The 114,362-nt window shown below is 38.6% G+C and overlaps 1 protein-coding gene across 1 annotated transcript; it reads right to left on the minus strand.

Annotated features, from left to right (window-relative positions):
- Nucleotides 1-7,717: 7,717 nt before the first annotated feature.
- Nucleotides 7,718-100,269, minus strand: TRPM3 (transient receptor potential cation channel, subfamily M, member 3; the record flags this gene model as incomplete). Its single annotated transcript, XM_010010638.1, has 20 exons — nucleotides 7,718-9,167; nucleotides 17,968-18,100; nucleotides 19,012-19,211; nucleotides 19,762-19,912; nucleotides 29,019-29,229; nucleotides 34,166-34,417; nucleotides 36,534-36,662; nucleotides 41,071-41,211; nucleotides 48,730-48,897; nucleotides 51,457-51,685; nucleotides 52,511-52,800; nucleotides 53,915-53,944; nucleotides 55,312-55,452; nucleotides 55,592-55,627; nucleotides 61,841-61,891; nucleotides 64,494-64,628; nucleotides 66,433-66,533; nucleotides 74,024-74,096; nucleotides 90,446-90,569; nucleotides 100,095-100,269. Coding segments are annotated over 20 exons (4,220 nt in total), but the record flags the coding sequence as incomplete, so codon positions are not given.
- Between the last annotated feature and the right edge of the window lie 14,093 nt (nucleotides 100,270-114,362).

A 114,362-nucleotide genomic window follows, 5' to 3' on the forward strand; every position in this document is an offset into this window, starting at 1 on the left:
TTCAATTACATGTACTATTTCTTACTTGTTGTTTCAGAAGACTGATTTTTTTTTTTTTTTTTGCTAAAGCCACAATTTTAGTTTCAAGATTTTCATTAGTGAATAGTGAAATGCTACACTGGTAGTTGAATTTTTTGTCATCTTTCAAATACAGGTTATTTAAGATTATTATTTATTTATTTGTTATTTAATCTTTAAAAAAAGATTATGTGTTAAAATTTTCAGTAATGTCCTTAGATCCTTGATAGATATTTTTTCCAAGCTTGTTAAGAAAATTCTCATCTTGCACATTGTAAACAAAAACCACTGGAATATCTCGTGGGGATAATTCTATCACCTCCACAGGCTGATTCAGTGGTGTACATGTGACTATTTAACATTTGGCTACATGTTTAAGTGAGGAAGGTGTAGCAAAAAATTTCAGTTTTAGAAGGTGGTAGGAGCATATCAGTCTCTCCAACCATCTGTACAGTTGTCAAACTTCTTGTTTTGAAATCCAGGCTAACCAAGACAGTTTCTCTCATAGCTGTTCCTTTCCCACCTATAATTCTCTATAACAGTAGCCAGTATCATCTGCAGTGGGATGTCTGCAACTGTTCATGGGCAACTACTGTTATTTCATATAAACACACTGCAGTAACCTTCTCTCAGATAATGCTTGTCATTATTGCCTCCCAAAAATGTAATCCAAATATACAGTATTTATGCCTGCAGTCAGTTGAAAAATTAAACATAATGAAAACGTGGAGTTTTATAAGCTCTTTGTTGTTCCAGAAATATAAATAGGATGAAATTCAAGCTTGATACGCAAAGATAGTGAGGGTTGATATAACTGTAAGTTCTTGCTGTATTCAGTCATGAGGATAATAACTGCCATGGTCAACATTAAATGGAGTTCTTTGCCATTATGCAATTATGAGATTAAAAGAGACTAAACCACTGCCCTTAAAAGCTACAAGATTGCAGCTTATGGGATATTGCTTTTTTCCAGCACTTAGTAATTGGTTGAATTTAGGTGAAGTTTGTTATTGTGAAAAATCCCAGGGAGACCAGAAATACACTGTTACCTGAAAAGAAGCATAATGACAACTGTCTGGCACAGATTCATTTTTGTTTTTTCTTAAAGCTTCAAAGATCCCATAGTCTTCACTAAATAGCAGTCCCAGAGAACAGAGTAGATAAATTCTTATTAAGAAATTTAACATTTCATTCTCAGAAATCTGAAATAAAGAATGCCTTTCTGAACCATTCCTCTCCTGAAGTATGATGGATCTGCACAGAACTGTTCTGAGTACCTGAACAGTTTAGTCAATTGGCTATTTGTTTCCAGTGTTTCTTTTGCATTTAGCTAAAAGACATTATCATCACTGTGAAGGCTGAGTCGTAGAGGCTGCAGATCCTAAGCTTAGCTTATTTTTTGTCAGTGCCTTTTTTTTTCAGCATTTTTGTGAGGAAATATCAGAGCTGGTTGTAGCTGCATGAAGAGAGAGATGACAACTTCTTTCTAGAGGAATGTGAGATATCAGTTCAGAGGAGATTATAGGTACTAGCAGATTACTTGGTGCCCTTTATTTTTAATGAACTTCTTTAGCTACAACAACCAGCATGCCATCCATCTGTGGAGACTGCCATACAAACGAGCATGCTTTGTGGAAGCAATTTAGAGAGCTTCTGCAGTCAACACTCATGTTTTCCCCTTGCTGAAATGGTAGCTACAAATAAAAGAAACTATCCTCTCCTTTTATATGAACACACTGAGAAGTATGTCTGTCTTGGCTCAAACTGGGGTCTGATATTGGCCGGAATAAGGGACACCTGAATGGCACCTGATCTCAGAGGCAGAAACTCTCCAACATTCAAAATGTCTGTAAGCATAGTGCAAACCCTTTGGTTTTCTTTAAAGCTGAACTAAAGGTAGAACTAGAGCAGTTGGAGATCTTAGAGAAAAGCAGCTGCATTTCATTGTTGCTTTGTTGCTTTGAAAGCAAGTGACCATAAATAAATGCTCCGGTAAGAACAGATATTTTGAACTACATCTCTTTTTTTAATTGCAAAACAATTGTTACAGAAATTTCAGGAAGTTCTACTGCAGTAATTGCCGACTTCTGCTTTTAATTACGTACCTAAACACAGTCTAAAAGTGCATTGTGAATCCAGTAGACCTTTGGAAACGACCATTTTCCCTAGTGATATACATTTAGACAAATCATACTTGAAAAGCTTCATATTAGTAGGAATTTGTTTAAAATGACATTTTAATAATTTTTCTCCCTTTAGAAATGATTGTTATACACTTACAAATGATAGCCCAAATAATAAATGATTAAATAGCTATTAGTATAGTATATTGCAAACACTGTTCCAGACAGCAGTAGCAGCATATAGACTCTCTTCATGTACAACAACTGCAGTGGTGGAAAAAGGATATAACTTTAACACAATTTACTCTTCTTCAGGCTTAAATTTCATTTCACAGCCAATTCCCACTTCTGTCCTCTTCCATCCCTACCAAATACTAAAATAAACAGGAGTTATCACTTCCCTGCAGCAGAAACAGCAGCAATTTCATAATCAAATGTATCTTCCTAATAGCTTTTTGAAATAAGTACTGTGTGGCTCTACAAGAGATCTGAAAGCATACAGCAAAAATTAAAATATCAGAGACTGTTTCACAACCAGTCTGGCTCAATGGCTCAGTCATTAGACATCCCACTTAATGATGATTTAGGATAATCTGTGCCATGACTCAAAGTAATATTGAGTTAGAAACACAGAATAAACCCATCCTCTGACAAAAGTTAGAGTACTCCATTGAAATCAGTGGATTTTCTGCAGGATTGCACCAGCATCAGTAAGACCATAATTGTAGTTGATCTCAAAGAAAAGAAGCCTGTGTGATCTGTAGTGTACAACCTGTGATTGCACATAAAGCAGGATAACTTACTGGGGTGCAGAAACTCAGTCCCTCCACATTCAACATTATGCTTTCATGCTTTTATCACAACCTGTGGCAAGGCCAGTGAATAAAATCTAGAGCAATGAAGGGTTTCATTAGGTAAGCAGACAGCCCCAACGCTTTTACTTCTTTCTACCCAGTTGGAATTGTGCTGTTATTTGAGGTGGATGGGGGAAAATTCATGTGAGGAAGCTTTCCCATTTCTTTTGAAGAAGGAAATCTATAGTTGGTATCTTTTAACAGAACTGAAAATGTGGCCTTTGTTGAAACAATTGTGCATATTTGTGCAAAAATGCAAATATACTGTTATTTTTAAAGCAGGGGAGAGACATCATAACTACTTGAGTATTCCTAGGGAAATCCAGGAATAACCAGCTCACATCATCCCTTCTGGTGATCATGAGATCCTCTTAAGTATATAACCTGAGCAACATAACAAAACATTTATGCTTGTCTTGAAAATTTGCACCGTGAGTTTACAGTGAATTTTGTTTCACTGGTTCCCTCTAAGCTAATACCTTTGATAACTTCTCCTCTCAGGACAGATACTTGTTTGCTCCAACTGCAGTCATTGGACTAAGGCTGTGTGCTGCTACCAGCACTTCTTTTGAGCAGGTATTTGTGTATTTGCATTTTCCATGCACTGACAGTTCCTAAGAAACGAATCGTTTTCTTCTCATACAAAAAATATACCTAACTAAGATATTTATCCCCTGACAAAAGGCTATCCATTCCACAAAAGGTACAAATCAGTTTGTATTTTTTTTTTTTTTTACCAAAAATCTATAAATGGAAAATCAAAGAAAAGAAATCTATGTCTGTAACCCAGAGGGATTTCCTTATGTGGATGAATGGATGTTTTGGTTTTTAATTATATTTTCAAATTATCCCCTCACTGCCATTTGTTAACTGGCACTTGTGCTAAGAACAATAATGTAGCACCTTATCTCTTCCAAAAAAAGAGAGAGCCAAATGTCTGAGCACTGCTGTAGGTTCGCATTTTGTGTTGAGTATGTCAATTTCATAAAATACAATTGTAATTTAAAAATAATAAAAAAATCATTTACTTTGCTAAAGATCAAACGTAATGGAAATAATGTAAACATCCAAAAGCTTGAATTCATTCCCAACTGGATTCATCTTTACAGGCAGGCAATAGCAAAATGTTAAGTCTCACAGCAGTCCAAAGAAACTCATGGAACAATGCATGCATTTTCATTGACACAAAAGAAGACAGGACTGTAAGGAAGAGAAACTACTTCAATCATATCACACTGTTATTGTGAAAGAATAATGTGCTATAATACAATACTTAGGACAAGTGTATACCCCAACTGCAGAACAGCATCACTTAAACTGGAAACAACAGAACAGATTACTATAGGAAAATATTTATAAAATATTGTACACCATTTCCTCAGTTGGCCAACATATGTAAACAAACAGCTAAGTTCAGTTGAGATTCAAAATATTATTAAAGTTCATTTATCTTATAATCTTTTGCATAACATGCCAGTTCATCTTTCACACTATCACAACTCACCTGTCACAGCCCACAGTGGCTCATTAGAGGTTTATACATCAGCTCATACAGACGTTTAAGTGAAGCTATACAGAGAAATGTGTGAAACAAACCAAACACACATTGTGACTAGAAATGCATATTCCATATGTAAGCTAATAATTGGATAGTGGAACTTAATGCGCAATGCAACATGTGCTATTTTATTGAATGTTACAGATTTACAAACAAGACCTCATAATGTGATACTAAAACTGTCCTGTAACGTTCACTAATATTACCACATGTCACAACTATACTGGTTTATATATGGGAGTTATGTATATATGTGTGTGTGTATATATATATTTCATAAGCTATCCTTTGATACAGAATATGTCATATGGCACATGCTATAGCTACATGATGATGGATGGTAAGACTGCTACTTTCACTAAATGATCGTAATATTGGGAGTGGGAAATCTGGTCACATTGCAAGGAATGGGTGTTTTACCATCAAATTCAAAAAGGACCAGTGTGATGCAATGTGTGAAAACCAGGAGAAGATAAAATAATCTAACATCCATCATAATATATTCTATAGACACCACATTGTAGAATAAATGGGAAACATTCAGGAGCAGTAGTGTTCCGACATCTTGCAATCACACTTTTAACATTTGAATTTACATTTTATATATAATGGCAAATTTTAAGAGGTAAATAAAGTGTCCTGTTTCATTTTACCCGGAATGTGTGCTCCAGATCAATAAAGTGCTGTATCCTAAACATTTATACAGCTTCTGGGTTTGGCAAATTCCTTTACCCTGACAAACTAAACAATGAAATCTACCTCAGAGGACAGCCCTAAACCTTGAAGTAATTCACTAAGCACTGTTGTGGAATTTCTAATGAATCTGAAGTTCCTCTAGAGTCAGCCAGTATTACGGTGACGGTGGAAGAGTCCATGAACAGTTTCAGCAGACATTCGTAAAAGTAACAAAGAAAACGAAGTGAGAATATCCCCCTCCACTCACCAAGGATAGACATATTTGGAGAAGCCTTAGGAGAAGGCTGCTAGCAAAAGTTGGCACATTTGAAGCAGATTGTTAAACACAAGTTCCTTTGCCCTAGGCATTTTGCTATTGTTCAACAATCAGCCTGTCACAAGCATGCTTCATAACGCACAGAAAGGTTTCTGACCTTTCTCAGTGTTGCCATGTGACTGTAATGCTGCACATGGATGGCAAGGCAATTGCATAAACACGGTGTCTTGATGGAGTTTAGCTCATTGAAAGCCTGATCAAATAGAAGAAAGCAAGGAACATGTTGGTGCAGGAAGTATGAAACACACTGTGCTTAAAGTCCCCATGCTGCATTTCTTTATTTCCTGAACTTTCCAACGTAGTGACTCAGTAACTAAATATTTTCAGCTTCTTTGCATCTTTTCTTGAGGCTGATGATTATTTTCACGTCTGGGTCTGTTGCCTTTCAGACTAAGCTCTCATATGGTGCTCAAAGTCTCCCAGGGTGAGCTCCCAGTGAGAAAACATCAGCCTGCATTGTCAAAGCTGCCTTAGAGATTTAGAAGATAATTCCCATTTAAATAATGGCAAGTATGTACCCCAATCACGTGTTCATTTTTAATAACAAAAAGGAGTTGGTTCTACACAGATGTTGGTCTGTGTAGAGATGTTTTAATTTGTAATAGCACTAGCTTCAGCTCTTTACAAGCTTAGAAGTTGTGCCTTCACAAAGGATGTGAAATTTTGATCCAGTTGCAGTTTATGCTTTTCCACCCTTTTCCTATCTTCTGCATACCCTTCCACCTGTGACCACTGTAGTATCTTCTCATGAGAAATTTGAAATTCTGGTTGACAGTATGGACCCTTGGAACGTGTATGGGGTCACTGGTCTTAAGACTGTCTTCAACCAAAAGGCATACCTAGATAGACTTTTGCCTACTAAAATGCACACAGTGTAATATGCTGCTGAATGGTGTAATCCTAGTCTCAACAGATGGCTTTTGCTGTTTACACACACCTACAGTTTGACTTTGGTCCTTTAACTTACCTTAAAAGCATATGTACTTTTTAGTGTTATCCAGTTCTCTGCCAAGAACGTTTTCTTATAAGCAGCTTCAGCCTAATTGCATTAATCTGGACTGAGACTGCTTGATAAACCTTGTGTACTTTGAAATGTTCAATTATGGCCATGTTATCATGGGAAAAAAAAAAAAAAAAGTGTGTATTTTTAGGAAAAATTTAAGGGAATGATGCGAAAAATTGGCAGCTCAAACAGAACATCAAGAAGAGCCTGGTAGCAGACTGGTGGACAAATCTACCCAGTTGTATACCTAATGCAATGGAGCAGTGAGAACCTGACAGTATTATAATGCTTTTCTCTGATCACCCTGTTCTTGCTGTTCCATCACATCCTTTGATTTAGTGAGACAACATATTGATGACAAATGTGGTAAAAAAATAAATATATACTATTCCGCTTAGTTACATTCATCCTGAGCTTTGCACTAGAATCTAGAATGCCTGTTTTATACAGGATATCACCTGATATTTTAACATAGATCCTTCCTCCATTTAAGTTGCAGTACAAAAGGCATTTAGTTTCCCTTTCTGCTCTTGAAAATACAAACTTTTTGTGGCACTAGAAGTTGATACAAAAAGAGACAAGTGAACGTTATGGTTGTTATCTTGTTCATTTTTCTTCATTCCCAGAAGTGTGGGATGCAAAGGATTTGGGAGACTTTAGCTTTGTTTGCTGCCAGTTCCTATAGAAATAAATGCTTTTCATCAGCCATCACAACGGTGAAACAGATGAAAAAGAAGTTGTGATTGAAGTTTAGAACATCTAATTTGTACATGTCTTTTGCTAGTTAATTTCTGCATCCTAAAAACTTGAATAATGATCAAAGATCTTAGGATGCCTTCTAATAAAGGCAGATTTCTGAACCTACTAATTTATTTCTTGTGACTTCATAAAGGGGCTTGTTATTCCTGTTGTTTACTGAAAACTTTGTACAGCTTTTATCCCTCCCTTCTTCCTTAAGAGCAAATGTCAACTGGGTCAAGATGCAGTAACTCAGTGGGCGATGCTGGAATCAATAATGTGCTCCCTTGACTGGTGGCTAATGCCAACTGGAGTTGGCATGGGGTGACATGAGTGTTTTTTTAAGTTTCGCTAAGAAAGATGGACTGGAGAGCAGGTGACCCTTGGACTGACGGTGGGCTTTGTCTAGGCCTAGCTGTGCTTGCTTTCAAAGCTGCGGAAGGCTCCCATTCTTGACAGTCTCCTCATGGACAGGTTGTCTCCCCTGCTTTCTGGCCTCGAGGACTTACTCCTCTGGAAAGGGTTTCGCAGGCCTGTTGCATTTCGCTGTCTGTCAAGTTTGTCGCTGATAGAGTAGCTCTTCCGTGTGTGCTGTGCATATAACATGTTGGACTCCTCTGCAGAGTAGCTGTTGGCCCGCTCTATTTTAGGAATTGGGATGCTGTTGGCCAGAGTTCTTGTAGCATTGCTATCTTGAGGAGATAAGGGGATCCCCTTCTTGTCTTTGGCCTCAATATCCTCATGATCAGAACTCGGGTGGCTTAGTTCAGCTTCTCTCTCTGGATGGCAGCATCCCAAGTCCTCCACTTTGCCTCCAAGACTTCCAGGGAAACTGGCCCTTTCTGCGATGGCCTGGGGAGCACTCACACACCTTGTATCAATGCAGTCTGTGATACTTGTGTACTCTGCAGTCTTGACTGGGACACCAAGGCTGCTGAAGTAGCTCCGAGATGGAGAGAACATAAAACTGTGAGATTTCACAATTGGTGTTTCCTCCAGAATAAATGGAGTTGTAGCCAGATAACGACTGCTTTTAGATCGCTCTAAAGCGTGATACAATGGAGGGTCTGAATCCCAGGGGATTTGGCAATCTGTGATTTGTGAATAGTCTGAAGAAAATGCTCTTGTTTCTATTCCAGAGGTTTCCTCATAATCAAGACTCCTGCCAGAAATTTTTTCACCAGGTGTACTGCTGATGTATGCACTGTTAGCTAAAATGGAAGAGGCTATGTGAGCCTGCAGAGCTGCATCTCCGGTACCAAGAATATTTATGGAGCTGTCGAGAGGTTCTGTGTCCGAATGCATCTCATCCATGGCAGAAACATAGATGTCAATACAAGATGAAGGCCTTCTGGAGTCTGGGGCAATTGATAAAGTGCTGGTAGGGGCTAAGGGAATCTTTCCTTCTTTTGTTATCGAGTGGGAACTGATAGCCCGATGCAGGCTTGGAGACCTTTCCTTAAAAATGCTTTCAAACTTTTCCAGCCCACATTTGTCCTTCATGTTTGTTGCATAGAAAGAGTGGCTTCGCATGCGGGGCGTGATCGTAGGAGATGTTGGGGACATGGATTCCTCTCCCGTGGGATCTATGCTTTCTTGAAGCTTGTAAGTATTTCCTTCCTGACTATTGAAGCTACTCTGCCTCACAATGTAGGCTGCATCAGTACAGTCAGATGAGGTCCTGGATCGTATCTTGGTTGTCTCACTTCTTTCTATGCCAGTCAGTTTTTCTAGGGCAATCACCATTCGTCCCATCATATCTTCCAGCTGAGCAAGCCTAATGTCAACAGTCTGCAGAGAGGCCTTCATGCAGTGCTCTCGCTCATTTACTTCTTCCAGTCGCATGGCCATGTTCTCTACCCTTAAAAAGGGAAGAATTAAACATGTTAATTTCTACAAAGCAGTGACGTTCAGCTAATAGGTCACCAAAACAGACATGAACAAATAGGTCTTAAAATTCCAAGCCTTATCTGCTACCTTATCTGTTTCAAAACCCTGCTAAAAGAGGTTAAGCAAATAAATACTACTTGCTCAGGAAACTGCTCCAGTGGGATAAACCAAGGGTCTCTGCTGCGTAAAGTAAAGGGGATTTTGGGTGTGCCAATGACACCAAGCTGTGTGGTTTGATTGATACGTTGGAGGGAAGGGATGCCATCCAGAGGGACCTGGATAAGCATAAGAGGTGGCCAGTGTCAACATCATGAAGTTCAACCAAGCCAAGTGCAAGATCCTACACCTGGGTCGGGGCAATCCCAGGCACAGCTACAGGTTGGGCAGAGAAGAGATTCAGAGCAGCCCTGCGGAGAAGGACTTGGGGGTGTTGGTTGATGAGAAAGTGAACATGAGCTGGCTTCAATATGTGCTCGCAGCCCAGAAACCAACCATATCCTGGGCTGCATCAAAAGGAGCGTGACCAGCAGGTTGAAGGGCTGTAGCAATGGGACAACAGGTAATGGGTTTAAACTTAAACAGGGGAAGTTCAGGTTAGATCTAAGAAAGAAGTTCTTCACAGTGAGGGTGGTGAGGCACTGGAACGGGTTGCCCAAAGAAGTGGTAAATGCTCCCTCCCTGGCAGTGTTCAAGGCCAGGTTGGAGAGAGCCTTGGGCGACATGGTCTAGTCTGAGGTGTCCCTGCCCAAGGGGTTTGGAGCTACATGATCTTAAGGTCCTTTCCAACCCAAACCATTCTATGATTCTTTTGATTCTATGATTCTACCCTAGGGACAGTGTTATTACAGAAACATTACTATGATTTGCTGCCTCTTTGCTGCCAAAACTTCTATAGGTTGTTATGAATGAATAACACTTAGAGCAGATACCACATGATGTCCCAAGTTGTGCCACAGGCAGGATCACCACAGCTACTTGCAGAACTAAATGATGTAATGAAAGTGGTCAATGTGCCATAGAGGGTGGCTAACATTCCATTTTTTTTTCTGGTGTTTGCCCCAGGTTAAAACGTAGCTAGTGCTATGTGGAGCTAATAAGATAATTTCTTTGTTCTCTGATAAATTTTTAGCTCATATATATATACATATGAGCTCATATATATATATAAAAATGGTATCAGCTATTATATTAAATGTGGGTAATATCAAGTAAAGTATGCATAAGAACTGCAGGGAGGAAGTTCTGATCCAACCATAGACAGCCTACATAGGGTACACATGCTAAGATTGCTCCATTAGTGTGACTGTGCTTTGGGTAGTCTGCATTAATAGGTTAGGGACTGACATGATGGCTTTTAAAGTTATTTGTTAGCTACCTATTCTAACATATAAAGAAAAAGATTGAAGTATTAATAGGTAATAATTTAATATGTGACCCTAATTTAAACTTCAGTATACCTGATTTACACTTTTGGTCTGTCTCATTTTAAAATTATTTTGGACTTTAAGGTGATTTGGGTACTAATTCATACTGGTGGCTTTCAACCATTTAAATTTTCTGGTTTCTGAAACATCTCTACTAAAGGCTTTATATGGGTCCTCCTAATTTTACACAGTGAAATTGTCTTTAGCACATATGAAATTTCTTCTCATAATTATTTTCTCTGATTGTAGTTCCTATAGCAGATCAGGGACCTCCATTATGCGCCAAAATAGTATTAAAAGCAACATATTTATATAGTTATCTTTGTGTGATTTTTAAGGTTACAATTCTGGTCTTCCCTTTCCCGTAGACACTGAAAAATGAACAGAGAAATGACAAATACCAAATGGCAGGATTTCCACTCTTTTCTGTTCACAAGTCTCTAACTCTCTGCCTGTTCGTGCAATTCATACTCAAATATTAATAGGCACCCTGTCAATCATAGCCAGGGTTTCTGATGAGATAAGTATCATCTTCTACTGCAGCTAGTTGAATTTCCACAGGGACAACTGACCTGGAACTTGCAACCCCATAAACATTCTTTCTTGCCCAGAAGGAAACTAGATCTTAGCAATGAATGAGTACTGGGCAGCATTAATGCCTTGTTAATGAATGCACAGATATTCAACTGCTGAAACGCTAAAGTCTGACTACCTCATGGTGATGAGCAACGGCAACCTGCCTATGCAAGAAAGGAGAGGGAGGAGTGTGACATCACTCCCTGCAGCAAGTCTCACATTCCTGTGAAATATAGGCTTTTTCTGTTGAAGATCGTGAGTTTTGAAAGCACAAGATCCAGTGCAAAAAAGTAACTGTATTACTGTCACCAGGCTTCAATAGAAGAATGATCAAGTAATTACAGCTAAGAAATAAACTGGTACTTTCAAAGAATCTCATTCTACCCATCATGGCAGGGGGCTTGGAACTAGATGATCTTAAGATCCTTTCCAACCCTAACTATTCTATGATTCTATGATCTTACCATTATTTAGGCACCAGTCTACCTCTCATTCTACCAGCTTCTCCAACAAAACAGATTAATGTTATTGCAAACACGGGATATAATTCCATAGTTTATATATGGAAAGCAGTTGAATTTTCCCTCATGTTATTAGTTATCTGAGGTGCTATTTTATTAAAAACAATTATAATTTTGAAATATTTATCAGCTAGTAATTGACTGTCTCATCACACATTCATGTTCTGTAACAATTGTTCCAAGGTGATGCAGAGATACAACATCACAATTTTAGGGCTGTCAGTCATATGGAACAATTTGAGAAACCTCCTGGGTTTTACTTCAGAATGCTCAGATTACGACCAAAAAGAAACATTCACCCAGCAAAAGCTACCCAGGAACTGGAATGAATTTATAACATTCTGTGAAGGTAACTAGCTAACCGAACACTCTTTCTTTTTGGTTTGGTTTTTTTTTTTCCCCTTTGCTTTGCTTTGAGAGATGTATGCAAGTGAAATAATTCTTAATACAAACATAGCCAGCTGAATCATTGCACTTGGTTGCATATTTGGTATCTGGAATATGAGTACAACTGTCCATAGTGAGGTAAGTTTTGCATCCTGCATTCGGATAAGGGCTGTACAATGCTACTGAATGCAACCAATGCATCCCAAGAAGAACCTAGAGTCATACCTTGCAGGTACGCTTTAATTTATTTGTTCTGCCTTCCCTGAACATGATCTATTAGCCGCTGACAGAGGCATAAAGTGTAAAACTGGTGGTATTGCTGGCCAAGATGAAAAGAGACTTTTGAGTTATATAGTCTGTTGGTTGCTATGGAATTAATCACAGATGTGAGTGCATTGATAGTTGTGGGAAATTTATGGAAAAACTCAACAAGGTAACGATAGCACAGTGTGGGTTCAGAAACCAGAGGTACCCAGAAATGTGCATAGATAACTGAAAAGTACATACATGTATTTACAGTAGATGGGCCCTGACTAATTTTACTCACAAAGAGAAAGCCTGAGTGATGATGATCTCCAAAACCAAAGCTATCAGCTGAATTTAGTTATTTATTGTCATATATATCGCATATGGCCACCCCCAGACCTTTTAACTAATATTTATTCTTTTAACTAGTGATATTTTACATTAATTTGATGTTCAGTTCAATCATTCATCACACAGAACAGCACCATGCTCTGGGAGTAATCCTACTGCAACATAATAAAATCACATCAGCCAAACACTGTGGACATAAAAGGATATGATCTGGAGAAATACAGTCATAATCTGATCCTAAAAATGTTTTAATAAGCAAAATCTTCTATTTTCACATATTTTTTTATTGTCTTGTACTCAGTGAATAGACAGCAAGAACTCTATTTCCTTCAGCAACAGTTTTGAAATACTACCCTATTTCAAAATAAGAATGACCAAGTTTCGCTTTGCATTTTTTGCTCCATGTGTATTGGAGACAGTATAAACCTTTTGGTAAATCTCACAATATCCATGTATGATGCCTCCACTGCACCTGTGCTTTTCTTTACAGCAATATTTATGCAATGTATGAGAAGGTCCAAGCCATCCTAACAGATGGGAATAAGAAAAGAAAAAGAGGAGGCTACATGTAAAATGTGTATTAAATGTATTCTTCTGAAGTTCAAAAATTTCCAACAGTGAAACAAGCCTAGATTATCTGAAGACAATATTCAGTAACCAGGAAACAAATAAAAGGTCATAACTGGGAAGCTGGCAAAGACTTTATATTACTTTTCATAAGCCTTTTTAATTATGGTTTGGGAGACGATAGCTTTTGCTAGCATTCATTTTGGTTATATTTAACTTTTGCAGGTCAGGTCATCAATAATGTAACTGGAATAATGATTTAATTGGAGTAAGTCACTCTTTTCAGCAGTAGACCAATTAATTGAATGCTAGTTCACAAGTATCTTTTGTGAACCTGTGTCTATTTTTAAGGTATCATTTGTACTTCAAAATCCTTTTCAGCTGCTACAAAGATTGTAGACAATGAAAGTCATTTACGGCGGTATCCACCCTGCTCGTTATAAGTCACTGTACAATGGTTTGATTTAAAGAAACTGCTGACAGCAGTTCTCAAGCCTGTAACAGGCCACTGGTACTTTGCCTGACATCTTTTGGTAAAGCATTGCTGATGCAAGTGGCCAGCCAATTTTCCCAGGTGCAGTGGTTTCTGCAGGCTAAAGATATTGGGTTGTCCTGGCTGCTTTCCCATGTAGAGCCTAAGACCACTTAACTCTTAGTAACCACGGAGAGGCACCGCTGGATTCACAGACCTTTCCTGCTGTCACTCTGCATATGTGGCCAGGCCTAGCAGGCTCAGTGACGGCCCTTTTACCAACCCAAATCTATTTCTGTGCATTTCAGCATGCCATGTCTAAACTCAAGATAATAACTATGCCTTCATTCACATGGATGCTGTTTTGCACTGCAAACTATAAAGTGTTAGGATGCTGTAGTAACGAACACCATATAGTACCAAAGATGATATAATAACATCTACTCCAGCCAGCTTATCTGCTTTCTAAATACTGTTAGGATGTGGTTCTGCTCCCTTTGGAATCAACAAGAGGCTTTGTATTGGGTTTGGAAGAGTCAAGACCTGTCCATGTAGAAAAAAATACCTTCTGAAGAGATTGTTAGTGGCTTCATGCCAGATCAAGAAAAATAATGCAGTCTTTTTTGATCAAATTACATATGCCTCTGTGCTGGCCAAAATATGCCACTGAAAGCTTCCCAGTGATTAGAAAGGAAGGCTCTCCAGGAAAAGTTGTGATTCTTCTGCTGCAATGAAGTGAATTTGTCCAATTTTGTTTTCCTCATGAGTCTCCATGAGATTCACCAGAATTTGCCTAAGCTTATAAATGCAATTAGGGAAACACCTACAGCTTTGTACTGCTTTGTGTTTTTCTGCTTAGTCAGTCACCTCATCTGATGTGTATGACTAACCTGCAACTGCTTCCATGTGCTTATGAGAGATCCTAGTTAGTGAGCTACTCCGCCAAGTTACTATCTGGAGTGAGGGAAAGACAAATGTCCAGTGTCATTTCATGCTTTTAACTTCAGAATGTGAAAGGATCAGGTGAAAGCGAGATTCTGTATGGTGACACCAAATCTGGACGCCTCTGTGGTGTTCTTTTTTAGAAGAGAAGTAAGATGATTGCTGAACCAAAAAGGAGCCCCACTGGATGCCAGGGTGAAAGTATGAACTGCAGCTTCCTATAGGTGAGTCAGACAAGATGCTGTGGTCCTGACCCAGCACAGACACTGACCGCTTAGCTGAAATTGTTTGTTTACACCCACGTCAGTGGAGCAAGAAATGGGATGTCCTGTTGTTTTCGTGAGCTCCTAACCTGTCTGTGGGACCTAGGCTGAGCCTCAGAGCAAGGCTCTGTTCCCATCTCCAATTTCCCTTCCAGTGCTAGACCCATATACTCCCTCCTCCAGGAGCACTGTGTTTTGTGCCTGTGATATGCAGCTGTTCTTCCTCTAAGCAGGTCTGGGGGCATTCTGATAGATCCAGCTATAAGTAGGAGCTGCTCAAGCTATAGGTGAGCATATCAGAGACACATGGAGGGAAGGCAGTGAGCAGTCCAGGTATGTCACAGAGGGATGTCACAGCCCTTCCTTCTTGATCCTGTACCCTCCTGCAAATGGAATTTCTTCAGGGAGAACTTCACTCACATTTGTGGGGCTTTCTGGTTTGATTTGACATTGTGTAAAGCTGAGTTAATTGGACAGATGTCTAAACTGGTATCTCATGGCATTGTGCTTGGCGCTTGGTCTACTACTACAGGCTAATGACTGGACATTGGAAGAGAAACCGTAGTCTTCCATCTTCTCTGTTTTCCTTACATCTTGTTAATCATACAAAGATGTCTTCATATAGAAACTATAAATTGTAAATTTGTATTTTAAATATTTGAATGTTCCATAGGTTAAAGAATAAAAGAAGTCTGAAGTTTTAGATTAAGAGCACTTCAAGGAAATCTTCCCTGGCCACAACTGTGGGCAAAATGACAGACTTGGGCATCCAGTTTTTAAAACTTGTGTTATTTAGGATACTTAGATCTCTGATTCCTCAAACATCTTTAAAGTAGTCCTCAGATCTTTGATGTATTTGCACTTGCCTTATGTGGTAAAGCATTGCAGCTGGTTTGGCAAGGAGATATGAGAGCTATTATGGATTGAGAAACTGCGTTCACCTGGGATTTAATTGCTGCAAGTACTAGTAGAGTGCTTGGGCCTGGGATTGGCCCCTGTACCTCATGGGGTTGCTACCCTTGTCTCCATTACAGAGCTAGGACATACTGGTTTCCACATTACACTACTGACTGAGGTAAATGGATTTTTAAATAACTACTCTGTAGGACTCAGCTGCTTGTCTTCATTTAAGATTCATAATTTTGAACTCTCTTCTGGAACGAGGTGCTTTAGGCAGTTCATTGAAAATAGAGGTAAGGGCTCTTTTCCTATAAACTGGGTCCAGCACAGAGTGCAAAGACATACTGGACTTCAAGGACTTAGAGCATGTCCCAGATGGAGAGGTCTCAGCTGGATCACTTCTTATTTACAGAGGCTTCAAACATGCCTCTTCTTTCCATGGCCACCAAAAGGAAAGCTATGGCCAAACAGAGATTTGAACCTGCAGCTATGATTTTCAGGTTAGTTCTCTGAACACTGGGCTATAAGAATGTGAGAAAAAAAGGCACTCAGTTGGGCCACCGACCAATTTAGCCCATGATCTTGCTTTGAAACATATGCAATTCTTCCCCCCTTATATTCTCCAGTCTCTAAACAGGAGAGACTGTTTATACTGCTCAGGAACTTCATGGACTCAGTATGATCTCTGTGTATTTCACAGTCCTTACTGGATTTTTCTTCCATAAGCTTGCCTAGTCTCTGTTTGAACCCATATGTACTTTCAGCTGACATCATCAGCTTCTTTTAGACCTCAGCAGCTTTCAAGAATTTGCTCTGTTCCACTACTAACTGCATGAAAAAAATCACTGATTCTTCTTTATTTTGAATCTGGGCTCCTGCTAGATTAATCTGTTGTTGCCCTATATCTTGTTCTGGGAGAGACAGCAAACAATTGATTTCTACTCATCCTCACTTCGCACTTGTAATTATATAGACCTTTATAATTTCGTTCCTCATTTGTCTCTTCCAGACCAAGCAGAGCTGCATTACTTGGCAATTCTTTAAAAGGAAGCCATTCCATGCCTTATCATATTTCCCCTCTATTATTCTTTTCTAAAATATGTATTTTAGGAGTGCTGTTTTCAGTAATGCAGATAATTAAAAGATTTTATATCTACTAATCCTGCTCTGGGATAGATTTATTTCAAAACCAAATGAAAAAGGTGTTTCCTTGCCTAAAGAAAACATGTCTTAGGCATAGGTGCATCAGGGGCAGTGCTAGCAGATTGTGTACAAGGAGAAAAGTGTTACATCTGTGTAATCAGTTACAATGACAACTCACCTGACCTCCATATTCAGCTTATTGTGGAGTATTCCGGCAATGGACTATTCAGTGGTTCATAAATTTTATTAATATCTGACAAAATATTGCCCTAAAATATTTATTGGTAACAGTACTATGAATCAAACAACAAACTCTGTCCTCAAAATTTAACTCTGTTGCTCAGCTGCTGTGTGACGAAAGCATATAAGCAGCAGATTAACAGATTTAAGAATTTTTAGGACTGATCAATTTGAAGACTATCAACTTCCACTAAATTAACGTATTACCTTTGTCCTCTGTGCATTTCATTGCTGTGGGTGAAATGTCTAGTTCCTTTTAAATTAATGGCAAGATCCCTATTGCTCTCAATGAAATTAACTTATTTAGTGAGGCTATCCTGAAACAAGGCTTGTTTTTTAACTGAATGGCTAGCAGGTCAGTGCTAAAGCCATAGTTTTAATTGAGGAACTCTCATTTACCCTCCCATTGTGTTCTGACCACTTGTGCCCCTAAGGTTGTGCTTTAAGAACAGAAATGTAAGGATAATTTGTGTTTCTCACTATGTCAGTTGTGTTCTAATACAACTGGCTAAAAGATTCATGTTTTCAAAACTCTGAGGAACATTGGAACATTTGCTTTAGCACAAAAGAAAAAAAAAAGAGAAAAGAAATTCACCACCTTTTATCATTCTACATTTTAGTTAAGACATTAAAAAATATCTCATATGTTTCCTTTTCAAGAAGAAGAAAGGAAAAGTGAGAATGGCAACAGAAATACGTTTCCAGATCAACTTATTAGAGAAAAAACAGAAAAGTGCACCTTTCTGAAGTGACACGGATTCTTTCATCATTGGAGGAATTGAATCTGTCATCCTTTTCTCTAAAATACTCTTCTATGCACTGCTCTTCAAAATCATGGACTTTTTTCAATTCATCTTCAGTTATGAAAAGTTCTGTGGAAACAACGGGAAAATATGAATTTGGCAAAGATTAACACATGAAATTAACTACATTCTTCTTATCATGGAATTCATGGACTAAACTTTCAAAAGCAGGGTTCAAATTTAACTGGCATTTTAATTTAATTATCTGCTGGTATGAAAGCAGATAGATACAGCTAATTGCACTTGCATCTCCAGTGCCATCACATGCCTCCAGCTCCCTCCTCATAGAGAAGTGGGTTGTGGCATGGCTAATATTGGGAAAAGATGCATATCCCTAAGCTCTCTGCCTCTGGCATGTGCTTTGGCGGAGGTGGAGATCTTCTACTTTGAAGAACTAGATAAGAGAAGAGGAGAGAAAGTGTTATCAAAATAATCTGTCAGGTTTTCCATCATGTCTACGGGAGTTCATATTAAAAGTGACTGGAGAAAATACTCCTCCAGTTTGAGTCAGTGTCAAGCAGACAACATGTGTCTACAAAGTAATTACTTCTCTCCATCTCTCAGATTATCCAGGCAAAAAGTGTGTTGGGGGGAAGTATGTGCTGTTTGCTCAAAAAGTATGAATGCGTTCTTTGTATTTTCAGAAGTGAAACTGAGATCTGGAAGTGCAATGGACTGTTAGAAGAGTTCCAGCAATAACAGACTTCTAGCAACAGCAAAACAAACCACTTTCTTTTGAAGGAACAAAGCGAAGAACAGCCCCAAAAAATCCCAGAAAAGCGTAGCCTCATTAACACTCTGAGGAGAACTAAGGGTTGGGCAATGCAGGTAAAACTGATTCAGGTAAGATTTTTGCAGTTAAAAGTAGTTTTCTACTGGAAAGGTTATCAAGGTGCTGGATTTAGCCTTCATTCATGTCAAACACTAGATATTACCAAGGGCATTGGAAACTGCCACTCTGTAAATTGTCTAAGGCTTACTTAATCCATAGTCTCTCTCATCAGGGTCGCTTTCATGTTTCCGCCATCTGCAGCAGAGGTGTTGGAATATCATAGTCATATGGCTGAAAATGATCAGAGGCGGTGGGAGAACAGGTCTTTCGTGAAATGTCATGATTAGCTGATACCTTTGAAACTTCCATACTTGATTGGATATGGATTTGACTTCAAAAAATGTATTGCTAGAAGACAAGAAGAGGAAAATAACAATCAGATTGAAATGGTTCTGGGTACTTTGCCAAAGATGATATGACAGCACCTTAGCTAGACATATATCACTACTAGTGGCACATGTTGCCTTGTTGCAAAAAGAGGCACAAAAGAAATGAGTAAGTTTGTGCTTCAGCAAAGCTCAGTGGCAATCAGCCATTTCAGTGTCTTAACACTGTACATCTGCTCTGTACAACCACTTAGTCTTACAACAATCCAACGAGACAGGACAGTATTTCTATTCTTGTTCTCCGTATTAGGAGTGAATAATGCTACAACTGAACTTTAAGTATTTTGGCTTCTCTGCCCTGATTCCCATGGGGTATCTGTTGTTGCAAATGAGACAATGTGAAGAACTTGGCATTTCCCTTTATACTTGGAGACAAGCTACTGCCTCTGTCCTTCTCATCGTCACATCTTCTGAAAATGGGTCTTAGCCAAAGTCTTCAGTTTAGCAGCTGCCTTAGGCTTTGGATAATGTTCATCCCCCCCCCGCTCCGTACTTTGCAGTGTGTTACTCACTTGAAAACAGCAATAAGCAGGTTCACCAAAAGGATGTTTGCAACCAAGAGGTAACAGGCCATGATGGCAGGAACAATCCATGCTCCTGTCTTGCAGGGAGGTAGCTGAATTATTTTGCCATCTTCTCTGGTTTCATTTTGACCACAAGGAGCTGGGAACAAAATGCAAAAAAGATGCAAAATGGGAACGAATCTTAGTTTTTCAGTGCATTTTACAGAAATATTTAAATATATGTATATAAAGGTCTGCCAGCCAAAGCAGTATCTTCCAAGTAACAATGACATTGATACTCCCCTCCAAGAAGCCTGCACTTGCTATCACAGATTTTACAAGCTACAGTTCTTGTTATTGTGTGTTATTTGCCTTGAATATCAAGATATTCCCCTCAGAAATTGCAGGAGACATGCCTGGTATAAGTAAGCTGTCTGGTTGCGTACAGCTAAAATATCATGGTATTCCGTTAGTAATTAGTGGCTGTGCAAATAAAATGGTCAAAATGTTTAATCCTGGAAAAAAACTTCTGTATTTTTTTTTATTTGTGAAAGTTTGTTTTTTGATTGATATAAATAGCATAAGGATGTGATAATGTAATAAGCAGCATAAGGAAAAAGAAGTACATCAAAGTAAATTAAAGGGTAGACATTTATTACTGTGCACTGCACTGCCCTCTGGGACATACTCATAATGACCCTCTCCTATTAAGGACTTTTCACTGCATGCCTAGAAACAGCGGGGGAGATTATCAACTCTTTACTGTAACAGGTAAAGGGATGTGCAGGCAGCAGAGTTGCCACCTGTTTCTTCCCCAAATGCTTTGGAACCAAAACGTTCTTAGTATTAATGTTGCAGAACTGAAGCAAGGGGAGAAAAAACATTGTTAAATCGTTGCTTTGATTATTTTTTTTACATGCCTTCATGTGCTGTCGTGGGTGATGTTCATATGCAAGCGTGGGTTTAGTTTATGTTTCTCTAGCCTTAGTCCTACTGGTCCTAAATACTTCTGTAATCAGCTTTTCAAGCAAATAATTGAAGCAGCAGCTTACATATACAAACCATCTAAGTAAATTTTGCACAGCACTACAGCTAGCTTCCCCTCTTCTCCATCAAACAGAAGTTTAACTGAGGGATTTTCAAAGTGCTCAGCACTGGCTCCATTCCTGCTGATATCAATGAGAGTTTCCCACTGATTTCACAGAAGACAAAGTTTGCCAATGCCATATGTTTCGTAAAATTCCATTCTATGTCAACAAATCCATGATTTCCAATACCAACTACTACTTTTTCTCAGAAAGGTCCTTCTGAACTTGGTTCACAACTCTGCTTTTACAAGCAGCTCTGTTGTGTCTGGACCCACAGTATCATTCGTCCTTCTTACTTACAAAAATATGTTTTACTGTGTAACAGGCTGGAGGTTCACAATTCTTTATTTCTCAGAAAGCATCACCTTGCAGGTTGTTTTAAGTTAGTGCTGATTTCATGCTTCCTATGCTGCTGCAGTTTCATTTAGACATTCAAAATCCCATCTTTGAGTGGCTGTAAGTGTGTGGCTATGTGCTTTAGCCTCCATGCAGCTGAAACCGGGATATTCAATACTTCTTGGTATCGGCACCCAAGTGTGAGACTTACATTTCTGCAGAAACACTAGCATGCTCACATGTTGATTCAGAGCTACAAAGTCCAACACAACACAGTACCAAAACCCATCATGATTTCACCAGTAACAGAAAAATCACGTATCAGTCGATGAAACCTGTTGTCCTTTTGTGTGCTGAAGAACAGAATAAATAATGGTGAAAAGCAAAAAAGAAGAAATCAGCGAAGAACGTATTTTAAACCTTAGATCAATGAGATCAAAAACTCAGCTCAAAGCCTGGTTACAATTACATTATGCGTTTTGGTTTTTTTTTTTATACTATAAAAAGAGAATTTGATCTAAAAAATAAAAATAAACCTTGACATCTACCAAGACAAAAGTTATTTCTCCAGCTCTATTTGCCTACAACAGAGCATTCAGAATACCATTAATGTACCCCTGTTTTAATCCACACGGTGATAGCCAAATCAGACTTCCTACAAAAAAAAAGTTCATCCCCCAGTCCAAGTATGTAGAGTCACAGGCACATCTCATTTCCTCACTTTGATAAGATGGGATAGTTTGCTTTCTCCCTGTCTGCATATACCCCTGCATGGGTGCCAACGTGACACCCAGCTATGGATCTCAGAACTTGGACAACAGCACTTGCTGTTTGCTAATGAGCAAAGCAGGACAGTGCATAAATATGATATGGTAATCCATGAAGGTTGTGTTATTCACCCCTACAGTGCTTTCCCTTGAGCTTCACCCCCAAGCAGGACTTCCCTGTGTCAGGTCCCCATTTGATCACTGTCAGTGTCCCAGGGCTCCCTCTGTGGTAATGCTATGCTTTCCATAACACCAAAGGTTTCATCGCTGAGCGCTGTGCCTCATCCCCAAGAGAACTGCACCTGCCTTTCATGTCCTAACATGGTTTGACCATTTTAGTTATGTTTGGAGAAATTAAGTAATTTTTGTAGTATGTGCAGCAACATACTCTGATAACAAACTTTTTTGAAGTTTTTCAAAGCACAATTTTAACATGTACAAAAACATACTCATCTTTTTACATTACAGCCTTGCTTTAACAAAAAAATATATAGAGCACTTAATTCCAGTGAAATGTTTTGCTGAAGCAAATTCTGTCCTTACAACTATATGTCTATTTCAGGTAACTGAAAAACCCATTTAGCCTGATACCTACAGGCCATTGGATAAATGTTGAACATTATGTCCTGAACTCAGGCTTTATAAAAAAATAAATGGCTGTAGTTTTAATTTCAATTACATGCATTAACTTCACTCAGCTTTCAAATATTGCATCCTGACATCTGTAGATGTACATACTTTTTGTATCTCCCGTTTCCTTTTCCACAGTCTCCTCCTATGCTTATTTCTCCTTCCTGGCTCCCATTTACAGTTTCCTGTATGGGCCTTTCCTGCTACTTACCTTACCCTTCCTCTTTCCTGGCCAGCAAATAGTTGCAAAGCACACATCAATAACACACGCCTCTGTGTCTTTCAAGCCTAAGTGGTGGTAGAGCTCCGGAAGAATTTGTTTCCCTTCTCTAATTACTGCCATGACATGGACATTGCACATTTTTACTGTGTATTGGGTGGAGGGCTTGGGAAACAATGCTTGCAAATTCTGCGTCATGACTCTTCCCCCAGCTTCACCCTTCCAAAGTAGTTGTGGGAAGTAATGGAGAGAGGAAAGTGCATAATTGCACAGCTTTGTTTCCAAATAGGTTTCTGACTTTGATGAAATGTCTCACGTAAAAATGGATAGTTGGAACTAGATGATCTTAAGGTCCTTTCCAACCCTAACCCTATGGTTCTATGATTCTATGATACCACTTTTACAATACAAGTTGATTTGTTTGAGATGACACAAAACTGCAGAATGGGTTCACATGATTGCAGTTCTAAAGAATAAGGAAACCAGTATGTATGTGTATTAACTAACAAACCAACACTTCTTTTTATTCATGTCTGGACATTTTAAATGCATCTTCCTCACCCTGTTTATAAATATCTAGGCACCTTCCAATTTTGATCTGCACTGAATCCAAAGGATGTGAAAGTATTTTATAACTCTCTTAATGAAATGTCTAAGCAGCTTTACCAGCTTGCCAGGCCGGAAAATACTGAAAAAAGGCTAAGCAAGCTGCCTAGGGCTGTCCACTTCCTCACTGGCAGAGAAAATACCAAACTCTGGAAACTCGGAATCTCACATCATTGCTCTGTTCATCACCAGAAACATCCAGGGCCTCACTACTTCAAGAAAGTTGCTTTAACTACATCATCCTGCTTTGACATGTTGCCTCTTGCCCTCAGCCACATTAAAATTACTTTGAAGCAACTCTCCAATCTGCTGGTATTTTAATCACAATTTATAGTAAATGCCTGTATTTCTCTTATTCTCTCTAGTGCCTTCTCCCTCCTTCTTGCCCCAACATAAAAAAAAATCTAACCAAATGGAACCCTAATCATAACCTCAGAGGAGTGCTAGGAAGGGAAATATTACTGCAGCTCAAGCCAGAGTGATTTTCAAAATGGTGTGTAGGCTGGACACAAATTTTATCCACTGCTTTTGTCTAAAAAATGCTAAAAATACTGCCTGTGCTGCAGACCTGCATACAGATTAAAAAAAAAAATATAGGGGGCAAAACCACACAGAAATTACATCCCTTATAGAAAGCTCCCGTGGAAACATGAAAAGCATCAGACCTCCAAAATCATATAGAATTTAAATTAAAATTTGCATTTATATGAAAAAACCTTCAATAACTTTAATAAATAAATAAATCTAATGGTCAAAGAAATTTAAAGAATTTTTTAAAAGTGTTTTGTAGTTATTACATTTGCATCTTCAGTTTATTGATAGTTAAAGCCTGTGTATAATTGTCTCTTATCCTCTGAAACAATCGCATTCTGATTAATGGCATTCCTCCAATACAAATGGAAGAGAAGGAGGCCCCATCTTTTTCTCTTAAACTATGTAGGTTTTTCCAAAAAGGGAGTAGGCACAGGCAACAAAAACAACTCAGACTGATCTTCACATTCCAGATGGCATCTGAAATACTGCAGCTGGAAAGAAAATCCAGATGCAAACCTAACATGTGAGACACTAGGCAAATCTGAAAAACAGCCCAAACCCAAAAAACCAAACCCATGTTGACTAACAGTACTCTCAGTTGCTTTGCCTTCTTAATACAGGAAAATGTGAGGTCTGCTGCTGGTTTTCTAGAGGTGACTGCCATTTCTCAGTGGCATCTACCTACATTTTTTACCAAGGAAACTCACTCCCTGAATAATCCTTTCCTCTTCAGTATTTCTTATATATCTTATATTTTATATCTTTTATTTCTTATATTTCATATAATTCTGCATCCATAGTATTCTGGAGGTGCAGATAACTTGGTAAGATGAAAACAAGGTTCTCTGCATGTGACAATTACGTTGTAATTATTTTTACTTTTGCTAAAATTGTCAGCAATAGTGCCAAAGAAAGTGAGGTGAACTGAGAGACATTTTATAGTGTTTGTGGATTTCCTTCCAGACAGGTGTTCACTAAAGCAGCTAAGTAGCTGGCTGCTGTCCCATGGATCCCATCGGGCAGCACAAGGCTCAGCTGCATTAGCAAAGGGAACCTAAAAGTGAGACAGTTGCATATACCAGCACTAGTTCCTTGACCTGGATCGCCCTTCCTCTCCCAGCTAACAGTAGATAATAATATATCTTCATTCAACTACATAATTGATGCCAGTCTAATTTTTTCAATTTATCAAGCTCTTATTATTATTCCTTTCCTGAAATATACTTAATGTTTCATTTCCCAACCTTTAAATAATTCATAAATTTGATTAGCTTACTGCCTCCTTTCACTTCTCCAGTCTAAGCCTTTATTCGAATCCCAAGAATCCCTAACTAAGATTTTCAAGGCCCAGTTCAAAACTCAATAGCCCAGTGTGGCTTTAGTCATTAATGATGTTTCACATGGACTGATATTTTGACTAGTTGCACTTTTCTATGAATAGATTAACTAATCCCTGATCTTTACATACTTCCAAAGGCTGTTTCAGGTAATTACTAAAACTTCCTGAGGATCCAACATGGTACATGTAATATTCTGTCACTGTCAGAACAGCTAGAAAGAATTAGCTGAATAGCTGGATATAGTTGGAGGAACAACATGGCCTAACAAATTTTTATTGTGTCTCCTTTGTCTATAGACCACATGCTGCTCACCTCCTGCTCAAAGGTCTAGAGGAAGACCATTACGGTTGCACTGTGATAGTAAAGTGTGTCTTTTCTAGTTCCTCATTCCCCAAGCCCCTGTGGCACTGAGCTGTGGACTCATGGGTAGCTGGGACTGAAAGAGCACCAGGAACCTAGGATGTCTCCATCATGAGCAGCAGCTGCTCTTCCATTTGTTACTGTGGTTCCTCCCCAGCACTGTTTTAGGCATTGCAAAGTGCATATTCAGAGGTTCTTGCTTCCCAGAAGCTTCATCCAAGAATTGCTTCAGCTGGCCATTCTAGTTCTGAATCCTTTTTTACTAAACCCCTGCTTTTTATGACTAGATTTTTAGAAAGTGGTGGCTCCAACTGTGATGAACTATCAGTCTGGGAGGAACAACTCTGAGACTGGTTTTGCTCTTTTTGTTAAATTTATCTGAAAATTTGAATGCAGTTCTAAAAGTTTTGCCTGCTTTCCCCTTCCCTTCCTATCAACAATTGGTTGATAGTCAGGAATTTGTAGGAATGTAGTCTTTATGTACATCACTGATGATAAATGACACCACTGAATAGTGTATTCATAATCCCAGAAGTGAGGATTAATTGTCCCCACTTTTGAGTTGAAGATGAGATCACATGTCAACACGACACTAACGCACATTACAGTTAACATACGTATTTAAAAATTGAAATTAATACAAAAATTATGGGTTAAAAATGTAAATGTATATGAAAGCATTATTTTAGAGTGAGGCATTTAGCTAGTGTTTTAGCAGTGCAGTGTGTTGAAATAAAAATCAATATTAGACCCACTGGATGAACAGGTTGCCAGCTGATGAGATGAATCCAGACATTGTATCTGGTCAGCCTTAATGGCATGCTCCACAAATCAACAGAAAAGGAAACAAACAAACAAACAAAAAGTAAGCTAGAAATTTTAGAGTGCATACTTTTTTGTACATTTCTCAACAGTAGGATACTCGCCAAAACAGTGGGTCATATGTATATTCACTTTCAAGATCAGCACTATTGCTGAATCTCAAACTTGCAAATAATGTGGCAATATTAAACACATTAAAGAAAATCACAAAGAAATCTTTTTGGTTTGCTAAAATAATAGTAATAATAATAATAGTAGTAGTAATAATAATAATAATAAAAATAGTGCTCCAAGTTGTAAAGTTCAACTGCAGTTGTAGCAGAACAATTTTAGAACATGTTTATCTTCTTTGAGAAAGTACAAACACTGTAGTACTCTAACACGAATGCAGTGGCTGATTTAGCTTAGAACAACTTGGAAAATATATCTGAAAACAGTTTTCCAATTGTGAAAAAACTTAAGTATACTAATAAAACCTTTTGGGTGCCAATCAGGTCATTCTGATCGTACACAGTATCACCAACCATTTTCTTATGCTCCCACTCTATTCCAGAGGTAACACTTCCGAGACAACCAAGCCTCAGGCAGACATGACATATTGCAAATGTTTTGTGCTGCAAGAGTGGCAGATTCTAATTCCCTGCATCTTCTGTCTCTCAGGAAGGAGGAACTAGGTGCTGCTTTTCATTTCAGCATCACCACTTTTGCCACAACTCCTAGTTTGCTTGACACAGAGAACAACAACATATCTACACTTACAGCTGGAGTTGAAACAATCAGGAATTTTGCTTTCCGTAAGACTCAGAAGTAATTATGCTGCATCTTTCTTGCAAGGTTTAAATGCTGGGCATTTGAATAATGTCCAAGACTATCCCTGAATCCTCATGCAAGGACATGGAGCCTGCCACCCTCTTTTCATACTTAAATCCCATGCTTCGTACAAAGACACTTTAGTTTCTCAGGTTTTGGGGTTCTAAACTATAATCAGCGCCTAATTAAAAAAAAAAACAAAACCAAACCAAAAACAACCAACCACAACCTTTATATTCAGCCAATTGCAGTTTGTTGCGTTATAGTAGTTACTTAGTACAGTATCAATAAATGGCCACTTGTAGAGGGACAGACAGAATTCAGCTTGTGGAAGGAAGTCATAGTTTAATAGGATAAACCTTTATCAGTCTATTATACTTTTGAAGCAAGATGAAGTTTTACACCCCCAGCCATCATGCCTTTGTAATGAAATGAATTGTTAAAAGCAAAGAAAAGAGAAGGAAAAAGGATAAAAATGAGGGAACCAAGTGAAAAGATAAACTCAGTGAGAAGCTTTGTGATTTTAGGTATTTGTTTACTTCCTTGCATGCCATGCTGCCTCTGAAAGCAAAGTGGGGAAGTAAACATAGAAAAGAGGGTTCATCTGTATCCAAAGTAATGATTCTGTGCTAACCAGGAGTAAAGAAATTACTATGGAACTGCTGAAATACCTGCTAAGTGATATGTGTATGTCTGTCCATCTGAAACTCTGTTAAATTGGGGAAATTATTGGTGGTATGGATACATTTATTACGTTAACCAGCTCAGGAGAAATCAACACCTTTTTCATTCAAACTTTGTCAATACTGAACAAGAAGATAAATTATGAAAACACTGCCCTTTCCTACAGTGGTGCGTAGGATAAAAAGGAATATCCTAAACAGAGCTTTAATGGATGCCATCTGCCACTGGAAAAGATACTCACTTCTAAATGCTGCCAAGGCTAATGCATATTTAAATAAGAATGATGAACATCAGTTGCATGTCAGTGATTGCTAAAGATACATTGTTTGTGATTCTTAGTTTGTTCATCTACTGCATCATTTCTTCTGGCCTCCCCTCTCCTTTGCTGTAACGCACTGGGTGGCACCACAAGATTTAATTTAAATAGAGAACTGGCATTCTGCTGATCACCAGCCAAACGGATACTCAGAGACAGTATATAAAATGCTAGCTTTTGTTCTGTTTGCACTGATGTGCCTTCCAGTAAATAAATAAAGCAAAATTCTAATAATGGATCTACAGTCCCCAAAGAATTGCATCACATGGTTTAGCATAAAGCTGGTGGCAGAAAGCAGGTAACAGAGAAAACACATTGAATTAGATACTCATGAAGTGCAGGAGCTGAAGGTCTAATCCAGTATTATTAGACTTGATGATCAGTATGAATTTAGGTAAAAAATGTTTAGGTCTAAAATCAAACCAATGGATGAGAAAAAAAGAAGTGACTTTTATGTCCTAGATATACCAAAGAACTCATGGTGTATCCCTGCGAGGGTATCCCTGTCACCTAACTAGTAAAAAGGAACCATTTAAAACATTCTTTATATGCAAGATAATTTAGCATTACAGATTTCTGGGTAAATAATTGTGAATTGATACCAGAAGCATGTTCTGAAACTGACACTCCAATATTAGCTGAAAAAATATTTTTGTAGCCATTCTCTGTGATGAAGGAGTTCCTCTATCCTGAGCCATTTATTGAGCACACACACATGATCTAATAGGACATCATTGGATCAAAGTTGGATACCTGACTTTGGAGTATGAGAATCATAAACTTGCTTACGGTCTATCTGGTCTGCAAACACTTCTCCATAGATCATCCAATAAGGCATGTAAAAAATGTTTTTCGCCAGCTTCCATGAAGGCTCCTCATTAGGGAAGAGAATAGCTTGTCTTGCAACACCAAAGCTCATCAGAACCACCAACATGATGATGACAAAGTACATCATGTCTATCATCTGAATGTAATGACAGGAAAGAGAGAGAGAAAGAGAGAAGGGACAAGAATTAGAGGAACTTATTTGTCCATATTCCTATTATTATATGCTGGGGAAAAAAAAAGTTTATCAATCTTAGAAACAGAATTTTTGAAAACAAATTTGAAAAGCCATTCTCAGTTTTACACATAACATTTCACTTTCAAGTAAGTGAAGCAGTATTACTGTCTTTGGTTTTATCCAGTGTTGCTTTTAAAAACACTTTAAATGTTGTGCATAGGCTTGGAAATACAAGATACCATCTGGTCACACCAGTTGCCTAAACAAGAATATAGGTTCACTGGAATCAGCAGCATGGCCTGGGCATGGCTCACGAGATGATGTATTGTTTATACGCACCTAGTGGCAATTGTATCAAAACAAAAGGGCTGACATGGATTATTTTATTCACTGGTAGCCATTGTCTGGGAGCAAAGGAAGGGAGCTGCATCTAACATAAGGAATAACGGGTGGCAGAACAGCCTGTTACTGCAACAGAAGGGACACCATGGTGGTAACAGTGAGAAAGGAAAGCTGTGATACTGGCTGGTCTAGAAATCAGCTTGGTGGGGGAGTCTGACAAAGGCCATATTTTTTTTTAAAAAAAGTAATGCAGATAACACAGACACTCAACTATTCTTCTCCATTGCTGGAAGGTCTCATTAGCACATGCACAAGTTTAATTAGTGCTTGCAAACAGTGCCTACCCATTCAAAATGTTCCTGGAAAAAGTGGGACAACAATCCTAGGAGGTGCTAAATAGAGGCTGAAAATTAGAAGATGAACTTTGCTAGAAAAGACCTTCCAGAAAGCAGAGTAAGAGACATCAAGCAGGTACAGCAGAGATGCCTTATAACCCCAAATGATGGTAAAAATAATGAGATTCCCGTGAGTTCCCTGGTAAGATGATAGAATTGTAGAATCATAGAATGGTTTGGGTTGGAAGAGACCTTAAAGATCATCTAGTTCCAAGCCCCCTGCCATAGGCAGGAACGCCTTCCACTACACCAGGTTGCTCAAAGCCTCGTCCAACCTGGCCCTGAACACTGACAGTGATGGGGCACTTCTCTGGGCAACCTGTTCCAGTGTCTCATCACCCCACACTAAATATCCCTTCAAAACCTTTAGTTGCAGGCTTACTTATAGGTCTTCAGTTACAAGGCTTGTTATGACAGAGCTCTTTTTCAAAGTTTTGGATGTAACTTTTGTTTCTGGCAAAAACTCAACCCAAAACTCCTCTAAACCTTATGAGTTCTAATGAATTCCAGTCTCTGTCTCAGCTGCCTTCTGCCTTCCCTGCTAGGCAGGTGTGCAACCAATGTGCTCCACTGGAAACCTGAAGCAGCTCAGGAGCAGGGTTGCTTATGATGAGCTAGTAGAAGAGGGTTCTTCAGTTTTAAGGCACAAGGAGAGAGACCTGAGGTCAAAGTAACATGGGGAAAGTACCTAAGAAGAAAAGAGATGGATACAGAGGAGCAAACAGAAAAGGATATTCTCTTATCTACTGAGATGCTGTAGGAGAAAGACTTCTATAGGGCAGGGTTCTGGTAGGAGAGACTCAAGCTGGAAAAGAGGAACTGGGGACAAGTGAAAAAAAGCTGGGGAAAGCAAAAGTCTTGAGGCCCATAAAAACACAGTAAAGCAAAAACCAAGCCAAACAAACAAACAAAAAAAACCCCCAAACCCTCAAAAACAACAAAAAGTCTGGGACATGAGACAGAAAAATAAATGCCTTGAAGAATTAAAAAAAACCAGACAAGTAAATCACTAACATTCCTCTGTTGTTCAGAGCATTAATCTTTCAAGAAAACCTGCTGGAAGAGGAATTCCAGTTCACCATACCACAGAGAGCATACAGAAATGGGTAATCACATTTAGTTCTTACTGCTTTTAGGGAAGGGATTTAGAGATGAAAACTGATTTGTCCTTTCTTATCTGATGAAAATTTGTTTCAGGTAGAAATATACAAAGTAAACGATGTAATGTAATACCTGTTTTAAAATGTTGTGCAAGTAAATAAACATAGTGAGTATTTGGTGGCAATTTAAGACAATTTTTTAAATCCTTCCAGTGTTTTTGATTAGGAATTACAGATTAGACCTCATGGTGAAAGACATAAAATTTTCAGTGCTATCTTCTATTGAAGCTGCATATTAGCTTTTTCCCACTTTGGTTGGGTACCCTAAAACCCCAGTAGCTTGACAGAAATTCAGTGGAAGAGGTGGGTGAGTTTCTACTGACTCTAATGGGCATTGTATCAGGCCCTCTGGCCTCGAGGGTCGACTTAAAATTGCTATTTTAACAAGGCAATGGCCATTTCAATCATTCTGAAGAACTCATTAGTCACCTATCTAAAAAAGTGACAAACAGAGAAACTGTTGGCACAGTTTTATATACAAGCTCTCTCTGTTTCCCCTTTTTTAATTGCATGTAAGCTAAAAAAATGTAGACATTCCCACACAGTAAGGAAAACTATATACCTTGGACTCTTAACATGCCACAGTGATTTCATTTCATCCCCATAATTCTATCACTGTGCAGAGATTAGCAAAGCACATCATAATGAACATATTCTGTTAGTGAAACTAGTAGATAAAAACAACCTTCACCATTCACCTTCCTCCTCCTAATCTTACCTTTGCTTTATCCCATTGCTTTTAAACCCATTCCTGCCCCTTGCTTAATTTCTCTTAGATGTTTGTTCACAGTGCCCAGAGGTAAAACCTATTACAGCTATTTTGTTGGATACAATATAGAGGGAGGTGAAGAGAAAGTTACTTAACATTCTAAAGATGGAAATAATCGACTTTTTCTTCCTGAGCCTAAAACTTACTTAGAGTAGAAACTCAAAAGCTCAGGCATCAAACATGGTCTGTTGAGGAACTCAATAGCTGTGATGGGCTTACTCTGTAGAAACACGTATTAACACTTTGTCGTAATACATATAACCAGCTTAATGTTCTCCATAGTACTGAATGGCACTTCCAAGACTATGAAATGAAAAAGAGGAAGTAAATGGATGTGAGGAAGTAAATGTATGCATGATTTAAAGAAAAATCCTCACGGGAGCCCACTGTAGCCTGGAGCAAGCAGGTGCAACTCCCAGGGAAGTCAGGATAAACAGGCTGGCCATTACACAGGGGAGTAAGTTGTCCAGAAAACAGACATGAGAGGCAAATTTGTGCAACTCAAACCAGTTGGGCATTGCATGTGTGGGGAAAGTGGATGTGTCAGAGTTGCGAGTGCATAGGAGGTTGGATGAAGTATGAAAATCAGTAACAGGAAAGCACAAAATAAAAGAAAGAACTTTCCTCCTTTAACCCACACCTTCAGAGTACCCTGGTAGCTAAATTCAACATTATCTGAGTGGGTGCTGAGCCTACAGAGGCTGGTGATTTTCCTGCATTTGTTTTCACAGAAAGTGGGATGAGGCTTGATTTGTTATACACATGTGAGGATGACAAAGGAATGGAAATGATATTATTTTACTGATGTCAACCACTGCCTTTCTGTGTTGACCCCAGGAGAAAAATACACTGTTAATACTATTGGTGAAGCTGGGCTCCTACCAGCCATCCATAACACTGGCTACTCAAAGTTTGTTATTCATGGCCAATCTGTTTACTACTGAACTGGTTTTCAGACTGTCTTTGCTAGCACCACAGCTCTGAAATATTTTGTGCATGGCACCTGTGAAAAATACAACAGACTAGGAGGGTAGTTATTTGTTTTGGAGTTTCATACATTGTGTGTTGTATAAGTCCCAGTGACCACCAGATTCCCCAATGGAGGAACGTAGTCCTCCAGTAAGGCATTAAAGAGATGATTATGCACTGTTCTCCCTTTGGTCTTTGGTCCTTTCTTTTGTCCTGCTGTCCTTTTAAAGTAAACTCCAGCAAGAACTTTTGAGTATTTTCACCTCTGTACTCTGGTGCGCTGCAAAATCCCACACATCAACATCCTACTGGCTTCTCCGAAGGAAGGCAGCACACTTCAAAATCCTGTTTGCAGGACATAATGATTCAACAACCACTTTATTTTGTGTTTTTCATCTTTCTTTCTTTTCTTTTTTTCCCCACTAAACAATGGTTCTCCTGTCACCTCTTGGTTAGGAAGCCTAACTGGACATATAATTTACATTTCAATTTTATACCTGCTTAGAATCACTGAGCTACTGAGCTTGTTGTGACTAATGTAATATCAAGGAGGGGTGACAGTTCGTGCATTCATATACGTGCCCTTTTCCTACTATGTTGAGGAAGAAGGGTGGATGGGTCTTTTCTTTAAGGACCATGGTAAGGCAAACACAACAGACAGTTGCAAGTACTATTACATAAACTATTCATATTCCTGGCATGTCATGTGCATGTGATGTGGCCAGTGGACAAAGGCTGCAACTTTGCAAATGGATTCCTCATCTCACAAGGACACACCTGAACAAGAAAGGTAGAAGAACATACTGACATGGAGCAGACTACAGAAAGGTCACAGTCTTAATCATAACCATTATATATTCGAACATAGCATGCCTATTAAACATACTTTGAGAGTCTTAGGGTACAAACACTTTTTTAACCTTAACAAACCTCCCTCCTTCACAACTAGTTGAGAATTGGCATCCTTTGTATTTCTTCAAATGAGGTGCAAAGGTGTAAATGGGTGGCTTTGCTTTTGAAGAGATGTGAGATGTCAGAGAAAGACAAGCAATACATCATGTAACAGAACAGGGAGAGTCTAATCCTCAGTTCTGGGAATTTGTGATGAGGTTTTGATTCAATAAGGCACTGATTTCTAGCTTGCATGAAAATCCTGATGTGTAGGAAAAATACAGATAAATCTGCAGTGATAATCACCTGCAAAAGGCATTGAGTCAAGAACATGCTGGTAAAACACAGAAAGAGTACACCACTTCTCTTACCATTTTCCCAATCATCATAACATATGGTCCCAAATACTTGTTTACTCCGAAGATGTCTAATAACCGTATATACCAGTAAATGATGTTAACACAGTATATCACTCGTCCATCGCTCCGCAGTGGCAGATCTTGTAGACGGAGCACCATCCCAACGGAGAACAGGAGGATAGCAATGAGGTCAGTAACATTCCAGTACTCCTGGAGCCACACTTTTACTTTCTGTAACAGTTTCCCAGGCTCTGACATCAATATCTGAAGGACAGAGGGCATGGAGAGGAAAGGAGCTGAGCTGTCTAAATTTAAGCTTGAAGAAATCTATAGTAAACAGATATATGCCACACAGGCCAAAGGAAAGGTGATAGACTCCTATTGTATAAATGCGTCATGTACTCTCTGATTTTTTTGAGAAATCTTCCATTTCAACCATTCTTAGCTTGTATCTACGTGCAATATGCTGAAAACAAAAAGTATGAAAATCCCCATGAAATCAGAAGAAATACATGCATAATCTTTCTGTTTTTCAAATATATTGACCCTACTTAGAGTCTTGGTATAGAGGGAGAAATGTAGAAAGATATTTCATCAGAAAATTAACGTTTGAAGAAGCTGTAGTTTTAAGAAAAATTATTCTAAAATGTGTATCAAACTGTCAAGAAATAATGAATAACCATAAAGATCTGGATTTAGCATTTAATCCAGAGAGATACTAGCTACTACTTGGACCTATTTTTGAAAATTAAGTTCTACAGCTGAGAATATAATTCACAAAAATAATTAATCTTACCTTATAATTTATCGTCATTCTATTTGCAAGATCATTTGGGAGACTTGATTGTTTTCCCAAATTACTGTTGAAACTATTCCTCAAGTGATTTCTATGAATAATTCGTAGCTTTTAGTGAGTTAACAAGCTGTTTGTTTTAATTTTCTAAATTTAGCCTGAGAACATTTGAGCAGACTCATACAGTTCCTTAAAAAGATGAATGCTATTCTTATAATTTTCTTATAATTCATTTTCAGAATGAATTTTAGGCTCATCTTCTGTGAACAATCTTCAACATCTGCTTAGAAATCCATTACGACAAATGTTCTTGATAAACTTTTGTGGAAAGGACAATTTGGGGTGAATGATGAGACAAAAATGGCACATATGATTCCTGCCAGCAGTCTCCCATCTACTGAGCCAGTGGTGCTTTGTCTCCGTCATGCTGCAGAGTCCTTGTGCGGCTACTGCCACTGTTTTCCTTTTTTTTGTTTGGTTAGTGAAGTACACTCATTATAGGCCACACAAGTAATGACTTTTCCTCTGTTCTTTTTATTTATAATGTAGAGTTTACCATGCAGTGTTTGAAATCTGCCTTTGAAGTCTAAGTGGTTGTTGCAAGACCATTTTTAGTCTAGCCCTCAAAAGCATTTGCTGCAGAAAATACAAATGTAGATGGAAACAAATTCAGCCCAGGGGTACAAATGTGCTGGTTTAGCTGAGGTCAACGGGACTTGCACCCACTCACATCAGGGCTGAATTTGGCCTCTGGTGTCATTGTGGAATAAATGAGCATTTGGCCAAGTGAAAAAGACACAATGGTAGTTGCAAATGGGAGAGACCATGAGGGGCAGATGGCAGAACAAATTCCCTCTGCCTATAGACTGAGTGCCATCTTAAATGCTGCCTCTGCTCTATGTGTGTGCTTTAGCATCCTTAGGGAGATACATGCTATTGCTTGATGTAATTAGCAAAAATTTTTCAAGATTAAAAGGGAGAAATCCTCTTAAAAATGTGCTGCAATATTCAATGTGGATCTGAATCTTTCCTCAGCTATGTCTGGTTTTATTTATATCATTTGCACGACACACTTGGACATAGAGAACAGCTGTAAATTTTGAATGAACATTATTTGGGTTGGGGATCTGAACACGAGTTTTTCATGCTATCCCCAAGTGTCTGTCCACTCTGATATAGTGTATTTCCTTTTCCTCTCCCTGAAGTAAACTTCAGTTTCTGGGCCACATTTCAAGGAATACAGCTATGTTTTGAGATACGTCAGAAGGCTGCCCCATACTTGTGAATGCTATTAAATGTGCATCAAACAGCAATTTGAAAAGAGAAATTCCATAGGACAAAAAGAAAGAGACATTTGACTTTGAAATGAAGGAAGATAGATTTTTTTAGTGCTGTGTTTTTAATATTCCATCTGCTTTTCTGAAAAAAAAAAAAAAAAGGCCAATTCTATGATAAACCTCTTCATCAAAAATTATTCTGAGAAAAATAATAAAAACAAATATTCAAAAAACAACCCTTCCCCTTCCAAAAAAAAAACCCCAAACTATTTCTTTTTTATTCTGTCTTTTCTGGTTGGGGTGATTTTACCTCTCTCATCTTCTCTATTCCCAGAGTGAAAATGTACGAGATGACAATCCATTCCTGTGTAGATGGCCAGCGATCCATCTTCACTAACACTATGTAATTGAAAAGCATCAAGTAGCCTATATATGCCAGCTGTAAAGAAACAAAATGAATATCAATACTCACTATATTTATATAACTGACCCAGTTTCTTGGGTATGATTTGATATTCCTAATTCTGCTGTAACCAGAGTCAAACAGACAAAAGAACAATTAGACAGTGTTCTGAGTTGTCTGAAAATGCTCACATTAAATCACATGCAGTGTGTATTCCACAAAATACATGCACAAATGTCCTCTCCTCAAGCTACATCTGCCTCCCCAATAAAATTTTATTAATGCAGTCCCCCTGCATCATCCCACAGTGATGGGAAGTCTGATACCACTATGCCAACTACCAACCTAAGTTACCTAACTGAAGATTTCTCCTTCATCTGCTTATAATGCCTTTATTCCTCTAACACCACTCCTCTGTGTTTTTCTCCCTGCTCTAGGCTGACTCTGGCATTGCAAATCGTTTTTGCACAATCCTCACCTGTGGCCCAGAAGGTCCCAGGTATTGCTAGAGGTCTTTCTACCCAGTGTGAGACTGACCTAACCTATACCATATTTCCTCCCCAAAATGTTGCCACTCTACTCACATTGCTGCAGCAAGTAGCCAGGCATAGCCATGCATTCAATTGCCTTATATTTTTTTCCAAGTTTTTGTGTGTAACTGTTTTGCTTTTCCTTCTCTAATATGCCTTCTTTCTGTCCTAATTTTTCATACAGTGGAAAGTGTAGGTTCTGGTTTTAGCTTCTTTTTCCTTTCTTTCTATATGCTGAATGTAATGAAATGGTCAGTCAAAAGAAGACAAGACAAGCAAATTGCATCATCAAGTTCATAAAACTCAGAGAAACCTAAATGCCACACTGGAGCATGGGCTGTAGCAGGGGTGAATGGCTGTGGCTGAGGTCTGTGGTGGTCAGAATCCAACTGCCTGTCTACTTTGCCTTTTGAACAGCAGCCCTGCAAGAAAATGCATCTTAGCCAAATTTAAATCAGAGAAAATATGATTCAATTCTGTGCATGAACATATTAGTCAGGAAAAAAGCTTACTCCATACACTTGTATTTCAGTATGGGTTTTCTTTCTCAACTCCATGTTACTCACAACTATTGTCTACCTGGTGTCAGAATTAAGACAAAGCAACCACAGAGGGGCTGGAGACTTCTGAGTGGGGTTATTTCAGTGCTCAGCACCTCACAGAACAGGACTTATAGTCCAGGTGTATTTGTGAGCGAACATCACTTCTGCTCTGTGTAAAAGCCACAGGGTTCTGTTTTTAATTTTAGTTGCTGGTTTGAAGGACACTTGAGAGATTTCTTTACATTGGCCGTAACTATCAGTACAGAGAAAACAGCCAGCTGAAACATTGCTTCTTGTCTACATGAAACAGAGGAGGAAATGACCTCATTGGTCTCTCAATTTGTGACTGATTGTGGATTGAAATACTCATGTCTAGAGTTTGGTCTTCCCTTAACACTCCCAAAGGAAAGAGAGAGCAGTATTGACTTAGGTCAGCATCTAGGGTGCTAGCTGAGTCAGCAGAAACTCTGGAAAGCAGAACTGGATGCACACCTCCCTAGCTGAAATAACGTCTTCTACTACAGTAGTGCAAAAAGCCAGTTGACACTGTCACTAACATACCTCCTTTTAAATCTCCTTGATTATTAATTATAAGCAAATCATACCAATTTGGCCTGACTCAGCAGCTTTGGGTGAGCATTTGCAGTTAGTATGGCAAAAGAACAGGGTCATTAATGTTACACAGGTGACAGAAATCACAAGACCACAGTGTGACTAGAGGGTTTTTGTTGGTTTTCTTTTGATTTTTTTTTTTCCTGTTGGTTTGTTTCCAATTAAGATTTACAGAAAATGTCTGAAAAATTTTGCTTGGGGAAAAAAAAAAGAAAAAGAAAAATGCTTCTCGATTTAAAAATAAAATGATACTGAAACTGCACCACCTTAGCCCAAGGACCCAAGGAACAAGCCTTTCAGATAGTAAGCAACACCTTCCTTCTTCCTCTCCAGAACTGTAACTTGCTCCTGTCTTCCAGGAGGATGTCCTGATCCCACATTGTGGTCAAACCTCAATACAGCTGCCCATGCTGGTACTCAAGACTCTTTGAAGGTGCTTTTCAGTGCAACAGTCACAAAACAGAACAGAGTAGCTATGTTTCAAAACTATTCCATGTCCAGATAGAGAGGCTAATTTTATTTATATTAAATAAGCTGTTTATTTTAGCTCATCTGCTAAGCCAAAATGTTATTTACTCAAAGATCCCCACATTTAAGCCACTCTTGTGTATTTTAAGAATGAAGATGGATATAGAGTAATAGCAGATAGGTAGATATGGAATAATCAGATTATTTTACATGACATACAATTGCCGTAAGTATGGTCACTTTTTTAAAATTTGTAGGGTTTCTTTTGAAACCTATGATTAGTACTTCTGCCTGTGTGTTCATAAAAAGTGTGATAGGCTGTGCAATTTTAACCCTCATCTGAATGTTTTTGCTTTTGGTCTCCAGAGTTTCACAATATAACCAACTGGTCAGGCACTGCAGCCAGAATCCACCTTAATTTGTTCTTCAGTGTAGCCAAGATCCAGCTTTAATAAGTGACCTTGATTGAGACCTGCCTCAGGACACAAAACTGTAGGAACAGGTCTAAATGGAAATGTAATATTGATCTTTTTCTCCCATTTCAGAATTGAACTAACAGGGAGAGCCAGGATGCTTCTTTCTGTTTACACTGTGAAGACTTTTCTGGTTCTGTATAATACATATTGCAATTGATAATGAGACTAGGCTGCTGATGAGCAATTTCTAGACTCATCAGCCTGATTAATGTTCAGTGGCCACACAGTTCAGCAAGCAGTTATTCCAAGTTGCCAAACTGGAGCTATTTGCTAGCATGCACTAAGCTGTCCATGACAGTTTAGTCTCTGTTGATAGGAGTTTTTCCTGCTGTCTGTAGACATACTGTCTTGATCTCAGCAAACCAATTTTTCTTGTAAGAAGGATGCCTTCTTTGTGATTTGCTGTGCATTCAGCAAAATGCTGAAAAATATAACCATGAATGACCATCTGAAATCATTTGGCCAATTCCATGGTGCTGAGACAGGATTAATTACTGTGTACCATAGTGGACACATGTTTTTATAAGACAGACTTACAAATCACTAATAATAGAAACTCTACCATCTACCAGTGTATGACAGTACCTGTCAGAGCAGTTAGAAGCTGTTTCCTAACATCTTACCTAGAACTGCCTTGCTGCAATTTAAATCATTACTTTTTGTTCTGTTCAGCAATGATTTAGAGATTATTCCATTTTTTACCTCTCCGCAGCTACTCACTCCTATTTGAAGACATTACATGCCTTCTGCAGACTTGTTTTTTCCAGAGAAAACAACCTTACTTCCTTAAATCTTTCCCCTTAAGTCATGTTTGACAGACCTCCTGAAACATTTCTTGTTCCTTTTTTGTGTCCTTCAAACCATGATTGTCACATGATGCAGAAGCTGAACTGGGATCGAATATTCCAGCCAAGGAGACTGAAAGGATTACTTTCTGTGTTCATTTCATTTTTTAATCTCATCCTTCTACATTCTAGTGCAACCTCTACTCCATCATCCCAGTTTTGAATGAAAATATCAGAGAGCACCTGATGTAGGAGAGATGCTAATGGAATTCTTTCCATCCCTGCTTCCAGATTGATAGTGAAGGACTAATTGCCAAAACACTTTGTATCCACATAGTAACTTTAACACAGCAGTTATTAATTTATCTGTGAGAATACCCTGTAAAGTTTTTGCTACTGTCTTACTTTAGTAAAAATATATGGCTTACTTTTTTTCTTGCTCCATCTGCAAGATCTGCTTCTTTATAATACAGGGAGATTAAACTGATTTGATATAATTTGCCCCAGGAAAATGTACTTTAAATGCTACTCATTTCTCTGTTATCTTGTGGGTATTTACACAAATACTGTCTCTGAGAGACACTCTGCAGACTAGTCAAAACAGAACAAAGAAAAAAAAAGGTCCAAGAAAACAGATATGTTCTCTCTGCTCCTTATTTTCATCAATTACTATACAATTTGATATCCTGATTCAGCCCAGCCTTCCATTGGACTTACTATTGGGAGCTCTCTCCTATTCGGAATTCTCTTACAGGGAATTTTTTGGGAGCAGCAAACTGCCTTATTGTTGTGTTTGAAGAAAAACGTACAATGCCATTCAAATCTTAACCATTAAATTCCTGAATGAAATGGTAGTCTTAGGCAGGTTTGCAAATGCTAGCTGACCTTCATAAAAGGTTTTTATTAGACTATTCACAGGTAAGCCCTCCAATGCACATAGATGCAGGCTTTTAATGAAACACGCAAGATGACCTTAATCCACTCTCCTTATTTGTCCAAACAGTAGTAATATGACAGGAAAGATTTCTTACTGTGTAAAACCAAAATTTAACGATGGGAGCATTGTAGAACTCATAAATCTTTCTTCCAACAGGGATCAGTCTGTGCCTGCTCTGAACTTCCTCTTCCTCTTTCTTTCTTGAGGATTCTCCATTCCCTCGTCCCAGCATTGCCTACAAGAAAGAACATTTTTGTGTTTTCCTTTGTGAAAGACAAAGGTTGGGGTTTATTTATTTATTTATTTTTAAAATGAAACTATTTAACACTTCTCTGATTTCTTGATCTTTAGACAAAACTAGGTCACCATAGCCAGGTGTAAAATGCTTTGTTCTCAGATTATCTTTTTTTGCAGGGAAGCTTCTGTTTTAATACTTTGTAAATCGAAATAGCAATGCTTTGGCAGCATCTGTCAGCACCAGAGTGCAATCCTTGACTGATGAACAAAAAATGAGATGCAGAGAACGTTGCTCCTTTTTGCTGTATGGACAGCAAAAATTTTACCTGACAATAGCTTTTTGTGGCGTACTTCTATACAGTAAACAGATGCAGACAGAAAACAAGTAAGTTTTGGTTTTAAGCAAAGAGAAGTTCATAAGGCTGAGACTGAGAGAGAACAACAAAAAGATGAGTTGGCAATTGCTGGATTGGAAGCAATGAAGCCAGTGACTCTTTCTATGTTGAACACTGGATCTGTCACAGGTGATGATCTCACACATAGATGTAGAGAACCTACCAGTAGAGTTCACTGCAGTATTAAGTCCTTGGACTGAAAGATCCTTCTACATGATTGTAGCTTTTTCCATAATGAAATTCCGGACTGCTCATGCACTGGCTCTGTTAGGTTTCATCTTAACTGTCACCATTGCAACTCAGACTCACTAGAGAGCTATGCTGAGCTCCAGAAACACATACTTAAGAAGTCCTCAGCTGTAAGTGCAAATCAAACAGGCAAAAGATGGTGATGTTTTGTTTATCCTTAACTTATGGTCAGCTGTGGAAAGGTGGAAGGCATGGCTAAACTATATACTCACTGAAGTTAATGCTTAAAAGCTGTTCTTTTTTATTTAGAGTACATCATGATCTATTAAATATTCTTTCCAAAGCAATTCTTTTGTGACTAAGAGTAGATTTTAGGTCACTGTACCCTGAGCAAGTTCTTTCTTAGTTTGTGGCAGCATCTATAGCACTTTTGCACATGAAAGCAGTTGCAAGAATTGAGATGCAACTCTCCTATCTAAGTATGCAGTGATTGCACAATACTTTTGCTTACATGCTTCCATGTTCTTCTATAAGAAGATCAAAGCACGTTCATACTTTTATGTTAACTGAAGCAAACTTTCACCATGCCTGAAGATAACATTTTTCTCATCTGCAACTTAAAAATGTAGAAAACTAAGCCTGTAAAGAGAACAATGAGATGCCTGGCATATTGTCTTTCAATAAAGAGGTCTTTTATCTGTCTCTGGGCTCTCTGATTCAACAGGATGTGCAGCATATACTTAACTAATCAGCTTCAGGTGAGCTGTTTGTTCTGGTTCTAGTGCCCTGCACGAACAGGAGGTTGGCTTCTTATATATTTAAAAGTACGAATTACAGTCTTTCCTTTTCTTTCTTGTTCTGTGCCTCATGTGGAGCTATTCATATAGGTCTTTGGATCTGTAAAATAGTAATTTGTAATGATAAACTGATGACCGCATTTTTATTTTCTTTCAGCCAGTGTAGATAGTGTAACATGAGGACTCTGTATGGCCCTCTATGGCTCTTGCCTAATATTTCTCATTTGTTTCATCTATACAGTTAAGTTTTTCCTCTGGTATTAGTACTTTCCATATGGTGTCTTATATTCTTGAATCTGACTATACGCAGATGTTGCCCAACACATTTTTAATAAAATAGAATAAAGATTCAGGATGTAAGTACACTGTACTGAAACTAGGCTGCTGAGGTCCTCTTAAAACTGTAGCCTGCTTTGATGAAGTTACATATCTCCTTTACCTATTTACGCCTGCAGATTTCTATGTTAATTTCCTTAAATTTAGATAAACCAATGCGTATTTAAAAATTAAATATACCTTCTGATGATTCTCACAGAGCATATAAAACCCCTTAAAAGTTCATCAAGAGTTTCATAAAACCTGAAAAAGATGAAGTCTGCCATTAAGCAGAAGAAAAGGGTTCTTACTAGGTAAGCAGATAGTCTGCAAGAACATGAAATTTACTGAATAAGACTACAGTAGCAGAGATTACACAACCATAACAGAACCCCAGAAATCATTTCCTGAAGTCTACGAAAACCAATCCCTGATCTATAGCACGCATTGTTTACTTTAGGAAAAAAAGTGGAATATGATCTGAATGCTTTGGGGAAATTGTGGCCCAAGAAGGCATTAATTTCTTTGCTTCTCTCTACCTCCTGATGCTGTTTTAGGGAAAGCTGCCATCTGGTGCTACAGTTTTCCATAGCTTTTCCCAAGGCTTTGTCTCTGCTGTCCTCTGGTGCTCAAGAATTTTGCAGCAGAGTGAAAATTAATGCTGGCAGCTTTAACAAATGAGCACTGCTGTGCTTTAGTCAAAGGGATTATTTCACAGAGTTTAAATCCTTCACAATTTAATAAATTTACTAATTCTGAGATAACCCTTAGCTCCCTCTGGAGTCGGTGAGTTGTGGATGTTTTTAGGATAATGCTCTTTTGGTACCTGGATTTATGGTTTAGCTCATGAATGCTGATTTCCTGTTTGCTATCGCTTTCTTGTTGATAACGATGCTGTAATTTTATCTTGTTATAATTATTTTTGAATTAAATCTATCAAGCAACACTAACCTCTCCCCTCCTCCATGCTGCAGATGGGGAATCACTCTGAGATGGCTGGGGATTAATTTGACCTGATGTCCTGACTGTTAATTATAACACAGTATTAACAAACTGAAAAGCCTCCCCACTAGAAACATACAGAAATAACCTAACTGACTGTGTTAACAGAATAGCTGCAATGCCAAATGTGAACAAATGTGTTTTCCCTTGGAGCAGGAAGCAGTAGGGTGGGAATGACTCAAGACACTGTTCTGTGTGGGCGGCATCTCTTTCTCTAATACACAATTTTGTCCATGATTCACCATGAGTCATGCGAGGTAAGCCTGACAGCAGCTCAACTACGTTGTAAAGTACAGTACAACTGCATCATTTTAGCCTGAGGGGATTGATGTGTGCATAGTTTTTCATGGAGATTTTTCTAATCAGGGTTCTGGTTTGGTGTTTGTTTGCTTTCTCTGATTATTTATTGATTTATTCATTTCCTCCAGATTTTGGTTTATGCAATTAAGGATCGTTCACCGTTCACTGATACGGAACCAGGACAGTTTGGGGTTGTGCATTTTTGCATTAATATATGTTAATGATCCCATAATATACTATTTTATAATTAAATAACAGGAATTTCAATCCTGCTAGAATGATCATAGGATCCTTGAATTTTATTCTTAGTGAAATTTATATGCTACATGTTGCAGTTTAGACCCGGTTAGCAAGGCACCATGCAGCCGCTTGCTCATGCCCTCCTTCCTTTCCCCAGGCAGGACGGGCAGAAGAATTGAAAGAATGTAAACCCTCCGAGCTGAGATAAGACACAGCCAAAACCAGGACATACATCAGGCTTACCCCATCTGCACACAGAACTAGTGTGGAAACAGTACATAGTTGGGTATATACATATATATATATATATATATGTACACACCTCTGCATACTCCATTGTATCTTACGTTTTGTAAGGACATGCTGCCTCTAGGATTACTGTTCTTTACCTTGAAATACTGGTAGGGAAAAAGGTTTAATGCCTTTGAGATACAGGTGTGTAAAATTGGATTTTGCATGTGCTCAGTGGCTCTTTAAGCCTCAGAAGAGCAGGGCTAAAGTACTAAGAGCGCAGTCCTGGCTGCTCAGCATGGTGAAGGGCATGAAGGGTGCCAAGGCAGTTGTGTGGAGGTAGTATGGGAGGTTTCCAAAACCAGTGGAGAAACAGAGGCAGATCCCTCCTTACGGAAAGGGCCAGCACTTCTGCCTAGCGACCACTGGCAGAGTCTGCCACTGCTGTTTCCCAGATGAGCTGAAGGGGTGTTTCGCTGCTGGCATGTGAGAAGCTGTGGGCACCACCCTCCAACAGGGTGGGTGAGATGAGGCAGGGGCTCGAGGATGCTAGTCTTCAACCTTTCCTATCCTAAGAACTGTATTTTTAGTGATGTAACATTTGGTTAGTCCTTGTCATGGAAAAAAAGCTATACATACATATGACAGATTAAATAGTGTGAGCCACGAGGTCACAAAACTAGCTTTCCTGCTGCTGGAAAGTTCAAACTGAAGTCCAGACTTCCTGTTAATGTGGAAAATTAGAACAAAATGAGAAAAACAACAACTGAAACATGTTCTAAAGGACTTAGATGAGTTCGGAAACCATACTGTTTACTAGGAAACTCCAATATCCAAACAATAAGGCACTGAAGAGGGATAATGATGCTCCTAGTCATGGCTTCCAGAATCGCTGTTATTTTGGGAGGAAAGTAGACTGCTGGGGTTTCTGATTGACCTAAAATTCAGCAACTTATTAAGGACTTGATCAGGCCATTGTACAAATACAAAATGTCCCTGGCCTGTAGATTCAGTGCCCTTCTACACCTGTATGTCTAATATTCAGGATTAATGACTGGGAGCTCCATGGATAAATTGTGGATAATTCCTTGGTGCTGAGGGAGCAATGATGACAGCAGTATTCAAGCATGTTTCTGTGGGTAGCTGTTGAAGGGAAGTCTGTTGCCTAGCATCTAGGTGTTAAAGGAATGTGTGCCCAGCACTCTTATATATCTGTTACAAAGTTAAAAGCAGGTGTGAGTAACAAGCAGTTTACAGTGAATAAACATTACATCTTTATAGTATATCCAAATGTTCAGCTACCCACCAGATCATTTGAGAGAAGCATAAAACAAATACATACTCACATGAAAATGCACCCCTGCAGAGACTTACTTCACTGTTGCTATAGTCTCTGTGATCACGTTATTCTGTACAAATGAGGTGTAAACCAGCACAAAAATCGTTGTGGCCCTGCACCTCATCCACTCTGCATAAGTGCAGTGCGGAGGAAGCAACTGTCTCTTTTGGCCTATCATTAGTCACCTAGGCTTAGCAGGGCAGGACACTGAAGACTTCGCAAGAAATCAGTGAACAGACCTGGACTAGATCTGACCTCTTTACTCAACAGTAGTTAAAAAAAAAATGCATATGGGCATAGTATTATAGGAATACAGAGACTTGAGAAGTATGCAACAGGAATGATTAGAAACAGAGTTAGGCAGATTTTTTTGGATGATACATGATTTGCCAGGAATGGACTTTTGACATTGACCAGAAAGAGTTTTAGTTCAATTTTGTTTGTTTAAGCTTTAAGCTGAACAAAGCTCAGAAACCCAAACCATGGAAAAAAAAAATATTTTAAACAATCATGTGGCTATGAAATAAATGAATAAAATAAACGGAAGTAATAATTTAAGGAAACAAACTATTTGCTTGTCCTGAGATAAAAAATACAAAGAAAAATAGTCAGGTCATCCTGAATAGGATAGTTACAAACAACATGTAGGCTGAGTGATTGATCTATTGTGCCAGAGTTCAGCAACTGATTAAACATTTGTGATATTGTATCACAATCAATTATTAGTCTTAATGAACTATGAATAAGGTAAATATAAGTGTGGCTAAAGGGAAACTTCACAGAGGAACTTTCCAAACAGTCTTGCAGGCATTGTCTTATCAGTGGAGAAGAGACTCAACCTAACTTATGCCAGACCATTTGACTCAAGCTGGAACAATGCACAACTTCAGTCTAAGTCTGTTTTCCTATATTTAAAACATGTCAGGTAGGAATACTCTCCCTGGCATGGTACCTGAAGGTGACTAGATATAACTGGCAATAGCATCTAACCACAGAAATATATGCAAGAGATTCTTTGCTAGCAACAAATCACCTCTTTACCACTGAAGGGCACCTGGGTGAAGAAGCTATGTTAGAAGTCCAAAAGCACAGTATAGATTATAAACAGAAATATTAAGTCAGCAGTAGTGTACCAAAGATATTGTTTCTGAACTTGCTGGTCTCCATAGAAACAGTTCTTATTTTATAGAAAAGGCTTTAAGTGTCTGAAACTTCACTAGAATGATGCATCAAATTTGAAGGAGTTAAGGGCAGAGTCAATGACAGGAAAGAGCAATAGGACTGTCAGCACATAGAAGAGAGAAGGGAGGGAACATATGAAGCTCATCTGGAAAAGCAGATCCAGTTCACACATCACTTCCTTGTAGCACGAGTTCGAAAGTACATAGGAAACACAGTATTGTAGACAAGAAACCAGGAGCTGGGATAACTGCAGAAAGATGGAAATGACTTCCTCCCCAAATTTCTCCCCATTGCCAAGAAAATGGCAGCTTGATAAGTGCTTATTTGATTTGAATAGGCACTTCATAAGTGGATCAGAAGCCAGAGATAGTAAATTGCAATTAGTAGCTAATGAGCAGAGAATGGCCCATTGCTGCTATTCTGGCTTCTGGTCCTTCCCAACAGCCAGGTTCTTGCCTGCAAATGGGTCCTGTAGGTGGGTCTTGTGGGCTGCTCCTTCAGCTTGCCTGCATATTGGGTCCTGTAGGCAGGTCCTTCTGCCTGCCTGCAGACGGGGTCCTGTGGGCAGCTCCTGCTGTTTGCCTGTGGGAAACAGTCTGGGTTTTTGTTTTTTTTACTTCTTTTTTTAAAAAAAAATTAACCAGGAAAATCCCTTTTTCTTCCATGCCTCTATCCTGACCTTAACCAACTGGCGTTGAGTTTTAAGCCCTTCAAAGACACCAGAATCAAACCCAAACCAAACCAAACTAAGCTAAGACAGGTCTGATGATAACTCGTATGATAATTGCCCAAATTAAAAAGTGTCAATTGAGCCTGAGATCAAGAGACTGGAAGTGACTTGTATAGTTTTCACAACTTTAGCTATTTGATTCTCTTTGCGATGCAAATTATTCCTCTAAGGCTATGTTACTAATACCGCCAAGTCTTTCCTTACACAATTCTGCTGAGCTGCAGAAGCTGTTATTAAGGGCTGAGCTGTCTAGCTGCTCACAATGTCTTCAGTGGATTAAAAAATTCATGTGTGTAAGTATGAGAAGCAATGAACATAAATACATAAAGAATTTAAAAAAATGTTTTTCTTGCCTGTTTGCACACTTACTTGCCCCCCACTGAAGTTAATCAAAAGAAAAATAAAATAAATCTCTAGCTTCTATGAATCTTTGGACATTTCCACCCAAAGGAAGATTTAGTGACATTCTCGTCTACCAGAGAGGCCCACTTATCTATCATTGCTGAGTGCTTTCAAATCTGAAATCTCATTAATTCAGACAATGCGGTATCAAATTGAATCAAAGTATGAGAATATTACATCACAGCATGATGCTTCAGCATCAACATGCACTGCCGCAACATCGAGGCATAATGATGCCATCTCGTCTGGTTTTAGTTCCACAGAGGAAAGGGGAGAGTTAAGAGTGGTATCCTATCATCTGCTAAATTTAGCCATCAGACAGCCTGCAACACCCACAGAGGTGGAAATATCAAATTGACAGCATCGAGGCTGGTGATTTATTGTTGACACTTACGGTGAGTTCCATGTCCTCCTCCTCTTTTTCTTTCACTGGCTTCTCTGGTTCCTCTGGCTCCTTCTCTTGGAGATGGATCTCATTGGCTTGGGACATGTAAGGCATATCATCTTTGTTCTTGAACTCCAAGCTGAGAATTGAAGGAGGAAGTAGAATTCCTAGAATTACCTAAAGCAATAATAATGATAACAATAATCATCATAGTAAACAGATTACAATCATGATAAGTACTTAGTATCAAAAGGAACAACTCCCTCAGGACATTTAGGAAAAGAAAGATATGCGTGCACCTGAGTTCCTATGACAATAGTTTATCACTTGAGGTAATGTTATCAGAACTCATAGTGAAACAAAGCCTGTGACTTCTATTACCATTGCTGTGCATGCTATGGCAAATTGCCTCTCTTGAATATTTATTTTATTTGCTTCCTCATTTGATGCATATTATTACATACCAGAATATATTTACAAAATATTACATAAGGTCAATTGTAGGTGTAACTATGGGGATGTTCTGACCTTGGACCTGCAAATTCCTGCATTTGACATAATAGACAGTATCGGTGTAAATGACACACAAGAAGTATTAATTTCTACAGAGGGGGTTAATAGGTCTCAAGCTCTCTGTGTCCATACTTAATCCACACAGGTGCTCAAGGTTTAAGCATGTGTGGATCTGAGGAGATAAGGCCAGCAACAGCAAACGCTGATGTGCTTAGCTACGCAGTCCCCTTAGATTTTGCTTCAGCAACCTAGCAGATGTGTAATGCTCACGTTAGCGCCAGCTCATTCTTTTCTCCCTTCCCTCTCTCATGATGTGGGAGTGAAGAAACCATTATTACGTTGAGTGGATATACGCAATGAATAATGCTTCGAGTTAGAAGAGTAGCATAACTGGAGAGATATGATAATAATACAAAAAGAAGTGGCTTGTCTGTATTCACAAGAAGAATAGCTTTCCCTGGTTTTGCTGTAATCTCATGGAAAATTACTTTGTTATAAATCTCTCCCTAAATGACAGTGAAACCATGTAGTTAGCTTGTTGGCAGGTCAGAGACAATGACTGCTTGTGCTCATCATACCAACAGACAGCATGTGTGTTATTGTAACCATCCAATTAAGATGCTGCAATTAGGAGCAGTTAGCATATATGAATGCTGTGCCCAGCCTTGGAAGAGCTGCCTGCACTGCTCCTGAACTTGGCTTGTCGCAAAAGGGAGAGGTGGCTATGGGCAGACCTGGCTTACCAGAGAGGCTATTTTTAAGAACAGGCTGGATTAGCAATTGCCTCTCCCCCTCCCATGGGTGCTATACATCCCTAGTGAGACTCTAAAGAATTACATTAATCCATTTGCCAGTTTCAAGAGGAGAAAATTGTCTATGGCAAATAATCCATTACTCATGCTTGTGAATTTATTTGCCATGCTGCCTCTTGCACATGCTCTTTGCTCATGTCTCTTAGCTTGTAGACTGCTTCAGCTTTAAACAGGCCCTGCTAATGAACTTCAGTGAAAACACAGGCTAAAAACTGGGTAAGGGATCCTTGTGAAGCCCTGATGTTACAGGAAGCTGAAAGGAAACAGAGTATGTTACCTTCAGCTATTCTTTGTGAAAGAAAGGTCTATATTTTATGGCTTAAGAGATGCATGCTGCAAAGAAGAAAGCATGCAGTGAAACATATTGCTGCACTAATCCCCATCTACCCAACCTGAGTATTCACAAAGCCAAGAACTGAACAAAGCAACAGTCCCTCTGAAGGGCAATGGGCCCATGGGCCAAGTCAGAAAAACAGGCAGTAAAGATGTCTCCAAATGTGAGAATGCTTTCTATCTGTAAGCAGAACAATTTTTATGCACGGTTCTGCGGGAGTATGATGAGAATGCTATCACTTATTCATCACTACCATTGGATTAGACTTAGTACAATGATGGTGCACGTATTCGTAAGCATTCTCACCATTACTGAACATCTTTTCACACAGCAAGACAGCTGAGCAGTTACCACTTTTGATACACACGGTTAATGCAGGAGAGAGAGCCCCTTGATGAAAATATTTCTCAGTCATCTGGGTGGAAGAGGTACGCCCTGGTTATGTACTGACTGGTGAGTATTTTGGTGAAGGTGAAAGATACCAGCCCTTAGACACAAATTCATCTCCCAGAATTTACCTTGCTCTGTTAGCAGTTTTGCTAGCCGCGGAAGTAAAGCTTAAACAGCTTTGAAAATTGAATTATCCTCTAGACACTCTAAGGTAGTTCCTTCAGGTCAGTCATTAGGAAGATTGGCAGGGGATTGCAAGAAAATTTGTACTGCTTGCTTTGGTCTGTTCTGGAGAAGTTTGTCAGATCAGCACCTTTCACTAATGGTTAACTCACTTACACATCCTTTTTCTTTATATATCTTTAAAATCCTTGGCTAACTCCTCAAGTCACTAGGCAGGGTGATATACTAACCCCGTGGCTCAATTCTTCTGATAACTCTCACTGATGCTAGAGGAGGCTCTGAGGAAGATGATGAAAAAACTAAATAATATGCTTTGAACTTGGGTTTGTGATAAGCTCCCTGGTAAAAAACTGGACAGAGGAAGGATATACCCTGCTTAATGTCACTACAAATAAGTACCTGAAATATGATTAGTTGAACCACTTAGCACTGGTTTGTTGTGAGCCCTATTACCATCTATGAGAACTCCACTGACTGTTATTTTTATTTTAAAACAGTACTGACCTTTAGGCCAGAATTTTTGCGCATCCGGAGACGACCCATCCACATGTCTGTGAGCAGCATTTGGCTGCAAGTGTGAGCAATGAAGTCCCTGTGCTTGGCTGCCACTGCGAGCTGCAGGCATGTGGCGTTGCTCCAGTTCTTCAGCTCGTAGGTCAGCAGTTTCATTGCCAGTTGCTCATCCTGCTTGTATGACTGGTCCAACAGCTCCACTGCCAACTGGCCAAAGTCCCTGCAACAGAGGGACGTTCGTTCACTCCCATTAGCCCAAGCAGCCTGCTGCAGAAAATATCCCTCTGCAACTGACAGCCTCTGCAAAGGGGGCATCACCTTCCATCATGCAAATCGTGATGTTGACTGTACACATGGAAACCCACATTTTCAAATGTGAGTGGCTTATGGGAGGCATATAAATAAGTGCCCTGACTTAGCAGTGATGAGCACCCACACCTACCAGCTGTCTGCTCCCACCTGCCTGCCCACCTTCCTGACATTTCGTAGTTGAAATCCTCTGGTTATCTGCAGCTTAGAGGATTGCTTCTGAACTACTTGCCCATGACTTAGTGGTCAAGTGTCCCGCAAAAAGGTGTCCAATATCCTTGTCTAAATTCTGTGTCTCAGACTTCTAACATCAGGAAAGATTATTATGGAATCTAGTATCTTGGCTTGCTCACCTAAGCATGAGCTCTTAGTTAATTAACACTCTTGCCCAATATTACATTCATTAGGATTTCAATAATTGTTCTGTTTGGGATGAAGAGAGTATTGAAAAAGCACCGAGAAAGGCTGCGGCCTGACTCTTGGGGCCTCAGGAAGAACACAGACAAAATAGATACCTCACTGCCTTCCTAAGACCTTCTCATTTCAGAACTTATACTATTTAAAAGCCATTTAGACTTTCTCTTAAGTGACTGCAGTTTTCCTAAGTTAGAAATGAAATCAAGGTGCAGATAAACAAATTTTAGGCATGGTCAGCAGCTTCTCTCCCTCTCCTCTCCCCCCCCTTCCACCCTCTTCTATTTTTAACCTGGGAAAGTGTACATGAAAGAAAATACACCTGGAATTATGGTTCAGCTCTTGGGATATGTCATCCACCATGTCATTTTCTGATGCTTCGTGGGCCATAGCTTTGCAGAGTTTACAGGCCACCAGTGCTTTAGCCATAGCCTCTTCCCCATGCTGCCAAAAAAAAAGGGCCATCTTCTGACGCTTCATCAGTACAGCCCACACCATCAGCTCATGGAATGGGAAGGGGAAGTGATTGATCTCAGGGTCATCCAAATCAATATCTACTTCTTCTTCTCTTTTTTTTGTTGTTTTTCTCCCTCGCCGCAAAGGGACATCATCCTGTGAGAATTATGGAGACATGTTTTTCACCAGTGAAGAAACTGAATCAATTCACAATGCATTGGAGTCAGTACCTGAGACGTCAAACATGTTCCCTGCAGGCCAGCCCCCTCATTTTTTGGATAAAATATTTAAAACAGGAAAATAATTTAAAAAAGTATTGGTCCATGCACTGTAATTGCAAGTCAGTAACCTCATACCTAAGCAAAAAAGAGCTCTGGACTATCACTGGACTGTTCTATCTTCCTAAGCACACAGGGCACAATCACACAATACCCAGAAGCATTTTCGAAAAGCCACATTAAAATAAAGCTAAGAGGGCATTCCAAATATAACATTTGTTGTAATGCATCTGCCTCGTTCCACCTCCAGAAAGTAAGTACACATCCAGGGGATGTCACGGTTTGCTGAAGACTTCCTCCCTGCTTATTCTTGTTTTCTCCCTTTATCTTCTCAAAAGAGTGGGAATGTCCTTTCTTTACTCCATCCTGCCTTTGTACCGCATGTTTATCCCTCTTTCTCCATCTCTTAGTCGTTTCTACAGCCTTTAGTTTTTTTCCCCATTTTAGCCTATTGCTTTTATCAGATAAGCTGACCTATTCTGTGCAGCATCTGTGGACTGCAAAATGATAGTCATACAAAAAAAATAAACAAGAAAACATACTATCTGCTTGAAGCATCGGAGTAGCCAAAACTATCAACAAAACTAATAGAAATTTTGCCCATGTAAAGATTTCTGCATCATTCTCTGCAACTGCTTCATTTCTCTGAACAAATTTCAACGTTATATAGTTATCTGACTGGAATTCTGCTTGGCCTGACAGACTGAAACATTTTGTTTAATCTTCATGACAAGAAAAATGATCCATAGAGGGGGAAGTGAGTTCTTTTCTGTTGTCTATCCACCGGAGTTTTATTAAGAAATGTTTCTTAATCTGACCCTTCTGTTAAAAAGTTATCTGGATGAAAAACACAATTTCTGTGGCACATTTCTCATACAAAACTTGAAAACAACTCTTGGTGCCTTCATTACAGTGAATTTAAACATTATCTTGATATATTGTACATTTGTCAAAGAAGGAATAGATATTAAGATTTATCACAGGTTACCTACCTCCATTCCCAACAGTTTCAGGGCTTTTGGCTGTATAAAAAAGTTAGAAAAATGTTATTTCTCCCAGAAGGGTGATTAAAAATTGCAACTATGTGTGTATACATACATACATACATGCATGTGTAACGTGATGTATAACATGTAATACAGAGTACACAGTAGACAATGTATAATATAGGTGGTACATATGCAGTGTAATGTAACACAATGTAATACACATATATACACAAATCAATTATATATATCTTTAATTCAAACTTGAGTATGATCCTATTTCACCTAAACACACATGAGAAGACATATGTTTTAGTTCAGGTACAAAGTGGAAAAGAGATAGGAATTACTGCTAATGCATGAATGGATTTCTCTGGAGTACATCATTATTTTGGTCATTCCCCTGGTACACTTCTGTTGACTGCTGTGGAGCTCCTCCATATGTTGCTTTGGTTATCTGTGAAATTGTTACTCAAATGCTTTTCTTGATGGAGTGACTAATGGGGGGAAGTCTCTCACAGCAGCTACAATTACTACCTTTCCTCTCAAAAGTGAAGAATGAAAGTGTAACGAAACAAACCAATCCATTTCAGGCGTTTGGCTATAATTTCTTCACAGAGCTGTTGCTCTTTATAGCCACTTAGAACGATATTCAATGGTGTGCACTGCAAAAAGCTGAACTGAGACAGGAAATGAAAATGTGAGGTAAAATAAGGCAAAGAAAGAAGTACTGGGAGCTGTTGAGCAGATTTTTGTTCATGCTGGATTTGGTCCATGGCATTATGGATGACAATAAATACATCTTCTGTCTTAGAAAGGCAGCAGTCCTACTCTGAATTCACAGTATTGTAATTTATCAAACATGAAAACCACAAAAATACCAAATGGTTTTTTTGCCATGAGCTCAGTGACTCTGCTGGAACCACCTCCAGCCAATAAAGCCAATTCTGAGAAACAGGTTTCTTTGCCCTGGTACCTTCAGGCCACAATCAAGAAGATGAGCCATGAGATAGGAAATGCATCTATCAAAACACAAGTTTTTCAAGTTTAACTTAGTTGCCTTATGGTGTAATTTGTACAGGTCAAAACACTTGCCTTTCAAAATCTGTGGTTACTCGTAATTACAGGTTTAGAGCCAGAAGAGACTGTTTTATGTCCTGATCGCACCAGGGCAGCAGAACCTAATAATATTTTTTCATTAAATTTGTAAGAAAACATATCTTGTATCAGTGCCTGACTTGCAGTGTGTTGTGGTTAAACAGCTTCTATGTACATAATGGAAATGAGTATGTAGACTGAATGTGTGTGCACATATATCCCCCCAGCCCAGAGCCAACTAAGACGCTATGGTAAACCCTGCCAGTGGATTCAGCCATACAGACAGCAAATAACTTGCTCCTTACCCTCTTGGGCCCAAATAAATTGTGGTACAGTGTTCTGAAACGCTTTCGGGTGTAATTGCAGCGATACGCTCCTCCCATCAGGTACTCTATCACCAAACCAATATCAATCAGACTTATCCGATAATCAGGAGGTAAGTTTCCCTGCAATGAAAACAAGAAGAATGGTGGGGGAGGACTAAATGCTTATTCTTGTTGTCGTTAAATCTACTTTATAATGATGTCAGAATAAAACAAATAGTTAAAAACAGGAAAGTATTATTATGCTGGTTAATTAATTCACCTTAAAATAGATCCAACCGAAACCTGGATATTCTCGCTTGGAAAGAAGACACAGGTTAAATAAGAAGATGAAGAACTTGTTGGAAGTAACAGAAGACAATGTCAGTACACAGTACTCATATTCTTCAGCTGGGGAAACAAGAAACATGACTGCAGAACAAAAAGCATGAGGATCAGCACACTTGAAAGGTCAGGCATGGTTGCTCGGCTCTAGTCCTGCAAGATAGCACCTTTTCTACGCCATCTGTCCCCACAACTCTTTCCTGGCATTTCATGTCTCTGCTGGCACCTCTTCGGACTGCCTCCTCTGTACTGCCAAGGCACGGTGAAGTGACATCATGCAATATCATTTGTTCACATGGAATCAGTTCCTGCGTGTCATCTTCCCATCCTGCCAGTGTTTCCTTCCCACATTCCAGGGAAGGAAGGGCAGAGGGAAAGGTCTCTATTATCTACTCTAGAGAACTTACATAGGGCATGAGTTATTATTATTGCTTGTTGCTAGAGGCAAGGAGAGTCTGTTAGCATTTCTTCTACAAATAAACACATATTTTTGCTTACATTCTATGTCTAGTATGAGGAAATACTCTGTATATATGAAAGTAAATATGAAAATTGTAATAAACAAAGTATCTGTGGTTAATTCTTTCGGGTTTTATTCAAGAAGAACTACAGGCCTAGCAATTTTCCTAGATTGTCCCTCCTTGAACTCCCAACATATTTTACTGAAAACCACTCTAAGCACAGTAATCTTGCTATCTAATTTCCAGCAGTGCCAAGGAGATTGTATCCCAGAAGGTGAACTGTCCTGTCATCAGCAGGATCCTGGAAAAGACATCTACATACTTGCTTTTCCATTTCTTTTCTTTTCTTATTCTCTGTTAAATACAATATATATATATACATGTATATGTATGTGTATATATACACACACAATGTCTTCAGCACGCACCTTTTATTTGCAAGGGAAAGAATGATAAATATGTCCACGTCTTATTGCCCTCACATTGTGAACATTCTAGCACATATCTTCTTTCTCTTCATTGTCAAGCCTGAAAACAGCAATGCTAAGGCTGTGAGTCCTCCAATACTTATGCCTTGCAAAGCTATGAAGAAAGCTCTCAGTAACTGATTGTCTCTTACTGCATACAAATCTGAGTCTGCCTTTGAGTTAACTGGGCATTTCTGTTCTCCAGAGACGTCTAGCAGGCCAGAACAACTTTGGCCTGGGCTGATCTCATGGATGTGCTGGTGAAGTTTTCGTGGGGGGTCTCTGGTGATCGAAGAACAAAACACCAGCGTGGGCACATCTGCTCTTCTGTTCCCTGCTTTGGGAGCTCCACAAGGCCAACTCTGATCACTTTATAGGAGGAAAGAGCTAACGGGAAGGGAATGCACTCAAACTGAAGTTTGCCTCCTTCTCTACGCCACTGCCTCTGAATTGTTTGGATGACCATTATGGTTCAACCTGCAGTTCCATACCAGAAAAGAAGGCATGATTCGGCAAACTGTGAATAGGTCACCCAGATCTACAGTTGTCCTTAAGAACCTTGTAGATTTACAGATCCTTCTCTGTCCTGTATGTTGTTGTGCAAGAGATGTGACTACAAATTAAAGGTTGAAAGAGAGGTAAATTATACTTCCGTGAACGGCAAGCAGTAGCTTTAGAAAAAGAGAAGATTAGTAAAAAATTAACTTGTATAGTCAACATTGCAGAAGGACTAGAAAATTGTAACTGTTAGCTTTAAACTTTTCCAGTGCACTGTAATTAAATAACCACATTTCCTATAATGATATACAGCACAGACTACACTTAGCCTGTAGCTCTTTTTATGTGGTCATCAAAAGAAGGTTAGTTATTAGCACAGAGCAATTTTATGACTGTCATGTCTTGCTGGAAATATCTGCATATCTGCAGATATTTGCCTGGCTTCCCTGCATTTGCGCTTATTAGATTCAGAATAGAGAAATGCTAATGGAGAGCAGATGGCAACTGGTTCTGCAGAAGAGATGAAGTGGATGCAAAGATCCTCCTTCCTATTGTACTTCAGCCAGGAAGAGCAATGATTATTTTCCTCCCTGCTCCCCACAGTTCAAAGAGCACACTGAAAGGCTGTGGAAGGTGAGAGGGAGGTAGTGCTGGGGTGCACCATGCCTAGCAATGGGCTGGGATTCAAAGGGACGGAAGATCAAGCGAATTTAGTGACAAAAGATGATCTGCCAACTGTCTTTCATCAATATCCCTTAGCATAACCTTTTCCACCTGTCCTGCTCTTGGCTAATCTGGTGGGTGGGATTTGCCGGAATGCATATTAGTTTAGTTGAATGCTGTCATTTTTATTTTTGAACTGTTTAAGGAAAAATAACGTAAATCTAAAGATGAATTCTGTTATGCTTTTTGTTTGTTTTTTTTCCCCAAAATGTTCTTCTCTCTCCATAATGATTAGCGCACTGACAGTTTTACTAGAACAAGGATGATGGCATTGCCAAAAGTGGGAGTTGTAGCTCCAAAACAGACTCCTGCTGTCTTAACGTAAGACACTAGAACTGAATGCTTTGATATTATTAAGTGGCAAAAAATACTTGAGCAATTAAGAGAACACAACAGGCATCAGCATGTGTTAGGAAGCATGAACTTCTTCATGTAGTTTTGATTTCTAAAATTTCATAAAGGCACTTACTTAGATAAAAAATTTCCGATAGAGTAACTTTAATAAAAAACGCATCTAAACCTCTCATTATAATACTGAAAGATTTTCCTAAAGAAAACTCACAAATTCACAGCAGAAATACACATTATAGACATACACATATGAATGGCTCCATGCTACCAAACGATTGCTTTTCCAAAGTGAGCAGTCTAGTAAAGCTAATTGTACCACCCTTGTGAGAGGAGTTACGCATGTGCCAAAGCACTTGCTGTACCAGCAGACATCTCAAATTACCCTGGCAGCGGTGAGTCTCCTTGTAAATGAAGCACAGTGGTGCAAGTAGGGCAGAACCACTGTGAGATCACAAAAAATTTGGATGGGGTAATTCAAGTACAGCTTAAGGTGATCAGGAATGACAGAGAAGAAGGTTTGTTTTTTGAGTATGAAAGGTACCCTGGTCAATAACCTTCTCTGTTGGGACAAGCTCTTCAGTGCTAATGCATTGTTCTTTTCCCGAAGAAACTTGAACTTTAAGCTGCAGCTAACCAATTACAGTATTTTTTCACTTGAAGTGCATTTTTATATTCAGCTGATTTTGCATCCTGAGGAAAAAATAACACTTTCAAAATTCTCTATATTGCTTGTTAGTTCTCTGGAAACGTAGCCAGACAATGGCAGTCCAAAAAAACTTTGAAAACTTGCATCACCACAGAGTGGTATTAAGATACATTGATTACATACAATTTCTGGATTAAAGAAAAATTTTATCTGCTAATTTCTACTGATCTACATCTGCCAGTCGAGCCAGGGGAGCATTTTTCAGAAACAACCTGTAGAGGGCAACCTCCACTTACAGACTCGATATCGAATACGGGTTTCTTCCAGCTTAGTCTGGCTGTATCGGTTTCTACTGTCTAGGGAAGGAGGTCAACCTTCTGTGTTAAATTCCGTACCCTTGAGAGGGGATGTCAAAAAGGCCATGATGCAAACGGTGCAGGCAAAACTGTCTCTGTATGTAGCTATGGAACTGAGAGGATCGAAAAGAGCACAGTTGTCTCTAAAGCAGGGTGATTCAAATGTACTTTGTCTTGTTAATATATGCCGAATTTAAGCACGCTGACCACTGTAAATTCTTTAAGACTGTGTCTCCAGGCCTTTACAATATGCTGCCCAGGCTAACAGTCTTCACAGCAATACTTGGATATCCAAAGAGAAAACAAATTGTCATCTTACGTGTTTGTGTGTGTGCAAGCCTAAGTGCATGCACCCATGTGTGTCTACAAGCTGCCACAAACAGGACGTGGTGATTCCTGAGGTTCAAACTTACTGCTTTATTAAGCAGGCAGGGAGGTTTTCCAAAAAACAAACAAAAAAATTCCTAGTGATTTATACGACTATGTAATACAATAGTAGTAAATTAAATAGTGCTTCTATAATTTGTAAGCATGTCTTTTCTATTTGAGAATTCATAATGATGCAGATGTAATTAATTTTTCATAGCATACGCCCTTTTAAAAAGTGCAGGTTTTAAAATTGGTTGTATGCATAAAAAGCACAGAGTGTGCATATGCTTGAAGTGTTGTCTCAAGGAGACACACCACATTTTTATATCTATATTTTGTGATACTGTAATTAAATCAGAGAGGCTGGGTAACTGGCATCAAAATAGATAAAACCTCAAAAAGCTAGCATCAGCAGGTGGTCTGGTTTTCATGCATGGTGGGACACTTCACTTTCAAATAGTGATGTCCATTAAGAAGTTATTTCCAAGGGGGTGTTTTCTTTTAAAGCATTGTCAGATATGCTGACTGATTTACAGCTAGGCTGTCAGGTAAGGAATCTGCTCAGACATCAGGGCTATGGTGCTGCCACTTTTCTCTGACTAAATTGTGGTTGTTCCTCATCACTGACAAAATGAGAAATACAGCCCCTTCTAATGAAGGTACTAGAGGGCTGCATCAGGCTGTTTGTTTTTAAAGCCCTTAACTATATTCCCATAAGAGTGCACACTGACTTCATGCTGTGGGGATTACTGGAGACTTTGTATATGGACAGAGGAAAGAAAGATGAATTTATGGAAAAATGACCATCATCGAACATTTAGCAATCACCATGGAATGAATAATGTCACTGAGTATAGTGCAAGTTTACTGCCAATGTCTATCAGTATATTCCTATGAGTTCTGATCATCTTTGCCTGTTTTGATGCCTTTTTTTCAAGAGCTCCTTTAAAAGCCTTAGTTAGAGACTCAGAAAAAATATTATTTAGTTACTCAACATACACATTGCTATGCCTTTGAAGGAGGATTTGGAAAGCTGATGCTAGAAGAGACAAAGGTTTTGAAAAATGTATTTTAAAGTTAGAAGACAAATGATGCTTGTTTCAAACTCTTGAAGGCACATAAATAACTGCATATTTAGCAAAAAAAAATATTCCCGGAACTTGGGCTTGAAGAGAAGTAGCCAGTCTAAATGCATTCTGGGTTTACTCTGCTCCATTGAAGGGGACTTCTGTGTTAAGAATAGTTCCATTTTCTTCTGTAGGCTTTTCAGACTTTCCAATGGTCACTTAATATACTACATGTAGTTGAACAATGATGATGCAACGTAACATGCTAACTGAAGAAAACCACCAGAACCTCCCTAAACATAACTACTGATAGTTCTGCAGCATTATTTAAGAGAAAGATGATTTATGAAGCATTGCCACTCCTTTCCCCTAGCTGCCTTCAGTTCTGCTCAGCTGTCAGTGACAGAAAAAACCACCAAAACCTGTGGTCTTACAAAAAAAAATCTCCATTCCTTTTTCAATCTTCTATCTAGTCCCATGTACAGAAATTTCTTTTCTCAAGCATGGTACTCAAGAGGTCCGACTTACGTAATGTGCAAGGTTGTAATCTGTACATACTGATGAGGTCAGCTGCAGACTCAATCTCCTTACTTGATCCATATATTTAGAGGATAAGGGATTTTCATTCATTGCTACTGCTGTAAGACTTTTAATCCTGAACACACTTCTGAAGGTATTTGGTAACTCCTTCCTGTCACTATGCGTTTCTGTGTTTCTGTCCTGTCCTTTTAATGACTCTTTATAATTCAAGATGTTTGAAATTAACTTGATAAGAGGTGCAGAGGAAAGCTGTACTGCTTCTTTTTATTTTTTTTCTGGTGAGGAAGATGGCCACAATATACCACACAACACAGAACAAAGAACTGTTTCAACAGGATCCAGCACAGGATAAGGGCTATTTACAGGCTCAGAAGTAAACTGACAACATGGAAATTAGCTTTGACAATAGTTGCAGGTATGGAAAAATACAGGTAACAGCATAAATCCACACGATATGTAAGAGCCTACAATTATGCTAGCAGAAGCGCTATTACCCACGCATCTAGAACCACAGAGAAAGCAAGCCAAATAACTTGCTAATTGTGCTTTGTATGCAAAACCACTGTATTTGGTACGTACAAACAGGCCATTCTGTAATGGCAGGGGAAGTAAAAGGCTCCACTGAAAGCTCATGCAAAACAGAGATTGTATCTAGCTACAGAAAGCAATCACAGCATTATCTCCAACCTACCGTCTATTGGACTCTTACCTTTTTGACGTCCCTGACTAGATGATACAGAGTGTTGGATGGTCCATGTCTCTGCAAAGGACAAATAGAGAAGAATAAAATAGTTTTGCTGAAATGGCTTTCTCACCTTACCTGTTTAAAAATTAGGCAACTGAGCACTTTAATTGTACAGTGTTACCAATCAATCAAAAAAAAAATAAATCTGAGTATCATAAGAGCATTATTTCACCTGATTTCTCTTGTACACAAACCTTCGGTAAGAAAACTGCAAGAACTGCCACACTGCTTGAAAACTAAGGCCCTATATATCAAATTAGTCTCCTAGCTTAGGCAAAGCAGAAGCCCAGCACAACAAGCACAGCCTCTGGGAGACAGTGGAAGTAAAACCAGCTCCTTCAGTGTCAGCTTCCTGCGCTTAGGATCTCCACTTCCACTGCTGGTGGCTCAGAGAACCCCAGAGCATGACATTTCATCTAGGCTGTCTTGTCTGAAAGCCACTAACAGCATTACACAGTCTGAATTTGTTGTCTTCTTTTGACTCCACTTGATACGCAAAACATTCTGCAGCAGACTCCTACAATTCAACTTGTATATTTCTTTTCTGTTGTGCTTTCGACTTGCTGATATTTTAAGACACTTTTATGGAGGTCTGTTTGGCTGTAACTGATGACAGATGAGACCACTGCATATGTGCAGAGTCAGTGTTTCCATATATACATTGCTCTGTACTTGCCAAGACTTAGTTTTATGTAACCCAATCACTGAATATGATGAGACTTCTTTGTGATTCTTCATATGCTGCTTCAACTTTGCCTACCCTGAGTGATGCTAAATCACCTGCCAACACTGACCCTTCAGTAGCTACTATTTTTCAGATCATCTCGAAACAGGCTGAACAGCAGTGGTCCCAGGACATGGTCTTGGATGAATCCGGTCATAATGTCATTTTGTAGTGAGAACAGACCATGTATTCCTACTCTCTGTTTTCTATCCTTCAAGTAGTTTTTAAACCCCAAGTACTCCTTATCTTCTATGCCATGACAGCTATATCTCTTGAATAACATTTGAGGTTTTCAAATATTGTCAAACCAGTTTTGCAAAAGCAGGTGGACCATGTGCAACACCCTTAGTTTCCTGCATGCTGGCTTCAGAAATGGTAACAGATTACTAAGGCTTAACATTCTCCTACAGAAACCAGATAAATTCTTCTTTAATATAAAGTTGATCCCCTGGTTGTATTAATTCTATTCTTTATCGTATTTTTACAAATTTGCCATGTCAGAAGTCAGATTCACTGGTTTATAGCTTCCAGATCATTCTCAGGGCTTGTGCTGTAATCTAGTAATTTTTAACTGTCTTTGTAATTGTTTTGGTGCTAAAGCTATTATGGAATCATTAGGTCATGTATCAGAATTGGTAGTTTAGGCATTTTACAGCCTATATCTTTTGAAAATCTTACATAAATTATTTATGGTGCTTTCTTAGGTCACAATAAATTTATTCAAAAAAGCCTTCTTTTAGCAGTAGAACTGAAAGCTTTCCTCTAACTTACTCCCTGTAAGAACTGGCTTTAGCACAAGAACTACAATGCTTATCTCTGTAGTAAGAAAGCTCATACATAGGCTTTCTATTCTTAATAGATAGATTCTAGTTGATAGGCAAAGTTTAAGCCAATCAAAGATCAGATGGGATTCTGTCTCAAGGGTAGAGGGGATACCTGTTCCTTTTGCACTAATTTAATGAGTTCTTTTCATATTTGATATTTTTGAAAGACTGACTTCTAGTTATCATCATCATAACTGACTTCTGTTATCTCTGGATAACAGCCCAGTGTGAAAGCTTATGATTGCAGGGCTTTGTAAAGTACCGGCAGAAAAAAACTTTCTGGGAAGGGGTATGCACTGTATTACAAACTCTCTCCAACAGACAGAACTAGCAGAACTAAAAACTAGACAATGCTTTCAGAATTTTTCCATACCATTTAGCAATTCTAACTTACTGGTTTCTTTTGGTGGGCAATAATGATGTGAATGCCAGAATGTACTTTGCAGTTGAGAACTCAGAAGCAATTTGGACCTGTGCAGTTTTATGTTAGTTGTAAATGCAAAGATCTAAAACTTGCAAACAGGCTTTTAAAAGTCAAAACTCTCATTTTTGGAACATTTGGTGAGGACATGGAGAAGTCCTTCACTGTAACAGACCTCCTGAAATCATCAGATTTCCCCTTCGAATTCATAATTTTATCCCAAGAAGTTTGCTTCTATTTGTTTTCTAGTGGCTGAATTGCAAGATTTTTCAGAAACCATAATGGCTTATACTGTCAGGAGTCATATATCACCTCCTACAGGTCCTAGCTCACCAGTAACTGTTTTCCAGCCAGTGCCATCTGCCTAAATCTCAGGTCTGTCATACTGGAGTTACAATAACCAGAGATCAGCTGGTACTGTGTGGGGCTTCATCCATGTCTTACAAAATACGCACAGCAGATTAAGTGGGTAAGACACAGCATTTTCCATTACATGGGAGACAAAACTAACAGACAACGTGGACTTCTAACATGGAAAATTCCTGCAACACGTGTTCGCTACCTTGTGCATCATCATGTTGTTATAATATGAGTGGGAGCTACGACAATGAATATAGAGATAGAAAATTTGCCTTAGGTTGGCCCTACCGTATTGTACAATTCCTCTAGCCGGGAGATGGTGAGAAAACGATGCATGCTTACTCCATTTTCTATGAGTAATTTCACAAAATCCACTCTGTCCAACACCAGTGCATCCAGCATTGCTTGCTCAAGGGAGCCCACCTGCAAAGCAAGTGATTAATTCAGGCCGTTCCTGGGCATTGCAGGCTGTATCCAGCTGATCCCGTCACTCTGGCACAAGAGGAAATCCTGACAAAATTCTGAGTTTAAGCTCTGCCTACCTTAAACTGGGATAATCACAGTTTTAGTCTTTATTAGTTTCTCTGATTCAGGGCAGCATTTCAAAAATGAGTGTCAGAGTGTTAAGATTTACATACCCTAGGAAATCCAGTGTAGGACCAAGGAACTAGAACCCAAGAAATTGGTGGCCACACCTTCACACTATTCACCATCTCATTATTCATCTTTATTTTTCACTTTCCTGACTAACATTTTATCTATACTGGGTACATTTGTTATGAACACACTCACTTTCATTCTAGCTTTACTAGTTTTTTCCTGTTCATGGGGTGGAAACTCAGGGAAACTTTGACACCCAGGAAGCAGAAATAGCTTCACCATTTCTTTGAAGGGCCAAATGTAAGAGGTCTTCTTATGCAAATCTCTCATTTTCTATCTCTTGTAGGTTAGGAATGTCAGAAGGATGAGAAATTATCTCATATTTCCAGCTTTTAGCTTGTGAAATGATTTCAGCTTGCAGCATTTATGCAAATTTTTGCTACAATGTGGTGATGGAGTGATAAAAATACGGACAGTTTAGTAGCATTAAAAAATTCTTCCTATGTTTTGATGAATAATTACGCCCAATCTTGAAGACAAGATAAATAGTCCATATATACATATTTGTATAAATAATTCACTCCTCAATTGAAAAAGCAAGGATTTTTGAAACTCTTCAAGGGGCAGCAAGCTCCAAACACTACATTTAACGCAAGGATATTTAAACAGGAGAGTTTCCTTTTGTTATAATTTTTCCGTGGGGAGTTTTAAATGCTCATCTAATGATAGCCTATGAAATTTTCATGATGGTGGCAAAATAAGTGTCACACTAATGAATACTGTGATCCAATTACACCTTCCAAATGGAGATATGGTAGGCTTTAAGGAGCTACAGGTAGAGTCCTTCTGTTTGGTTTTTTTCCTTTCTGGGTGACAACCACCACTGCAAAAATTGCAGCACAAGTTGGGAGTTGACCTCCTCCTCTGCCCCACGCAGCACTCAATATACCTTCTATTTACAGCCCTCCCACTGCTGCAGAGAAGCTCTGCCCATGGTGGCCCCTGGGGAATGGTGTTGGCCAGGCAGCCTGTCCTCACAGCTGGCAGCTGGAGCATAGGATGAGGCAGCCATGAAGCAGGCAGATCAATGCTGGGCATGAAATTAACACCAGCTCATGTTTGGAGCTAGTTTCTTCAGTTACATTGCTGATCAGCTCTTGTGGCCTGTTTGGTAACCTCCAGCATCTGTGCAGCATATTTTGACATCTGATCATCATCAAATTCAGTATTTCTATATAAAAAACACTGCTTGAAGAGCAAAAAGAGCAATTTTGCCTTGCCTTTTGTTTATAGCCTAACACTGTAACATGTCTGTAAACAGACACTTGCTTTTCTCAGCTTGCAGAATCATTACTTGATAGCATAAATGTGTTGCTTCCCGTTTCTTTAAAGGTGTGGTCTCTCAGTGTTAAGGCATCGCTAGATGTCACCATTTCCTTGAACAAGCAAACATACTAACGTCTTTGTAACCGCCTGCCTTCAGGAGCTGTGAATGGGAATTCTGTTTTGCTGGGAGCATGACTCAGTATATTCTATACTGTGTTAAACCATCGCTGCCAACAGAATGGATTTAATGTTGAGTAGCGTTTAAACTGTTTCAGTAGAAGATGCTGTATATATACTGTACCGGCCACTGTTGCCCGTAAATAAAGATCTGACTGCGGGCGATGTCTACTCTGTTCCACGCTAATGCTAGGCTCAGCTGGTCGGGAGCAGATGCGTTAGCTCCTGTGTATACATACAGGGATGCAGGGAGGAGAGGAGGAGAAAAAAGAAACAAGACATACTTTAGACTCAGTCAACAGACCACCATGGTAATTTCTCTCACAGATGTCCATGTCATTTCTGCAACTGATAAATATCAAAACAAAACAAAACCTTCCCTTGTCCCTGAAATAAAATAGTGGTTCTCAAATCTGAATCCATGCTTCTCAGATTGTCTCATAAAGGTTATTTTTTCCTAACATCCTCCTTGAAAAATACAGTAGATAGATAGACATGGCATCAGCAGATGCAGCTTGCAATGGAGTGAACTGGTTTCCCTCCTCTTGGATAGGAAGCAAGAGCAGAAGCCAGTTAGGATACTGATCCAGCTGCAGGAATATGAACACACACATGTGCATATGAGCACACACATACACATGCATCTAGCAATTACAAAGAGGTTCAACTCACATAGACACACTGATTTCAATAGCTGTGCATTTTATACACGTTTTTTGCATTTCCACCTGATAAGGTGGGGATCCTGTACAAGCATAGGAATTTCTCCTCTACGAGGGGTCTTGGTGGAACAAATTTCCCTTCACACATGCAATAGTCATGTAAGAAAGCATGTTATAAAGCTGTTGTCAAGGTATAATGTTTTCAAATTAAATAAGAAACTATGCAGATGATAAGGTGCATTTGGAGCTGTTTGTTTTTTGGAAGAGAGGTTATGTTTTCCCCTGAAGTTTTAATGTACGCTGTGGGACATTCCTTCCCTGCTGTGCTTTTCTGATGTTTCACTAAGGATTTCATGCTTATTAGCCGATTTGTAATAATAAAACAGTATTTGTGCTTCAGTGTCACAGGGAGAACTGGCCCAAATGAACTGATCAACCAAATAAATAAAGGGCCCTTCGACTTTTGATTACATAGCTGCTTGCGGAGATGAGGCGACTGTATAAAGACTCATTTTTTAAAGGCCTCATATCTCCATGGTTTTCTTGTCTTTATTAATTCTTGTACTGGTGTCATGGAGTGAGGACAGACGAGAGCTTCTGTCCCCATTTCTGTACTGTTCAAAATCACACACTGCTCCAGCTGAAAGTGGACTCTGAAACTGGAGGCACAGAAAATGTAAAACGGAACACACTGGCCTGTGAAATGTTCTGTGAAGGATATGGTCAGCAGACCTTTGGGAAACTTACCCTACAGTTTAATTTTGTAATTCTCAACTTTTCAGTCAGTTTGCTGCCATGAAACTTTGCCAAATAGTTGTCAGTATCTGCAGCAATTATTTGGGAGATGGTGGACTGCAGATCATCCACTTTCATTTTATGACAGAAATGAGTTCTGATAAAAAATCTTTATCAGGATGCAGGAGCAGAACGATCAAAAGAAATGAAGAAGACAAAACCAGTGAAAAACAGTAAAAGACTTTTGTGTGACTAAGAAGTACGTAGGACTCAGCTTCTCATTGCTATATACCAAGACACAGACACAAGCTTTCACAAGAGACTTCACTAGGGATGCCAACAACATCTGAACTTTTCTGAGTTTCTTACACAAGAAGCATGCAACATTCAAGAACAGAAAATATTTACCTTTGGGAAGGGCAAAAATGCCTCTACAGTTATATTTATAAAAACAGAAAAATACTACCCGAAGTGGGTATGATAGTGTAAGTTAAGTACAGAGAGCAAATAAAGTTTTCCCCCTTTCTGAAGCAAACAACAAATCCTCTCAAAATGTCATTGGATCTCCTTTCCACCCATGTGCCTGCAGAAGTGAGAGCTCTGGCAGGTGCCCAGGCAAGCTCTCTGGTGAGCAGTGGAGGAGGCACATGCATAAACTCCAAAACCCAGAGACAGTCATGGCAATCCCGCAGCCTGGTACCTTTTTGCACATGTGATGGGGAAGCTCCATCTCCTGATTTTCCTAAACTGACCGCAGCATGCTGTCTGGGTAGCCATGGGTGCAGCCTGGTTAGAAACCATTTTGTATCAAGAGTGGACCAGATGTACCTGTGGAGGGAAGTGGGCTACTTACATTGCACCCACTTCAGCCAAAACTCAAGCCAAATCATAGAGAATGTAGGTGAACACCTTCTGGCCCCAGTTTGCAACAAGTAGCCTAGACTTCCTGTGCCTTTTCATGCTTTAGAAAGGACCCGGCTGCTGGATGATCACAGGGCCTTCTGATCATGTGAAAGAGCAACTGGCATGGGGTATGTGGTGGTGGCTGCATCTCCAGAAAAGCCCACAGCCCAGCAGTTCATCAGAATTGTTTTCTTTGAGCATGCTTATTGCTCCAAATATCAAACAGAGAGGAAAGCAAGCTATAGTGGGACGGTTGCTCCCAGAGTGAGGTTTGCTGCTGAAAATGCCTTGCACCTTTCTCCTCTTCCCTGTCTTCCCTCTGTGGTTTTCAGGTGAATGTGTATTACGCTGGCATTACACAAGAGGAAAAGGAAAATAAAAGCTACAGAAGTTTGTACAGAGATGCCATTTAATCAATTTTATCCCACGATGAACTGATGACTTTTGACTCAAATGAAAAGGAAAGTATTCAGGCTATTTCAGATGGAATTCTATCAAGTATTAAGAAGTAAAGATAATTCCATTAATATAAGAAAAACTCCCTAGAACAAACGTAAGGTGGGCTTTCTTAAGATACTGTCTCCTTTCAATCATTTCTTTGATTGCCTTCATTGGCAAAGAACGTGGATTTGAATCATTAAGAAGAATCCAAATAGTGACGCCTTAGAGTAATCATCTCACTTAGGAGTGCCCCTGCAATGTACTCAAATCAAAGCCAATGGATATTTGGGAAATCAAAAAATAAGGTAGAGTTAACCTATTGCTCTCATCACCTCAATACCAGGATCACACTGGATGCACATCTTAGGCCCTTAACACTGTCAGTGGTGAGAAATTAACACTTCTGTACATTTCTGTTTCATTTTGTCTCATGGAAAGATTCTCTGCCTAGTTGTGTTATATTACTTTTCATTACTGTAATACACTTAATGCTTTAAACAGTGTTTTAGGCAATCTGACTATTGTCTCTGTAATATTTACTCAGTGTCCTGATGTCTGACTGGGCCTGAGGTATGTTCTTCAAAAGAATGTTTTATGACAATATGACTAATGTCTGCAGTGGGACTCTTCCTTCCCTTCCTCTGCTTCTAGAATAACAGTTGAACCTGGAATGCAATGCACCGATTGGCAATATTTTATTTCAGTACAGATACTTTGGATGTAGATACACAATGCAAGGATGGTGTGAAGTTAAATGAACAAGGTGATCTGAGACAGTCATTAGTTCCTGCAGGTGCTAACTTTATGCTCTTAGGCAGCCATCCAGGAATGCTTGGTTATCTTACATAGATTCTTCCAGTGAAAAGTCACATGGCCTATCAAAAAATGCAATAATCCTTGATAATAAAGCCTGGGATCATAAACTTGACTCCGTACCCTAGCTGAGTCAGGGTACACGTCAGACTATTAGTGTTGTGACCTTGCAGGATCCCAGATTGCTGAAGAGATAAGACTACAGGCTTTTGTATACTGGCTAAAGTTTACTCTGATCAATGTAAACCTCTAGAGGATTCTCTTGGGATAGTCTGTGACAACTAGTGCTCACAATCTTCAAAGGTGAAATGATCTATCTAGACACAAAAAGGTTGCTGGAGATTCATTTCCACAGTGCTTCTAAGCATGCCAGTGTCCTCTCTGAATAACTATTAAAAAAAATAATCAGATTATGGAAAATAGCAATCCAAATTAACTTTCTGTTCTGTATCTCAGCAGGTCTTGTATTTCAGCAACTCTGTGGTGAAAAGGCTGTGTTTCCACTGCATTTGCTACAGGCGTCTTCCTGGCATTTAGCAAATCAATAGACAATAACAAAGCAGATAGCAACAACAGCTATAAGGGCAGTAACCAGATATTTGGCCTAACTCTGAAATCCTTCTGTGTCAGTGATTTCATGGTTGGCAGACCATCACAGTATCTTCCAGGACCATCTGATACTGCATGATGACTGTTCAGTGGGCATGAATCATGACTTATTCACAGACTGGAAAGTATGCAGACACATCAGATCTGCATTAGTTTGACATGGTTCATCTCAGAGGGTTGCATAGTATTAATATTACCATATACCACATGGCACCTAATTCCAGGTGCTGACAATTGCACTGGGAAAGCTTTTAGAGCACCAGCTGAAATGTCTGGTGCTGCTAGTATGCTCCAGACATTGTAAGAGCTTCGTGAACTAGGGTTTTTGATGCCACTCCAAAACAATTATATTTTAGAACATCTCCATATGCTGTCTTTAACTTCCCTGTCATATGCCTTCTGCTCAGTTAGCAGCTGCAAAAGGACAAAATGAATTACTGTTTGAGTTCCAACTGTTCAAGTTAAGAGAGCACAAACAGTTAAACTGTATCAATAAATTTACTTTCTATAAATTCATGCAATTGGAAACTTACTTCCCACATTTACACGTCTCTTGATGTTTTTTTTAAAAGGAATTCACAAGCCATATGCTGTTGTGACATCCATTCAATATAAATTGATAACCAGTTTGGATGCCATTCCCTAGTTTATTGGAGATCACTTCTAAGAAAGATAGATCTGCTGACAAGATTAAACAAATGACTCACGAAAACAAACAGGGAAATAACGTCTCATATTCAGTGTAGGGTTTGGGGTCTGTGAGAGTTCCTGCACTGGCAGTGTGCCTGATGGCTGGCTTAAAGAGATACTAGCTCATCACAAATTTTACACAGCAAACAGGAAATGATACTTCCTGTTTCCCAATCCTTGTCCTCCTCCTACTCCCTGAACAAATCACTCACACCAGGGTGGGACTAGTAATTAGCTGGTATGTGCCTTGAATACTGGCTAGCAAGAACTGCAAAATCCTCATCAATGAGACTAAGAAAAAAAGATCAATAACCACTCACACAGTTCCACACTTTTTTCTGCTCCCTTTTCACACAATTCTGAAAAGGTGAAAGAGATTAATTTCTGAATCTAAATTTATGAATTTCCAGGTAATTCAGACCCAGTCTTCAAATCTAGTTACTAGTAAATCAACGGACAAGTGGTTCAGCATTGCCACTTTAGATTTCTTGATTTGATGAAAACCCAGCTATCAATCAGCCTAGTGATGAGTATTTACGGAAAGGCAGCATTTCTTTCAGGGTGGGTCAGAAACTTTGTACCAAGACATGGTATGAATAATAACAAACAACTTGCCTGACTTTGCACACATTGATTAAAAACTTATATAGACTTTCGTTCCCTGTGATCACAAAGCTCAGATTAACAAGAGGCATCAGATAAATTTAATCTTCACTGAGTACCTTCATAATCAGAAAGCGCTGAGGAACAGGGAAGATGAGGTGTAAGTTTTAGTTCCTCTGGCCCTTGAACAAGACACAAGCACTGGTGCCCATCAGCAGACTAACAAGATTTATTGGCAAGCATGAAAGGAGATGTGAAAATTACTTACACAGATCCAGGCACCTCCTAAACTAAGAGAACTTTATCATGATGTCTTGCACTACTATTATGAAGAGGGAAGGTAATTTTGTTTTACTAAGAAGATGACAGGACCAGTTACACTTGCAGTTACACTTGAAAAATGTGTATTTCAGATCGAAGGGGATTACTCATATATCCAGACTGCAACCATAGTACAGTTACTCAAATAAATACTGCAAAAGGACTTTCAAATAGAAAATAATCCTTCTTAGGCCTATGCTCTATTTTCTTCAGCTTCTAAGAGGCAGCTTTCAAGGTGGTAAAAGACTTCAAGGATCTATACTGGTATTCAAACTTTGGAAATATACCTAGACAAAGTGGAATCACAACTTTAAGACAATCTGTATCTTACTAATATAAATGAATAGCAATAGTTTCAGTGATTGTCTTAAGAACAAATATGAAGAGAATAGACTTTACAGTGAGGATAATAAAGGATCCAGTTATACTTAAGATAAATGAAATGAAAGCTTCAATTAAAATATTTCCTAAGGATAGAAAAGAGGAATTTGGTGATGGATGCAATTCTTGTTCCTTGCTTGGAATATATTTCTTTTTCCTTACTTCATGTTGATTTATATTGTTTCTGTGTGACAACGGCTAAAACTTGTTACCTCAGGATAGTAACAAAATGTTACCTGCAGCTTAAACAACTTGTATCTTGATTGAAATGAGCAGAAGTAGTAGACAAAGCAATACCACAGAAGGCTAAGGAGACAAAAACTAGTGGAGCAGAATAATTCCAGTTAATTTCCTTAGCTGGTAGCTAGCAGATTGCAGTCATACTTTTGAGGTGGCCAATGCTTGTTTACTCCTCCTATTCAGACTATTGTCTTAAATGTATGAAGTAACATGTTTGAAATGTGATTTGTAATTATGTAAAAGGTAAAATACTATTTTGCTTGGTCAGCTGAAAGTTACTGATGCCTTCTGTCTTTTCATACACCTTTTGTAAGTTGCACAGGAAGAAACAGAATAAAACTGAGCCCTGGAACAGTAATTCCCATTACCTTTTGAATACCTAGTAAATCTACTAAATTTTTTGTTTTGATTCAAATTCAGGTCTGCCATATGTCATCATGGACTCTCTTATTCAGGTGTGGGCAGTACGGCCTGTACTACATAGCATAAACCAGTCCAGACAGCAACAAGATAAACATGGTTGATACATGCAATTTGTGAAAATCCATTTGGGGAAATACATAAAAGGAGGGCTAGAACCTTCTAGCCGTTGCCTAGGTGAGCAACTGTCCATCAGGTAAGTACATATGCTTCCGAGCCTTTCAAATCTCACCTGTTTCTGTATTCGCAAGCAGATATTAAGTTACCTGACAGTATATTTTGAAGGAAGCCAAGCTAAATGGTGTGCCTGCAAGACCAGGGTTTATACTGACCTGTAGCAACAGCAGATTTATTGTCAGACAATCTCTTGAATTGCAATGTAATGGCTAGAAAGATTTAGAGACTTTAAGATTAAAACTCTACTACTCCAGCAGCTAAATTCTTAGCTCTACCAGCAGAGGGTGGAAGGAATCCCACGCAGTTCCTAGGCTTTCCCAGGATGACTACAGGGAATCATTTTACTTTGACAATAGTGCCAGTTTTACCTAGAGGGAGGTAACCTCCTTCTGGATGTTCTACAAGCTGCTAAGGTAGTCAAAGTGTGATGTTCTTTGTCTGTCTTCTTATGAGTACTGATCTTTTCAAGTAATCAGTGGGGTTCAACACTGACGTTTCTTGTGATGCATTAGTGACTGTGGGTGGAGTATAAAAATTCAGGAAGAAAAAACAGTAGCTATTTAAACATTAAAAAAAGAGCAAAAGCAGAGCAAAAAGTATACTTCAATTTCACAGTATAAATTTGTAGGTACTGAAAAAAAGTGCAGGTTTCAGCACAGCAGAGATACAGTTAGTCCATTTGGATTCATACAGACCCACTGTGGAGTGAAACTCCATTACCTTTTAGTAATGCTGTCAGGATAGCTAAGTCAATATCCTGGTGTCCTTCTGATCCCATGCGAAATACTGTGATCTGAAATGTTAAGAGACAATGCCATTACTGAAAAAAACAGGTACTTTAGAAAAAAAGAAATTAAATCAGGGCAGCAGCACTTGGATCTCAAAATGTCCTGATGGCTACAAGATGATCTTTCTTTATACATTTTATGAGAATCTTATTATATAGGATTAATACACAGTATTTTTTATGAAATAAAATTTGTAGAAATTTTATTACTGAACATATGGAAGAAAAGTCTTCAGTGATACAGGGTGAAATTAGAGATGAAGAAATGTTCTTGTGTTAGATTAACATTAGGTTTAGTATTCACAATGCATTACTAGGAGGAATTAGGTATATTATAGGTGGTGGACCTAATTTATGGCATGTGGCATTGAATAAATATTTTTGACTGAAATTAGCAACTTATTCCAACTCATGATTTTATATAGCAGCAAGTCAGATAAATAACCTAAGAATTAAACTTCTAATACATCCAGAAACATGTGTAGTCAGTGACCTAACCACTATAAGATATAAGCATGGAAGCAGTGAGATGAGATACACAATTCATAAATAAGAAGAACGAACACAGGAAGGCTGTTATTTCAAGCCAGTTTCACTCTTGGCTAAGACTGCACTGAGATGTTCAGAAGTATAAATCCCCATGCTCCTTTGGTTGCCATGGCAGTAGCTGCTCTTGGGCCTCTGCTTCTTGTAAAGCTTTTCATCAGTGCCTGTCCTTTACTAATGAAACATTTTGATCTGAGTACCTATTATATTTTTTTCTTTTTCGTTTTGCCAGTATGGGCTGCTTTTTTTTTTTTTTTTTACTTAAGTGATATCATTAATTAGGAACTGCGCAAACACATTTTAAACTCATATTCAGCAGCATTTGTTGTTCTCACATTCCTAGATTCCTGCTCATACAGCACCACTGAATTGTAGCAGCATCTGACATCTGGAAACATCAGGGCACAAATAACAGTGTACTGTAATGGGGAAATGAAGTATATGAAGTGGTCAAGGCTAAGACAATACTTTGGCGACAAGCTTCAGTTTGCTAGCTGAAATAGGTCTGCAGAGTGTATCCCAAGAAATTCAGTGTAGCCCTCCTGTAGCCCCTATTCTACTTGACTCTAAAGCTCTAAGGGGTTCAGAGGCTGGTAAAAGATTCTGGCATCAGTGACAGTAGTACAGAATGTTAGACAGTGAAAAGGCAAACTGGATGAAGTAATAAGAAACTGGCTTAGCTCAATTAGTCAATTGATTTAGATGATGACTAAAACAATTAATGGGAGAAAACATTTAAGTTAGATGTCCTCCCCAGTTGAATTAGACTGTTTTCCAATTAAACCCTTCAAAGTGTTCCTGAGACAAAGTATAAATACTGAAAATTATACTTTAATACTGTATTTTCTCTCTCCCCCTTGACTTTACAGATGTTTCTGGCAAACCACCTGATTTCTATCCCCATACCACAACTTGAATAGAATAGAATAGTTTCAGGTGGAAGAGACCTACAATGATCATCTAGTCCACCTGTCTGAGTACTTCAGGACTGACCAAAAGCTAAAGCATGTTATTAAGAGTGTTGTCCAAATGCCTCTTAAACACTGACAGGCTTGGGGCATCAACTGCCTCTCCAGGAAGCTTGTTCCCGTGTTTGACGACCTTCTTCCTCAGAATCAGAAATGACTCCTCATGTTTTTCCTAATGTTTTTCTTATCTCCTCAACAACTGGCAAGGAAGCTTTCCCTGCAGTACAGGCTGTCTGCTCATCTGACCTGTAGAGCACAAGTCATGTGGGTAGAAATACACATTTCTATATATGTCCCACATATAAATAACGTAATAAAAATGTGAGCTGATGAGATCGGCCTCTCCACTGTACACGTTCATGATATGCTTCCCATGGCACAGATGACAAACTGTGTCACAGAGGTTAGCAGCCAGGCAGGCAGGTAAAAAGGCAGAGAGAAAAGAAAAAACTTCCTACCCAACCCAGTAGGAAAAGAGGAACATTTCCCTTTTCCTGGGCAGCTCTGGGAGGTGCTGGCAAGAAGTGGGTGAATACAATGTTGCCACAAAACAATCTGTTCGTAACATCCTCACAATGATTTGCAATTTCCTACATGATTTTTGCAGCAATAGTAGCACTGAAGGGAAGTGTGACAGCCTGGCAAGTGGATCAGCTAATGCTGGGAATGTCTAGTCTGCGTCACTGCGCTTGGTGGCTCCACCACACAGCAAAACCTTCTCCTGTAAGGCCAAACATGAAGCAGCCTGCACATCAGAGACTAAAAATACTGAACAACAGGAGTTCAGTGGAAGAACGAAGTACATCTCAAAATAAACACGTGCCTCAGTGAACATCAGCTTAATTAAAAGGCCTAATATAAACTGCAAGCACAGAACAGCTTATCACCACAGGAAAACTAAGGGAAGCACTTTGCATGTATCGGACCACACATAATCCTAAATTTCCAACTTCTCTTTCATCCCTCCTCCCTTCATGCCTCAGAAAAACCCACTTCAGCAGCACAAATTGCTGCTCTGTTAAAAATAAACCACAACTATGTAATTTAGTTATATTATAATAAAAAGGATGTTTTTCCACAGTAACTGTTACTTTATTATTAAGAGGTCTAGTGAATTCAAGTAATAAAATAAAGAAGATAAATAACTGGGAAATGAAGATGGAAGTGGAAAGAATACTCAGACTCATACCAGAACTATTACCATTTGGGGGATCATGCCCAAGACTGAAGTAGAATTCTAGAACTGATGCAAAATATCATGCGATTCCATTTCAAAGTGCTGAGAGTTCAGCAGCTCAAAGACTTAGCTGTTATTGTGGACTTTTGCCTCTCTTGAATGCACGGAATCTTTTAAGATGGTAAACAGGTATGTTCAATCTCTCCTTACCGTTTAGGTTAACTGTAACTACTATCCATAGCTGCTTTGTTTTTGTGATGGGTGCACTTGTTCTGTGTGAACGAACTGAACTTTGGTCCAGGCAGATGCTCAGCAAGTAGGCTTAATCAAAGTTAATGATGTTGTGTGAGGGTATCAGCTAGAACTCAGCATGAACCCCCCCAAAAAAAAGTTTGGTTGGAGACTGGACTGATAAGCAGCCAAAACTGCATGAACACAGCAGAAAATCTGAGTACAAATGAGCACGTCACACTATAAACATCTGCAGCCAGCAGGGCTGATTGAGCTCTCCCTCCATGGCAGTGGATGTGGGTGGTGATCTCCCCTTCACTAGGGACACCTCCTGAGGTTACCCCTCACCAAGAGGGTCTGAGAGATCCCTCACCTGATCACCGGACGTGGATGGGTTAGTAGATGACATTTTTTTCTTGCATGTAACATTTAAGATATGTACACTAAGCTCACGTGATAATCTTAAGATCCTATACTAACTTTAAGCGTAGTAGAGTATCAAACGCCAAGTTTAGATTTTATATACTTGAATTTACTGATCATAACTCAATAAACTGACTACTAGATCAGCTCTGTCTGAGCGATCTCTGATTATTGTCCTGTGACACTCTCCTGTCACAGGTCCTGAGGATGATTTTGGACAGCTTGCAGCACCTTAGTGTTCTTATTCATATAGGGTTTTCTGAGAAACCTCTCACAGGTAGTTATCCTTAGAACATCCTTTGCCTCCCAGCCTGGTGAAACAGCTTTTTATCAATCTGGACCTTACAGTCAGGTCTTTGCCCTGCCATGGTTTAATGTGGTTTTGGGAAGATTAATTGTTTCTTCTTTACACTGGTGCCCTAAAGCTTGACTCATGGTTTTGTTCATTCACAAAGTGGAGGATTTAAAATAGGACTGCACTGTAATTAGGCAAGGAGCCAACTTTGTCACACTGTCAATATAATCTTTATCCAGGTTGATAAAATCTTAAGTTCTGCAGCATTCTTCAGGGGTATCTTGTCCACCTTGTATCTCTGCCAGATGTGTTGGTTGCTTTCACTACTAGATGTCAGAGGTATTTGAGTATACAGACATTTGCTTTTAAACAGCTAAGTGAAAATATTTCAGCACTCATGGCTCTGCAGAATGAATTTTGGAGATGAGGCTTGAAGCTGCAGCATGCTGGTTACTGAAGCATTTGCCTCATCATCACTTTTTACCTGGCAAAGCCAGATCATTATCAAACCATGCAGTTGCAGCTTATAGTTCTCCTTCACTAACTATTCATGATCCAGGAACAAGGCACCAGGAATTAAGGAATCACTACTATGTTTTGAGTTCCAGACTAACAGCCTGTGAGGAATCCCAAGCATCTCCAGCAGACCTGCATTTCTTATCCAATGTAGCTTTTTGTTAGGCTGCTTTCATGCCTGAATGATTCATTAATCAACTAGGCTCTCTACAACTGATTCTCTACAACTGAATGATTCATTAATCATTCAGGGCTGCATGTTCCCCCTGCCTTTTTTCACAACTTCTATTGGAAATGCATCCCCAAATGCTGCCCCTTTGTTTTTTTTCTGTCACATTTAAATGTGGATAGAAGGAGAAAATAAACAAGCTTTGTAAAACACTGAGAGAGGCAGAAAACCATCCAATTTGTACCTGGATGAGATCCTACAGCCTTGTGTGAAAGGCTCTCTTGACCTTTCCAAATTGAAAGCATGAATTTTGTTTCTGCATTTTATGAGTACAGTTATGAGGAGACAGCAGTTGTTCCTAAAACATGGATTTACTTCTCTACTTACTTGTAGTTTTTCTAGCATCCTTTAATATTTGTAGTCAGAGGCATGAGGAAACAGGGACACATCCTGAAGTATTTATGCAGACTTTACACTTAGAAATGTTCAATATTCTTATGTCTCAAAAATCCTGTCTGTCTGTCTTGCTGGAGACCTGTACTTCTGGTGATTTCTTTTCTCCCAGTTAACAGGTAAGAATGTTTGCAATATACTAATTTAGTTTCAGGAGTCTTAAATATATTCGACATCTTGCTCGTTGCCATTTACAAGTATGCTGATGGGTAAATCACTGCAGAGAATGAGAAACAACACATCGGTGCTGTTGAAATAGGACACTGGCTAGAGCCCTGTTGGAATGGGCTACAGATGCTACTGCACTAATGTATGTTAGTTACTGCACTAACTGCTGTGCTAAAGGTAAATATGTGGGTCAGTAAACTCTATTGCCAGCTACTTCTTGCTGGATGAACATCTGCCACTGAGATGGAAAAATAACAATAAACTAAAGACTCAGAAACCCAATTAATAACTAAATAAAAAAGAAGGTCTTCTTTAAATGAAAAGAAAGGACAGTGCCTAAGAGCCATTCACCTTTCGAAAGACCTACTATAGTGCTGCTTAAGCCTGTTGTTGAGTCCTAGGCTCTCTACAACTTCAGTGAAAAAATAAAAGGTAAACCAATCAAGTAAGATGTATATATGAAATCCAGGACATTTAGTTATCAAAAAAACTCCACCCAAAACCAAAACAAACAACAAGTTGGGTTTAAAAAGTAATACATACTTAAGACTTGATTACCCTGCCAAAAGAAAACAAGGAAAGTGTTTCAGTATTAGTCAGGCTAACACTAGCCATTCTTTTGCATTGCTGGGAAAAAGGGATTATTAGTTTAAACTGAAAAATTTTCTTTATGCTGACCTGATTCACACTCTATCTTAAAATGTTTTTGTTTTTTTTTTGATTTTTCTGAGCATAATGGAATTGTATTAGAGAAAAAAGCTGCCATTTACTCTACCCAGCTATTTCTTTTAAGTAAAAGATGAATTTACATTCAAAGAAGAAAAAACAAAAAAATAATGTACTCTTTTCTCTCCGGGACTTGGACCACATTATTACTTCCATGTAGCTGGTAGTTTCAACAGTTGATGATTATTTTAAAAAAATTTCTTTTCTGTTCCTCTGTCACCACCTTGAGTATTTCGGGATTAGTAGGTTGTGGTTTTTTGTTTGTTTGTTTATTTCCTCCTTTCTTTCCTTGGTGTTCACACTATTTATTGGTTTGAAATGACTTTTTCAGGTAATTGCCTGAGGCGTCTCAGGGAACAACAATGACTTCCAACAGCAAGCTTCTTTTTATATATTTTTCCTTCTTTTCTTTTACAAATATATTAGAAACTGGTGTTAACATCCCTTACAATTACGAAACTGTACTGCACTGCACTGAAGAGTTAAATCTTCAGATGAAAATACACCTGAAAAAGACAAGCAAAAATGCCTCTGAGTCACCAATAAAGGTTGTGCCAACAACCTGCAAAAGTAGTGTTAATAGGCATCCAGAGTCTTGCTAAATTTAACTCTGATGTCTGTATTTCTTTTGATATGCCCACAGTGATCTACTTGCAAAGTACAGTAGGTAGCAGCTACTTCCAATTCTTGGGGCAGCCATGTAAGGACCACCAGCTCTGTTGCTCTGGGCTCCTCGCAGGAGGAGATAGTTGGGACCCACGGTTCAAACCCCTGTGTCACCAGACTCCTCTTATCTGCCTCCACAAAACCTGCCTGACTAAAATGCCTGAGTTTGCCCTTAAATGTAGGAAAAGACACCCCTCAAAACCCATGGAAAGGTCTTCTCTCTACCTCACTGCAGATTTTACTGAAGACTGTAATTTGAACAGGATTAACTTCCAGGAAAAATTCCTAGCTGTGTCCTAATTCTTCCTAGGAAATCACTGAGCCAAAACAGACCTTCTCTGCAAGCACATAGACTGCAGCACACTGTGATACTTGCCAGCAGTAATTACAGTCCAGCAGGGTAGAAACCTAATTTTCAGACAGGCAAGTAGAAAGCAAGTGAAAAAAGCAAAGAGATGGAGGGGAGAAAAGGGAAAGAAAGGATAGAAAGCAAGGTGGGGGGTGAGCATGAAGAAGATTATCTGACCTTAAACTCTACCAAAAGCACTCATTTTAAAAAAGCTCCACTTTGTTTAGCACCAACTTAATCCAGGTTTGACAGATTAACTTTTCTTTCTCTTTCCTCCATGTAGTTTCTGGCTCAGCAGGCTCAGTTTAACCTAATATGATACATTCTGTTGTTTTCCTGCCTTCATGCTGATACTGCATTGCCCTTCTATAGGTGAAGTCAAGTAATAGCGTCTTACCTGAGAGCAGTGAATACCAGAGAATACCAGACAGACTTTCAGAAATTATTCACACACTGAGAGACACAGATACTACACTGCCACTCAGGACTTCCTAAATTCTACACGCATGTAAATGCAGGGATAACTTAGAAATACAAATCACGGCTGTTTCATATGCATGTGTACATATGGTGTCCTTAATGGAAGCTGCCAAATCAAAGGACTAGGTAAGAGGAAAGTTGAACAGATGCTGATGAGTGAAGATGTAGTCAAGCAGAAAGCTATATTCAGGCCTTGCTGGATATGTAAATGACAAACCTTCATCAGTATGAGCTGCTATACTGTAAACAGGTTTGTGCGCTACATGGATGAAGTTGATTTTACCCCTAGATTGAGAAAAGAGAGCAATAGGTAGGGTCAACAGCCACAGACACTGTGCGCTAACTGCAAATGTGCCAGGTCATAGGATGCTAATTAATGTAAAAACCTGTTTTGAAATAGTTTAAAACACTGTTTGGTGACATTAATCACAGGACATAAAAATTCTTCCCAAGTACTAACATAGTCAGTTCCTCTTGTTATGTCTTCTCTAACCTAAAAAAATGAGTCCTTCCCTCTCATCACACTACTTTTTTTCTAGGACTTCAAAAACATCGCAGAGATGGAGAAGCTTCTGTTCAAGGCCAGTATAAGGGTCCAGGATTGAATTTGAATAGCTATCAAGCACCAGGCTGTACTTGGTATCTCTAAAATATTCTATTACATGTCAACATTTAGTTTTTCACAGTAGAGTTAACCTCAAACACTTTGGAGTATGAAGAGTGAGCTGAAACATATTAAGATTTTAGCTTGTATTTTGTAGAAAGAAGAACCACCACCAAATCAGCAGAGAGTGTGCACATGAACAGAAAGGCATTTTACCCTCTGTCATGAAGGAGACAAGAAATGAAGAAGAAAAATCATTCTCTACACCTCAGACTGACAGTACCTGCTGACTAGACAATGGATGGTTGAAGACAGAGTTAAAAAACAGGGTAGCAGTGAAGACAGCAGAGAAAGCAGCCAAGTGTGCTCTCTTTACATACTGTATTACATACATACATAGGAATATGTATGCATATAAATACATATACTGTAATACATACATACATATGAATACATACTGTATTCATAGTGTCTTAAGAATGCTGCAAATTATTCATGCTTTTAGAGATGGAGCTGTTTCTGACCATCATTTCACTATGACACCAGGAGAAAATGTACGGCAACTTAAAATTAATTCAAAGTGATTTTTTCCCCCCCCTGCTATCTCCAGATTTTTTTTTTAATATATTTAAATCTGACCTCTGACAAACACACAAATTGTTTGTATGTATCTCGGTTATGTTAGTCAGGCAAAGGACCTCCCTTTTCTACAAAAAAGCAGATGCAATTGTGAATACAACCTGAAACTCTATGGTTTGAGAGCATGGGTTGGTTCTGCCAAACAGGCAATTTTTTCCGGAGTACATGTTGACCATTGCTACTAATCTAGGCCTACCTGAATATTTCACAGGAAAATTATCCTGAAAAGAAAAATGAGAGTTTGATAAAACAGAACATTAAAGGAGGTGGGTGAGTTATGCAAAACCTCAAAATGGTTCACGTAAGAAGGGAAAGCATTTCCTTTATTCTTGCAATGAACAGTCTCGTTTAACTCAGGGGAAAAGCTGCTTGATGTAGAAGCATAACAAAGATCAAAGTGAGCAGGTGAGTGAATGGATAATATTGCAGAAGAAAGGGGATGGCCAAATAAAATGAAATTAGGGAATAAAAAGATTAGAGAGAATTATGTTTAGGGAAAACCTAAATTAAGTAGTCTGCTATTCTAAGGTGTAAGAAAGAGACTTCCTTATGAGGAAATAAGAGTGAACAGATATGAGGGGAGGAGTTTGAATGTTGGTTGCAAAGTTTTTAAATTTTACATCTCCTTCCATGTTGTGGTAGCGCTGCAACAATTAAAACTGTAGTTTGATCCAATAATTTGCCATAAACTCATTGTCTGCTAAAAAGCACAGAACAAAAAAAAAAAAAAAAAAAAGGAGAAAAATCAGTGCATATAAGAAAGGCAGCAATTCTGCTGTGGAGGAGTCATCTGGGTGCACAGAAAATCATCTGACAATGTTTTGCTTCCCTTGTCATTGGTAGCTCTTGTTCCAGACTAAGACAGCAATATCAACCCTGTAAACTGAAGAGAAAAGGCTATGAACATCAACAGACTGTGATGATGAACACAGATGTGTTTCCAGGTAGACTTGCAGTGTTGGAACTGGTTTAGAACAGTGACCAAGAGAGAAATGAGTTTGAGTGATGAGATAGGCCTTTTCATTCAAATACTGGTGTATTCTGAGCTCTTCCATCACCCTGATTCAGGAAAGAAATATGGAGTAAATGTGATGTAGTTCACTTTCTCCATCTCTTCTATTACAGACAAGGTTCCTGGAAATATTAGCAAGACACTACCTTTATAGGTACCCTTCTGAAAACATAACATGACTTAAATAGGTAGAAAGGGACATGAGTATCACTGCGCATAAAATAATGAAACTTTATCACCTGGAAGGTTCTGACAGCTGGACTCCAGCTAATAGGAGGTAAGACTGATTGAAACCTAGTACACAGCAGTTTATCAATCCCACTGGTCCCAAAGCAGCTATTACCCACAAATACTGTTCCACTGATGATATAAGAATCATGCATGTGTTCCAGCACACACAGAGAAGCCTGAATAAAATGCTTTTAAGTAGACAAAGCTGCCATGTAACCTCATTAAAAGGGTTTTTCCCCTAGAAAAGGTATTTCCCCTAGAAAACTCGCTTCTTCTGACAGGTAAGCAGGCACCCATGCCACACACTTGAAGGGTTAGAGTCAGTTTCCATCTATGAGTGTGCTTGACCTTCTGGGTAAGACCTGTTTGCATACCATTTGAGCTCTGTTTTGCAGTGGAGTCTCAGTTAGCTCAGGTCTTTATGTGGGTGAGTGTCCCCACACATGTCCTACTAGCTCATTCTGGGAAACTAAGAACTAGCAGCAAATTGCAGTCTCACACAGTTTTACTCTTGAAGGTACAGGCTCCTTCTGGCACCTAACCTTGGGTCTGCAACATCTCTGCTTGTCTGTTAAACTAGTGGTCTTGGGTACGTAAATTTCTCTAAAAACCAGCCAAGCAAAATAATGTAATTTTGGGCTTTTAGTGAAATAATTTAAATGTAACCCATCTCTTACAGAAACTAAGCAATGTAAAACTGAATTGTTTTTCAAGAGAAAGTTTAATAAAAAAGCCAAGAGTCACGTAAAAAGCTCATCACTGAGATGAATAGAATTAATATTCTGTTACTTCAGGAAAGCAAGAATTCAGTTTGGTCATTCCCACTGCTGCATATATGGAAAAATTATGTCTTGCAAGTCATTGTCCTAAACAGTGATGCATGCAGGACTTACAAGCTTATGTATGTCTTCTAATCTGAACTGAAAATGCTGACCTTAGGAGGAAGTATGGTGAGTTGGTTGGGTGGCACTGGTATTAGATCTGGGGACTCTTGCTCCATCTTAAACTTCAATTTCTAGTTTTGCTTTGCAACATTATTTCAAATAGTCTGACAGTACACAGATGCTCAGGTTGCTTTGCTATACGTGATGCAGGCATATGCCTATTCTGTACTTAGGTTGACAACGATGTCATGGTAACACACAGAAAAGACCAGCAAAAATAGCCACAAACTTAGTTTTCTAGCTGGTTTGCTGGTGAGGCTAAGTAGGTAATACATGAAAAAGATAGCTCACTTAATGTAAGATATTCCTATCGGTCAGTAAATTTGCAGTTAACTACTGTATCTACACAGAATCTGCATCTCATACAGTGAAATCCTCCTCTTCTATGACTAAGATATTTTAGCAGTAACGAATGGGTTTCCATGCTCCATCTGATGCCACAGAAATAGTAATTACATTCTCTAAGAAATACTAAAGAAATTACAGCTCCCAGGCAAAACAGAGCCAAGGTTCTGAACAGTATTGTGGAGTTACTGTGCAGTTATAACTGCACTGAACCTTTCAACTCCCCGATTGCAAAAATTGGTCTGTATTTTCTAATGTGGAAGTTGCTGTTTTGCCTTCACTTTCATTACTGGTACAATTGACAGCTGTAGAACGACTCTACATGCATTTCCCAGAACTACTTGTTAATAGTGTATCTGAGGTAATGGGTATTTTCACAAGCCTATATTTTTAGAGTGAACAGAAACATTCTAAATTTAATTTCTGTAGCTGCAATTTTAATCATAGAATATGTATGAAGAGATTTGTAGTAAATTGTGCTAGTATCTATCTATGACTGTCTGATAATCGTGCAGGCAGCATGCACGAAATTAAACAGAAAATGTCTGCTTACAGAGAGTAAGCAACAAAAGGAATACTGGTCTTCGTGGGCTTGTGCTGAAGATGGCACTGCAGAGGTTCAGGATGGACCAAATAACTGCTTGTGCTTTCTGTTAGCAGAAGCTCTACCTCATCTGGCAGCACCTGAAAAGCAGCTGGTAGGATCAAAAGCTTTTCAAGGCTTTAGTGTAATAAAACAGATTTTTTTTTTTTTAAAATTTAAAAAAAATCTTTCTTGCTTGCTTTGCTTGAGAAACTTGTTCTCTGAATTACTGAAATAAAAAACCTGGTCCTAAGGTTAGATTTCATTCTTTGTGGAGTTAGTTGCAAAGACCAACTAACTTCAACTGACTTCTCAGCAGCTGAAAAAACAAAATATCGTTTTATCCTTTCACCAAAAAGAAATCAAATGAGGTTTGCAGAGTTAAAACTACCCTGTACTCCTCATCTTAACAATTACTTACAGAAGCAGTGCCTACATCTTGACTAATCCTACTAATTTGCACTGACTGGATAGGAGATTTAACCTTCATCAAAATTAGGAGAGTTGCTACAGTCACTGCTGAAGGATCCTGGCACTTCTATCAGTACACTTTATGCTGGAAATCTCACAGAGTGTTTCCATGACAGAGACAGGAGTTCCTTCAGCAACCAGCAGGCCAGTCGTTACATGATGCTTTCCTGCTCCAGATCTCTACTGCCAAATTATATGCTATTCACAGCATCTATACTGAAGGAACTACAGCTGGCTTTTACTGTTTAAGAAATCACCATGCCCCCTTCTGCCTCCTCTATAGAAAAGATTCCATCATCATTAAATATCACAGCTGAAATAGTTTTTGTTTTCATTTTAGAAGCCAGTTTTCTTTAAAAACATAGATCAGAATGATCTTTTTAAACTTTGGGAAGGGCCAAAGAAATGAAGTGACAATTTGCTGGTAAATTCTTAAAAGTCCATCTGATTTAGCTAATATTTAATTTGGAGCATATCTATGTGTATGCTAATAAACAGTTGCAGATGGTGTTTAATTAGCATACAAATTCACTGAGCCTGCACATCCAGCTGCACGGTACAATGTTTTTTGCAGCCAGTATATGATCAAGTCAAGCTCTTTTCAGTAAAAGTCTTCCAGAAACATGGCAGGTTTACACCAGACTTTTCAGTCAGACAAAACTGAAAACACTGAAGATGAATAGCTCTTATTCATAGTCAAAAGAGAAAAGAAACTGCTAAATTACCCAATAGCTTCCCAGTATTTTGGGTAAGTAACCAATAAGCTGAGTCAAAAACCTGTATTAGCATGATTATGCACTGTGCATTTCTGACAGTTTGGATCCATTGCTGTTTGAGAGAAAACAAGAGTAAATAGCAAGCACCTTCATGATGCAGGTTGTCCTGATCTGAGCTAAATGCACCCAGCTACTTCAGCATGACACCTGCTTTGTTTAATATGACAGCACCAGAGCTGCAAGTTAGTGACAGGACAATGGCAAATGGCTTTAAGATGAAAGAGGGGAGATTTAGACTGGATATTAGGAAGTACATTCCCTCCCACACACACCCCCCTTCCCTGTGTGGCAGGCAAGGTTATCATCAAATGGCCTCTTCCAGCTTGTCGTGAGCTACATGGATGGGAACATGCAGAAAAAATATTCATGGTGGAAAATATGTGGACTGGACTTTACAAAGCTGCCCCCTGCCCACTCAGCTTTGGTGAGCCTTCATGCTCCTATTTTAGGAACTTTGTGCTCTTCCCTTAGGCACTTTTTAAAAAAATTCTTTGTAAATGTGATAGTAGAGAATCTCCATAAATTATATACAAAATACTCTCCTATTCTTGTAATCTATGGTTATACACACAGTCCTGTATATTCTACTTCATCTTAAACACATTTTTATAACACAGACTTCATTAAGCACCTCAGTCAAAATACATTTCTGAATGTAAACTCTGATGCTTGCAGTAACAACATGGCTAAGTTTAAGATTTAATCAAACTACTCATTAAATGAGGAAGTGGAATCTCCTCTGTCTTGCAAACCTAACAGATCTCTTCTTTGTCATGGCCTCACCTTATCATGCAGCTTGTGTACTCAGACTTTATTCGACAAATAAACTTTATCAAATAAATGGAACATTGCACATCATAATAATGATGCTCCCTGGGCATACAATTCAAAACCCATTCTTTAAGAGTGAAGTCCAAAATGTCAGAACTTGAAAAATCTGATGTTCTGTGAAGTGGGTAATTTTTCTTATGATTATGCTTTTTCCCTGGTTACCACACTTATGTCAAACGTATAAAAGAGATGCCAGTCTTTTTTCGAATTCTAAGTAGGTAGAGTAGGAAAAGTTTTTCTTGAAAGATAGTCTTTTCTTATCTTTCCAGAGGTTAACTTGCACTTTATTTTCTCTTTCCACATCTGTGATTCATCTGTATTTCTTACCTTACTGTAAGACCATATTCCTGCCTGTACCCCATTTGCAGTTAACTTTTAGTATCACCGTAATATGATAAGCCTCTCCCGCACTGTTTACGAATTCAGCATCCACAAAGTCAGACAGTCAGGCACACTGACCATGACCAGCCATGATCAATTTGGCTGCTGCTGAGCTCTCTTCAACAATCTTTTGAATCTTCCTTCTATTTGTTTTTTCAGGTAGAGGTGAGATCAGACTAATGGTGAAGTCAGTTGATCAAGCAGTGTATGTCATATCATAAATATAGCCAAATCAGAAGGTCAAGCCTGAGGAGGGACCAGGGCTGGGACAAGTGCGGAAATATGAAACACTTGGCTTTGTAGAACCTGTGAAGTCAGCACTCACTCCTGGGAATTCTTTCTTTTACATTCATATATAAGGTCATGAGCCTTAAAAGAAACCATTAGCCTAGCAACCACACCTCAGACATAAAAATCTTTCTTGCATGTTAAAATTAACACCCTGAATACAACTAAGGCACCAGAGAGAAACACTTGTTTTACTGTATTGTCTTTACATATGGTTGGGTTAGTGGTACAAATTCAGAATCAGAATACTTAATTTTGGGCCAACCATCTCCTGGCTAATAGCTCTTTACAAGACTTGGAGATAAAGAATATCAGTGGTGAAAGAGGTTACACTTCTGCAAAGAAACTTGTAACAAATGCACAACTTTGCTCAGAATAGAAGTCCTGATGTGAATACTGCAGATAAAATCCTCACAGTTAACTTTGCAGTAGCAGAACTTGTTCAAAGCCTGACAACCAGTTCTGGGATTAGGCAGTGTCTGCCTTTACTTTCTATTCCTTGTTCCTTCCTACCTTCTACCTTTGTGCCTTTTCTCCTTCTTGACTTCCTTGGTCCCTGCCTTTTGCTCTCCCTCTCTCCCTTCCTCACTTCGTCATTCCTTTCTTCCATCTTCTATCACTAAATATTTTTTTATGTTTCTATGCAGAACACTGGTTCACAAGTAAGTCCTACATGTACATATTACTGTTATTATTATTGTTATTGTTATTATTTACAGTAACAGACATGGGCATAAAAGATTGAAGGGACTAGTCTATACCTTATGGGCTGCACTGACTGCTTGTGAATAGATAAAGGGTGTTTAAAGGCTGCTATACAGTTCGAATTCTGATTGTGGGAGGAAGAAGGCAGCAGGGACAGCTGTCCAGTATCATGAACCATCTACACTGCAATGGCACAGTGAAACTGTATGCTGCTGCCATGTCTTCCATCAGAAGTTGTCTTGAGGATCCTCTCCTTTCTGCCACTGTCCCAAGAACATGCCAGGTCATTGTGATACATGTAAATTACAGTAATTTAATGACTAATGAGTAAGGCTGACCAGTTTTTGATGGAAGCATGAACTGTTGGTTACTGAACAGAACACTATGCTTTTGGCAAGTTAAACCCTATAAAGAAGTGTCTTATATTTTGCAAAGTTCTGAGCAGAAGGGCAGCCTTTTTTTTTTTTTTTTTTAATGCTTCGTAACTCTTTTTCCCCATTCTCCTCCAGTGGTATTAGTTACTCTATGCCATATTTTCAACTTAAGTTAAAAGGCACTGCAGAAGATGAAGTCACAAAACCTCAGTTTCAGAAGATGAAACTTCTGAGCTAGTATTTCCCCTTGAGTGTTACCCTACACTAAGTGTTGCAGACTCTCATCAGCTTGGAATTCCAGGAAGCTATGATATGAACTGAGAACAAAGCTTAGTAGAAAGATTAACTTACAGAATTGAAGCACATCTATTCAATCAGTTTGAAACCCCGGGAACTAAATCCCAGGTTTTTTATAATGTGATTTTGCTCCAAAAATACTTCTGCAAAAGCAGCCTTACGGAGCTCCCTGAAATTGTTGAAAGATCTTGTGTTTCTCAAGACAGTATAAGCATGCTTTAAAGGGATAGCCTTGCTGTTGCAGAATAGAAGTCTTGGAGGCAAGCTGTTTTCTTCTTGTGTTACACATCTCAATAATAAATTAATAGCCCTAGTAATACTGTGAATTCTACAGCACCATTAAAATAGGATACCAGTAAAAGATAAACAATTATGCTTCCTTATGAGGTTTTCTGTAGTTGAATTAGGTAGAATTTTAAACATGATAAGCCTGAGGATGACTGAACAGTAATAATACCCATACTCTACTAACTGGACTTTATCCTGTCAAAGAAATCTAGAGGAATTTACAAAGGAACAGATCTGTTTGATTTATCACTTTAAATGAAAAAATACAGATTAAAGCAAACAAAAGTCAGCACTGTATAATAATTTTTTTAGAGTCTCCGGATCACAGAGTTTGTGAAACCCCTCAACAGGCACCTGAAATATTGATAAGAACAATGCCCTGAGCTCTCTCTTTGCACTTAAGAAAAATGTGAACATACCAGCTCCTTCTTCTTCATGCACTCCATGAGGATAATGAAGAGGTGCTGTGCCTGGGTTCGGGTGTATGTGAAAGTCTTCTGTATGGTAACTAGCAACTGGTCCCTTAAAGACTCGTTGATAAGTCTGAAATTCAAAAGGAAAACATAAATTAGAAAAACAGACACGAGAGAACATTGCAATTTCAGCAAAGGATCAACCAAGTAAGAGTTAGACAACAACCACTGCAGTTTGTTTTGCACAGGTCTGAAGGACAAGAATTGCTGGAACCATCAGAGAAAATTTGGGAAACAGTGTTCTAGAAAAACACACTGATCATGTTAGGGTCCCTCATCTCCAAAGTTTTTACTTCAGTTGCTACCTATTGCATGACAGGTCATTCAAACTATTAGCTCTGTGGAGACTCCTAACAAAAACCAGAACCATACTGACAGTCTGGATTTGAGGGAGAAAAACACTTAGGTGAATGAAGAACTCTTTCTATCAGTAAGAATTCAACTCATGGTTGATTTTATGAAACTAAGAGCATTTGTGTTGTGTTTTTGATTTTAGCTTGAATATCCCAACAATCTCACCTTACTAAAGCTGCACAGGAGCAGGTAAGAAAACAAACTCTGTTCCTGAGTCCACTCAAAAAAACCATTTTGCTTTTTGTTCATACTGATCTTCCAGGAGTTTAAAGAGAAACCATTTTTATATTCCTCCTCAGTTCTAATGTCAGTACTTGCAAAGAATGGCCCAACAGTAGAAATAAATAGTAATATTACATGGAATATTAGCACTTGGACTTGATCTTCTGCTATCAAAAAAGCCTGTTCCTTAGGGCTGTTCTGGGTGAAAACACTGCTGTTCTTAATGTCTTAAAAATCAGTCTGCTCCAATTTAGAACATGTATTCTTTAATGTATGAAAGTTTCTACACTATAGCATTTTTCTCACATAAAAATTGTAACTGAGTGTTTCAAATTGAAACACTAAGTCAGAAAATTTTACAGACTAAGTCATTGTTGATCATCTCAGGAAATGAAAATCAGGGAATCTTCATGACTCATATTCCATGACAGAAGATAAACAAAGATTTAGCCCTGTAGCAACTGCAAAGAATTATTAGAATCAGCATAGTATCTAAAAGTCACTGTTAGCTTATGGCAGCTGCTCTTGGAAAGCAATGAGTAAACCCCTGTTTATTTCATACTGTTGGTAAAGGTTGCCTGTACTTCTGTGCAGCAAGGAAGCCCAAATGAGACTGCAGGATATTCATTACACAACTGAATTTCAAATATGATTTAACTATCTAGTCTTTATACCTACAGCAAACATGTCATTAGGAGAGACAAAAAATAGTAATGAGAAAGAGGTATACAGCTGCATAGGACAATATAGAAGGCCTAGCATAGGGAGTGCATATGTTCTCTGCTCTCTAAATTTGACTTTGACTGTAAATATCCCTGTTGAGTAGGGCTTTCACCTCACAAAGAAACTTGTAAGGCATATATCAATGTGTTTGGACTAAAATGAGTTTACATGGGATTTTAGACCATGCTGTGGATCACTGTTCTTTCTATGCCTGGCTTCTGTTGTCTTCTACTTTATTACAGACTCCTCTCGAATTGAGAGTCTACCTCTGCATTTCCTCTTTTCACTAAGGAGCACTACAGCCCCACAGGTGCTTTTTCCTGAGATACCTGAGGGGTAATAACACTGCATTTACTATGCAGTAAATTTACTGCACTATGTAAGTAAATTTACTCAATGTGTAAGCACTCCTTCCCCACACCATTACCTGCTTCCCTCATCAAAAGGCAACATACTATGAGTTAAAACCTCCAATCCTCTTGGTGGGCAACAATGAGAGCTGAAAGCAGAAGACATTCTGTGTGTGGGTTATAAGAAAAACAAGCTGACCTCCTGGACAGAAGTATGGACATTGCAAGTGCATGGGAACATGAAAAAACATGTGAGAACACAGGTAGAAATGTAGATTTGCTCCATGCTAAAAAGAAATCAACTGGGAAAGGCTGACACTATGAAAAACACTACCATTACTTTGATTTGCAGATTAGTAGGTCATATACAATATAAATTCTGAAGCCCCTTTTTTATGCTCCTTAAAGAAAATAAATTGTAACTTTGCTTTAATCAAGAAGACTGTTCTTAAACAAAAGGGTGCTATCACTGTAAATATAAGTGATTCAGAACTACGGAATTTTCCATTCTTCACACTAAGAAAGTAAAAAGAGGTTAATCGCTAAGAACATCAATGGGAGAATCTAAAATGAGATGTAAATAATGCTCTGATTTCCTTTGGAAATGACATGTGAAAATGAAGTAAATGAAGAAGTCTGAAAAGTATATGAAAGAATACATGGAATTGGAAGAATCTGAAATTAGAGAACTTCAGATAACACTTCCAAAGATCCTGACTTGAAAATAATCCTGTTTTCTCATCACAATTCAATTTCCTTAAAAAAAAGTGTAGAATCCAAGCCTGAAATTTCATTTCAGAAACTGGCTCTCTCTCAGCCTAATACACACAGAAAGCAAGAGAAATTTGCTTTCATAAGCACTGACTGAAAGCGGAATTAAGTCCTGAGGCTTCATAAGCAGCCATCACTTTCCTAAATTAAAGCTATCAGAAACTGTCATATCATAAAATTAAATAGCATGTAGAACAAGCTCCATGTGAAAGATTCGGAGATTTTTGAATAAAAAAGTATGAAGAAGTTTTTCCTTAACTACAGGGCAAACATCTGCTGAAGCACCACTGCTGAGAAACTTCCTGTTGCCACCATCTGATGTACACAGTTTTCTAGCTTTACTAAGTACTTTTTGTTTTAACATCTTATTGGTCTGCAGTTCTACAGCACACCTTTTTAATGTCTTTGTGAGATCAAAAACTTGAAGTGACTGTAATCAAAACCAGAAACAACAATAGCAAGTTCTCTGATAAAGTAGTTGTAGTTGAGTTAAACTTTGTGTAAACTGAAATCAGTCATATCAAGACAGTTTCACATTTACTCCTTAGGAATCTATAAATGTTAGAAGGTATCAGATCAAAGTTCTCAATTGGGTAACCCAGCTGGGACAAATACAAACCATGCCAGGCTGTTAGAGGCTAAATCTATGTTGCATACACCAAATCTAATGCATATTAAACAAGTAACTTCATAGAGCACTCTGAGCAAAATAACTGGGACTTGCAGGCAGGGAGATGAGATGATTTATCCACTGTGCAAAGACAATCACGTTTGTTACACATACAACTTTAGCACACATTTTTTAGTCACAGATTCCTAGTTTTAGATTTGGGGGTAAAGAGGTGGCTCCTTGAGTCTTGTGATGAGATGTCTAACCTAGAATGCAGGAGATTGTTGGCCACACACTTTACCAGACTGAAATTCTATGATTATAACTTCCTCCAAAGACGGCATACTCCCACCCTAACAAAACTGAATAGTGCTAGATGAAGGTAGTATTTTTATCATCTTTCTGCTAGGCTTCAGTTCTGAAAATATTTTGCAACATACCATCCAAGTCCTGTTTTGGGGCATGATTCCCTGAATTCCACTAAATTTTCCATGGAACCAATGCTTCAGGTAACTTGCTCCTCCCTAAATGAAATGTAGAGCTATATAGATCTTATACATTTACATTTAGTTTCAGAAAAATCATTACTTATAATTGTTATTACAGTGGGGTTTTTTTTGTTTGTTTGTGGGATTTTTTTGTTCTGTTTTCTTCTGTTCTCTTCCCCGCTCCCCCCAACCCCTCCCCCGAAGAAGATGCCAACATTAGTTTTGATGCATCAGATTATCAGAACTGATCTGTATGGCCTTACAGCAGGAAGAAAGGAAGAAACATGTCTTGGATCCATCAGGAGAGGTCACTTAAAAACACTGAACTGACAAAGTAAGTGAAGTGACATTTTATTTCTGGCCAAGATTTGCTAGAAGATTAAACAGCACAGCAAAACTCCCTTCGTTGCTATGGCCAATGCAGAAGAGACAGATGACAGCATTTTGGCATCCTCCCTCCTCAGAAAGAAATTTTTTTTAAGTAACAGAGATAATAGACACTCCCCTCAATAACATTACAGTCATTCAAACTCATGGCATAAGATGTTGTAGTGAACATCGGAAAGGATTTGAAAGATCTGGCTCATAGCCAGCTCCCTAAATTATTTCGACTTTTTTCTCCAGAGATTTTTAGTACTGGAGTTGTACAGTGTACTAGAGATTTGTAAAGACTGTGCTGTAACTCAGTTTCAAAATGCAAGTTCATTATAGATTTTTATAAACTTATTGTTATCAAAATACTTTGAAATTTTCTAAATAAAACAATTCAATGAACAGCCCATGGTCTGTTTCTAACTTTTCATTTATGATTTTTTTTTTAATTCTTTTTATTCAGGATAAAGAAAATATATCCATAAAATACCAGTGTGAAGTAAAAGCTATTCCCTACCCTTCTTTATGAGAAGCTTAGGGGATTTCTGTTTTAATTATGATTTACACATTAGACAATCACACCATATGCAAGAAACAACCAGAGGCTCCACTGATATTTTCTTCCATTGGAATTACAAATAAGACACAGCTGTGCAACTCTGTGGGAGTGACTGAATTTTTCATACTTTTTAAATTCACATATTTTGCATAGCACTTTTTTTTTGAGTAGCAACAGAAAATAATGTCAGTAATGCTTTGTTCCATTCAAACAGGGATGATTTCTGGGCTCTTTTATGAGGAATCAGCTTAATTTGAAGCTTTTCACTGGTTGAAGCTTTTCTTCTACACTGTTCCCTCAGTATGTTTATTAAATGGTTGTCCCTTCACCAAAAGAGAAATGATTGTATTTCAAAAAAGAAATTACATTCTTCTATCCAGATTTTGATTTTCAAAGTACTTTGTTACAAGAGAAAAGTAATGATATAAAAATCTGCAATGTGAAAATAATCTTACAAAATAATTCAGTTGTTACAGAACCCAATATGTCCCATAATATGGTGCACACCATAGGGGATACAGAAGATCCACATCATACCTACATTATAATTCCTTCTGCTTGAAGTGAAAAATACCTATATTTTCCCTATTAGAAAAAAAAAAGAGATTTAAGTAATATACTTCAGTTATGAAGTCTAAAAGCTATGCCACAGTGGATTGCAGAGACAGATCAATCCAAAGGTAATCTTTAGTGATCCTATATGAGGATGTTCATTTAAGGCACAGAGAATATTTTATGTTCCCTTGTGAATACTACACAACAAATACATTTTTATGGCATTGAATTGAACCCCTTAAGGGTCTCATGCTTGCAGGAGTAAAACTGATGGAGTAGTTAATATGCTACAAACTGAGCTTGGAGATTGCATTCAAATGTCTCAAGTCATTTCTCATTCTGTAACGAAACATTTGTCTAAGAAGTGACACAGTTTTAATTTAGTGTTTGATTTTTCTCATTTTAAATTCTGTGTTTAATTAAAAAAATCTCTGAGGATTAAAACCTGCTAAGCAAGCCTATAAATAGTTGCACTTTACAGTTGTTTTATTTCCAGCTTGTGCTTTTATGCAAGACAATAAAATAAGAAGGCATCCTCCATTATACTGTCAAAAATACTTTGGCTTTATGCGGAGAAGAGTTATTAATAACTAGTATACTTGCTTAGGGCTTAGAAGGGACCAAATTTGAGCGTTTATGATTCATCATAAGATCTTACCTCTCAACACTGTTCAACACATTTTCGACTTCTAAGTAAACAAGAAGTTAAGTGAAGTGCTTCACAGCCTGGAAAACCTGACCTTTAAATTAGGGCCAACAGTGATGAGCAGCCAAATAATTCTTCCAATTCACCATGAGGAAGGTTGCATTTAAGACACCTTCTTATCTAGGTTATCCCATGTACATAGTTCATTTGTCATTAAGATGTAAAAAATACTGGAAACTTAGCTTAAAATTCTCAGTAGAATTTTATTTGCTCGTAGTGAAATGTAGCCACCTTGTACATTCTTAAGACCTTTCAGACCAGGGCAACATGTAGTCCCTGATATTAAAGTTATGTAAACTTAAAAAACCCCACCTGTGTTAATTCTGCGTCTCTGCTACTGATAGTGCTGAAACCTCAGCTCAGTGGGAAATGACCTATCTGGCTTGCTTTCCCCCTGGAACTTCAATGAGAGAGATGAGACACTGAGGCCTCAAAACTGATCTACTTCCAAAGACATCTTTACTTCAAGGTATGCTTCACAGTTCCTTCTGACCTGTTCTCAGTACATCACATAGTTGCAGGCAGCACCTCCTGCAAGGCAGTGCAGGCAGACTTACATTTACAATATGCACCTGAAGACTGCCCTAGGTGAGTGAAATGTCTGCCTTTTCATGAGGAAAGCCTATAATCAGGCTTTATTGCAAGCTTGTTTCTTCTCTTTTCAAGGACACACGTATATTGGCATTGCACCTTGAGAGGTACCGCACCACAAAGGGTACTGCACCTTGAATAATATAAAAGATTATTAATTATTCTGCGATGTGAAATCAATTAGGAAGGATAAATGACAAGAAAGGAAGGCAGGCACGTCAAAATTCTGTGAAACATGATACAAAAGGACCTGTTGGTCAAATACGCAGGTCTTCAACACTGAGATCCCTCAGAGAGGATGTGCTGGCACCACACTCAAGCAGAGAGCTATACTTAGTCCTCCTTCACCTCCAGATTTAGTTCCCCTTCACTCCCTCCCCCTGAAACAAATTTTCAAATAAACTTGAAAATTCACAGTAGTGCTTAGTACACATATACTCACATTCTTGTATGTAGAAAATGAACCCGTATTGGTCAGCAATGAGAGAGAATTTAAGACACTGAAAAAACAGCATAGTAATACCAACTTGCAATTGTTAAGTCTGTTGCTGCCATGCGTTAAGTGGTTTTTGACTGATTTATAGCAGATATTCAGTGCACAGCAGCTGGAAGATATAGTGGGTCTTGAAGAAGACCCAGCTTCACAGCCAGCAGCCAGAATAAAAATAGGTTTTTGACTTTGGACTGTAATTGCACAGTGGATGACAGAATTAAATTCTGCATGCAATTTGGATGTGCTACACTGATTTAGAGTCTAACAGACGCAGTTTTGTATAACCTACTTAGATTCCATCTAAAAGAACAAGCTAGTAGCTGAACTCAGTTAATGTGCCAATTAGTCAGTAGTTTCCTCATATTGTTAAGCACTATTTAAAAGTAAGTTACAGAAGGGGAAAAGTACCCAATCTGTATCTAAAGTCTAATGCATTTGGGTAAAACATTTTTATGAATGTAAATAATATTGGTGTTTTACTAGTGCTAATATTTCTTAAAAATATGACTGCATTTTAAAATGTTCTTTTCTGAAGCAGGGCAAACACAGAATTCTCACTAGCTAGCTTTTCAAATTTCATAGTTAGTGCATTCTATTTAGAGCAAGGTACACAGGAAAAAATAATTATGCTATTTGATAGAATTGCAGGTACCATCTAGAATGGCACCACCACAGAAAGAAGACCCCTAATAACAGAGAATAAAAGCTTTCACAAAGCCAGGTTTTGGCATCTCAGGTAAGAAATTACTTGCTTGTTCTGCCTCTAGTGATTCTATCACTTGCTTTTCTTACAGGTAGGAGTTTGTGGTGATGAAATTGAACCACAGAATATTAAAATGGTTTGTGTTGGAAGGGACCTTTAAAGATTATCTAGTGTGACTTGTTGCTGTGGTCAGGGATACCTTCCACTAGACCAGGTTGCTCAAAGCCTCATCCAACTTGACCTGGAACACTTCCAGAGATGGGGCAGCCAAAGCTTCTCTGGCAACTTGTTTCAGTGTCTCATGACCCTCACAGTAAAGAATTTCTTCCTAATATTTAAATCTAAATCTCCCCTCTTTCATCTTAAAGCCATTTCCCCTTTCCTATCCCTACAGACCCTTGTAAAAAGTCTCTTTCTGTCTTATATATCCCCTTTATATATCAAAATAAGCTGCATTCATTCTCTTCTTGCTATATTCTTTTTCATTAAGATATCAGAACAAGGTAGATGGAAACTGTATAGGTACATAGTAATCAAAGGAATAAAACATGTGTAAGGTTAAGTTAAATAAGTTAACAGTGAGGTCACTGAAAACAGAGAAACAGCTTCTCAATGTTTCAGATGAAACCTGGCACATTCAGATCTATCCCAGATTCAGCACCGATTATGTATGAACCTGAATATAAAACAGATTTAAATATTTGTGGAAAAATATCTTGTTCCCAGTAGGAGTTTTAGGCTGAATACTGAATAAGCACATGATTACATATATTTAAGAATAAAACCCAAACAAACCACCACATAATAGCACTTGGTCTAGAGCCCAGTGTTTATGGATTTAGTTTTCATTATTTACACAATCCTGTTGTAGGTGTGAATACGTATGTTCACATATTCTAACAGATAAAAGAATAAATCAGTCCCTTCCTGGTAAATCCTGATCAGAAATTACTGCAGCTACTTAGGCAAAAAGCATGAAATAGTGCTTAGTTATAAGAATCAGAGGAGGTTTTCATTCCAATTTCAAATTATTAAATCCTTCTTTATTCTTTATTTCCCACTCCGAGCAGCAGACTCTTGGTTTTACTTTGGAGGCTTCTGGTAACAAGGTTCACAATCACTGCAGAACACCTGCAAACCCTTCAAGGGTGCCTGCTGGTGCCAGTTAAGGATAAGGCAAAGGCAGCCACAAGAGTATGGGCCAAGAGAGCTCCAGTATTTTCCAATGAGCGTCATGAGCAGCCTGCACTGCAAGGAGCAACCCCATGTACCAGTACATGGTGAGGGCCTCCCAGCAAGAAAGGTGTTTGGCAGAAAAGGACCTGGGGTTCTGGTGGACACCAAGTTCAACATGAGCCAGCAATGTGCCATTGCAACCACAAAGGCTAATGGTATCCTGGGGTCAGGTGACCCTCTCTCTTCAGCACTGGTAAGGACACACCTGGAGTCTTGTGTCTAGTTCTAGGTTCCCAAGTACAAGAGAGGCATGGACATACTGGAGAGCATCCAGCAATGGGCTACAGAGATGATGAAAGGACTGGATTGCCTCACATATGAGAATAGGCTGAGGGAGCTGGGACTGTTCAGCTCAGAGCAGAGAAGGCTCAGAGTGGGTCTCACCAATGAATATAAATACCCAAAGGGAGGGTGTAAAGAAGATGGAGCCAGACTCTATCCAGAAGTGCCCAGTGACAGGACCAGAGGCAATGGGCAGAGCTGAAACACAGGACGTTCCCTCTGAGCATCAAGAAATACTTTTTTTTACTGTGTGGCTAACTGAGCACTAGCAGAGGTTGTCCAGATATGTGGAGTCTCCATCCTTGGAGATATTTAAAAGCCATTTGGACACAGTTCTGGGCAACTGACTCTACGTGGCTATGCTTGAGCAGGTGTGTCTGACCAGATGTCAATAGCACTGCTTTAGCTCTCCCTTTTCTAATCTGGATACCTTCAGTATTTCACCTGTGTTGATGATGGAAACAGTCACGTGAGGAAGTCATCGCTTTTCCCCTATATTGCTAATAGTTTCCTGGGCCCTTTCTTACCATCAAGTTGAACCTGTGGACGAAGAAAGAAAACACACTATGAAGTGACTTACCCTCCTTCTTCAGAGTACTTGTGACCAAACGCAAGGATATCAGATGCCCGGCCGCTGCCATCGCATATCACAACAGGAACAGGAGGAGTGTCTCTCAGGTACTCCAGAACAATAGAGATAACATTGGGACCTCCTTCCACAATAAGGGCAACCACTGGAACCCCTTGACCAATTCCTGGAATAAAAGAAAGGAAGAACGAAACAAACAAACAAACAAACAAACAAAAAACAAACCCAAAAAGAGAAGGAACAAAAAAATGCAAAGCCAGCAAACAAAACGTAACAGAACACAGAAAAAAAAAAATCAGACTGAAGTTACTGCATTGTGACAGTAAAGTGTTATATTAGAGAAAATGACATTCAGAAAATCATAGATTTTAAGGACAGAAGGGACTGTATAGCTACCTTGTCAGTTCCACTGCACAAACCAGGATTTTCTAGAATTGTGTTTGAAATATAATAGTTAAGGTTGAAATAAACCATGTTTATTTTTTTTTCTTTCAAGGCTGAATCTTGGTTTGAAAGCATAGAGAACCTACAAGTCTTCCTAACATGTTCAGTCATGACTTTGTAGCTTGTTTGAAATCTAGATTTTTGCATGGTGTCAGTTTCCAAACACTGGGTCTTCCAGTAGCTTTGCTTGCTGTTTTAAAATCCTGTCTATGATTTTTGTTGCCATATTAAGATGCATTTGATGGTTGCAGCTGGATAGCCCTTTCACCTTCTCTTTGATAAACTAAGCATATTCTGTTACAAGTCCATGCAACACTTGTTTTCTGGTTCTAGTTGGCCTGACAATTTTTCTCTGAATTCTCTCCAAATTTGGCAGCATATTCCTTGATTTGCAGATCCCACAGTAGGGACATTGCTCCAGAGAGAGGTGAACTAGTGCTTGAACCAGAGGAAAGACATCTTCATTTCAACACTTGTAGTATAATTAGGTGGGACGCCACTGCAAAAGTTGCAGTACAGACTTTGCCAGGAAAATTTTCTGGATTTAAAGAAAGCCAATCTGACATTAGGCTGGTGTTAACATGACTGAAAAAGCTGGTTGTCACTTCTTGACCAGTTGAGACTGGGGACATTCAACAGGATTCGAGCAGCAGAAGTAGTTGATTTTAATTACTGTTAAAAAATTAAATGAACTGTTCATTAAAATTAATGAATTAACTGGTGGGTTAAAAAACCTACCAGTCCTTATATGCAACAGCAAAATATTGTAAGTGTCTCCGGAACCACTTTACAAGCAAACATGGTGTTTCCTGAAGAGATTCTCAGCATGCTTCGTTATGGCTATATCTACTGTCAGTTCGTGGCTCTTTTATTATATAACTTATGGAAAGTGAATAGTGTTTATTTATGTTAATAAAACTATAAGCAGAATTATAAAATCCAGGCTAACAAAAGAGAGTAATAAGGGTAGAATATAACAAAGTGATTAACAGAATGATTTGCACAAAGCTCACTGGTTAATTTTTTAATTGATATTAAGGACTTCCCTGAATTGCTGCATTACGTAAGCAGTAAGTTCTTTTGGTGGTTAACTTCTTTTCAAAAGTCTTAGTGGAAAAGCAGCTTTGGGGAATGGAGTTAAATAAGAAAGAAAAATTTAAAACTCTGTTTATGAAGAGTGAATTATAAGTCCTACAGGTACTTCCATTAACTTTAAGATTTAAGCTAAGGATGAATTTTGTTTGGAAAACTTGTTTACCCACATGCATTTTACTCGTGCTTAAAACTGCATCCCTTAAAAGAGCATTCTAAATGTTAGCAATAAAACCCCATTTTTTTCTGAGAATCCTATAATACAATTTTTTTACCATATTAATACATCAATATGATACATCTGGTTGCAGTTGAGCATGCAGCATAGAACTTCATGTCACAAGGCTGCCCAGGTTTTCCTTTCCTACCAAGTGACAAAAGAAATGTTGTTTACAGTTATGCCTAGTCCAAAAACTGGTTTTTTTTGGGTTGTTTTCTTTTTTTTTTCCTTTTTTTTTCTTTTTTTGGTTTTTTTTTTTTTTTGGTGAGGCAATTGCTATTGGAAGATGAATAAAAATGAAATTCTTGGTGTGGAATATTTTTATTTATGATACTTCCAACATGATCCCATGGTGGCTGATGAAAGACTCTCTTCAGCTAAAGTTTTAATACAGAACTGGAAGGAGTTATATAATTATTTGATTATTACTGGTCTGGCTACTCTAATGTTACCAAATTTTTTGAACTTTCTATCAGTGCTTGCCTTTTGTGTAGATTTTCTTTATACCACAATATATAGCAAAACCTTGTATCATTTTTAGTTCTGCTGGTAGTTTTTTTAAGATATGAGTTCTTGGTGGTTGAATAAGGATTTCCCTTCACTGTTCCTGTTTCAGTCCTTGCTCAAAAGACTGAACACAAGGCAGATCTAACATGAACTCTGACTAGAAGGCCCAAAACTAGCTGAAATCCTTAATTAGAATTCCTCTTTGGCAGTGTAGTATTTTCTTCTGGAAACTGACTGGTAGGGCACACTTTATTTCATTATGGACCAAAAAAACTCCTCAGTGGTGTGTTTAAAACCTGATCCTAACATTTACCAAAGGTGGTCATTTGTAAAGTATTTTCTCTAATGCCAGATATGAAATTGTTAGCAAAGCTGAATATAAGTGCACAGTTTTGAATGTATATAATTAACTAATGGGTAGAGTTGTTATGTGGAACAGTACTACTAATAAAGTGTCTTGAAAAACTTAGCCTAAACCTATCATTATTATTAATGACTTTGAAACAAGAAGTAGAACTGGTAGTAACATCTTCTAATAAGATAATATTAAGAAGTATTCGAAGTAATGTGTCAAATAGGGCCTGGATGACAGTAAGGATTAATAGAAATAGAGAAAGTTCATAGTGCAAGATGCAAAGTAACTTACTTGATGATTAATGAATTCTGCTGTAAACTGGGAACTCATTAGGAAGAAATACTAGAAAAGAGAGAGGCATGACCCAGCTGATCACAGGAGAACTGAGTCTTTGGTATAGCAAGTCCACAAAGAAAGCACGTGTGATCCTTCCAGGATCACACAGCAAAGCATTTTCAGTAGGAAATATGGGCACATCAGTGGCAATGTGCAAGCCACTCATGAAATTCCATGCAAAATACTGTCTGTGGTTATGCTCACCCATGTTCAAAAAGAACAAACTGGAACAAATGGAGGAAAAAGCCAGAAGGAGCATATGGAAAATCAAGACCCCATCCTAAAAGACAAAATTAGACGAGTTTGGCTCATCTTCCTTAGCAAATTGAAGGGTGAGAGACAATACGTCTGAATACCCCCATGACATACAGCACATTGTCCATTTACAGTTTCACATGAGTTCAGAAGATTTCTGGCTATCAGAGGAGTGAAGTCTTCACATCCTTTATGACTAAAAGGGAAAAACTTTCTGACTTTGGAGTGATGCTGAAAAACCATTATAGATGCAGTCACCTTGTGTATCTCAGACTGTTCCTAAAGCAGGTTCTTTCAGTCTACTAGAAATTTGTTCAGTCCTGGTGTATTCTGCTAGATATTGATCAGCTACATAATCCTAAAAATATAAATAATGGTGATTAGTCAACAGTTGTATGGCATATAGCAGTTCTCTGCAAGTGTTTCAGTTGTGTTTCACTATGGTTAACCAGATGGCATTTTTGTTTTTCCCCAATCCAGTAGGAACACATCCAGCATGGAAACAATCTCTAATTTGAGGCTAGTAAAACAACTTCAACGAGTCTAAAAAAGCCCACCTCATGTAAACCTTAATTTATCATATATGAATAAGTTTCAGATTGAAATGCAACTCTTTCAATTATTCTTGTAGATGTCTTTCTGAAACAAAATATTTTAAACACAAAGTTGATTACTGCTTCTCATTTTCTTTTGGAAATACTTCATGAGTTTCAGCAAACATATTTTTTTTCTTTGTAATTTTCACTGTTCTCCATAAATCATTTTTGTTTGGAAAAAACATATTGTTTTGTTAGTTTGGAGGAAAAACTAGAAAGTACGTTTCTGGAAGACCCTCCCACTCTAAGTGAAGATCAGGTTCATGACTGTTTGAGGAACCTGAACATATGTAAGTCTACGGGACCTGATGAGATCCATCCCAGAGTCCTGAGGGAATTAGCTGATGTAGCTGCCAAGCCACTCTCCATGATACTTGAGAGGTTATGTCAGTCAGGTAAGGTCCCTGGTAACTGGAAAAAGGGCAATATTACACCCATCTTTAAAAAGGGTAGAAAGGAGAACGCTGGGAACTACCAACCTTTCACTTCTGTGTCTGGGACTATCATTGAACAGATCCTTCTAGGATCCATACTAAGGCACATGGAGGACAGGGAGGTGATTTGAGACAGCCAGCACAGCTTCACCAAGGGCAAGTCCTGCCTGACCAACCTAGTGGCCTTCTGTGATGGAGTTACAACATCAGTGGACAAAGGAAGGGCTATGGATGTTGTCTATCTGGACTTCTGTGAAGCCTTTGATGCAGTCCCTCAAATCATTCTCTCTAAATAGGAGAGAGATGAATTTGATGCGTGGACTGTTAGGTGGATGAAGAATTGGCTGGATGGCCACATCCGGAGGGTAACGATTCACCAGAGGTCAATGTCTGGACACAAGTGACAAGTGTCATCCCTCAGGGGTCCATAGAGAGACCAGTACTCTTTCATATCTTCATCAACGACATAACAATGGGATTGAGTGTGCCATCAGCAAGTTTGCAGATGACATGAAGCTGAGTGGTGCAGTTGACATGACCAAGGGACAGGAAGCTATCCAGTAGGACTCGGACAGGCTCAAGAGATGGGCCATGTTAACCTCATGAGAGTCAACAAGGCCAAGTGCAGGATCCTGCACCTTGGTTGGGGACAAACCCGCAGTATCAATACCATCTGGGGAATGAAGGGATTGAGAGTACCCCTGAGGAGGAGGACTTGCGGGTACTGGTGGATGGAAGATTGGACATGAGCAGGCAGTGTGCGCTTGCAGCCCAGAAGGCCAACCTTGTCTTGGCCAGCAGGTCAAGGGGAGGTGACTCTGCCCCTCTACTCTGCTTTCGTGAGACCCCATTTGGAGTCCTCAGTACAAGAAAGATATGGACCTGTTGGACAGGGTCCAGAGAAGGGTCACAGAAATGATCAGAGGGATGGAGCACCTCTCCTATGAGGAAAGGCTGTGGGAGTTGGGGTTGTTCAGCCTGGAGAAGAGAAGACTCCAGCGAGACCTTATTGTGGCCTTTCAGTTCCCAAAAGAGGCCTACAGAAAAGATGGGGAGAGATTTTTTGGCAGGGCCTGTTGTGATAGGATGAGAGGTGATGGTTTTAAACTAAAAGAGGGGAGATTCAGTCTGCACATGAGGAAAAATTTCTTTACAACGAGGGTGGTAAAGTACTAGAACAGGTTGCCCAGAGAGGTGGTAGATATCTCATCCCCAGACACATTCAAGGCCAGGCTGGATGTTGTTCTGGGCAACCTGACCTAGTGGAAGATGTCCCTGCTCATTGCAGGGTGTTGGACCAGATGACCTTTGAGGGTCCCTTCCAACCCAAAACATTCTATGATTCTGTAGAAAAATTTCAGTGATTAGGAAAACATTGATTGACTATTACTGATTAGCTTTGAACACTGCATTTGCTAACAATTTTGCATCTATGAAACTAAGAACTGATCATACCTGGACCAATTTGAAAAATTTTGGCATGTGATGCCAAGAAGACAGAACTTCTGACCTTGGCAAAAAGGTAGCTGATGGACTTCTCTTTAACTAGTAATCAACATATTTTTTTCCTTTTGGATCTGTTAGAAATGCAAGAGTCATGAATTATCTGCAACAGCACTATTTCAGCTTGTGCATTCACATTGTACAATAGTCTGCAAAAAATGGGCTAGAAGTGTCTGATATATCCACAAGGAGCCTCTTGTTTCAGCAAGTTCATTTGGAAGGAGAATGTCAGTCTAGGAGGTGAGATGCTAAATTGGAAGGTAATACATTCCTTGCAAACCAAAGGACATCATCATTATAACAACAGTTTCTTGCTTGAGTTGAGGCTGTCAGAAAAGAAGCAATGTTGAGATAAAACCATGCTGATGAAAAACGGGTCTGCAGTACTGGGGTTGCTTTCTCATAGCACACATCCAGATGATGTGCCAAGCTCTAAAATGTTTCAAGATGGCAAAGGTCTGACACCAAAATCAAAGGTCTTCCTACTTAGAATGGTCTCAGAATTTTTATTCTGTGTTATTGAAAATAGTTTGCAAGCCAGAGACATTTTTTCCCCTCAAAGAAAATATTCAGCTTGTATTCAAGAGCAGGTATGTATGAAACATTTCACACAAATTTTCATGACTTTCTCATTTAATAACATCTTCATATCACATACAGAGATCTTAGCATTTCCAGTATACAAAAAAATAAGACAGGTAGTCATGACATAATTAGTAGAATATAGACAAAACAGTGTTTTTATTTTCACTTCATATAATGGCTCATCCAAAAAGAAGATGAATAGGACCAAAGACCTAGGAGTTAAAATCACTTTTCTGAGTCTCATCACTACCTTAACTTCTAAAAATATAACTTCTATTTGGAGCATTTCAATAAGCATAGATTTTTGCAGGGTAGACTAGATTGCTAAGTGTTTCACAGCATCAGCTACTGTGGATATTGTTGGTGCAATATTGTAAATAAGACTGCAATATTGCAGAAAAGATTTATATAGTCAACCTAAAGCTTCATTACTGTGTTACTGCCTTTGTGGTCAGCAACAGAGCCAGTGAGAGACTTTCTGGCAATTGTGATTCCAGGAGAGTACAGACATACCAGAATATTTGTCCTGACAAGCATCGGTGGCAACATGTAGGTCCTCATGTTAATAAATAATCCTATTTCCCCACTGACACAGGAGTAGTGCATGAATATGTAAGTTAAAACACCAAACTAGAAGAAATGAATGAATTTGGAAATGGAATCAAAAAAACCCTGCATAATGTCTTTGCTCTGCGAAAAGGGATTTTAAAAAATCTACCATGCTTTGCAGAAGCCCTACTTTGTTTTCCCAGTTCTTGGAAAAACATGAATATTTTATATTGTGAATATATTTATAAATTATCTATAACTGTCTCATGAATTATTACTAATTCTTTTTATGAAGAGCTAAACATGAGTAACCCACTTTTTTGATAGACCAACAAGTGAATAAAATGCCTCATTTACTACAGAATGCATTTACTCCTCATGTTTTTAAGTGTGCTTATAGGAGTAACTGGGACATACGGGTATGTTGCACACTATTTCTAAGTTCACCCCTGAGATCAACACAAATAAAACTAAGATGTTGTAGTTCACTATCCTTGGCAGAAATGTCTCTCATTTCTGCATCTTAACACTGGGTGACAGTAGGTGCATCTAAGCTGATATCCCACTGGCCACCTCTTCTCTTTCATCAGGACAGACAAGTGGGTTCCCCTATGCTCATTTTCTACCTGGAAATTTTGGCCGTAGAGTTTGTTAATTATTTGGATTTGTTTGGGATGCTGGGGCCCGTGGCTGTCCCAGTGGAGCAGGTATTGCATAGCAGTGGGTACAGAAGCGGCGTACAGCTGGAGATCTGTCACATTTCCCACACAATGTGCACCTATGCAACAAGTTCTCCAGAAGCAGGACGCAACAGAAGAATTCAAGGCTTACGGTGCACATAAGACAGAGTTACTATGGACAAATGCAGTGAGCCCAAGCTGTGCCAAAGGGTTGCAAGAGTAAGGTTCCATGAACCTATGCACAATGCATGTGCAGTCAGCCTAACCTGCTCATCTGTGCAGTGTGGGAACAGAATTCGCACCCTTCTGAGAAATCCTGAGCCTACTGCAGCTGTCTACAGGGATGTATAAGGCAACACTGAGCTGGAATGGCTCATCAGTTGGTCATGAAAGCAGGTATATCTGCATGATCAAGGGACCTCTACAGTTTTGCCCAGCACCACCCTCCAGGTCAACAGATTACTAAATATTCCTCATGCTAGATGTACTGCAAACAATGGGGTACATAAATTAGTATGGTTTTCCACTAGTTACTACATCATAGGCTGTCACATGCTTATCTGAGATAATGAGACAATGGACTCCTAGCAGTAGAAAGTTTCTACAAGAGGCTTTACATTTGTTTTTGGCATCTACCTTGAGTATGTCCTACAAAAGGTTTACCATTTGTGGGCAACAGCTACATTTATACCTGCAAAATTCTTTTAGGACAATGGCTTTTGTGAGGGGTAAAGTCTATGCTCTCTTAAGAGCTGACAAACGGAGTAATAAAATAGAAGTCCAAAAACATAAATCAACAGCTATATACATGTTAGTGTGCCTGCACATGTTGGCAGCTGCACAGTATATAGACCATTCTGCACAGGTTGCTTAGCACAAACGCCCCGTACGTTTCCTGAAACTCAAACCTTTATATCCTTTCATGTGCAAAGGTAGAATTAATTTGCATGCAAAGTCAGATAATTTTAAGCTTTTCCTCTCATGCGCAATTTTACATAATGAGGACCTTTGTTTCTTCCAGATTTTCCTGCCTTCCTAGTCTGTTTTATGGAGAAAATTAGAGTGGTTCTTTGTTCATTTGTTTGGTTTTGTTTGGTTGGTGGGGTTTTTTTTGTTTTTTTTTTTTTGGGGGGGTTGTTTTTTTTTTTGTTTGTTTTGTTTTTGTTTTTGGTTGGTTGGTTGGTTTAAATGCCAATGCATTTTCCAGCTAATGGAAAATGATGGTTCATAATATGGAAGTTTTCCCAAAGATATTAAGAAATTATTCTCTCTGACCTTTGCTCTTGTAACTAAGTCCTGCTTAATCTGGATCATAGCTTCCTTTGCACACACGACTTCAGGAACTTTCTGCTATCCATACTGCTGGAATTAAAAACTCCCTGAGTTCCAGGGTTGCTTCACTAGCCCTGTGCTGGTGCCTTTCTCTTCCCTGACACATTGCTGCTCTTGCTAGCCAGCCAGTACTTCTGTTGCTCTGAGGTATGACTCAATCCCTGTTTTGTCTGCAGCCTAATCTATCATTTAAGGGCCCAGTTTGTGGTAGATATCTATCTTAAGTGTTAGTCACTGTAACGATAAATGTAAAGGCGAGTGGCCAGCATTGTAAAACAAGTAGGAAAACGTTTTCTTTTTGAAAACTGAAGGTAATCATCCCTCCCCTTACAGACATGATATTCCTCATATACTTTCACACAGAACTGTATGATATGATGATCAAAACTAGAAACTTCAAAATACAAGTTTTTAGCAACTTGGCTCTGAAGTAAAACTTGGGTTCAGAGGTCTATTTAATCTTAACCCAAATGAACTCTGAACGCATTTACTACAACTCTATTACCAATAGGTATCTTGATCCTGACTATAATTTGGTAAATTCTAACCATCTTAGTTTAGTTCTCTTTGATTGTTACAAATGTTTAGGATGTGTAACAACTGAAACAAAACTAAGCTGCATTTGAATACCGTATTTATGAAAAATAAATAAAAAATTCAAGAAATCATGAATTTATACATGTGATTCTACTAACTAGGATTAGAAACACCAATGCTACCCTGCACATGTGAGCCTTTAATCCTTAAGCAAGTGCCAGTGTAACAAATCCTTAATTGCATCAAATAGATTATATGTTTCTCATGTACAGGCTACTTATTCAACAGATGAGGCTACAATTCAGGATTGTATATCAGGAGCGTTTAGTAGTAGCATTTAACTCTCAGTGGAAGACTAACAAAGTGTTGTGAAGCTCAACAAAAATGTGCATGTGCGTACAATCTTTTTGACAGCTATGAACTACATTTTGATCAAATCTGATCTTGATTTTAACTGAAATATGTGAGATGAACTACAACTTTTGAGTGGAAATCAACTAATAGGCATTAATCATTCATATTTGAAACAAGGCAAAATAGTATTTTTCTGATTTTTTTGCAGAATATGAGGCTTACGGTGTCGTGAAAAATCAAGTTGGAAGTTAGGGGTTCTGGGAATTAAAAAAAACACAAGGAAAGTCCTTAGTTCAAGAAGTCTTGTCTTAAACGTCCAAATTCCAGGTCATTGCTATATTTCATAGGGCTAGCAGAATATGCAACAGCATGTTGCATCAGCAAAGGCTGAAAGAAACACACCACACAGACCTTTCAGAAACATTTTGTGTAGCACTTGGATATCCTAGTGAGAGGTATTTACACAGAATGGATAAACAATGAAACATGCTCTGGAATTTTAATAAGGGAAAATCCACCCAGCATGAACTTAAAAGTTTGAGGAATGTAATATTTAATTTCTGAACTAATATTTGCCTTACAGTAATACAGAGTCAACAGATACTGGTTTTTGGTTGTTAATAGAGTGTGTCTAACCACAGGGTAAGTGCTGCTTAAATAGATATAAAATAGTATTGGATGTATAGCAGTCTTTAATCTGGACATCTATGTGGTACTGCCTAATGTCCTAACTGCCTCAGAAGAGTTAAGTGATAACAGAGAACATCCTGAAACAATCCAGATCCTTCCTGTTAGGTTACACTGAAATAACATTAAAGATTGGTGTGTGGTGTTTTGGGTTTTTTTGTTTGTTTTGTCTTGTTTGTTTGTTTTTGTGGGGTTTGTTTGTTGGTTTTCTTTTTTTGTTTGTTTGTTTTGCTGGGTTTTTTGTTTTTCTTTTTCCCCAGGCTATTATTTTCAGCCTTCAGGGCCTTTTGGAAACACCTACTGATGCATATGAAACCATTCTGGCTAAAATATCAATACCAATAGCAAATAGATTTGATCACCTGCACATACCATGGATCTACAGCAAGTCACAACTGTAGTATGCTTACCACCAGAACAATTACACTATTATTAACCACTAAGTGAACATGACTGGGAAAAAAGGAATGCAGCTTGCCTTCACAGGATGATGGAGAGAGATGCTGGGTTTTATTACTCAGAGAGACAGGAACATTCCCCAGATGACACAACAAGCTCAAACTTTCACATAGCTGCACTCCTGACAGTCAGCTCTCCCTCTTCCTCACCCCTTATCTCCAGTCTTTTCTCCAGACAGAACAGTTACTACTATTCCAGATTTGGCAAAGATGAGTAAGACATTTATTTTAATCCCTCAAAGGACTGTTCAATAATATGAGCAGAAAGACAGATTTTTTATTTATTTATTTTTTTTAAGAAGGAGCCCAAACTCATTCTACCCTCTTCTGAACAATAATTTTCTATTTTCATAAATTAAGTAGAATTTCCATTTGTTTGGAGGCTTCATTACATGCTCTATGTTTAGGGAAACCAAAGTGACCTGGTAAGTCAACACAACAACTTCTAAGAATATTTGTTTTTTCTCAAATTTAAAGGATTATATGTGACAGAATGAAACAGAGCTCACAACCACTGGACTTATTTTTGTTTTTCAATTTATTATCTCACTTTTCTACTACCACAGACTCATTGAATTTCACCTGCTATTATTTCCTTTCTCCTTTTCATGCTTCCCAACCCCATTTAAAAATTTATTTTTATGACTTTCATTTTGTCCAGTTTTATTGTTTCTTTTGTGGTTTGCACTCATTCTCTTTGTTCCCCTTGTTATGGTCACTTCCATTCTGCATTCTTATCTTTCTAATTTCCTTTTTAGCATCCTTTAGTATCCTTTTTAGTATCACTTTCACTTCCTCTCAGTCTTCTTGTGTCTAATCCATAATCCCCTTTTATCTCCTCTATTTTAAATTCTCTTTACTAAGCTTACCATTGCATTTCATTTGCCCCAGCCTCTTCTTTCTCTTCTCCCTCATTTCAGTACTTTCACTCTCATATTTATTTGCCCAATGCTCCTTCCTCATTTGTCTAAATCTACCTAGTGATGTATCTGCCATCCTGACAGATGTGGCATTGACAAATCTGTGGACTTGATACCTGGACCATATCTTCATTTAACATTGGACTGATCCTAAAAAATTCTCCAAATGGCATCAAAGATGGTAACAGGTAAAAATGATGAAAAATTTGTGATATCTTATTTTGCTTTTCATACCTGTTTTTGCAAGAGGAAAAATTTTAGAGTCCTCAGAACAGGCAAGACACTGGAACAGTCTATGTAAGACTAAACACTGGGATTTGTGAGCCTCACAAGCCCATAGCAACCCACTTGGTTACTTTCTACAGGATGGCTTCAAAGCTGACACTTCAAGTCACATACACAAGAACCTTCATGGATTGCAGTTAAAACTTAACTCAGATGTTTACTAGGCCAGCAGTACAGGATCTAACTGGTTTTGCTGTTCTTGGAATACGACAGCTGGAGGTAACAGTCTAAGAGACTCAGGAGCAACTAGAATTTCAGGAATTTTCCCACTGTGTCTTATCTTCCTTGGTACTTTCCTTGGTTCCATTTGGATGTGATTACTACCACATATTGTAGTCAGCACCTCAGAAAGTTATCACGGTAACATAACCAGCTTCTGCTACCTCAGATTTCGTATTGAGGAGCCTTTCCTTTACGTATTTTGCATGTTTTTCAACATATTTGACACTATATAATCTCAGAAAATGATCCCTTTCTCACCTGTTCTAGAAAACTACAGTAGCTGAAATACAGAACAGCAGAAATTTTGCTAAAAAGGAAAATAATTTCTGATTCTTAGTTTTATGTCTTTGTTCTGATTTTTGTAGTGAATTCAATAGATCTAAAATGTCTAAACATTACAGAGCTTAAATTACCTGTGTTGGTTTGTTTGTATATCACTCATATGAAACCACACATGTTTTCCACCAACTCATCTGTTGAAAGTCAACTCCATGAGAGGAATTTATGAACCCGCTCACACTCAATCAACTGCATATTTATCTGTGTTTCAGGAACAATTTTTAACTTGCATGTTCTTTCTCAGCCCTTTCTGCCGTATGTTTGCCTCCCATGCCTGATCCACCAACATCATGATGCTTGATGAAAGAGATTCAAGTTTCCAATCTCTAACAAAATGTGAATCAAGCTTCAAACAATTACGAGTTTTACGCAGATTTCACAGAAGCCAAACTTGCAGCCGTCTTCCTCTCTTAGAAAGAAGTCTCTACCTACATCTTTCCAGCTATATAGTTATGAAAATGCATCTAGGATTGCACAGAATATGAAGGAAAAATCTGACACAAATGAGAATTCCAATGCGTTTGATGATGGTGCAATGGTCAGAGAAGATGCCAGTGATGACAGTTGAACGTCCCTTTGCCTTCCCAGCCCCCTTCATATATTCTCAGGCATAGGATGACAAAGGGAAGTCCACGGGTCACATGAACAGATATTGCCGACACATCACCCTGTTCAAATTGCCTCTCTACCCAATCAAATCATGCAACTTAATCAATTCCTTACTCAGAGGTAGCTTTTTCTTATAGACCTACCAAAACTCAACTATATCCGCTAACACTATAAAGAATAAAGATTAAATACAAGGAACAAAGGTCTGTCTGTTTTCAAAGAGCATACTGTAGAGGTAGAGCAAACCTTCAGCACCAAACAGCATGTTTAAATTAAGAACATTGCAGATGGATAATGAAGAGTAATATTCCACATGAAATCCTACACAGTCTAGGACATAATTCTTCCAGACATGTACTTATCAAAAGAAGAGTAAGAATATCACAAGGTGGACATACACAACTGAAGGATTTGGTGTGGTAATCTTTATAAGAAATATCAATATATTTTGGTGTGTGGAACTTTCTGAGCAGTGCAGGGTGATTCTTGGGCAAAGTACACAGAGGTTTTTTAATTTTTGTTTGTTATGCTATGCTATGATAAGCTATGCACCATGTCCAGATTCTGACTCTGCTGACAGATGATTATACATGTCCTTCTAAAGAAAAACTTAAAACATTCCTAATTAATTCACTATCTCTTTCATTCAAATTCAAAACTTTTGTAAAGGCTGAATGTGATCATCTGAAGTAAATAAACAATTTGTGTTCTTGTCTTTCTTCTCTGCTCCAGTAAGATTATTCATATGAAGGAAAGTAGACATTTATGATGGAAATGATGGCAATCATGTTGTAAGCTTTTTAAGTATTTGAGAATATTTCAGTTAAAAGTAACAATTCAGTTAATAGCAACAACTATACCATATGAACTGAAGGCTTTAATGCAAACAGGAGGAAAGGAAAACGGAAAAACGGAATGAAAGATGAAAAAGGGAAGGAAAAAAGGAAGGGGAGGGGAGGG

This window comes from Nestor notabilis, unplaced genomic scaffold, assembly GCF_000696875.1.
Source record: "Nestor notabilis isolate BGI_N333 unplaced genomic scaffold, ASM69687v1 scaffold2123, whole genome shotgun sequence".
In the NCBI taxonomy this organism is placed as follows: Eukaryota; Metazoa; Chordata; class Aves; order Psittaciformes; family Psittacidae; genus Nestor; species Nestor notabilis.